The sequence below is a fragment of the Lonchura striata genome, chromosome 15 (genome assembly GCF_046129695.1).
Source record: "Lonchura striata isolate bLonStr1 chromosome 15, bLonStr1.mat, whole genome shotgun sequence".
Classification (NCBI taxonomy): domain Eukaryota; kingdom Metazoa; phylum Chordata; class Aves; order Passeriformes; family Estrildidae; genus Lonchura; species Lonchura striata.
Genome location: NC_134617.1, coordinates 5,253,948 through 5,370,108, shown reverse-complemented (window position 1 = coordinate 5,370,108; position 116,161 = coordinate 5,253,948). Strand labels below are relative to the sequence as shown.

The following is a 116,161-nucleotide window of genomic DNA, read 5'->3' as shown; positions in this document are numbered from 1 at the left end:
GAGAGGATGAAGACTTTGCTAAAAAGTAACGTGCAGCACCCAGCAAGAGAAGAAACTTGGGCGCAGAAGTTTTGTCTGCTGCTGCCTCCCTCCATGGCCAGGATAAAACACAGGGAGTGCCACAGCAGAGACACAGACAGCACTTGCTGCCATGGCTCTGCCTTCAGAGCTGCACTCTCCATCTGCTCAGTCCCAGCAGCACAGGGGCAAATTGTCACCAGCACATTGGTAAATTGTCACCATCCTGCCCCTGATGCTTCCCTGCTGCCTCCCACCCCTCTCTGAGCCCAGGGGCTGTCCCACCTACCCACAGGGCTCAGGATGAGCGTTGTCCCATGGACTGGGAGCAGCAGCATCTTCGTGCTACAGCCCAGGATACACTGGAGTTGAGGATGTGTCCTCTTGATTACCCTGGAGCTATGCTAATGGCTTTCTGTTTTAATTACATGGAAGTCTAAACAAGCTGCAGGGTCTGGCTAATGCTGCATGGTACAGAGGAAGGCCTCTGCATCACTGACAGCCTGGGTTTTTTTTTTGCATAATAAAGGTAAAGTGACACTGGGGACATGTGTCTTTTATGGGCCGAGGTCAGCTGCCTGTGGGTCCTGAGAGCCATGAGAGGGAGGGGAGAGGGAGGGAAGGAAGGCAAAGTAAACAGATAAATCCCTGGAACATATGGCCTGTGCTTGGTATCTTTACGCATGAGGCACCCCACTTAATAAAAGTTTAGGATGGAAAAGCCAAATAAAATTGATAATCTGCCCAGGGAGGGTGATTCAGATGAAGCAAGCACATTACAAGGGGGTGACTGATTTACAATTTTCTTCTATTTGCGGTTTTATGACTATTACAGTTATTCTTGTGAATATAATTCATTACTGTGCTATTATTCCCAGAAGTGAAAATCAAAGGTTTATCAGCCGACACCAGCAAGCATGAAATACTGCCCCAACGCAGAGCTGTGTGCTGGAATCACAGCTCAAACCCAGATGAGAAGCAGAAGCCAGGCACTCACTTCTCCCCATCCCCAGTCCTCTCCTGGGACAGGGCCAGGGGCAGGCAGCCCAGAGGCAGCAGCACCTCCCAGCTGGGCAGGGGAGAGGCAGTGAACCAGACCTGTGTGACCCACATTTCACCCTCCAAAGGGGGATGGACACAGGAGGGGTTCAGTTATTTGGAAAAAACTAACACTGGGGAGTGCAGTGCTGGGCAGCCCTGGGCAGGCACGGGCAGGGGGATCCACAGGAGCTGGGCACCAAAGGGATTTGCACACTGCCTCTCCTGGGGGCATGGCAGGCTGCCAGGGGTGGCTTTGGGCACAGCATCCCACTGTGCTGCCAGGTTCTGGCAGGGCAGGGTGATGGGCTTGAAACCAAGACAGCAGGACCTGGAGCCAGGAAGAGGGCAGGGTTTTATTTAGGCTAACAGCTCTAGCTGGGGGAAACGGACTGAACCAAGGGTTTATCCAATATAAAATGAAGTGAAGATGGTACTGAAGTGTACCTGAGGTGGCTGCTCAGTGGATACCTGATTCTGTAGCCCACATCTAACATAAAAGCCATCACTCCTGTGGTGTGGTTTCTCCAGCAGCAGCTGAAGCCCAGCCCCAGCCAGCTGCTGGTGCAGCTTGATGGCACAGCCCTCCCCAGCTGCATCCTGTGGGCTTTTAGGCTTTGTCACTCCTGCATGCCAGCCTCAGCTGTGAAAACCAAGAAAAGTCTCTTCCAGCCTCCTTTTTCTCCTCTTTTCAACAAGTTTTTGTCTGAAGAGCCACACTTTGCTTTCCCTATGACAGATCCTCATCCCAAAGGCTTCTACGCAGCACTCCAGATGTGCCTGACATTCTGCTCCAGCACCAAGAGATACCAGCTCTTGATTAAAAACCCTCCAGAAGCTGATGGCAAAGAGCTCTGCACAGCACACAGACCCTGAAATAATCCCTAGTGAGGGAGGGGAGGGGAGGGGAGGAGAGGAGAGGCTCAAAATTAGTATGTCTGGGCCAGATTAAAGGTCTTTTTAGCCCAGCATCCCAGTACTGGTTCTGGAAGAGTGGATGGATGTAGTGGAGAGAACAGACAGTCTAGAGGGACATTTTCCTGGCCTTCTCCCATCTGAGTCCCTTGTCTTGATGCTTAATAGCTCTTGATAGATTTTTTTTTCTTCCTAGAATTTGTCTAATCACTTTCTGAAGCCTTGTAAAGTTTTGGCATGTCCAGTATAATTTTTAATTAGTAATTAGTGTCCAGCTGAAGGACACGTTGTGGGTGGAGGTTTGTGGGCTTTCAAAGGCTCAGTCTGTGACACTGGGATTTGAGTCACATCTGAAGGTGGGAAACACAAACACAGAGGCCAGGAATTTACTCCTCATCACCACCAAGTGCCCCAGTGGGAACAGAGTCTCTGAAGTCTGAGACTCTCTTCAGACTTAAGAGGAAATAAAACCAACACCAGCTGTGTTGTCAGAGTATGCTCAGCTCTCTGCTCTCTCCCTAAAAGAAGATCCATCCCAGACGAAAACACGCCACCAGGATGAGCCACAGTTGGTGTTTAACTGCTTTAGATCAGGGAAAAACCCCAAGCCCAGACTGTAACAAAGGCTCCCGTGTCACTGGGGTGAGCTGTGCGGGGAAGGGCAGCGTGGTGAGGGCAAGAGTTGTGACAGAGAAATGTCACCAGCCCAGCAAAGCCTAAGGACAGCCCCTCCCAGCCCCTCAGGCTGGCAGTGCCAGCTCAGGCTGTTCTTCCCCACGCCATGGCCACAGCCAAGCACCAGGCTGGGGCTGCCCCTGGCTTCCCCAGCTCTGCTGGCACGGTGCCTTCCCTCCGTGCAGAAGCAGCCCCCGCCAGACATGCACAAAATAAATCCCATTTAGCTGCAAACTGCATGAAGTAAAGAAAATCAGCTGCAGCAATAAGTGGGAACTTTCCCTGCTGGAGGCTGGGGACAGGGTGCCCCCAAAGTGCCCAACGAGGATGCAGCTCCAGACTGAGCTAATGGCACATGTGTGGCTGAGGGACTTCAGCATTGTGGTTAATTGTGATGAGCAATACAATTCCAGCTGGGGATGAAGGTCCCAGCGCCTGCCAATTAGTCCTGGCATCCTGAAGACAGGCTGTAATGGGATTATTGAACCAGTCCTATTATGTACTAAAGGGTTCGGGGAAGCTCGCCACAGTGCCTGGAGAGCTGCTGGGAGCAACATGCACAGAGCTCCTGCTGGGAAGGGCTGGAACCAGGCACCCACCCCCTCCCCACAAAAGATAAACACCCTTCTTACTCCCTGGCTAAAGCATTCATCGTGCCAAAGGGGTTTGAGTCAGTGAATCTGGGCAGTGACTAAGATTTTGCTGTTTCAAATAGAAATGGATTTGTTTTGTCTCTTGAACCACAAACCTAAAGAAGCTGCATCAGGCCCCAGCTGAGAGCACTTAAGAGGCAGGGCTGGTGCACGAAGCTGTTTGCTTGGCCACGAGGCTGTAATGGCAGGTATTTGTGATTTGGAGCTTTTTCCTTGGCAGCCCTGATGAGATTTCGTGTTTATAACATTAGAGTTCAGGGTGTGAGGATGGGCTCCTCCTGCCAAAGGAGCCACTCGCTGTCCCAGCTCACAGAAGACATTTGGAGCTGGTGGGCTCACCACGGCAGATGAGGCAGGAAGCTTCCTGCAGACTCCTCATCTCGGGACCCTGTGGCTGTGCTTGCTGCAAATGGAGAGATCTCTCTTTGATGCAGAAGAGACCAGTTTAGATGACAGCAACACAGGCAAACCCAGGACATGGAGAGGTGCAGATGTGAGTGCTGCCTCCCCCAGTGCCTCCCAGGGGGAGGCAAAGGCAGGGACCACCTCTGGGTGTGTGCCAGTACCACACCGTGCCTTCCTGGGGCTCCAGGGCCACTCATCCTGGCCTGATCTGGAGCTGAAGTCTCTGAATTGTCACATAGTTCCCATGGCCCCTGTCCCCTCGGTGCCATCAGTCACTGCTTTGGGGTGACAGGCCAAAATGTGGATCCGTTTTGCATGCTTGGCCAAAGAGATGAACCAGTTCTGCACTGAGAGAAGTCGTCTCCTGATCACTCAGGAACAGCTCTTTCTCTGGAGCAAGGGCATGGCAGTCAAAGGGCTCTTCCCTTCTTCTGGAGGGATCCAGGAGCTTTCTGCTCCAGCTCCAGCCCCACCACTTGGCACCATCCCTTCAGCAGTGCTGTTCCTGCAGGACCTGAAGGCAGGGGCCCAGGCAAGCCAGGGGTGGTGCCATAGCAGCAGATTCCAAAATTGAATCAGACAACATTTATTAGGCAATAAAGGGTCATAGAAAGTGGAAAATGAGTGAGGTCGGAAAGGATGGGTTCTGGGTTGTATCTGCAGGAAGAATTAGCAGAACATGGTTTACAGAGATGAAAAGCCTTTTGATTATTAGAGCAATATTTGGTGGCTGCAGGAGAGGAAATGCTGCAGCTTTGCCCCTGCTAAACACAGAGCCAGGACTCCTGCAGCCGGCCCAGTGCAGGGCAGCCACCAGAGCTGAGACTGTGCCTCACCCAAGGAAAAGTGAGGAAAGGTCCTGCTGCCACATCAAGGCTGCAGCCAGCCACTCTTAAAGAGCTTCAACAGGGTCTCAGTTTTATCTCCAGCCCATGAGGAGCTTTGCTTTTCTGCCTGGAAGCCTAGGCACGAGGTGCCTTGAAGCTGGGATTTATTTCACCTTTTTCATCCTGGACAGATCCCCCAGGCTCCTGGGAAGGTCTGTGTGAGCTGTTTGGCTGCAGCCAGCTCAGGCAGGATGGGGTGCACATCCCTGAGCCCAGACAGAGGCAGGGAGTGCCCTGGGAGCTGCCTGTGACCCACGACTTGCTCTGCTGTCCCCACGAGGCCAAGCAACAGTGACAGCCCACAGCCACACTCCAAACTGACTCTGAACCCATCATTTCCAGTGCATTAATTCCTACTCATTATTGATCACCTTGTAACACTCTGGGACTGTGCTGTGCTCCACCAGCCCTGAGTTATGGAGCCATCAACGTCTGGCGAGAGGAGAGGAGAGGAGAGGAGAGGAGAGGAGAGGAGAGGAGAGGAGAGGAGAGGAGAGGAGAGGAGAGGAGAGGAGAGGAGAGGAGAGGAGAGGAGAGGAGAGGAGAGGAGAGGAGAGGAGAGGAGAGGAGAGGAGAGGAGAGGAGAGGAGAGGAGAGGAGAGGAGAGGAGAGGAGAGGAGAGGAGAGGAGAGGAGAGGAGAGGAGAGGAGAGGAGAGGAGAGGAGAGGAGAGGAGAGGAGAGGAGAGGAGAGGAGAGGAGAGGAGAGGAGAGGAGAGGAGAGGAGAGGAGAGGAGAGAGAGGAGAGGGTTCATCAGGTTGCAATCCTAACACATCCATTGACAGTATTTACCTGCTCCTAACAGAGGATAACATGCTCAACACAGCTGATCACAGTAGTGGATTCATAGCCCTTTGTTCATGCCCTCCCAAGGTATCTGAGAGCCAGAGAGGAGAAGAAGTCCAGGGCACATCAGTTGTTTATGTTTTTAAAGATTTTAGGGCTAACAACCAGGATTTCTCCTGAGTCACAGGTGCCCTGCAGGGTCCCCTTGATACTCTCAGCAGCCTTTGCTGCCTCACTGAACATGCAGGCAGCAAGGAGACAGGGGGAAACTCAGTGCTGGAGAAATAGTGCTTCGATTTCTTAAAAATTAGATGCTCAAGGGCTCGGCTCACACTTGGGACTCCAGTACAAGAGCTGCACAGCAGGGGTGGCAAGCACTTCTGCATGTACCAGGGAGCAAAGGGATGCCAAACACAGACAAGGACAACAAGGACACCCAGGGAGGTGAGGGGCTTGAGGGGAGCTGCCCAGAAGATATTGTGAGTTGCAATGTTGAGTGCACAGACCCACTGTTGGAAAAGGGTTTCCTTCTGTCAGAGGAGCTGCTGTGCCTCCAGGTGATCTGCCTGAGACATGACAGAGAGCGAGAGGCTGGCTCTGCTCCCTTTGGGACAATCATCCCTGCAATGCTGCTCCTGGCAGAGCTCACACCCAGCTCTGTGGCTGTTCCATCACCAGGCAAAACTGCTCTTGCCTCGAGCAGCTGCTCAGCTCTGGACACTGAACAAATACTCCAAGAAAGCAGAAATCTCTGTGGTGGGACCCCGTGCTGATCAAGGGCTGCATACACAGCTTCGTGTAGGTAATATTAATCATTTTTGCTGTGAGTAATTTTCATGAGCTGCAGATTCAGAAGTGCCAGTCTCTTGCCTTTGTCAGAAACCAGAGCAGCTCTGCATATGCATTAAAACCCAGCACGTGCCATTTATCTTAAACCACCTGAACTTCTTGTTCTAGTGCAGTGTCTGCCAGCATCCATCTGCCCTGGGAGGTGTTACACAGCATTTCTCTGCTCAGAGCCCTGGTCCCTCAGGCCTCAGTGGTTCAGATAATAATTCCTCAATAAGACACAAGCTGTTGGGAAAAAAAAAAGAGTAAACACACCACAAAAATGACAGGGAGCCTGTGAGCACATATGGAGAAAAGGCAAAGCAGGTTCTGGGATTCCCACCCCTGCTCTTGAGTGTCATGTTAAATTCCCAAACCAACTGCAGGCAAAGCCATCCAAAGCCCAGATGTTTTGCAGACGTTCAGTGGGAATTGTTCTTGTCCCCGTGCTCCCATCACAACATTTTCATCTTCAGAGGCTCCTAATTAGCCACTTCATCTTTTGCCAAAACCTCTTTGGTTTCACAGCTTGCATGTTGGGATGGGGCCACCCTGGGTGCAGAATGCCAGCAGCCCTGCTCCCACACTCCAGTTCCCTCTCTAACCTCTATGGAAACACACAGCAGCACATCCCCCCAGCACCCCAATATGTTTTCCAAGTCATTTATTTGTAAGTGACTTAGCAGCAAGCTTAAAACTTTTCTTTTTGACTCCATAACTCTAAAGCATCAATGCTATAAACAAATGGCAAAACTTCAAACCTCGGGGCCAGGCTGCTCCACAGGGCTGAGGTGCTGCTCCCCCAGGAGAGCATGGAGCACCTGCAGAGCTCTGGAGGGCTCAGAAGGGCTTGCACAGCTTCTCTCAGCCCCTGCAAGAGAGGGGATGGTGATGTCCCCTTCCCACCAGCGTCCAGACAAGGAGGAAAGCACAGGGATGAAGCAGGACCCAAAGCATCACAGGGCTCCTAAGTGACTCAGAGGAGGAGCAGCCAAACAGAGCTTCCTTTATTGATTTATTTATAGAGAATGAGATATTAATGCAAGACCTGTTGTTTGAACAGGTTTCTCCTGGCTGTGCTGGGAGAGAAGCCCTGCAGTGAGGGGAGTGTGTGGGGAGGCGTGTGTGGAGTGCTAATCCCTGCCCGGTCCTCGTCCCCTCCTCACTCCATCTGTTCCTTCAGATCATTCACTGTGACTTCTCAACTTCTTATTCCCCTTTCCCCACCCTGAGCAGGGAGTAGCTGGCAATTAAAATATGAGCAGGGGGGAAACGCTTCATAATGCATGTAATTATTTCTTAGTCCCAGGAATTTTAATCAGCTGAACACATGGAAGACCAGGTTTGGCCAGCCAGACCCCACAGCCTGATGCTGAAACCTCACTGCCTGCCTTCTCCTGCCCACAGCGTGCCTGGATGCTCTGTTAGTGCTGGGTCAGAGCTTGTGCCTCCAGATTTTCCTGCAGCTTCATTATTAGTTTTATGTCTTGAGTTTTACAATACACAGGTTTTACAGCAGGGTACTTTTTGTGATGCTTTTTTTACCTTGGCTTTGTTTGCTGTGCAGGAGCATAAGAAGGTGATGGGATTTATGGGCAGCTGTGGGTTTTCTGCTACAGCATTTCTTAGCAAGATCATCACTTCTGCCACTATCCTTGCTGCCCTTTTTCTCTGGCTTTGGTCATCCCCCAAGAGTCACAGCCCACATTAGTTTCCAGCTGTTGTTCAAGTGACCCAAGCAGGGATCACACAGGAGCTATTGTAGCTAAATAAAAGTTTCAAGAGCAGCAGGGGTTTAAAAGTCTTGTGAGCCATTTCTGCTGTCTCTGTTAACACCAGTTTGAGCAAAGCCCTGCTTACTGGGGACAATGACAAAAAGCATCCTTGGCTGGAGGGCTAAGGACTAATGCAGCAGGCCTGGATGACCAGCTAGGGACTGAGAAAGCAGCCAAGAGCTGCACAAAGCCAGAAGCTATAAATTAGGAGGGAAAAAAGAAAACCAAAAACCAACAGAAAAAGAACCAGGGTATTATTTCTTAATGATGTCAAACCCAGGATTCAGGTGGGGAAGATGTGAGGCAGCTCCAGGAGGAGCTGCCTCATGGCAGAGGATGCAAAGGCTCCACCCAGGTGTGAATTCGGGTCTGTGATTTTGGGCACAGCAGCCATGAAGGCTGAGGGATCCCCAGAGGCCACTGGGGATGAACCTTCCTGCAGTTTTCTGATGAAGGGAAGCAAAGAGCATCCTTCAGCTGAGAGCACGGTGAGAATTTGGGGGTCCCTGCCTGCCTGCATCCAGCCCCATCCCAAAAGCAGGACCCAAAATCAGCCTCATCTGCACTGGACTGGAACTGGGCTAATGAGATTCACCCGCCAGCCCACAGCGGGAGGAAGAAGACTGATCAAAAATCTTTCAAAAATCTTCACCCCCTCAGTTTTGTGGCCTTCTCACTTGAGCTCTGTGGTTTTATTGAGCTGGAGACCCGGACTGGGTGCCAAGGACAAAGGGATTTTGGAACTGCAGCCTTGCTCCCTCAGCATCTCTGCAGGAAGGACAAGCTCCCTTTCCACACCCTCATTTCTGACAGCTTGCAGAGATGAGCACATTTCAGTGCTTTTCCTTGCACTTTGCAAATATTGCTCCACGTCTTTGACCAAACACTGGATTTTTCCTCCTCAAGGGAAAAATCCTGGCTGCGGTGTGGTCTGAGGCAGGTGCAGGGTCTGGGGGTGTCCCTCACAAGGGTGCATTTCCTAGAGTTATTTTCTATTTTAGCAAGTACGAGATCATTATCTTGCAAGTCCCTCTCTGGAAAAGACCAGGAGGAGTGTCTGGGGGTTCTGCAGGCAGGGCTGACCCTGCATGGGATGGGGCAGCTTTGCTCAAGCTCCTCGTGGGTTTCCCCAAGCTCTGCTCCCTCCAGTGCCACTTCTCTCATCAACTACCCCCTTCTTACCACTAAAAAATAAAATAAAATAAAATAAAATAAAATAAAATAAAATAAAATAAAATTTTGAAAACCTAAAGAAAGGAGGAATATTTTAGATGATCCAATTGCAAAGGCATGGAAAGCCTTCCCCATGGCAGGAGCTCTCCTGCTCACAGCAGCCAGGGCATGGCAGGGCTGAGCCTGCCCTCTGGCAAGATGAGGAATTGTTCAGTGGGCAGTGTGAATATCTCAGCAGTGTTATCTCCTGTGTCTAATGCCCTGTCCTTTCCCTGCTAATTCCCAAGGCTCCTGTGCAGAAGCAGCCTGCTGGAAGGCACTGCAGGGACACAGCCCCGGGTGGGCTGGACACACATTTCCAGAGCCCCTCAGCCAGCCCAAAGGGCTCAGTTTGGAGCAGAGGAGATTTGGGGGAGACGCTGGGATGTTAATCCCAGCTCCAAGAGCAGGGAAAATGGAAGGGATTAAAAACAGGGGAGGCAATATTGCTCAGCACTGGCATGGAGAGAGCTGGCCCTGCCCCAGAGCTGAGGGGTGAGCTCTGGCAGTCCCTTCCTACGAAATCTGCCTGTGGAAAATAAGAATAGTGACACCCACCTGAGATTCATGGGCAACACATAACCTACACCTGCAAGGTGTGACCACCACTCTGTAAAGTCTCCCTCCCCAGAACTGCAACCAGCCAGGCCAGCAAGACATTATTCCATTATATTTGGGAGCAAGATGAGAAATCTTGTATGGTTTCCCTGCAAGGGACAAAGCAAGTAGGGCTGGTTATTTTTTTTCTGACAGAGCCACAATAAGTGCCAGAGGAGGAGGGGGCAGCCTTTGCAGGCTCTGGGCAATGGGAGGTGGGGTAAGGATGCTGATGGAGCACGGCTGAGGCCATCTCTCCCCACACCAGGTGTCTGCAGGACAACAGCTGCTGCAGGACCAAAGCCAAGCTGGGCTGGTGCAGTGCAACCCAAAAATTATATCAGGAAAATGACACCTCCAGCTTTAGCAGAGACTTGAAGGGAAATCTCAAAGGGGTGCTTGCTATCAGCAATCCAAAAAAAAGAGGGCAAGGATGTGGGATAGAAGCAGAGCTGTGTATGCTCTTAACTTCCCCTTGGTATTCTTCTTGCCCAAACTGTTGGAGGACTCAGTCTGGGCTGGGCATCTCTGTCCTTCATCCCACAGGAGAGTCACAGCAGCCACAGGAGGAACAGTGCCTGTCCTCAGCAGCTTGTGGTCAAAATAATAATTAAAAAAAAAGAGCCAGAAAGCAATCGGAGCTCAGGTGAGTGAGGTGAATTTCATATCAGGTAGGAATTTCCCATGGTTACAGCTTGCTGGCTCTAATGCCACTCTCATAAAAATGAACATTTTTTCCTTGGGAATATTTCAAGATTGATGAAAAAAATATGAATTTCCTCTGGGAGAAAGGGTGGGAGAGCCAGAGACATTCTCCTAGTCCCATTTCTGCCTTCAGGGAGAAAACAAAATTAATGGGCACTGGTTGAGCAGTCACATGTTGAGCTGAGAAACCCCACTGAGCTCTCCTAAAGCTGTGCTGAATATCTCCTGCCATGGAAAAAAAAAAAAAATAATCTGATATTCCATTTCACCAAAAAATGGCTTCAAAAACACCTTCTTGAGTATTGGGTGGGGTTTCATTTCCCACCTGGCAGCAGATGCCTTCTGTCAGCAAGATCTGCCCAGCCTGCCCCAGTGTCACCAGTTTAATTAGCTGCTGTTCCCAGTGCCTGTGGCTCAGCTTAACTTCGTGTGAACAAACCCTGCTGTGCTCCACGAGCTGGACTCCTGCTTGCACCAGGGAGGAATCAGTGCCTTTGTCTCTGGTTTTTTTCCTTAGCCTGGCAGAAATTAAAACTCAGAAACTGGGCCCAGGTGGATTCATATGCTTGGTCACTCAATCCTGTCTTTTATCTAAGGAGGAAAATAGATTAAAAAGGGACCTCAGGGAAATGAATCCTCCACTGAACCTTGATGTGCAGCTTTCCAGGTTGCTGGTGTGTGCCTGGGAGTGGGATTAAACCCATCAGAGGGAAGAACACCCTCAGCAGATGCAGGAGGGGACAGAGAGGGACCAGGAGGGCCACATGGAAGGCTGGCTGGCAAAACTGGGCTGCAGGCTCAAAACCAGCAGGTTGTAATAAGGAGATAATGGGAAAAGTGATGTCAAGAATGGGAGGTGCCTGTTCTTCATGCTGTGCTGGCCAAGGCAGGATGGACTGAAGCAGCAGCAAGAACACTGGAGGCTGGACATCAGGAAACCTCCCAGGACAGCAGTGAAACCTGAGCAGGCTGGCTGGGAGAGGCAGAGCTGGACATCAGGAAAACCTCCCAGGACAGCAGTGAAACCTGAGCAGGCTGGCTGGGAGAGGCAGAACTGGACATCAGGAAAACCTCCCAGGACAGCAGTGAAACCTGAGCAGGCTGGCTGGGAGAGGCAGAACTGCCACTGTGGGCAGCAGCCCAGCTGCACTCTGGGCAGAGCAGAGGGAGCTGATCCTGTCTGGACACTCAGCTCTGGACCAGACAAATTGCCAAGGTTTCAATGGCTTCATTTTCCACTGGGCCAGTGGAATATATCTTGGGGATATAGTTACAGCCACTTTTTGTCGCTTTGCCACTTGATTTCCCAAATAGCAGCAGCACCCACCCACAGCCTGGGTGCCCAGCTGGATTGGGCACCCAGCCATCCCTCCCGTGAAGGGAGCTGGATTTCCTGAGCTGCAAGACAAACCTGGGCATCCCTGGGAGAGCCAAGGGCCTGGCAGTGTGCATGGCAGGGGAACAAGGACAACTGCCTGCAAATTTTTCATGGGCTCAGGCAGCTGAGTGGAACAGAAAAATACCTGAGAAAGGTTTGCTGAAGTGGGATTTTTCTTGCTTGGCTCCATGAACTGGATCAGGAATCTCAGCTGGTATCTCAGAGCACTCAAGTGCTCTCTTTCCCTTTGGATACATGACCAGAGACTTCTCCAAAAAAGGTAGAAGACGGGTGATATTCTTTTTTCCACAGAAGAAGTGCAGCACAAATGGGCTAGACTGCCTCTACAAGACTGCCCTGCCTCTCCCTGCCTGCCCCAGCCGTGTCCTGCTCCTTTCCCAGAGCTCAGCCAGCAGCCAAAGCTGCCCCCTCCCCACAGCAGTGAGAGCAGTGACCTCAGGGACAGGTTTCATCTCGCTCTCAGGGTAGGGGAGGGGAGGGGAGGGATGTGCAGGAGGGGGTAACCCTGCTGCTATGGAGTTTACCAGCTTTTTATGGTGTCTGATTTTTGTCATCTGCAAAGCTATCTGCTGAAAACGTCAAATTAGTGCTGTTAGTCCACTGCACAGCTCTTATCTGCGTCTCTCAGGATGGAAGACACTTCAAGATGATTATTGTTCCCCACTGCTCCTGAAATGAAATTGGCCCTCCCAGAGTGCTAAAAGGGAACCGAGAAATTGTTTGCCTGAATTTGCATGAAAAGCCCTGGAGACGTAATGAAAGCGGGTGACAATCCCAGTGTCACCTTCTGCCAGCCGAATGACAGAGGGAAAATTTCCTTTGTGTTTCTGCTTCACTTCAGGGCCTCGATTCCCTCTCCTGTCCTTTCCCCTGGCCTGTCCCTGAGCCCCTGAGCCCTTTGCATTCACCTGGCTCACATGGGGCTGCTCTTTTGGAGCCTGGGGGATATTTTGCCACCTGAGGAAGGATGGTCTGTCCTACAGGGAGATCTGGACCCTATTCCCAGCACAACAACAGCATCTGTGTGCCCAGAGCACGGCTCCCCCACCTTCACCCCACGCACAGAGTGGGTCCCCCCCTGTTCTGGAACATCCCACCCTGCTGTAGCTTTCCCCCACTTTAGGAAGTCCTGCACACTGCAAAGAGGAGCAGTGACACAACTTTGAGTCCCAGCCATTACAGCTGGATATTTTCCTTTTGCCCCACCTATTTGGCTGTGAGTAAGCAAAGTAACATGGTCCCCCAGGACAGACTGTGTGTTTCCAGAGCTCCTCCTGACTGCCACGGGACCATCAGCCCAAACCTGCTGCACCCTGGATGAGGCAGGAGCATAACGATGGGGCTTTGCTGGTAAAAAACCCACAGCATCAGGCAAGGCAGGGCTGGGCTCAGGGCAGCATTTCAGCAGCCAGCTCAGCTCCTGCAGTGCCCAGATGGGGCTCCAGATCCAAGCTTGGCCCAAGCAAGCTCATACTTTTGTGTGTGTGCCTGCCCAGGCTGGGCAGACAGCTGGCTCAGGGGGAGCTGCAGCCAATTTCCAGCAGGGAATTTGCTCACAAGTCACAGTTTGTGAAATTGCTAATTCCCACCAGCCTTGTGATGTCTGCTGCCTTTTCCCTCCAGGGCTGGCTGTTCCTTGCTTTGTGGCTTTCCTTTGTACCAGGAACACCTTTTGAGATTTTGTACACCAGGAGGGGACCTGCAAATAATGATGCAAACAGGCACGAAAGCTCAGAAACCCAAAGGAGAACACTGAGATGACAGAAAACGTGAATAAATGTAGAAAGTCTTGGTGTGTCCAGTTTGGGTTTGCTTTGTCAGGGCAGTGCTGAGCCATCTCCACCCTGAGGACTATGGAAGTTTTCTGAGGAGCTTCATCTGCTCCTCTGCTCCCAAAACCTCATCCCACATGGCTTTTCCCTCTTGTGCCTCCAGCCAAAGGGCTGCTCAGGCACCAGCACAAGCATCTGCATGGGTGGAAATGCCTGGGGGTTCAGGGAGGAGCTCAACTGCAGAGACCTTAATCCACTTTGTTTCTCTTTTAATCCTTACACAAGGAAATGTCCTGGAGGCAGCACCAGCTTAGCTGGGACCTCCTCCTGAGTTTTCTTCCCCTCCCGAGTTTTCTTCCCCTCCCATCAGCAGGGGAAGGCAGACATAAGCCCCTGCTCAGCAGATGGGTGGAGATAACTATTTCAGAGATGGAAAGTACAGCACTGAACCCCAAAACTGGTGCCAGGGCAATGGTGGGACAGTCCCAGAGGATCTGATACAGGGCTGCCACCACGGGGACCGAGTGGGACGTCACCATACCCATTAGTGTCACACATCTGCCCCAGCAGAGCAGCCCCATCCCCTTTCCCAGGTGACATCTCCCAGGTGGAACTGCAGCAGCCACGAGTCCCACGGGCTGTTTCCCCCAGGGCTCTGTCTGCAGCAGGTCCTGCACATCCCTCCCTGCCCTGCGCTTGGGGCTCCTCACAGGGGAGGGAGCACAGCCAGAGCCTCCTCTGTCCTCCTGCTGAGCCTGGAGAAGCCGTGCTGACACATTTTCCCTCTTCCCCATCCTCCCACCTCCAGCAGTGGGAGTTTTCTCGCTGCTTCACCTCCCACAGCCGAGCGAAGGTGGATGTTGCGTAACAGGAGTCCTCGGGAAGGGAAACTGAGTCACAGCAGGGCGGGCTGGGGGGTAAGGGAGGGCAGTGAGTGAGTCCAGCTCACCTGGGATCCATGTCCAGAGGAGCCCTCTTGGGATGGGGGCTCAGGCACAGCAGGAGCATCCCTGCAGCAGAACTCGTTGCCATGGAGGGGAATAAACGTGCCCGGGGCGAGGCAGGAGGATCTGTAAACAGCCAGCACCGCCCTGGGAAGGCTCCTGTGCCTGGCTGGCTGCGAGGGGAAAAAAAATCAGATGGAAAAATACACAGCTGGGAATTAGGAGGGATTTTTCAGAGTCAACAAGGACTGGTTACAAGGTCAGAGAAGGAAGCTTGTGGGTCAGTGGTGAAATGAAAGCAGCAATTGCAATGGGAAAATGTACATATGTATATATGGCCAAGGAAAAGCAAAGAGTGGTTCTTATGTTATAGAAGATATAAGATGCTAAGAATTCAGAAAACAATGAAAATACCAGGGGAAAAGCATACCCAGAAGGGCTAAGGGCAATAAGAACAGTTTTTTAAATTGCATTTGTATTGTTACAGACAAATGCTTAATAGAGATGGCAAAATTGCTAATGATACATAACAGGCAGAAACAGGCAGCAAATATTTCTGTTTGGTACTTGGAAATGAGCAGGCAGCTATATTTGTCTCACATCAAGCTGCTGAAGCACTTTCTAGTTCATTAATTATGTGGCCTTATTAAATATCATCTGCCAGGAATAAACACTGCAGAAGTGGTAGGCCAGGGTGCCTCAGCTCCATGCCCTGCCTGAGCCAGATCCTGGAGCGAAGCCCAGAGCCAGGGATGCTGCAGGAGGTAAAGGTGAGCTGGAGAGAAAACAGGGGATGACCCAGATCAGTGCTGCCTGCTCAGCCTGGCTTTAATCCTATGCAAGTAAAAGACAAGCTGATGTAAGATTCAATTAATAGAGAATTAAAGGATAGAAATCTAATTAATGCCAGTCCACATGGTTTATGGAAAACAATGTCTTGTCAAACAAAGCTGGCTCGTTCCCTGGTGGGGTGATGGTGAGTGAACAGAGGTGACTGCAATGCTGCACCAACCCACAATTCGTGGGGTCTGGTTCTGGACTGGAGGGTGCCTGGTCTCCCAAAACTGAGGTTGGCAGACTGTCAGCAAAGGGTGTGCATTTGGGGTGAAATGTGGGGCTCACAGCTCGCAGCATTGCAGGGCTCTCCCCCTGCACAGGCTCCCCTGGCAGACTGGGGCTGTGGTGACACCCTCAGGGACCCTGCTGCCACCCCCTCAGCTCCCAGTGGCTGGAGTTTCCCCCGTTAACTGAGGCAGGAGAAGGCTTTTGGTGGCTGCCCCTCCTGCAGGAGGTACTCTGCCTGTCCCCCTTGACAATGTGTGAGCTGAAACAACCTCACCTCCACTCCTGCTCTTTGCACAGTCAGCCCACCAGCTGTTTTCCCCCTTTTGGAGGCAAACTAGACCCACAAACAAGGCACAAGGAAGGGGACACGCACCTGTGTCACGTCCAATAGTGCCCTGCACATCTGGTAATTTGCCTTCACCCCCAGAGCAGTGCCAAGGGCTGTGACAGGTACTGGGCAGGCATCCCCCACATGCCAGGGACAGGGGTTTATCATTCATATTTCTCCCATGCTGCACATCACTCTGCTTTCACTCCTGAGGAGGAATGATCCATAGAAGAAACGCAAAGATGTCCTACAAAGGCAGGTCCCCAAGTACCTGTCACGTCACCTTGAGGTGCAGCACCAGAGGGGGACTGCGAGAGCTGCTTGCAGGGAAGGCTTGGAAAGTCTCTTTTACCAACGAGAAGGAGATGGAGAGAACAGCTTCTGTTCCAGAGAGAAGAGGGAAAGCTCGTGGACATCCCAGCAGCCTGGTGCCGCGTCCCTGTGCAGCTGTCCCCTCCCCGGGCACTGTCCCCAGGTGAGGGGCTCAGAGGTGGCTCTGTGCCGGTTTTATCGGCGCTCCGAGGCTCAGCCCTCGCAGCCTCATTGCGATGCCGCGTCCCCGCGGCGTCTCCTGACACTGGATCATTTACAATGCCCAGGAGGCAAATACAATGACTCATTATTATTAGTTAATGAAGCATCCAAGCACTAAACCCACAGTCTGCCGAACGGATAAAGAGCTCAGGCTGAATCCGATTTAGCTCGCATCTCGCCGGCTCCTCCGGCAGCGATGGAGCTGCAGCCCCTGGCCCCTTCCCAGCCCTGCGGGCAGCGGCCAGGAGCTGGCAGGGAGCGGGGAACTTCCATCTCCTGTCAGAGCCTGGAGCGTCCATCCCCCTGCCAGAGCCGGGAGCGTCCATCCCCTGGCAGAGCCGGGAGCATCCATGGCCCTGCCAGAGCCGGGAGCGTCCATCCCCTGGCAGAGCCTGGAGCATCCATCCCCCTGTCAGAGCCTGGAGCATCCATGGCCCTGCCAGAGCCGGGAGCGTCCATCCCCTGGCAGAGCCTGGAGCATCCATCGCCCTGTCAGAGCCTGGAGCATCCATGGCCCTGCCAGAGCCGGGAGCGTCCATCCCCCTGTCAGAGCCGGGAGCATCCATGGCCCTGCCAGAGCCGGGAGCGTCCATCCCCTGGCAGAGCCGGGAGCATCCATGGCCCTGCCAGAGCCGGGAGCGTCCATCTCCTGGCAGAGCCTGGAGCATCCATGGCCCTGCCAGAGCCAGGAGCTTCCATCCCCTGCCAGAGCTGGGAGCATCCATCCCCCTGTCAGAGCCTGGAGCATCCATCCCCCTGCCAGAGGAGCATCCATCCCCTGCTAGATCCGGGAGCATCCATCCCCTGGCAGAGCCGGGAGCGTCCATCCCCCTGCCAGATCCGGGTGCATCCATCCCCTGCCAGAGCCTGGAGCATCCATGGCCCTGCCAGAGCCGGGAGCATCCATCCCCTGGCAGAGCCTGGAGCATCCATGGCCCTGCCAGAGCCGGGAGCATCCATCCCCTGGCAGAGCCGGGAGTGTCCTTCCCCCTGGCAGAGCCTGGGGTGCTGCCGGCTGCTCCCGCTGAGCAGAGACCCCAGTGAGGCACTGGGATCCCGCATCCTGCAGGAGCAAATCCCCAGCACTGAGCTGGCTTCAAAGCCACCAGCCACCTTGTCCCCAGGGGACAAGGGATCGTGCTCTGCATTTCAAGCCTGCACCGAGGGGTCAAGGTGGGGTAAGGGCATGAAGGATGTGCCACGTCCTTGGCTGGCAGCATGGATAATGCAGAATTTCTCAGGCTGCATCTCCCTTCCCAGAAGAATAAATATTTGATAACAAATTACTTTGAAGATAATCCACTTAATCCTTTGCCATGTCTCCAGGTTTCAATATAATTAAAGTGTGATTAATGTTCTAAAGAAAAGCTAAAACCCCATGCCTCTTCTTGCCCCCTCTCCCCAGGCTGCAGGGGATGGGCTCAGCCCATGACAGGGATGATGGGGTCCTACCAAAATCACTGCTGGTGGCCAAGTAAAGTCCAAAACTGGGACATCCTGCATGGCTCAAAACACCAGCCTTGGAGCGAGGACAGGCAAGCCAGATGTGCTTCTGGCACTGGGAAGGGCTGACACAGGATGCACTTCCCAGGAGCAGCTCACACAGATGTATCCCTGGACTGGGAAGGGGTTTTCAACCCCATATCAGCTTCCTTCCAATTCTCCAGCAGCCTCTCACTTTCATTAGCCTTCGTCCCCCACTCAGGGCTGCTGATGTCCCTCTGGTACCCCAGTTTCAGGCTGTGGTCTGCAGTGCTGGTAAGATGCTCTTCTGCATCTCCCAAGAGCTGATACAGCTCCAAATCAGGACTTTCAGATCCTCAGCCCCTTAACCCCACCTCCATAGAGGCAAAAATACATTATAGTGGTATCCTGGCAGGGATACACACGTGACAGTGCAGAACTGTGTGGGCTGGAGAGCAGCACAGAGGGGAGATGTGTGGGCTGTGCCCTGCTGATGGAGTGGGATCACCTTTCCACTCCTCAAGCACTGAAACCAGGGTTGAGTCAGTTGATTAAAAATAGAGAGTGAGGGGAGGTGTGAAAGCTATGGGGGAAAAAAAGGAGGAAAATAAAGAAAAGCCAACCAACCTAAGACAATCTGCATTTGCCTCCGAAGGTCCTGGAGCTGGGAGGTGGGGGCTGGCACTTGGGGCATTTCAGAGCTGAGATACCTCCAGGGAGCCATGGTGACATCTCCCTGGTGCTCCAAGATGTGGCAGCACTGTCCCCATGGGGATGGTGGCAGCTCTGTGGTCACACCTCACAGCACACAGCGAGGGATCTGAGGGATGGGTGGGGCAGCAGGTGACACTGCTGGAGCTGGAGGACAGGACCCTCCCCCTGCTCCTCATGCCCCAGCACAGCTACCAGGGACTCAGATGTGCAGAAACACCACGAGGTGCATCCTTCATTCCCAGCAGTGTGCCTTACCCTGGAGCTGTTTGCAGCAAACCTCAGCTGGATTTTCTGGATTTTGCTGGTCAGTGTTGGATGAAGTTCCCTACAGACCATCACCACAATGTATCTGGGGCAGCACAGGCAGAGCTTGTCCCAGCCACAGGGACAAGGTGTGGCTGTGTCCCCTACCATCAGGGAGGAGCAGAGGAGAGGAAAGAGGCAGCCCTGGCTGCTGACACTCAGATATTCCACTTCCCTTGTGGCAAAGCAGCTTTCCCAGCCAGCACTGGGAGGATGGATGCAGCTCTGCTCTTGGTCCTGCACGACTGGTGCCACCACCTTGCCACCCCCAGGGGGTTCCTCAGTTCCATGCCAGCTCCTTTCAGGGCTGGGTGCCCTGAGGAGTTCCCAGCTCCAGCACAGGCTGAGGGCAGACAGAGGAGCAGCCACAGTGGTAGAGCTGGACTGGGGTTCTGGCAGGAGATGATGCTGCCTGGGCACACTGCAGCACACCATGGGCAGGAAGCCTTGGTGCCAGGCGAGCCGAGCTGCCCGTGCCAGCCAGGGAATGTCACGCTTTGCCTGCACCTAACGAGGAGATGGATCCTGGCTAAAATTAACACTGTGCTTTCACTGCTCCTGTCCTGGCAGGGCTTTCCTCGTTGTGTGCCCTAGGATAGTTGTGTCTTCAGGTCAATCCTGTTAAGAGAAGATTTGGAGCTCAGGACCATTCATCATGAAGTTCAAAACTCCCTTAGCTGAGGGTGCGTGGGAGAGCAGCACGGAGCTGTGCTTATCAGACAGTTCAGCCCAATCAATGTTGGCTCTAAGGACACTGATAAAGCTGCAGTATTCAGAATATGAGGTCTAGCTATTGAATGTCAATAGCTGGCCAGTGCTTTTCAGCATCAAACACTGCAGGCATCTCTCTACAAGCCAGGATGCTGCCTGGAGCTGCTTCTGCAGCAGCACACGGGCAGGGACATGAAAATCTGCTGAAGAGAAGGAGCCAGGTGTCAAATCCTGCCAAACTGTCAATGGAAAAAGAGTTACACTGCTGAAGGATCAGAGATTCAACAGAGATGGCAGTTTCATTGCTGGGATGAATCACAGAGCCGTGGCAGCCGTGGTGGGGGAACTCTGCCCGGCAGAGGCTGTGCAGCCATCAGGGTCCGTGCTGCTGGAAGCTTTTAGTGTCATGCTGGGCACCTAGAGCAGGGTGGGTTTCTGACAAAATACCAGCATTTTTTACATCACATGCTGCAGGGTTTACATTAAATGATAATGATAATGATAAGGAATAAAACTCAGCACATTCCAAATTTTTCTCTCGCAGGTGCTCAGCAGAGTGCAGCCTGCAAGGCAATAGAGCTCTGCTCCTTGTACTTTGCTTTTGCTGTACCCCAGGGTAGCCCCGAGGAAGAGAAGAAACAATTGCTTTCACAAGCTTTCCTCCCTACCTCTTTCCTCCTTCTATTTTCCCCATTGAATTCGGACTCCCAAACAAAACTAGGCAAAGAAGAGGTATTTAGGAGCATCCTTCTGGCCTTTCTCTCTCCTGTTACAGGACCTGGACAGCCATAGTGCTAAAGACCAGTGGTAAAGGGGTTGAAATCAGCCTCAATCAGCACCTCCAAAATCCACTTGGCAGTGCAGGAACCCCGAAGTGCCTTCCCTGGCTGTCCCTCCCCACAGCCTCTGAGCCCTGGGATGCCCCTGAGGGCTGTGCCCACACTGTGGCACGTAAGGGTTCAGCTGGGGCAATGCCAGCAGGCAAGTTTTGTATTTATTTCCCTTGAAAATATGTCCTTAACAGGCAGTTAACATTATGCTTAAGTGACAACGAATTACACATTTCATTTAAGAGCAGGCACAAGGAACAGTGTAATTCCCTATAGACTAATGGTGCATTTCTCCTCACAGACAGTCAATTAAATATTTAATCAGCACAATAGCCAGTTAAGTATTGTATATGGCCATAAATACAACCCAATACATTTCCATGCCACATTAAGCTGAAGCTTGTAGACACTTGTCTCCCCAGCATCAGGCACGACAGCTCGGTCAATGCATCCTTCGAAAGCAGATTCTATTTATTTTCTGTCATATTAAGGAGGCATCATTTCTGCCCTGTCCCAGCCAAGTGTATTCACTCCTCAGCAGCACCATGTGAATAATTTGCATCAAATTGTGGACTAGGAGAACATTCCTGCCTTCCTGCTCAGCAGCTGTTTGTGAGGTGACAGCAAATTTATTGGAATAATTTCTCTTCGGGTCACATGCTGGAGCTGCAGCAGTGGCTGGAGGGCCACTGCTCTCTGTGCTCCTCAGATGCTTTAGAAGAGATGAAAGATTCAGCAATTAAAAACACAAACTACAAAAAGAAAGGCAAAGAAAAGAATTCTGCTTCTCCTCATTTAATAGAGAGGGTTGAGGTTGGAAAAGCATTAAAATTTAGGTTTGAAGACAGAGCACTGCCAAAAGGAGGGAGGGAGGGATGGGGTTTATGAAACCCTCCAAGGACACAGCAGAGCATTGGTTGTGGGTTCTTGGGGGGCACTACGTCCCCCATGGACAAGTGGAGCTGGCCCCAAAGGAGAGCAGTGCTGGATCTGGGCATGCAGGGCCATTCCAGTGCAGTGTCCAGAGAGAGAAACATGAATTCCTCTTTCCCACCATCTGGGAGATGTGTTCATTCTACCAGTGTCTCCTTTCAGCCTTGATTTCTGCTCTGCTTGCTCTCAGTCCTCACTCCCCAAGCTCTTATCGACTCAACTATAACCATAAGAATAAATGTATTTATGGTGCCTTGATGCAAAATGAACCAATAAACCCGATGCAAGCACAAGGCCAAATCCTCAACATCCTGAATGGTTCTGTGTCAGCTGCAGCAGGGGCTGCCTCCCACATCCCCCCTGAGTCTCCCAGGTGAGTGGTGTTTGAAAGCACAGGGGGTCACTCCTGGGACAGAAACTTAAGCATACAGATTATTGACAGATTATTTTCTTTTCTGGCTTCTGAGCAACTTCAGATGCAACTCAAAATCCTCTTTTTAGTTTTGGTAGTCACAGTGATCAGTGCTGGTAAAGCAACAGGAGGAATATGAACCCTTGCTTGTGGGGATAAGCTGTGCTTGGAGAAGGGGTCTTTGCTTGATTTCAAGATTTCAAGCACATATCAAGTGCATAGTGCCTGAATATGTCTCCCAAAAATTTGGGACCATGAAACCAGAGGGATGTACCAGAGTAAATCCTAACAAATGCCACTGTAAATGGCTTTTCAAAGGTTGTGAGCTCAAGACTGTGAAAAGGTGGTGTGTAAGGAAGGGTCAAACTATGGGAGGGACACCAGATTTTGGTCCATTTTGCCTGTTTTAGAATAGTTTCTGGAGAAATCTGTTATATTGAACAAGGATTTGGGAAAGTAAAGACTGTGTAACTCTCTGGAGGCCAATGCACAGACAGGGCACCCCAGGCTGAGTGGCTTTGTGTGGTGGAAAAGTCTCTCCTCCAACCCGTGCTTCCAAAGAAAGGCTCAGCAGTCTCTTGTTGTCCAGTCTCAAGGTTGTTTATTGCAAGTTATCTGAAAGATTTTCTTCTGGGGCTGCTGTGGTTTGCTCACAGCTCAGGCAGAGGCACACACACACCCTGACATCCTCTCTGACTCCAACTGCTTCTTCTCTCCCTGCCCAGGGCTGCTGCTCTCTTTTATATGGTACATTACTTGTTACATATTTACAGTTTTTCTCCAATGCCTATTCCTATATTAAATGGTGCTTTTCTATCTTTTATATGGTACATTACGTGTTACATGGTTACAGTCTTTCCCCAATACCTACTGCCTATATTAAATGGTGCTTTTCTACTCTAAACCAATCTGTGAGTGCCAACATCACCAAGAACATGGAGGTGAGGAAGAAGAAAGAGGGAGGACAGGACAGGCCCAAATCCCTCCATCTTAAAACCTCTGACCCCCATGTACAAAACCAAAACCCCCCTGTAAAGCACTCAAAAATTCTTCCCTTTACTTTGTGACTACTTCTACTCTAATATCTAAGCTTTTGTGACTTCTTGTCCTTCCTGCAAGGTTGGTAACTCATTCCATGGTTCAAACCCAAAATCACAGCTGTTTCCAGCTGCCTGCCAGGGTCTCAAATGCTTCTGACCTGGTCCCGGAACATCCAAAAATGTCTGAGGGACATTTTGAGTTCTGACAAGTGGGTTCACACTTTCCCAGGGAGCTGTGGTGGCCAGCCAGGGCTGTGACAAGCAGCTTCATGATCTCCCAGAGCTTCATTCTGACACACCATTCCAGCCTCAGCCCAGGCACCAGCGTGCTATTGCTGACTGCATCATTGGCTGAAGCACAGTAAGGCTTTAAGCCACAGGAGTGCCCTCAGTTCTGTGCCCCTTGCCTTAATTACAGCCTGAATTTCATCAGAAGTCAGTTTGATCCTAGGCACGGGGAGAAATGGAGCTGGGAACTTGCCCACAGCCACCCCCAGCCACCCCCACAGGCTTCCTACCAATAAATCCCCTTCCCATAGGAAACAGCAGGCAAGCACCAAAGGGTGCTTTACACTTTTCTGTCTCTGTTGTTCTTAGTTCAACCTCTGCAACAGCTGCCAGGAGCCATAAATCACCAAGCACAGTCCTGGAGCTGGGGATCACTGTCTTGTAAAACAAACATCTTCCAGATTTTGTAGCACCTGACGGTGGTTACAAACTATTGGTTGTCAAATTCTTCCTCTCCCATTTATTTCCCAGCCCCTCATCTCTGCTACTCCTTCTCTGCTATATATCTTCTGTTTATTGTTATTTCTTTCCCCCCTTTGTTTTAATAACTCTTTTACTGTGGATTCTTGTAAAAACAGCTGCTCCAGCCGGTAAAAGAAAAAGAAAAAAAAAGAATATCTAGAAACAGATGCCCTGGCATTGCTTCAGCTGTAATCTGTTAGATTTATAATTCCTCTTCAGTTCAATATTGATTCAGAATAAAGCAACTCAAAACACACTGGCAGCTCACATCTTTTTGTAGCCTTCTCCAGTCTTTCTTCTTCTCTGCCACAACATTTCTTTTCTTTTCATCCACGCAACTAAAATATGCAGAGGAGCAATGCAATCCAAGCTGATGAGATATACCCAGGTGACTCTAGAGCAGAGGGTTTATGTCTGTGGAAGCTCAGAGGAATGATGTCAGCTCATTTTTTATTGTTTTTAATTTCTTTCCTCTGGTCCAGCCTCCTGCCAGTACTCCCCTTAAGTCACTGCCCTGTGTTTCAGGGACACCAGAGGACACAGCTGGGGCCATTCCCCTTGGGCTGTGGGTGCAGGAGCCCAGGGATGGGCACTGAGGCTCCTCTCCAGCCTGTCTGCCACTGAACAGCTCCACAGGGATTAGTGAGACCCCTTGGCACCACACTGGGAAGGAAACATTAGAATTTCCCTTCCATAAAGTGCCTTGAGAGCCCCCACAGGACAGGAGAAAGCTGTTAGCACACATCTCAGGTCTGTGGAGGAAAAAGCCCATTTAGGATGCGTGTGTCAGGTAGAAGGCACCAGATGTCCCTGCAGCCTGGCTGTAAGTGGCTCGAGGGCCACACCACCCACCCACCAGCACACAGATTCCTTCTGACTGACCCCACAGCAGTGAGGCTCCACCTAAGTGCTGAGTGGAAGGGTTATCTGAAGCCTAAAAGAGGAATCTGCTCTTTTGAACATTTTCCCACACTTTAGACAATGACACCTTCCTCTTATATCTCAGTTTCTGTCAGGACTGTTTGCTTTGAACATTGGGACTATTTATAACTGGCCAAGTCCAGGGTTCCTTCCTCATTCCTGAGAAAGCTCTGCCAGTCCCACAAGTTGTGTCTTCCCCATGGAGCTCTCATTTGGGTACTGTAAATATATTCATTTCTTCTTTAGGAGAAGTGGCCTGAGCTCTAATTAGATTGCAAAACCTCCACCCAGATATGATACCAGACACATTCTCCAAGCCCAGCAGTTCCCCTTGGGTTTCCCCTCACATTCTCCCTGGTGTTCTCTTCTCCTCTGGCTTTTTTTTCCTTTTCTCTCTGAGGAAATTGGCCCAGCTCAAGGGCAGCACACGAAGCTCAGCAGCCACTCATGTCTGCACTTACCTAAAGCCAGGCTCTAAGAAGCACAAATTTAGGAAGTATCAGTCCTATGATAAGGTAGAAAATGACACTTCTAGCAAAGCCAAGCTGCTGCAGGGAATTTGATTTGGGGAAACAACTCCCAGTCCTCCCAGCCCACAGCCAGGCTGTCTCAGTTGGGAAAGAAGTTCAGTGATTCCCCTGGCTCTGTCACACGTCAGCCCAGAGCTGAGAAACCCTCCAGCAATCATTTGCATCCCTGTGCCTGGAATGGCAGAATGCTTCTAGAAATGCTCCCAGAGGCTCTGCCTCAGCTGAAGAGCTGCTCTCCACGCTGGAGTGTCCTGTTCTCCCCAGCATGGAGCCTCGTGTCAGGGTGGGTGATTTCTCCAGGAAGGGTGGGAAGGCACTTGTTTTTAGCAAGCTCAAAATCCATCTTCACCATGTTGGCCCAACCTGAAACATGTGCTGACCAGGGAAAATGCCAGGCAGGAGCAGCTTTCTGTGCTGAGAGTCCCTGTGGTCCCCAGCTCGATGTCAGGCACAGCCTGCTGCAACCAGACAATGTCCCCTGCACTCTGCTCAGTCTGCATCCCAGCAGAGCACACAGACAATTCTGGAAAGTCACCAGGGAATGGCAACAGTGGAATAACTGCGTGCTTCCAGCACAACAACTTGGAATAATTGTGGGTGGCTGTGGGTCTGGGGGTGCACCAGTGTCAGCACATCCTGAGCAGGTCAGCAGGTGACAGACACCAGGAATGCCTCCCTGCCTCTGTGTTCAGCTCTCCACAGCAGGGGTGGGGTTTGCAGCTTCAGTGGGTCACATTTCCTGTGCTGTTTCCTCCTTCCCATAGGAACAGCACCAGGAATGAGCCCTCATGTGAGATCTCAGGTGTCAGCTGGAGAGCTGGGGCCTGTGACCTGCTGTGAGGTTTGTCACAGCATCCTTGAAGTCTGCTGGTGCAAAACAACTGGGATTTAACAAATTGGCAGTCTCCGAGGGGGGAAAAAAACCCTGTTCTGTTGAAGCATTTCCAAGCAGCTCTGTGGTCACTGTATTTTTCTTTCAGGAACTGATGAGCTGGCAGAGATGCACAACCCACACACAGTCCCCAGGGTGGTCTCTCCCTGCCTTGCACCTCCTGCCTCTCCAGCTCATTTCCAGCACACTCCCCAGTGCTGTCCATCACCACTGTTAGTTACTCTGGCACTCAGCACTTCCAGGAATGTGCAAGTGCACAGCCTTTCCCACTCAGGCACTGGTACCCACGCAGGGACTGGTCCTGTCCAAGCCCAGGAAGGACAGGGTCCCGTGGGCAGCAGGCAGAAACAATAAAAACAATTAAAATTCCTCCCCAGGAGTGGGGAGGGCTTGCTTGCCCTGACAGCCACAGTGCCAGGGGCTGGCAGAGCCATCGCCAGCCAATCTGGGATTGTCCTAATTTGATTATTTGTTGGCTGCCTTCAGGGTGCTAGAGGACAATGCACACAGCCAGGACACGCCCGTGGGTTGGAGATGGAGATTCATTAGGCTTATTGCATACCCCATTACACAGTTATGAGACTCTCTGTGGCTCTGACGCAGCTCTCCAGAAGATTTGCAGTCATACTGCTCTTCCCTGGTCTGTCTGCATTTATGTCAGGGAGGGAAGGGGGAGCTAGGCATGATGGTGGCTGGAGAAACAGCCATGTGAAACTATTCCCATAGGAGAGTCCACACTTTTGCAATCTCTGTGCAAGGAGCAGGGAAATGTGATTTTCCAGATGAGAGCATCTCTTCTCCAGTGCTGGATACATTTACTGTGTTTTCCTTCCCTTCTCCCTCCTCAGACAGCCCAGCAGCAAAGCAAGATGTTGCTCTCTCAACTCTGGTTCACCCAGTTCCTCCCTTGCTTGCTTTCCTGGGCAGATCCATGCGTCAGCTTCAGGCTGAAATCCAAGAGTCCCAGAACTGACTTTGCTGCTTAGTTTCCAACAAATTAAGCAAGCAAACACCAAAAGTGCACAGGAATGTTCTGGGACACAGAAGAACATGAGCCCCTTCCCTTTGTCTCTGCCCTGGTAACAGGGGGACCCCCGATACCACCCCTGTGACCCTCCAACCCCACAGCTCAGCTCAAGGGACTTTCCTGCCTGCTATTTCCCCTCTGTGATGTGGACTGGGTTCAGCCTGAGGTCTTCCTTGGGTGGATGAATTTTCCTGTCTCCTCTGAAACTTTTTGATGTGTTTCCCAGGAGGGAAAGTCTGGGGGAATCCTGTGGGAAGTGCTTTGTCTTACAGAGCTGTGTACTGCAAGATGATGGTTATTAGCACGCTCAAAGCAGCTGTCACTTATCTTTCATCCTGCTGCAGCCCCTGGGAATAAGGCAGAAAGCTCTGCACAGGGCTTTGCTCAGTAGGCTCAAGTCTTTAACACAGGGCTGCTGAATTAACAATCCTCAGCAACAGCAATGGGATGTGACAGCCACAGCCTGGGCTGTCTCTGCTGGCCCTGCAGACTCACCTGCTAAGCAACACGGACGTGGGACATGTGGGATTTTCCTTCCCAGGCTTCCTCCAAAGGCAGCAGCATCCCTCCTCTGCTCCTGCTCCCACCCCAGCCCAACGCTGGTCCTGCCACGTGGTTCTCCCTGCAGAAGGAGCCCAGGGAGCACTGAGAGCCCGTCACAGTGAGTGCTCCTGATGGTCTCAGGTTAATCACTGCCTCTCACACACACAGACACTTAAAGCTGTTGTTTGCTGCCCCAGGAGACTCATTACTGGCTGCCTCACAGGGCAGGAGGAGAGGATGGAGGAGGATGGGAGAGATGAACTGCAGACTACAGAGGGAGGAAAAGAAAGGACATTTGGGATCTTCAGGATGAAGGCAGCACTGAATTTCACCTCTCCAAGTGCAAATATTTGGTCCAAGTAATTCACTGTAGCATCTTCCCAGCCAAAGAAGGGGAAAATTCCTCCAAAGGAGAGGCTGCCTGTTAGAAAGGCCTGTTGGGACAGGGCCTTCCAGGAGAAAACTGCCTCTTCATTGACCTCCAGATAATCTCTGTGTACTTCTGTATATCAGAGTTAAAATATAACAGAATTTTGGTTGAATTACAAGATTCAGCTGATGGGAGCTGTACAATTCAATTCCTTCCACAATGTCTTTGTGTGTCTCAGAGGCCAGAAGCTTTATCAGGCTCTGAAGAAATAGAAAGAACAAGAGCAACCCTGGGGATGTGAATAAGAAAACATGAGGGATCCAAACCTCTGATGTTGAGATACGAATTCATCTCTAAAAGATAAAAAACTGGCAAAATACACTGAGCAGCTGAGCAGCTCCATCCCTGGCTGATGTCTACCTGCAGCCACAGGGCAGCCTGGAGGAGTGAGGCTCCCTGAAGATGCAGAGAGCAGTGACTTTGAGGCACAGCTGAAGGTCTGAGCTGACCCAGTAGGGCCCAAGCAGCGAGCTCCTGGTGCCACAGAGCTGCTGGCTCTCCCTCTTCATCACCAGGATCAACACCACCACTCCAGGGAGCACCTGCCCTCCCAGCCTCATCCTCTCATCCCATCCCACACCATGCCTTCCTTCTCTTCTTCTCAAATGCAGCTTTTTCTGCCTTTCTTTGTAGAGATGGAATATAAAGGACAGAGGTCCTGGTTTCCTTCTAGCTCTTGAACACAAGAGCCCTTGGAGAGGATCTATTTTAAGAGAGGAGAGCCTTCCCACTGCTGGAAAAGCAGCCCAGCAAGGGCAGGCTCAGTGCTGTGCCCTCCAGTCGGGCTCTTGAGACACCTGCTAACAGCCACTCCAGCTGCCAAATGCTCCTCCAGCATGGCAGAAATCAGTGCCTCCACAACAAGCCCTGGCAGGATCCATGGGGAAGAGGGGGGGAAGGTGAAGCCCTCACTGCTCATGGCATGGGTGGCAGCAATGCCACCTTTTCCCTGGAGTGGGCAAAAGCACCTGCTGGGTGGCTCAGGACCCCTCCAAGGCTGAACATGTTCTGCTTTCAATCCAAAGGGCTGGAAAAGCAAGAGGCTCCCATGGGAAGAGCTGCCCAGGCTCCCCTTGCTGAGGGCAATCTTTTTTTCCCCAATATAAAAAATCCTGAAGCTGATTTTGTGTCAGATGCACACAGCAGGGGAAGATCCCACAGAAGCCGGTTGGCACATTTTGTTCTGTGCTTGGAATCATAGAAGCCTTTAGGTTGGAGGAGACCTTTAGGATGATGGGGTCCAACTGTTAACCCAGCACTGCCAAGCCCACCACCAAAGCAGCCCCACGCTTGTGCTCCAGGGTCACATCTCATCTTGGAAAGCCCCAGTGTGCCCATTCCAGCCTTTCCTGGTAGGTAATTCTCTGCTTTTTTGATTCTTCACTTGGGAAGGTGCTTCTTGACATCTGTTCTGAATTTGATTCTCCTCTATTTAGGTTTTATAGCCCTTTTTCCTCTCCTGTTGGTAATTCAGATGATATTATCCATATCACTTGAGTTTTTAATCACTTCACCTAAATTTTCTTATAATCAGCTTTATTTTTCCCTTTCCATATTTTCTTAGTGGTGGGTTAAACACCTTTATCCTGATTTCCCCTTTCTACATGGTTATTTTTTAGTGGTGCAAACAGAATTTATCACACTTAGCAAATAATCTGTTAAAAGATAGTTTTAGCATATAAGCATTCTGATCCAATATAGATCCACCCTAAAGAAGACTTTGGACCCCAGTGATGTTCCTCTCACCCCAGAATGCATCCAGCAAGCTGGAAGAAGAACAGACCTATCCTCCAGGTTCAGCTCAGTGATGTAGAAATTAATCCTGCTCACAGAAAAGCTGCAAACCTCCATTGAAATCAGCTCTTTGTTGCTCTCACATATGCATTGGAGAGTGTCTTTAAATTCCTCCTTGTCAAAACCATGCAAGCCCTTGGCGTGCCCAATTTAAGAGCTGGTACCTGTTCCAAGCTCTAATGGCTGCTTCAGGGAACAGAAAAGCGAGGCTGAAGGCTACGATGTTCAAAACTGCCTTAATTATTAGAGCGTGAGCTTCCAAATCCCTTGAGAAGCACAGGGAGTGTTGGCCTCAAAATTCACGGCGTGCTCAGAGAAGCCAGGGATCCAGGGAGTTTTGGGGACATCTTGACTGCAGTCTGTCTGCCTGGCTCCACCGGCCTTGGAATGAGTCCGATTCATTGCAGCAGCTCTGAATTCAGAGCAGAGGGAGCAGACAAGGCTCATTGCCTATTCCAGCCAGAGAGACTGCAACAACATTTGTGGTTTTCGTTTTTTTCTTTAAAATAAGGTTGCTTGAGTAGACAGCCAGGAATAGACACTCTGTCTCCTCGTTCCTATACTGAGCCCCGCTGATTATTATGCACAAACTGTCAGGGCTGCTTTGGAAAAGCAGTTCTAGGACTAAAGCAGCCTGACATGCAGAGCTCTGCCTGGAGAAGTGGTGTCCTCGATGACCACCAAAGTCCAGCAGGGAGAGCTGGGACTATTCAGACCCTGCACAGTGCAAAAACAACTTTTTCTCTCGGCCACTCATGTTCCTGAAGGTTGGACAGCCTGGCCAAGAGGGGCATGGATTCATATTGCTCATGAGGAAAAATATATTCCTGTGCAAAGGAAATCTCTGGATGTGTAGCTGCATCTGTTTGCAATGTGGAATGTGTGAGGCTCCCTCCTTGCTTCATACTCTGCTCTGGTATTTATCCTCCCAGCAAGCCATCACTGCCTCATCTTCCAGGACTGTGCTTCAGCTTAGACATCAGCAATTTCCCCTGTCACAGGCAATCAGTGAAATTACCTGATTTAAGGCCAGAGGAGTCAAAAATGTTACACTTTGGGAAACTCTTTCCACAGCTTCATTGCTTTTGCACGTCTCCAAGCTGCAGATGGACCCAGTCACTTCTTCCATTTTGCACCAGACTGGAGGAGTGACCACTGGTGATGGCACCACTTTCCCTGGACCCTGATGCAGGACCCTGAGCATCTTCCCCCAGCATCCAGCTTCAGCCACCCTCTCCTGACCTGCACTGCCAGGCTCTGTTTGTCCAAAGTAAATTCAGGCAGATTTCCCTGTTGACCATGGGGATTTTGCTTGCTCAGGTGGATCACCATTTTTATTTTATTTATTTTTCTGCTGAAAGTCTGTTTTATGCCAATAAAACCCCAGGTCAGTCACACCACAGGTAAGTCCCAACCAGGGCACAAGGATTCATGGATGTTGGTGCTGTCTCTTCATTTCTTGGGAGGGATGGGGAGAGGGTTGGATGCTCTCCCGCAGTGACAAGGTTTGCAATTTCTTTCTAAAAGCCTGTAATCATCTCAATTCTGTGAGCTATTCAGGCATTTACATTGTTTTTCAGCATCTTGAGTGCTGGCTGGAAGCAGCTCCAGGGTTTGGGGAGTGCAGCAGGATTGCTGTGGGGGGCTGTGCTGACAGGCACCCCCATACTGAGCAGAAGAGGGCTGTGCTCCTGCCCACAGGTGAGCAGGTTCCTCAGCATTGTCTTTTATCAGGAAAGAAAAAAGGGGGGAAAAAACCCCAACAAATCAATTCTGTTCACATGAAATATGAGCTGAACTTGAACTAATAAACACCGAAGGATAAAGAAATGCCACGAAAACAAAAGTCCTGTTGTGACACAGCCACGGCTGAAGTTCATTCATTTTTTAGAGATTGTTTTTTCTTTTCTCCTCCTGCCTAAAAATGAGATTTTCAGAAGAGAGAAAGCATCACCAGCATACAAACACATCAAAAAAGGAGCTGACTTTCCCTACGGATGCAGCCATCTGACACAGGACACAGTGTGGACACAGAGACCAGGATGGGAGCTCCCTAACTCCATCCCCCATAATGGCAATGTGTATCTGCAGCATCTGGGAACCCCAGGAAAAAAACCTAATAGGCTCTTGGGTGATATTTTTCCCCATTTCCTCCTTGACGATATGCCATCCTCTGGCAGTGTTTTCTCCCCCTAACCCATGCTGGCACAGCAGTGGGAGCATGGAAAGTGTGAGACTGGCACAGCAGTGGGAACATGGAAAGCCAACTCTTGTCTCACTCATGACCACTTAGCAGGAGAGGAGGTATCCCATTGTGGTATTCACATACCCTCTGAACAGAGAGAGACTTGGCTTTCTCAGAATTTCTCCTGAGAGAAGCTGTGAGAGAAGCAGAGAAAAGAGAATCAAAACAATTCTTATCTCACTTGCTGTTCCTGGTTATTGTGCACACTAGAATGTGTTACAGAGATTGTTTACAGAAGGTGATTGCTTGATTGGATTCTGATGATGATGTTTTGGATTGACCAATTAGGTCACAGCTAATTGTGAAAGAGTTGGGCAGAGAGTCATGAGTTTTCCTAGTTAGTGATATTTCTTGTTAGTGTAATATAGTTATAGTATAATATAGTATAATGAAGTAATTAATTTGCCTTCTGATATCATTGGAGTCAGAGCTCATTCTTCCCACCAGTTGGACACAGCATTTTTCTATATCCCATAACCATTCACCTCACTTACAGGCATCAAAGGACTCCCTGCTTCCCATCAGCCAGCCCTACAGAAGTTGCAAGGTTGAGATGCAGCCCTTCACAGGAGTCAGCCCTTGCCCTGAGGAGCTGCAGTCGGAGGAGAGCAGAAGGCAGGAGAACACTGATTCCCTCAGTCCATCAGTGCCATCTCATCTCCATCCTGTCATGCCATCTGTGGGCTTTATCCCAGGAACTCCTGTCACATCCACTCCCATTAGCATTTTTCAATGCTCTCCTGCCCTTTCCCAGCATCTGCTGACCAAGTCCCTCTGGTCAGCCCTGCTCATCACCCTTCATCAAGGCTTTTCATTTTCATGATGCTGTTACCCACTTTTGCTGCACTCTGCCCTGCAGCAGCTCAGCACATGAGCTGCAAACCAGGCAACCCAGCTCGCTAGCAAAGAGAGCTTCCAGAGAGGGATTGAGCTGCTATTAATTTATCCTATATTTGTTTTGAAAAGATGCCTGGGGAAGGTACACCATTTCCCTTTCCAGTTAGAGCTTAACAGCCACAGGCTTTCTCCTTTCTCAGAAATGTAAATCCATGTTTATTTTGCATGTACTCGATCAATCCCCAAGGCATTGCATCCAACAGGCCAAAATCAGAGCTCTGTCTCCACCAAAACACTTCAGGAGAAAGAGGAGAGGGAGACATGCTCTACCTTTACTAGAAGAAACATCTATTTATTTGGGACCAAGGCAGCTGCATGGAGTATAAATTATTTTAATTGGTAAGCCCAACAGGACTCAGTCTCTCTTAAAGCATAGGGAAGACCTGGAACATCCATTTCCAGAGTGATCACTGAGGAGCAGCCAGACTTCAATTCCTACGAGGCTCTTCAGAGGGTTTGATCATTCAGGATGGTCTCACATATACAAAATACTAATCTACCTGCAGCACCAGCCATAATCTGCTCTCAGTTAAAACTTGTGCAACTCAACTGAAGTCAATTTGTGAAGCAAACATTTAATTTAGCGAGCAGGCTCACAATCCTAAATTTAAACATATGTCAAGCCAGCTAGTGGCTTTGTTTTAATTAACTCTCAAACTTTGTGGCTGTCATTTCTTTATATAAATGAGGATGTTCTGCCAAGGGCAGCCTGTGAGCCTGTGTGCATCCCTACGAAACCTCCTGCTATTTCACAGCCACTTATCAAAGAGCTCTTGCAGAGGTAAGGGGATGTGGATGTTATTATAAGGGTCCATATGGCAGTACACTGGCACTGCAGCATTAAATCAGAGGTATTGTAGCTTTCCCGCCTGGATTCTCGCAGTACCAGGTAATGTATATGTAGCTTTATTGTTGTACAATTTTAGTGGCTATGCATTATTCAGGAGCAGCCTAAGTCTCTGCACTGCCGGAGGTGATTCAGCGATGATAAAGGGAATACGCTTTGCTCTAAAGGCAGGAGTGAAGGGATTTCACGGGTCGCTATCTCCTCCACCCACGGAGAAACAATGGAAGCGTTAACACTTCTGGTAAAGAAATCAGCTGGCGACAAATTCTCATCGATAATTAAAATGAAAGTGCAAGCTGCCTTAACATGTAGTTAGACTTAGGAACTCTAACCTGTTCTCTAAATTAAATGCTTTCCTTGATAATTTGCCTCTCGCAGCAGGCACTGAAATCTGCTAGAAGATGCCATCTAGTGGGTTATGGAAGTTTACTTAAGTTTAAATCCACTTGCTGTGTGGGGCGAGGATGGCAAGAGCTGCAGATGCTGGGGTGCGGAATGGTTCCGGTAGACTTTTTGTTGTCGCTCCAGGAAATTTCCCTGCGGGGGTTTGCATTGGAAGAGAACTAATATTTATTTTACCAGCGCCCAGCAGGGCAGCGGGTTGTCGCAGCTTTGCTGTTGACACAGCCGAGCCTCACGGCTGCTGTGCTGGCAGAGCATCTTCCGAGCGCCGGGGCTGCGGGCTCTTCATCGAGGAAACGGATCCGCTCCCCATCCTTGGGAAAGCTCTGCCGCCATTGCTTTTTTCCTAAAAAGACCCTTCCAACTCTATCCTGTGCCTCTAAATTATGTCGTTTTCGTTGTAGGTGAAGCTACTTAAATGCTGCCCGACTACACAGCGTGTTGTTTAACGCGAAGCGGGGATGGGGATGGATTTGGAGCGATGCTCTCTGTCGGTGTCCCGGCGATCCATCTCCATCCCTGCTGGACACCGGCTGGTCCCCGGGCCGATGCGTGCCCGTGGGGCGAACCCCAGCCCTTTGGGGGCCACCCGGACCCTTTGGGGGAGCATTTGCAGCCCTGAACCTTCAGGCAGCTGCCAACCCTTGTCCCCGCTCCCGTCTAAAGGGTCCCTCTCTGATTAAGGCGTTTTAAGCCAATTAACCACCGCGACTCCCCGCCACCGACGGCCGGCGCAAATCCCGCTCCGGCGGCGCCCGCCCGCACCCCCCGCCGTGCCGCGGCCTCCCCGGAGCGCCGTTCTTGGAGAGTCATTAGCGGGGAGTCATTAGCGCGGGGTCATTAGCGCGGGGTAATGAGCGGGGCTGTGGGCGGGCTGTGGGCGGGCTGTGGCGGCCCCGCCCCGCGCGAGCGGAGCGGAAGTGCCGGAGTTGCCGCCCGGCGCCGCCGCCGAGCGCGGGCCAAAGTTGCGCCGAGGGAGCGCGGCGGGGCGGCCGGAGCGCGCTCCCCCTGCTCACCGCCGGCCCCCCGGCCCCATCCGCTGCTCAGCCCGCGCCCGGCAGCCGCTCCCATGCGGCGGAAGCAGAAGCGGCTGCTGCAGGCGGTGGGGCTGGCGCTGGCCGCCCTCGTCTTCTTGCCCAACGTGGGGCTCTGGTCCCTGTACCGCGAGCGGCAGCTGGAGGGCGGCGGCGCGGCCGGCGGGGACGGGGCGGCCGCCGCGGGGGCAGCGGCCGGCGAGGCGCCGGTGAGTGAGGGGGCTGGGAGGGCTGAGCGGCCCCGGGTGTGCCGGGGAGGTCGGGGGGCTCCGGTGGGAGTCGGGGGGCTCCGGTGGCAGCCGCTGTCGCACGGGGCGTGTGCGGGGCTGGCGCGACCCCTCCCATCACGGAGAGGGGCGAGAAGCGGCAGCCGCCCCCATCAGAGGAGGGGGCGAGGGAGGGAAGCCGGGTGGGCTGCGGTGGTCCCCGGGAAGGAGCTGGTTTGCGTATCCTGTGCCTGCGGTGGAGCGGGAGCGCGAGTACTTTTTTGGCAGGGGACGGGAGGGTCTCCGTGCCTTTTTTTGTCAGAGCGTGGTAAGGGAATAAAGCAAGGTGTTTGCATCTTGCGCCAAAGAGTGAGGAAGGGGAGCTCGTCCCAGCCGCGCACAGGAAAGAACGGCAGCTCCGTTTCCCAAGGCTGTGCCTCCGTGCCATCTCCCTTTACCTGCCTTGGAAGGGTGCGGGAAGCAAACATCACCTGTTACTCTGCGTCCCCGCAGAGCTCCGGGCGAGGGCTCGCAGAGAGTACCAGGTGGAGCTTGAGGATTATGTCAGCGGAGTGATGCTCCTTTGGGAAAAGAGAAGCGGATAACTCGTCCCGAGAGGCAAGGGATGCCCGCCGGATATGTGGCCTGAGGATGTTGCAACACATGGCTGCATTCCTTTCTTGTCCCACGGGTGTAGTAGTAAATTTAACAGCCAAACCTGTCTGTCTAGTGTGTGAGTTAGGAAGGCTTGATCGCCCAAATTAGACGTTTGGAAGCACAGTTTAGCTGCACTTACTTTTGGCTGTGTAATAGCTTTGTCCCCTTCTGGGCTTAGCTTTGTGCCATTAAGAATGATTGGGACTTGAAAGCTTGAAATGTCATTGTGTAACTATCAGTTCAGCTGCCACTCTAAAAGGCTCCACTTGTTCAAAACCACTTAAAACTCTTAGTAGTCTAAATCTTTCCTTCCTTGGAGACTTCCTGCTGTAACTGCACCGTAAAGGTGGAGAAACCTGCTGTGACAATTTCTGCTCCGAGGGAGAGAAAGCTCTCAAAGAACTGTATTCAAACTGGGATTGAGCTCTTCTTTCCCCCAAGAAACGCTTTTTCAAACTCAAGCTTTTTTGTGTAAGTCTGGATAAAATCATGCTTGTATCCCATGCTGTTGGGGAAAGGGATCAGCTGTTTCCTGTCATAAAACATAAATTTGCAGCAGATCCTCAAATCTGTGCAGAAGTCCTTTTGACTTGATCACACAGTGATCATTACATGCCTGGAGTTCCTGATGTTACTGCCTTATGCTTGTATTGCTGTGGGATGCAGGGAATCTATTTTGCATGATTGGTAGAAATCAAGCCCTGCTCCATAGCTTCACATGTTAGAGCGAAATAAAGACCTTTGTAAAATCATGTGTCCTCCAGAGGAAACGAGGAGAAAGTTGGTCATTATTCTTAGGAGGTTTCAAAGTGGAAAGTTGGCTTTTGTGGTTTTGGTCTTCCAGAATTGCCCTTGTACTGTAGGCTTTGGGTAGGTGTAAGCCAGGCAGTATCTCTGCTGATTTCTGTGTCCTTGCAGTGTTCTCGGTGTTCAGCTATCCTGAGCTGCCCGTGTTGTACACAATGCCTGCTCCATTTTTCTTTATGTCTCTGTAAAGTATGGCAGCTGTCAGTGATTTGAGATCTGCTTTTGTTTTGATGGTGTGTGGAGCTGGGCAGGAAACGCCTGTGCAGCTTGCAGGAAAATTCACAGTAAAACCTCTCTGCGCTTGTGTAAATCAGAGTTGCTGGGTTTTAGGCTGAAGGCTTCATCTTCCAGTCTAATTACCATGGAGTTATGGGCTGCAGGGGGTCTGTGAGTGAAGATATATTTGTGTTATGTGCTTATTTTTTGAATGATTTGGCCCTGCAATGATAGCTCCAGTTACACTGAGCAGGGGAAAACATAGCCTTAAGGACAACAGGCTGTCTTGGTAAAAATAATTTCAGATGAAGCAGAATAAAAACAACTCAAATGTGATTTTGTTTTTCTGTTTAGTTGTGTGGTTTGTTTTACTGTTGTCATAGAGGTATCTGCCAGCTGACTGCAGAGAGTTGTTTGGGCATCCTCACAATCAATGGTTCCAGCCTCCCTTCCTTGGTCCCGACAAACATTCATGGGTTTTGTACTTAATAATCAACTTCAGCTTGAAAATGAATATGCTATTTGTCTGCTTGTTCCTGAAGCTGTTCGAAAGAGCTGACTTCTTAATACAAAAACTCCAGATGATAGGAGAGAATATAATGAAAAAATATATTCAGAGCAGTCAGAAAAGATTTTATTCTGTTTCTGGCTTTAATTTGCCTTTTTGTGCAGGCTAGTCTTTGAATTGAGGACATTTCCTATGTGCTTCAGAATTGAGCTTTTCAATGAAATCTCTGTCCAGGCTCATTCTTTCTCTTTAAATGGTGTCTGCTGTTTCAGTCAGTAGTTTTATCCCTCAGAGTAAAAGCAGAAGAAGGGGGAAGGTTTTAAGAAACAGCTGAATTAAAGCTGTAAAACAATTCCTAGAACCTTGTCTTATTGCTAAAATTATGAAGTTTGAAACCACCCAGGAGTTTTTGTTGTCTGTCTGTGCTGCGTGTTGCCTTCAGTAACATGGCAATATACATCACTATAGGTGATTTGGCTTTATTTAATCTTTCTAGAGCCCGAAACAAATGTGTCAGAAAATTAAGCAATCAGAAATGATGTAAATATATTCTAGGGAAGATTATTCTAAACGGTTTCTGCGGAAGTGCCTAGGCAGCTAATTGCTTCTGTATTTACATGTTCAGGGGAAACATTATGGTGGCTGAAAATAGTGTCTTGCTTTAATAAGGTGGGTGACTTATCTGCTCTTTCCTTCTGCTTTTGGGTTTGTTCTTTTGCAGCTCTGTGGGTGCTTCTCCCTCCACAGAGGAGAGATGGAGAGAAGTCATCAAGGTCTTGGCCTCAAGGTCATGCTGCAGATCTCCTTAGAAAAGCTGAAGCTCTGAGTTAGTCCTCACTTCACTGCTGTGTGCTCAGGAGTGGCCTCTGTCACTCTGTGCAGTGGCTCAGCAGAGGAGATGATCTGGGAAGTCCCTTTTTCCTGGGGTGTGTAACAGGTCTGGCATTAAATGGGGACGGTTGCATCGTGGTACTGAAGTGTTTCTGCTGACAGCTTAGAATCTGCTTTGACTTCGTGACTGTGCTGTTTGCTCATCACTACGCGTGTCTCAGTGTGCTCACGGAATGCAGATTGACTTTTCTGTAGATTCATCTTTTTCTTTTTTTAACAACTATTCAATAAGTAAAAACATACGATCTGTGGGTGTGGGGGTAGGCAGAAGCAAAAGGAATGCAGCTATTCTTTTGTCTCTTGGATCTCTGCTGTCTGCTTCAGAGGCTGCTGAGCATCCTCAGCCCAAATGTTTAATTGATGTGGAGGTAGCTTTGCAGTGTGTAAACCCTGGATGAGTTAGGCTGTGGGCTGGTGGCTTATGTTTGGGCTAATGCAAGTGTTTATGTGGCTTTCAATGCTCTGCAGAGCTGCTGCTCTGCTCTTCTGTGGTCAGGCTGGAGATCTGCACTGTGTGAAACCTGCTGTTCTGGGAATGTGGCTTTGAGCTCGGAGAGATACTGAGCTTAAAGGTTTTTCTTTGAATTGCTGGCTGAAAGCACTGTAGCAAATTAGCTGCCTTTCGTGGCAGTGCGTTTTTATCTGATATGATGAATGCTTTATGGAGTCGCCCTGTAGCTTGTTGTAGCAGTAATTTGTGCTCAATAAATTAACTCGGGAGCATGATGGAAGTGTATAAATCACATCGGTGATTGTGTGGTGCCCTCTGCTGCCGGCCGGCCAGAGTGATGTGGGGTACACCCTCCTGCTGCTTCCTTGGCAATGAGAAACCAACTGAGAATTTGGGATTGAAAAATGCCTTGGGATGGTGCTGCTGTTGGAAAGTTTGAGGTGATAAACTTTGGCTTTAGTGCCATTGAGCCTAAAGTTTCCAGCCAGCATGGCTGAAAATGCAGCCCTGGTGATGACTGAGTGGGGAGTGATGCTGCTCTGCCTTCCAGGGCTGGTGTCCTCCTCAGCTGAGCAAGGGGATGGGCTTTGCTCTTCTGACCTGGGGCAGCTGTGAGCTTGTCAAGGTTTGCCAGCATTGTGTGTGGTTGGCAAAAGCTAATAAGGAAGAGGGAGCCTGTTAAACCTGGGGAGGGAGGACAAGGGTTTGGGAAAAATTAGAGCAATGCCTGTTCTGCTCTCTGCCAGCCAGAAGGGAATTGGACAACCAGCTTGCTGTGCTTCACAGCTTCCTCTGGCAGGTAGACTGGTTGTGTCCTAAACCTTGCTGCTGCTCCTGTCTGAGGCTCTGCTGTGTTGGCAGCTGTGTTTGCCAGGCACTCACCGGCTGATGTAAAGGGAAACTTTGAAAAGCTTGTTTTTGTAAGTGTAGTGTAAAACAATTGGCGTCTAAGGACTGGAGTGTAAGTGCTACAGCTGAACAAGCCTGTTTTAATTTAAGAGTGACTGATTGAATGTGGGCTACTCTGAAGTTTATCGCTTCAATGAGTGCACTTGTGAAACAAGCAGGGTTTTCTGAGCTAGGTAAGCGTGTCCTGCAGTTGTGTTTGGCAAAGGGAGCTGAAGTGAAGTGTCTAAACCATCTCACAACTGTAAAGTGAGAAATAAAACTTGAAAATAAATTTGTAAAGAAACTGAAGCTTTCAGTGGCCTTCACTCAAGGTCTCGTTGTGGTGATCTTTGTTGTAATGGCAACACAGAGCTGAATGAACAAAATGGGCTGTATTGTAGGTCTTCATCATCAAGCAGGTCCTTCTGTTATTGGAAAAGTGGTTCTATTTCACTCTTCAAACATGCTCCATATGCACTTAATTGCTGCAATGGTGACCTTTCTTCATGCTAGGAAGATTTCTACTGCAAAACTTTTTGGCTGCTGGCATCTGGACTGTGCTTTAGGTGACTGGTGAAAACCAAAATCATGTGGTGATCTCCATAGCTGTGTGTTTTTCCTGAAAGAATATGAATCAAATTGCAAGAGACAACTGATGTAAGAGCAACCACAGTTACAGATTTCCTGGCAGATAACTACCAGGTATTTGACTTGCAAGGACTGAAAAACTAACAGCAAGTTACTTATTACCAGTGAGGAGGGTTGGTGAAATTAGGCAGAAAAATGTTATCAACCAGACTTTGTTATATAGTTCCACCTTTCACTCCCTGTTTGAATACAGGTGCAGACGTCACTAGAAGAAGATGAGCTGCAGTTTCCCTTCCTGTCACTCTGTATTTGCTTCCTTGTGGAGGCAGCTGTAACCTTGCTTACACTGTGCAGGAGCAGACCCTGTCTAACTCTGAGGAAATTGTATCCAGGTGTTAAAACAAATCTGCATGCTGCTCCTGTTTGTTGCAGCCTTTTCCAGTGCCAGGTGAAGGCAGGCAGCCTTCAGCTTCCTTCTGGGAAGTGCAGAGCTGGTGAGGCGCTTCGGAGATGGTAGGAGGGATTCTGCTGTCTGCTGGAAATATAAGTAGAAGAAAAATTGTGCTGCAGGAATTTGTTTTGATTGCCCATGAAAGCAGCTGTTTCAACCTGTGAGCTTGTTATCGGGTGGGTTTTAGTGGAGCTGTCAGTGGTAGGTTTTTCTGGAGTGCACCTCAACCAGAGTGCAGTGTGCTGAGTTCCCTGGTGCTTCAGCACGGTGTAAATGCTCCTGTAAACAAAGCTGCCATCGTATTTGCCATCTTTCTCTAGTGTCCATCCTGCTTCATGCTTCCATCCTGTTAACTCTGTGGAGTAACCCGAGTTAACAGTACTTCTGTTCAGTAGTAGCATGAATAATGCACAATTCTGTGTACACTCAGGGAGAGAGGTGGCTGCAGTGACTTTGTGCATCTGAAATTTTTTATTAGTAATAGGTCCCCTCAGGTCAAGTGACCTGAATGTGTGTGTAGATTTTTTTTTTTTTTTTTTCTGGATCACCGTGTATAGAAGACTGGAAAGGCTGAATAGATTAAAAACTGTCTGCTGTGATGGCAAACAGACATTAATAATTATTTTAGTACTCATTCATTAAAATATTTTTTAAATGTTGCTTAGTCAGACTGAGCTAGATTGGGAATAGTTACTTTCTGTTAATTTAATTTGCCCTCTGTTCTTATTCTGAAATCAAATCAGGAATAGCCTTTCTGCCTGACATTTGTACTTTGTCTTAACCTGATCTCCTCTCCCTGGACAGAAGGATTTTGGTCAGTCCTAATGCAGTTTGGCCACTTGGATATTCCTTCCAGAAGGATTCCTCTGCTTCTAGGGAGTTGTATAAATGACATTCTATCTTGCCTTCATGCCCCAGGTTGTTTGCAGAACCAAAAGCTGTCGGTGGGGATTTTTAGCAGTTCAGGGATAGTGTGAATCTGTTTATTGTGTTTCACAGACTCCTGAACAAATTCTGGTGCCTGAGTCACTTTCAAGAGTGCAACAGTGTGATGCTTAATTTCTAAATCCAGGGATAATAGTCCCCATTTTCTAATTTTAAAAATTCATGTTCTGCTTTCAGACTGCTTTTTGTCTTGGTGAAAAAACTTTCATATTCTCTGTTATCTCTTGAAGAGTGTGCTTGTGGTTTTCCCTTCAGGTCATGACTTCTTACAGCTCAGGGAGCCAGTAAGTGCTGCTGGTCCTGCTTTATTCCTCATGAAACCTGGCCTCTCAGTGGCAATGGTATCTTTTTTATCAGTGTAACCAACACCCGTGGTGGTATTTCCTGCATTTGTGTTATCCTGCATGGGTGATGGATAGGCAACAAGAAATGGAGTGTTTATCTACACAGCTTTGTTAAGAGTATAAGTAGTAGTGGATATCAAATTATGGCTGACTTGTCAGACTCTGCCTCTTTTGTTAGATTTACAAGGTCTGGCAAACGATTGGAGAAAGCTACAGATCAGTAAATCAATATGAGCACAAAGAGTTGCCAGGCAGCCCTCCTTTTCAAATGCCTGGGTAGAAGAGTAACTTCTACCGTGTCTGAGATCTGCTGGCAGCTCTGCACCCCCTAAAATACAAGAAATTAGTTGTTTGACATGTCTCCTTATTGTTCTTTGTATAAACTTGATAAAGCTTTAACTTGCAGCTTCAAAGAAGGGACGTCTACCATTTTTTGGTCCTTAAGTTTGCTTTTCTTTCTAAATAATTACCTCTCTTCCCTTTTGCAGTTCCTCCATTTTCTCTAATCTTAGCTCTAGGTTATAAGAGAGCTCCCTAGAGCATGTATCTATAATTAAGGCTTTTAAACCACAATTACAGTGGAGCATCAGCGGTGCTCTGGTGTGACCAATATCCAAGGGAGAAACTTGCTTCTGTAGAAAAGTTGTTGATTTCATTAGAAACAAAATCTCTCCCACTCACAGAGTTTCCTCTGATACTGCTTCATGCCTTTCCCACTTTGCCAAGTTACCTTCCTAAAGCTGCTGACCATTCATGGCATGTCTTCTGCAGCTCACAAGAATGAAAAGGTTTTATTTAGTCCCCCTGTCATTTGCTGGAAACACAGGCTGCCAGCTTTACTGCAAATCATGTCCCGCATGAGTACATTCAGAGGGTTTAAAATGGAAACCCTGTTTTAAGCAAACTCATGTAACTCATGTGGATATTTTGATTTTTTCTTTGGCCAGAAATAGAAAGCAAAGGAAGGGAAGGAAGATGGAGTCTGTGAAGGCTTGACTTGTGTTGTGCTGCCCAGCTTGGTGGAGAAGCTCACTCTTAATGCCACTAAATAAGATGACTGTGTCTTCCAGTCTCAACTTCTTATTAATTTTTCAGCTTTAATACCTTTTTCTTTCACAGTTAGCACAAGTAGCAGAAAGCAATTTCTAAAAACTGTCTTTCAAAACAGTGAATGCTGACATCCTTCCCTGTTAGGCTGCAAATTGCTTCTGCCCAGAGGTAACTAATTTCTGATCACAGCATCTCCCCTCACCACTAATGAGTATTTCTCATGTGTGTGCCATGTGTAGTTGATCCAGTGGTGACACCTTTCCCTGATGTAGCTTTCAAAGAAGAACTTGTCCTGGTCTTTGTGGTTGCAGATCACAAAGCATCTGCTGAAGTGGAACTTCCAAAAGGCACATCAAAATATATATTTTTTTAAATACACAGAAAATGCAGCTGTTTACTGAAATAATGGCCAGCAAAGGGGTTAAATTTCAAACAAAAAGAACTCGTGTCTTAAACTTGGATGCCTGTAAATGAATCCTGTTTTCCTGCTGCAGAACTATTTGGTCATAAAAATAAAACATTCACAGAATAACAGTAAATCAGTTTGTCTTCTGCAAGAATTTTAATTTTCTGGATGCGTGAAATTTCTTATTTGAATACTCTCCCTTCCAAAAACTCTGGTTAGATTTTGTCTTTGTTAGTCAAGGCCTTGTGATGTTTTGGGACTTCACCAGATCTTATCTGCAAACACTGTCAGCTGTCCCTCCTCCACACAGAGCTGCCTTGCTGCAGCCCTCCTGAACAACTGGGGTTTTTTACAAGCTTAAGTTCTATGAAAAGTTCTGCTCTGCTTGATCCCTAAAGCCTGAAATCCTTTGCTTGCAGCTATGTGTGCAAGCTAAGGTGACTTTTCAAAGGAAAGTAATTTTGTTCTCTCTCTGCTTATGACTATTCAGAAGATCTAATATTTTAAATCCCCTAGTAGCCAGTCTTGTTTTTTTCTCAGTGCAAGATCACATAGGCTTGTTTTTCTATAAGTTGCCTTTACTTGTGTTCAGATTCATTTGGGAGGTTACTTTTACCTATTGATCACACTAGCAAGGAAACCATTTTTCTCCATGATAGCAAAGAACTAGGGTTTTTTTCCCTTTCTTGAGCTTCTCTAATGTTTCCCAGGCTTCAGATGAAGTCCAAAGGAGAAATGTTCACAGGGATTAGTAAGCATGAGCTGTTTCTTAATAAATAAAACAGGTGAGACAGAGTTTGAGTGTTCTTAACACTTAGACCAAAGTTTTCAAAGATGTCTTAGAGTATGATGTGCCTTTGAAAAATAAGAGTCTTAGTGACTTTGATCTAGAGTATAGTATAAAAATAACCACAACCAGGACTGGCATCCCATAAGATTTCTTTTTGTTTGTTTTCTGGGGGTTTTAATAATATCTTTAAAAGAGTAAGCAGCTTCTTCACTTCTGGTCAGACTGACTTTAATCTTAACTCTGCTTCCTTGGAAGTGGCTCTCTTTAGAGACTGTAATTTCAGCTCAGATAAATACAAGCAAAATACATTCTATCACTGAAGAAAATCAGAACACCAAAAATGAGATAAATACAAACATAATGATGTTGTAAAAGGCTTTCATTGGGCAAGTAATTTTCTGTAACATTACAGAAGGTCACTTAAATTTAGCCTGTCCATCCATATTAGCCGCTGTGTAACAGGCTTATTCAGGATCTCAAAAAGAAGGGGACCTTGTGATTATCTTCTGTTTTCTCATTTATCTCCCTGGTGGCCTGTTGCCAGTGTTTTATGTGTGATAGCCAAGTAAGAAGGAATAACTCCTTTTTTCCACTCCTGCGCATGTTGGTTTTGCTGATCCACCAAATACACTCTGGGCTGTCACTTCCCTTTGATTCTCAGGCTGTGGCTTACTGTGTCAGAAATATTTAAAACTCCTATGGATATCTTGCTGTTGCATGCTTCCTGGTTTTTTTTTTTATGTGTGTGTTTTGGAAACTGATTCAAAGTACTAATTTAGAAAAAAAAGTCTCCCTTCAGAAAAGCAGCATCTGCTCACAGGTCTTATTTGCAGCAGTGAAGAAGTTATATTGGTACAGTTAAAGTGTTTGGAGTGAGATTTCTCAAGATTATTTTGCTTGCTTGGTACTGAGGGCATGGAAGTAAACTGCAAAAATATCTGCCAAGTATTGGAAGACCTGGGATTTTTATGTAGAAACTGGCAGAATTGTATCTGGTTATGTGTATGGAAACCAGAGAACTATTCAGGTTACCATTGTTGCTGTTGCAGTTGATTTTTGGAAATGTGATTCTTGACCCATTGTGCCCCAGATTGTTACTGATCATCAGATGTGAATTGTGTGCTCTGCTGATGGGGATGTGGAAGATGGGATAAGTCTCATCTGCAATGTATGAAGGTCCTACTTGTGTTGTCTTTGATTTTGACTGCTGCAGAGAATCTGTGTAAAATCTGTATAAAACATAACAAGTTTTCATTCATTGTACTGTCATATTTTCTGCAAATAGGAACTTGGGTCTGCTGATTACAGAAAGAGAGTCTTTGGCAAAGCAATTGCAAACTAACAAGAAAGTGTCTTGAACCTCAATCTGTGCCAACATCCTTTTTTGTGCATCTTGGCCAAAGCTGTTATCAGCATAAACTGATACTGGTCACCCTGGGTGAAAGGCCTAAGCTGTGGAAACAACTGATGGTTTATGGCTTTTCAAGTGCTGATATTTTTATAAGTGGCTGCTCCTGGTAGAAATGTATCTGAGAAGCTATGAATTGTCATGAATGCGTGAGCAGAGAGCACTGGCATTGCTGATAAATTAGCTGGGAATTGTCAGCTGTGTAGTGGAACTCAAATATTGGCTTAACCTGAAAATGTGAAATTAAATAGAAAAGAACAGATTTTCTCTCTGGATACTTGAAAACAATAACAAGTCATGTGAAAACTTGTTTTAGAAATTATTTCTAGAGGGTATGAGTTTTCAAGCCTAATGCAGTGAAGTCTATTTTTATAGTCCTTGAAAACAAAACCTGACAGACCATATTTGCCAGCACTTATATTGCTCTGGTGACAGTGCTTCTTTTTAGAGAATGCCAGAGGAAATACTCTGTACTGGAGCATATGTCAGTGATTAGTGGGACCAGTGCTGCAGGATGAAGTGGAAGAAATATGGTTGTGTGAAGAAAAAGCTGAATGGACAGAACGTGAGAAATGTAGCGGTTTATGGGTCAGGTTTAGGATTGGAATGGAAAATAGTTATTTTTAGGGATGTCTGTATGTAGCTGACATGCTGCCTTCCAAATCACTGAGGTTTAACTGAGAGGATGACTGCTGTCTTTCCCTGTGTGTTTCCCTTAATTTCTTCTTCATGTAGAAAACTGTTTTCCCTTTGAATTGATCACTGTTTGTGTTTTGCAGGTGTTACATAATGCAGGTATTTGTATGCTCAGGGTGAATTGAAAACCTCAGGAAGTGAGAGACTTTGGTACCCAACTGTTTTTGTGAATTTGTGGATTTAAGGGTGAGGCAGAGATTGATCCTCAGAAACCAGCGGAGTGTCTCCAGACCTGACATCCTGGGTCGAGAATTCTTGCCAGTCAAGCCCATGAGGTGTGTGCTCGTATTTGGGTTTGGGGTGGGATTTGTCAGCTCCTTCTCCCCCCAGAGCCATCCTTGGCATCGACCACCTTGTGAAGGATGCTGAGGTCAGAGCACAGCCCTCAGCCCCAAGCTGTGCCAGCCATGTGGGACTCTGGGCACTTGTGTTCCAGGCCCTGGGCTGGAGGGAAGAAGAGGAGGATGGATGGAACCCTGCTGCTCTTCTCCAGGATTTCTGACAGCTTTCACTCAAGTGCTGCAGTGCTGTAGCCACAGCCCTCAGTTGATTTTGCCTCCCTTCTTTGACCATCTAAAATAACAAATATCTTTGTTCTTTGCAGGCACCAAAGCATGCAAACAGGTACAAGTGATTTGTGTGCAATATAGAGGCACCACTGTACATAAGCCATGTACCAAAACCTGTAGAAACCAGGTGAAAAGCCTGTCACACCCATTTGTTTTAATTAGATCCTGAAAGTGCCCACAGACCCCACTGTGGGAGCACAAAGCTGGAAGCTGAGCTGCAAGATGCACAACCTTGTGACTTGCGAGTTTCTTGTATATTTAGCCCTTGACATCATGGGTTAGTCATCAGTCAAGCGCTGTAAAAATGTTCTGCTGCCTCACCCTGTTTTTCATATCTTGTCACTTACACTGGAGTGCTCCAAAATTTTTCTTATTCAACATAAATGGGAACAAAATGAAAATGGTCTTTTCCCTTTATCACAATTGATGCCTGTACTTGAACTTTGCCAGTATTTGTTTATGAAAACTGCTTGTTTTCCCCTCTGAAATGTATTTGTCAGAGCAGCTCAGTACAACTTGTATTAGGGGAAGTCAGAAGATGTTAGAGAAGCCCTGAAAACTAGAAAAAGGATAGATTAGATTGCTACATAGAATTACCTAACTGGTTTAAAAATTAGACTACTGCTGCAAATTAGACATTTGGCTATTAATATTTAAAGAAATAACGCAAGAAGCCAAGCAATATTCAGTTAAATGCAAGTTATAAAGTAACTGTCTTCAGCTTGCTATGCTTGTGATTTACCTGATTTAGACTTTTTTTGGCAGAGTTTTCCCTCATATTTAAGTGTTTTTAAAGCTATTTTAGGTTTGGTTTTTGCTATCCTATAAAGTTCTTGCTTTTGAATAATGATTGAGATAACTGGAAAAACAGAATTAAATTATTTGGGCCCTTTAGGGAAAAGTGAAGGCTTCATGAGATTTGATTTGTATTTCTATAGCACACAGGAGTCCTAGTCAGAAGTCTACAAGGAGAAAGTAAAACACCCAAAGGCAGACTGTTTCCCATAAGTAACCCAAACTGAATGTATATATTTATTTTCCTTTCCTAAATTTGCTCTGTAGAAAATATCTTAAAAATTGGATTGTTTGCTGGTACTTTTACCAAAAAAAAGGAGCTTCTCAGCAGTGCAATAATGAGATTTTGTACTGTGTCACCAGTACTGCATGGATTTCTGAAAGGGACATCTGGATTTACACTGGTGACTGAATCCAGTGTTTAAAGATCTTGGTGCTTTCAGTCTTATATGTGGGGTCTCTATGTTCTGTAATTGTTTCATTCTTGAATCTGCTGGCTCAGGCATGAGATTTATGGATCCTTTCCTCTTCCTTAGTTTGTCAGAGCTGCGAAAGGAACTGACTTTGAAGCCTTGATTATAGTTAATCTTTTTGCTTCCTAACAATTGTTAAAGGTCTAAACATTTAAGAAGAGCACCAGCTTACCTCATTTGGGAGTCACAGCTTCACAATGACGTGGTGTCTTCAGCAAAATGTTTTCAAGCTCGTGGAAGCAGGATCCATTTGAAATGGATTCTCATTGTGTCTGCAGAGACCGTCTGGGCTTTTTCTCTTCTGCTGGAGAGTGGTGAAAGCTGTAGGTCTTGGTGAAGTGTTGTGATATTATTGTGGACTTGTTCATCATCTGCAGTGATCTCTGCTCAGGAGGTAGAAGAGAATACCAAAGGAAATTTCCTTCCATCCTGCTTAGGAACTTTGTCAGCTTAACGTGATTGAGTTTGGGCTTGTGCTCAGTGCTGCTGGATTATGCAGTCAGGATTCTCTTCTGGCTTCCTAAACAAGAGCAGCATGTAACACATCACCATTCAGTGTGTGTGCAACCTGCTTTGGCTCTGTGCTGTGTGCAGTCAGCAAGAAGGGTCAGGATTTAAATAATGAGATCAGATCGTGCACCTGGATCTTGTTTGAAATCACAGGGTGAAAAGCTTCTAAAGCCTCTAAAACCTCTCAGCAGCTCCTCAGAAGAGGAGACTGGTGGGCAGACAAGACCTGAAAACTGATTGGTTATAGTGTACTCTTAAAATTTAATGACATTTAATCCAAGGTTTTAATTGTATGTCTGGGTTTATGCATTTAATGTTGACTTTAGCAATTCTGCTTAGTACCTAATGAGGCTGAACTCTTTGTGTAACAATGAACCTCTTCCAAAAGGTCTTAAGATTAAGAAATACTTGAAAAAGCAGGGAGGGAGAGACAGCAGTTGCAAAGATATCACCTAGTTTCTTGAAGCTCCTTGAGTTTTAAGTGTCCTTTGTGGTTCAAAGTAATCTTGGCTTCAGTTTGTTATGAAAATTTCCTCCTTGCTGGTCTGCAGAATGGCTTGGGTGATCCATGGCAAGTGTGTAAGATATTTCTGTGATCTGCAGCCAGAAGAGTGGAATCATCAAACAGGCTCTTTAGCAAACATACTGCAGAACAGCTTTCCAGAGGGATTTAGAAACATCCATTTCTTCATCTGCTCCTCAGGCAGCATCCTAATCCCAAACCCAGCAGACAGAGTGGGCTGCAATGGGCGAACACTTGGCTCTAACTCTAGGAAAGCTGATGGGCTGAGTGCTGGAATCTGGCATGCCATGGACCTGACACAGTGCATGACATAACTCCTAATCTGTGCTGATGGAATTGCCTGGGTGGCCTTATTTTTTTCCCTGTGGAGTCAGCAGGGGGGATGTTTCATGTCTGTGGGGTTGAATATTTGCTCCCAAGGCTCCCACGCAGCTTCAAGGTGGGAACTGCATTCTGGCTCAGCAGATCCGTGTGCAGCTGGTGCAGAAGGTGGCTGCACTAAAGCAGCACTCCGAGGTGATGATTGTGTGTCCTCTCTCTTACTTTCATGTGTCAGAATAGCTCTGCTTTCCCTCCTGGTCTGCAGCTTGAAAGGAAATGTCTGTCATGTAAACATTTTTGTGTATGTATAACAAACTGTAAACACTGAGGTGTTTTGGTATCTTTCAGTGTAAGGCATCATCTAGAAACAGTGGCATGGGTTGGATGGGCAGCTTTCAGAAAGAGGAAGGTGTCTCTGCTGTAGCTTTTGCTGCTCCATCTTTTTCTGTCATCATTTCTAGAAGAGGACTGGCTGTACTTTGGAAAGGTTATAGTTGGAAGAAGCTGCAAAACAGCACCCAGCAGTGTATAATCTCCTCTAAATAAGTACTTGATAAGGCATTTCGAGACATAAACCTTCTTTAAAGAGTAAATGAAAGTTCATTGGTATCCAAAGACCCTCTGGCCATCTGGACTTGACTTACTGTTGTCTGCTCTTGCTCATGGGTGAGGAAGTGCTGTCTGAGCTGTGGATATAAGGTGCTATGCAACACTTAAGCTCCCTTGACCTAATTCACTTGCTTTTTTACTGGAGCATGGATTAGCAGTGGCTTGCTGGTGTAAAAGTAAGCAGCAGTTAATTCTTGTAAGTCAAGTCCTGTGTGACTGTGATTTGGGTAATGCCATCTTTGTGGAAAAAGCAGGGCAAATTCCTCAAATGAAGTGATAAGAGTGGCAGGGGCGATTCTGGAGGCAAATACCAACACAACAGGTGAGCTGTGTGTTCAGGTTTGGATGATGCTGCCTGCTTCTGACTGCTGCTTTCCCTAAGTCATGACTGACTTCAGCTCAGGCAGAACAGGTTTCCGTGGAGGCCTTAACACATTCCACAGGATTCCAGATTGTTCTGAAAATGCTTTCTAAATGCTCTGTTAATTAAAGATTTCTCTAAGTCAGAATTAAGTTATTAAAATGTTCCAGGCATTTTGTAGAAGTCTTTTGAAAGCTGGCTGTACATTCCTTTCAAAGTTGATCTACTGCCTGTTACGAGTTACAAAGTAATATTGTTCTGCTTGTAGGTTACAGATAAGTTCAAATAAACAAATGGTTAGGGTTTTTTTGCAGTAGTTTGCCTTTTTGCAAACTGACGCTGCTACTGAGTGACTCTTCAGGATTTTGCAGTTGTGTAGTTGTGGTTCTTCAGCAGTAATGGGAGCAGATACTTCTAGGGCATTTCTAAAATCCCTGGGTATGTCAGAGCAGTAGTGCTGCATAGGACAATAGACTAACAGCCATCTAAAACGCTTTTGTTTTGTTTTGCAGAACCTGGGTCTGCTTCTCAAAGACTGGGCGATCAGAAATGATAGATTTTGTATCACACAGAAAAATTGCACTGTGTGACAAGCTTGCTCACTGAGCTGTGCTGCTGCAAGTATTCAGTGTGCCAACAAAGACAGAGAAGCTGTGCTGTCCTGGGTCTGTCCCTGCCAAGCTCTGTGAGAAGAGATGGTTCTCTGCCACCAAAATAGTGCTTAGAGCCCCAAAGCCAAACCCTGTCCTGACTTTGGATGTATGTACTGACAGGGATTGAGTGCTGTTCCTCTGGGTTTTAATCGGGCTTTTAGTGCTTTAAAGGCACACTGCAACCAGAAATACTTAGTATATCAAATTGAAAAGGCTGTGTATTGGAGGGAACTGAATTTCTGTAGCAGTAAAGTGAAGTTCTTAGCTTAAAATGCATGTTTGTACGGGAGTTTGTGAGCTCTGGTTCTGCTTCCTTTGCAAATCCAAGCAGAGATTATGTTCTTGCATTTTGCAGGTATTTTGGAGGAGCTTCAGTGGAGTTGTCACCTTTTCCTGGCTGGTGTAGTTGGCTTCTGCAGGAAAGTGATAATCGGTGTCCCCTTGACTCAGCCAGTGTTAGGAAACCTTGACTGCTGGTTCCAAGATAAAGTCAGTGCACTGGTGCCTTCCTGAGCTTGCCATTGGCTTTGGCATTTTGCTGCTCAGCTCTGTGAAGTTGCAAAAGGTTAAAAAAAAATGAATGAGAACCTTGTCAGTTTATGTTGCTTTTGCCGAGACCTGTGAGCAGCTGTGAGAGCTGATAAAGTTGATGTTCCAATTCTGACTGGAATTTGGAAGAGCATTTCAGGTTAGAACTTGGCCTGAAAACAAATTGTTATAGAGAGCACTGTTGTCATGTACATCATCTCAAAATCTTTTACAGTAAGTGAAATATTAACTGTTTTCTGTTTGCTCTGCAATCTTCTGGTGTATCAAAAGCTGTGTAATTATCTTTCCTTATTAAAAGTTCAGCAGTGGGAATAGATGACTGTGTCCATGTTTGCTGTGCAATTACAGTTAAGTAATGGGAAAGCCTGCTGAGGGGTCAGTCAGCAAAACCATTACTGGGAAACTGCATCTATGGAGCACGTGGGAGCAGAAGACATATCTTTAAATGTCTTTTGTGTTCTGAAAGAAGGATGGGAGGCAGCTCTTACAAACTTTGCACCGAGATCAGAGTCTAAGCAGTGAAGGCAGTGAGTCCATTAATCCATGGTGCTGAGAAAAAATGTTTCTTTTCCTAAGATAACAAAGTTTGACAGGGCTGTTTATCTCCCTTAAGTTTCACAGGAGGTAAGAAGTCAAAATACTTTGTGCTCAGTCTCTTCCATCACTGTGCTAGATAATTCCTTCGTAAAACATCTTGCCCAGAGAGGTCAGGTTTTTAGCATAAGCCTTGCTCCTCTGTTCCTGCTCTGGTTTTCAGAGTGTTTTGCAGATGTGCCTGGTTTGTGAGAGGTGCTTTTTTCAGGGCAGTAGAGGTAAAATGAAGTTTAGAGCTGCTTGCATTTAAAAGAAAAGGCAGCATCATGGCTGTGGGAATAGTTGCTGCTCTCTGACCCACAAAACAGCAATTATTGGGAAGATGGAATTTTTGGGGAAGGTTTACATAGTTTTCAGAACAGTTCTCTGCAATCTGGAGCACAAGTTGTATGTTTGTTTAGAGGATTTCCATTTGCAGTACGTCACTCTCCCAGTGCTCTTGGTCTGGATCTGGCTGGTGGGGTGTCCTTAGTGATGCTGAGCTGTGCACAGAGGCCACAAAATTGTGCTGAACATTTGCTATTTAAATTGAACATTTTTACCTATGTGTAGCACAAGTTTTTAAAGCTGACTTTAGCCTTTACATTCAGGAGTGCCTGTTTGGGCCATAGGAACAGCAGCTCAAGAAACTTTGCAGTAGGAAAATCCCATCACCTTGTTTGAATGGCTTTCATTCAGAGGGAATGGAAGACCTGGGTCAGCACTGAGTTCCTGATTGATTTAAAATCCCTGCTCTCATGTACTTCTTTTGAAGCAGTAAGCCACTATTTATTTGAGATGAAGTTTAAATTTAAAACCCACAATGTAAATTACTTGGGAAGGGATGTCATTTTGTGCACCCGTAATGGTGATAAGCTGAATAAAACAATTGCAGGAAACTTATTTCTGGGGGAGAAGCCAAGGGAGGTATTTTAGCCGTGGCACTTTTATGATAACTTCTGGAGCTTGCTCCTCTTACCAGAAAGATTATGGATGTTTGACTGGTACAATCAAAACCAGATGGATTTGGGGTATTTTAAGGAGTTGTTTTTTAAAGCATTTTTAGAAAAACCCAAGAAGTCCAATTAGTAGAATTCAATTCATAGGAGTTTAAAAATTAATGGTAACTTACCTTATGAAATATGGATCACTTGAGACTAAACTAAGAGCAGACATATGGTTTTGATTTTTTTTTTTCCTTTAAACATGGGCACGGTGCTAAGGCCAGACAACTTTATTTTCCTGATGCATTATAACCAGCTGCAGATGTTTTAGATGTTATCGCTTCTAAATGGGCTCTGACAAATGTCTCCTGGAAGCCAGCAGCTCTAAATATTACATATGCTGTATTCCGAGGAAATGTTGAAAATAAAGTTTTAGGAATTAAATGTTCAGTGTCTGAATCAAGAAAATTTACTTTCTGCCTTTCTCAGGGGGATTTGCTAGCTGAAAACATTCTTTTGTGAGACAGGCACAGATGTTAGTCAAGACGCACATGGAGACTGGAACAAATATTGCCACAGATGGTCTTGCATGGTGTTATTTACTGGCCCTCTACTGCTAATGCTATAAGGTGGACTCTTGAAAAGGCACCTTAACATATAACTAAATGCTGACCTGGAATTTGTAACAGGTGTACAGCTATTCAGCATCAAGGCAAAAAAAAAAAAATGGAAGTATTTATTAAAACATATGGAAGCGTGTTTTGTGCATCAGTGAGCAGGGCATAGCCCTCTGTTACAGAAACTTTTGTGATATTTCACTTACTCTGTTCAAGATTAAAGTAAATAGTTTTAACTAAAGGGGGTTTTTGGTGCTTTTTCTCTTTTCTGCTTAGCTTTGAATCCTTTGAATCACCCAGAAAGACATTTCCACATATACATGAGATGCAAAATGTTGCTTGTGTATCAGATGTGTGGCTTTGTGGGGGGAGAGGGACCACATGAATATTGACATGGGAATTGCATCTGATGTCCTTGACTTGCAAAATTCAGACAGCTTGATCCATCACTGCATAAAGCATTCACATTCATTTTTCCATATCCTGAGAGAGAGTGGGAAAATATCTGTGTTTTGCTGTAGACACCTCATTAACATGTGATTCCATATGCAGCTCTCAGAGTTCTCAGGTCAACAGGGGAGGAAGGAGGTGTCCTGAGGGGACAGGCTGAATGACTAAAGGCTGCAGGCTGAAAACTGGGTAGTGGAAATACCTCTTCAGTCAGGGATGTGCCAAACAGGCACTGCATCTGAGAGGTCTTGTTCATATCTTAGCAGTTCACTGAGTAATGGTGGTCCTGGAAATTTTGTTGGGAGTCTTGCCAAAAGTCTTTGTGGATTTTTAAAGGAAAATGGGGATTGCTGAAGTGTTATCAATAACTTTTTCTGTGTGTGTGTGTGTGAGAGCTGTTTTGGTAAAAAGGTATATCAGAACATGGTATGTACTTATTTTATGTATAAAAGGCTAATGTGGCATCTAGTTTGTACCACACAGGGTGACCAAAAGGCATCCCCTTGCTGTGTTACCCCTAAAGAGCCTTGCTCCAGCTTTGGTCTGGTTTAAATATAAGCCAGCTTGTGCTCACTGGAATCCCTGGAGTCTGCCTGGCACTGGGGAGCAATTCCCAGAGCAGATTAGGGCTGGAAGCATCAATGGGTAAGTGCTTGAGCAGGGACCTGCATGCTTTGCTGGGAGGGACGTGGCACAGTGCCCTGGGCAGGAGCAGAGCCCAGCAAATGCAGGTCTAATGATTTGGATTTTGCTATTTCACATTAGTGTTTAAAACTGCTTAGATATAATCCCCCCAGCAAATCTCTCCATGCTCTGGGATGGTGGACATTGGCTGCTGCACGCTGATTTTTAAGTATGAACTGGTTACACTGAATTCTTGTGCAGCTGAACAAAGGCTCTCTCTGGTGCCTGGCAAAGAGGAGAAGTTTTCATGTCTGATTCTGTTTGTACAGGAGCATAAAATGGGTCTTTGTGTAGACACGCTATAACAAATGAAACATTCAGGCAGAGGTTTGGTTTGATGCTTGCCAGTTGTGGGGTGGCTCTGGAAAAATCACAGAATGTATGTATAAAGTCTTGGCAAGGAGGAGAACTTCTACTGAGTTCCAGAGCTACTGGTTGCATGTGTTGAGTTGGATATTTTTTCTTGGCTTACAAATCATTACTAAGAAAGCTTAAAACTGAAGGTTGATGTTTGTAATATTAATATTTTCTTAGTGTTTGCTCACCTGAGCCTCCAGTCACCCAGGATATTTCCACTATCACTTGAGCTTGCTCTGGTGTCATGCCATAACTCCATCAGAAAAAAAATCTCAAGAGATAGTATGTGCTCCTCAGCTGCAGCTGTCTCAACATAATTATGCTCAGAGGTCCTTTTTCTCTACTGTGTATGGAACCTGAATCCCTCACATTCCAGATTAAAAGACAAGCCACAATTCATTTTCTGAAATATCAGTTAAAAGCACATGGTATTTTTATGCAGCTCTCAGAAGATTGATCTGAATACTCTGAAATCCATAGAAGCTATGAACTTTGCCTTGCATCTTCTTAAGGAAAAGAAAATGATCCTACCTTTGATGGAATCTAGCAGAAAGTTGGCTTCCATTTAACTTGAAGGAATTTGGGGTGGTTTCTCATCTCTGTGGTCTAAGTGGAATATCTTGGCTTGTTCGAAGAAACTGCTGCTTTTTAAAAATGCATTTAAAGGAATTTTGGAGGTTAAAGTATTTGATTTTCCCATGTCACTCATCATGTACTGTAGTTTCTTCAGACTTTCCCCCTCTTGGAGGACATGTTCAGCTTACTGCAGTGAGAACTCTGCTGCAGAATGAGTTCCAGTCAGTCAGGAGAGTTCTTACAGAAGAGAGGATTAAGTGATGAAAGCTTTTATAACTACATGAGCATTGGGTTGGTTTTGGTGTTTTGGGTTTGTTTTTTTGTTTTTGTTTTGTTCTTTTTTTTTATGCAAAGGTCTTTCTGAAGCTTGAAAAGAAGATTAAATAGAACTGTGGAGTTGTTGTTTAATCAGTCTCTTCTTTGGCTGTCACTGAGATTAAAATGCTAACAGGCTTGATGCAGTTCTAGAAACTAAAGCAAGTGCCTGTTTAAGGTTTCATATAGGGAAGGTGGCTTAAATTGCAGACTAATTAGATTCAGCTGTTTGGAGATATAAAAATAGGTGTACTAAGCAGACAAAAATGTGTTGAATTTCTCACCTACTAATAATTATTTATTGATTACTTTATGGCTGGCACTGAGGTTTCCCTTCTCTTTTGAGAAAAGCAACTTTCTGCTTGAAGAGGTTTTTAACCTCTTTGGTTTGATAAGCCTAAACTATAGGGGGAGGTGGACATTGATACATGTTCCTGTGTGAGGAAGCCTGAAAGAGTTTGACTTTTTTGGAGTGGTAGAGATGGCAGAAGAATAGTAAATTAATTGCCTGCTGCTCTGCTGCCTGAAAAATGAGGATCCAGTAACCAGGGCCTGTTAAGGAGGACTTTGACAGGGGTTGTCTCAGTAATAGAAGCAATTTGATGATCTTGCCCCCATCTTCCAGTTTACTTTCCCCTCCGCTGTGCTGGCATGGCTCTGGATGGGGACTGCAATCAGATCGATGAGAGAACCTGGATTTGAGACCAGAAAAAAACCTTTAAACTGAGCTCTGCTTCCAAAGATGATGAGTGTAGAACAGCAGTGTAATTCAGCAAACTGTTTCTGCTCAGCTGTGTAGAGTAAAAAGACTGTTGGTCTCACCCCTTCAAAGAATTTGCAAGGATTTACTTCAGACCATGGACAAAAGTGTCAGGATTTATCAATCTAAGATTAGCTTTACTTGAAAGTACAGAACAGCCTTGATTTTTGTTTTGTTATGCAAATTGGACACTAATTCCACTGAATTGCATGTACTAAGAATCTTCCTTTTTACTTTTTGGCAAAATTGACATCTCATCATTACAGTAAGTGTTATGGTCCTCCCTCCTCTTAATGTAATTTGTGAAAATCCAGCCCTACAACGGCTCTTCTGAGCAGCTGTCCTAAATGGGATTACTGAAACATAGACATTTATCTGAGCTTTATACTTTTATAATTCATAATAGTCAACTACTCTGGCTTAGGCTTTTTGGAATGGTGAACTTGTCTTGCCTCTTGCAGAGTGGTAAATTTATGGAAATACATAAATATTTCCTAATCTGGGAGTATCATGTGGGCACTTAAATCTTGAAGTCTCTTTGCTTACTTCAAGTTTCAGAAGCTGTTCTTAGAAATAAAAAAGACTAATTCACTTTATATGTGGCCTCTGGAGTGTTTTGTAACATGAGGCATGGGAAAATAGATCTGGTTGAAGTCATCTGTGAAGAAGTGGCACTTCTCTCTGAAGTAGATACCGAGGAGGGGTGAAAGTGTTTCCTTGCTCTGTCTGCATGGTGAAGTGAATTTAGATGCATCTGAAAGACCACTCTGGTTGGCATCTTGCTGTGAAATGCCAAGGCTGACTTTTAGTATGTGTTAGATATGAATTATGAAGTAATCTGGGTCCATATTCAGTGTGCATATTCAGTGTGCATCTCTTAATAGCATAAAATTATTCAAAGTTGACTTGTTTCCATGCATTAAATGTCTGGCATATTTATGATTCTCTTGCCTTTCTAGAAAAGGTAGCAACTTCCACGTTGAACATTTATCTTATGTTTTGGGAAGACAGTTGCTTTTCTTTCTTTCTTTCTTTCTTTCTTTTTTATATTACCTTAGAATATGCGGCTTTTCTCCCAATGGTCTTGCATGTGCTGACACCCAAAACTGGCACTGTATGATGGATTTGGGATTCAAACTAATGTTCTTGGGCAAAACACACTTGCAATGTAGCATCATTTTTCATGATCTCATGGGTAGAGACTGCTCACAGGATTAGGTGTGGCTGTTTGTGGTTTGGGCTAAATAATCTGCCTGCTTATTACTGCTAGTTTTGGTAACCAGTGTGGTGCATTTTTCCCCTGAAACTTGACAACCACCCATCCAGTTGCAGTTCCACCTTTACTTAAAAAGCCATCTTTCCTACCACAGCCTGTCTCATCCATGAATCCTTACCCTGAGAGCAGCACTGCAGAGGGGATGTTTTCCACAAGCGGTTAGTTGATTAAATGCTATGACAAATTATTACAGCTACTTGAAAGCAGTTGCTTCTGTCTTTAATTTTACAGTGTCAAGTTACTCTGTCTTAAGTGCCAACCCTTTCCAGCTGGCTTTTGTCAAGGTCATTGTACATGGCTCACCTGTAAGCATGTTCTCTTCTCTGGGAGGGGAGAACAGATGTTTCTGCCTCCAAAAGATGCTCCAGGCACTTGCTGCAGGAGATGGTCAGCAGGCTGTCAGAAGCAATCTTTATGGGCAGGCTGGTCTTTCACAAGGAGATGTGTTTACAGAGCATGAAATGAACATTTTTGCACAGGAGCAAATAATTGCTTACAACGGAGACTTTAGTAGCAGATTTGAAGCTTGAATGATCATTAGTAAGGTCAGCTGGAGCACATACGATGTCCATCTCCTGAGCAAAGTCATTCAGGACTTTTTAGCTGTTCTTTTGTGCTGAAAGGTTTTAAGACATTGTAATGTTCATGCCATGAACTTGTCACTTTTGATAAAAACTTGTGATAGGCTGTGTTGCTACATGTGTATATGTAATATAGTTTCTTCAAAATCATTCTTGGATGGAAAACTAATTTTTGACTTGCAGGAAGAGAGGAAGGAACCCCCATGCCCATTATCCTAGTCTTGAATTAATATTTAATAGTATTCCGGCATTGGCAGGGTTTTTAAGATTCTCTGCATGAAGTGTGTGTGAAACAGGCTGTTGTTGCAAGCAAAAGGGATCTCTGTGAAAGCTTTCTGTGGTCAGGAGATGGGCTGAAGGGCAACAGCTCTCAGGCAGTGTTGGCTGCCCCCAAATGCTTTGGTTAATGCTCTCACTCCTCAGGTCAGAGCTCTTTCTTGGGTAGTAATGAAAAATGGTTTCCGTAGAATGGCTATTGGCAAAATTAACCAGATTGATTCTTCACTTATGACACAGATCAAGTCTTGAACTTCAGTCTTCTATGGTAATAAGACCAGTTCATCATCAGTAATTGCATCTCTTTGTTCCCTGCAGTTTCTTCAGCCTCCTTACTCTCCTCCAAGGTCACTTCCTCACTCAACAGATGTGCAAGTCTGGCAGAGCATTTAACAGCCACAGAGCTTGAAGGAGATGAAGTTTTTGTTAAAGCAGTTCTGTTTGATTGCAGTTCACCACATCAGAGGATTGAGGAAGTCTGACTGATGTTAACTGTGAGTGCAGACAAACGTCAGAGCAGAGGGAGCCTCTCCTCTCTGCACACCACAGGCTTGGAGTGCTCCATTTTCAAAACATCTGCGCTGCTTCAGGGGGGAAAAAATTGCCAGTGTCACAAGGGCTGTTCTGAAAACCTTTTTAAAATGCTGTGTGCTGCACCCATGATCTTCCCATTGCTTTTCTGTAGGACATCATTCTCCAGAGGGCAGTGGCCCGTCTTCCTTCATTCACATTGCAGAACAGCATTAACCATAACCCCTTCCAGCAGAGTTATCCTTGTCTGTGCTGAAAGCCAATGAATGTGGCTCTTAAAAGGAACATCAGAGCATTGCCTGAATACTCCCAGAACAACTGTCCTTGAGTCCAGAGAACACACAAAATCTAGGATACAAGTTGTGTCTCACACCCTGTTCCCATTAAAAGGAGGCTTTAAAATCGTTTATGCTGCTCTGTACAAGGCTGAACAGAGATTCACCTTCAGAATTCCTCCAAAGAGCTGAAGTGGAGCTCCCTGTGTGAGCTGAGCAGCCAGCACTGTTTTGCCAGTGCTGTTTTTGCCATGAGGTGTTACACCATAAATTTTCAGAGGACTCCAGAGAGATGAACACACAATGAATTAGTCAGATGCTCTCTAACACGACCTGCTAATAGCCTGCCCTCTCTGAAACAGTCCCAGCAGGGGGAACTTAATTCTTTTTTCCTGTTTAATGAGACTTGGTAGAACAAACACCTAAGCAAATCTGAGGGGTTTGTTGCTGTCATTCTCTGCTGCATCTCATGTATAACCATGCGTTTTATCTCTTTATTGATTTTTTTTTTCCATTTTTATCGATACTTAAGCAGTATTCTTTCAATATGGAGCAAGACTCATAAAAATACCATCTATAACACATTTGAGTCAAATTGGGTGCTTCTTTATTCTGGTATGAGAAGCTACAAAAACTGTATTTCAGAGAATGTCCTGCTGTACAGCAATTTTTCTCAGTCCCATGGAGCTTCATTATAGCGAGGTCAGACTATGCCGTAGAGAAGAAAATTTATATTTTATCATAGGGCTAACTTCTGTGCTCTTGTAATGACCCTGAAGGACAGTAGATGCTCTAAATAATTCAGCTTTTTTGGAATTTAGTTCTACTGTGCTAAAGGAGCTAGAATAGTCTAGGAAAATAGAAAATATTGTGGTATGTTTTAATGTGATGCCTAAAGGATGCTTATGAGGATGTTTGGCTGCTATAACTCTATTCAGGAAGTGGGCATATAAAATTTTAGGAATTCAGTGTATTCTCAAGGGAAAGACCTCCCTTAAGGTCCTTGTGGTGAAATTAAACTCCTCAAGTCAAATTGCCTCTTGGCCCAGGATGGAATATATTAATTTCTCACATGGTTGAAAAGCCTCTTCCATAATTCCATGTGTGGTACTTCTAATTTCATGTCTTAGCCTTTTCTTTTTTGCAGCAGTGTGGAAAAGTATGAAGGCTGTTTGTAATGCATGCCTTTCCTTTTCTGCCCAGTCATCTCTGCCCTCATCAGCATCCATTATTTTGTATTTTTCTGCGTGTGATGTTTTTGTAAATATCTCAGGATGAAATTAGCTTTTTTCAAACAGCAGGACAGAGTTCCATACAGTCATGATGACAGAACAGCTGCTGAACAGCTGCATAAAAAATCATTGAAGTCTCACATTTGTGCAGCTAATGTCTTTTTTACCCTTTGAATTGTATCCTAAATTTTTGATGCTTTTTTTCTGTGGCCAGGACTGCTTTTGAATTTTAATCCCATTCTCCAGTTAGCGACATCAGCAGATTTAACAAGCCTGTTTTCCATTCCAGTATTGAAATCGATAGATAATTTTACAGGGTCTGGAAAGATTCTGGCAAAGATTGTTTTGACACATGACCTGAATGTTTGCATCAGAATGTGTAAGTTTTGATTAGATTTCAGTGAATTCCAATTTGGATATTAACAATAACAAGACTCAGTGTGCTCAGTTTTGCATCAGTGATGCCTCTCTTTTCTCTCCTGTCTGCCTGGTTGTTATGTGTCCCACAAAGAAGCTGCTTGTTTCTTCCTTTTTAATCCTGACACTGCTGTAGTTAGCAGCAGTTTGTCACTTTTAAGATGACATCCAAAAGTGATTTGTCACCTTTAAGACATATACAACGTTTTGGTGTCTGCATCCCCAGCCCTGCTCTTCCTCAATTCCCCAGAAGTGTTCAGCATCTTTCAGTTATTGAAAATGCTCTGCCTTCCACAGGCAGCCTAACACTGTCAACCAGCTTCTTCCCAGACCAAATTAATTTGTTGTTCCAGCCTCTATTTTCCCCTTGTGCACCCAAACCAGGCTCAGTGGTCACTACTGGAGGGCATCTCTAGAAGGGACTTGATCCTTTCCTGTCCTTGGGTCAGCCTCACCTCACCCCAGGGTGCAGGCGTGGACAGTAAAGTCTTGGGGTGGCATAAAGATGTTGTGATATTCACAATTCCATGTGCTGTTGGAAAGGGGGTGCAGGGAAGCCTCGTGAGCAGATTCAGGAGTGAGAGGAGTATGAAACTTGGGAAGTGTGAGGAGATGATGCACATACAGGAATGCTGCAGGGAGCTCAGCCAGTGCTTTCCCTGTGGAGGGAGGAGTGGGGAAAGGGTGCCAGACGCTCTCCCTGTGCTTGGCACCTCAGCTTTTAACTCCTGAGAGGCCTCTAAACATTACTGAAATGCAAGTTATTTTTAAGGTACACAGAACTCATCCATGGGATAACCTTCACTGAGTGGTTCCTGGTGGGTTTTTTAGTCCATAATGTGTGTTCTCTGAGTCACTTTTGCCACCCATCAGTGGTGACCTGGTCTCCTAGAAGAGGTTGATGACTGAATTTGGGATTTTTGTGCATTTGCTGGGTGCAACATGCTAGTTGTGTGAGCAACAGTTATTTAAGTTCTTGGGAAGAAGAGCCCTGTTAAATGTTTCTTTTCAGTGCTGGTGTTTCCAGTTTAAAACTGTCAAGAAGCATCAAGTTTGCCAGGAAGGTGGTATGGAATTCACTTTAAAATCTTTAAATAGCTAAAAGGGAAATAGGAATATTCTGTTGATGAGAGCCAGAAAATTGTGGTTTTTCTGCTTTGCTGCTAAGAAAAAGCTGTGCTGAGAGTGATGCTGTTGGTGAGAATCAGGCAGCAAAGCTGTTTTGGAGCACCACCTGAAGTAATAGTAAAAGTTTATTGGAAAAAATGATTTTTTTTTTTCCCTAAACTAAAGCTGTCAGAGTGGTTGTTGATTTCCCAATGTCTGCAAGGCAAGTGAGCAGTGTCAGCACTAAAGGTACTGCCAGAAGAGTGTGGAAAATAAAACTGAAAAATGCTTTTTGCTTCTTTTTGCTTTCCTGGAATTAGCAGGAACGATGTGGTTCAAGATTTGTGTGTTATGTAGGCAGGCTAATTCTTCCTGGCAGCAGGAGATAAATGGGGGAAGAGTGCACTCTGAAAATATCTGTAGGCCTCTTGATGCCTTAAGTTCTCCCTAAAATCCTTTTGGCCAAGTACTTATTGAGCCACCTGTCTGCATTTCCAGGGTGCTTTAGGGTTGAGCTGCAGTTGTGGTCTGCTGAGCAAGGTGAGCTGGCAGAGCAGGTCTGGGGGTCATTCCCTGTGTTGGTGGATGCTGTCCATAGAGGTTCTGCCATCCTCTGGTTTTGGGTCTGACTTTTCCACAGATGACAGTCAGATTGTGTCTCCTCTCAAATATCTGACTAGAGACACTTCATTAATTTTATATGTAACTCCTAATGATGGGTAAAGGCTCAAGGAAAAAAACCTAGAATACAGATATTTTTTTTTTTCTAGTAGCTTTCAAAATTCAGGAAAGAAACAGTTTCTAATCATGGTATGCAACTTGCTGTGGGAAGCACTGTGCTGACATAAAACACATTCTCAGTACCTGGCACACAGCAAAGTGGCAGCTACAGTTCTTATTCCAGTTTTTGAGTCATATCTGTCACGTAGGTTTTATATGGATTGAATATATTTTTCCTTAGTGCTGAACGTTGGGTCTTTTTTTTACCTTTTTGGAGATTTCAGAAGAGCAGTATTAACCTTTCTGAAGCCAGTGCACTGTGTGCTTGCTGCCAAATCTCTGCCCCTCACCAGGCATCAAACCTTCTATAACATGCCCTTGAATTTTGTTTGTGTAAGTTTGGCAGCAGCCCAATTTCCATGAGGAAAGGTAAATATCTGATCTACACTGTCAGCTCTTGCAGTCTGCAAGCAGCTCTTTCAGACTTATGGATGCCTTATGGTGCTCTTCCTGCTTTTTTGGGCAAAATCCTGAACATTTCTGTTTACTATTATGAACTATAACTGTTGGCAAGCTTTCAAACTGCCTCGCTCATCTTACCTCAGAAAACATGTTCTAGTGCAGTCTTGCTTGTGCCTTTATCACAAAGTGCAGAGTGTCCTGGTAGTATACTTTGCACATTGGTAAATCCCCAAAATTTAAATATTTTTCTCTTGAAATGTCTGTCTCTGTGGAAAGTACTTAGAATTTTTCTTTTGTCTGTCTAGCAGCTAGATTTTGTCTTGTCCTTGCTTCAGACATGAGTGGAACATTAACAGCTTATCTTTTTTTATCATTTGATTTCTGTTTTTGTAGCAGTTATGCCAGTTTATACCCAGACTTATACCAGGGTTTCCCAAGGACTCAATTCCACTGAATGAAAGGCACAAATTGCCATGTTTTATCATTCAAATATTTATAAATGCTGTATATTTTTTCCTGTAAACTGAACAAGTCAAATTTGCAGTCACACATTTGCCAGGTCCACCTACCTGCAGCTTCACCTGAGTTGTCATCTTGTATTGGTTGAATGCTGGGAAATTCACCTTTGTGTAGTATTTCTGTGTTGAGGGTATTCAGGATGCTCATTGTGATGTATTTTTAATGAGATTTCTGCTAATTTTATACAATGTTTGCTTCTATGCTTGTGTATAACATATTTGGAAGTTGTGTTCATCTGAGCAGTCCTCGATTGGCTTAACATTCCTATAATCTGATCTGCAGTTTATAGCTCGAATACAGGGATTTCACCAAAATGGTGGAATTAATAGGTTTTGTGTCCTGCATTTTTATTAAATCATAATACAGATCATTCAACTATTTTTGCATATACAGCATAATCTGTAAGTTTTACTGGAAAGTCAGATTTCAGAAACAGTGTTCCAGAGTTTACCCTTGTTGGAAGCCACTACACCTTGTGGGCTGTTCAGTTGAGTTAAATGGAGTGTGGGTATCTCCAGACACATGCCAGGTTCTGCTTTAAATGGTCACTTCTCAAGCTGATCTCCAAACCAGCTTGCTCCCTTCTGTGAACATAAGGCTGTATTTAAGACAGTTTCAGCTAGCACTAGATTCTGTGGAAAACAAAGTGCATCTCTCTGGATTACAGCTTCTGCCAGGAGTTGCAGTCCAAAACCAGCTCTTGGACGTGTGATAAAACACTAAATGTGCCCTGGTTCCTTGGGAAAGCTCATCTAGTTTTATGTTACTAGCAAGCTGTAAAGCAGAAAGGGAAGGTGGGAGGGGTGGGAAGTCTAATCTTATTTGGAATGGCAGTTCAGAGATTACTTTTGTCTGCATCTTCATTTTGTTTGTTGTCCGAGCCCCTCGTGGCCGTTGTAGCTCAGGCAGGGTGAGGAGGGGGTTGTCTCCATCTCAACCACAGGCTAGCCAGGGCATGAGATGTTCTTTGGGAATTTTATAGGGTGTTGCTGTATCTTAGAGCAAGGTCAAAGAAATGTTCCTATTGCTTGAGGGAAAAACAAGGTGGTTTACCCCAGCTAAATGCCTGCAGGAGCTTATTCCACGGTGTTCAGCCGATTCCTGAGACAGGCTCAGTGTGGGAGGTGGAGCAGTTCTGTAGATGGAAAGGGCTGTAAACATTTTAGTGAACAGAAAAGATGAGAAAGCTGTTGTGGGCAAATGAATTCTAAAACTAGGCCAGCTGGGGTTTTAGCAGCTGAAAGGAAAGTCTGAGAGTGAAACTGCTGTGCTATCAGAAGATGTGCTTAAATTCAGGGAGGAAAATGCTGCTGGGTGCTCTGTGCTGACCTTGGAAGGTGCTGTGTTTCTGCAGGCCTGGGCTGAATTAGTCAAACAGTAAGTTCAGAACATCACAAAACCATAATATTATATCTACAGGTAAGCAAAGAACAAATTGTGAGGTGTTTGGCAGCGATAGATGACTAAGCTGGATGTCTTGTCACTGTCCTCAGCTGATGTCTGCAGACTTTAATCCACTGGTGATCCAGGACTTTTTGCTAAATGAATATTTTTTTGTGCTAAGGGGTTTTCAGCAATTGATGTTGAATAAAACTTGTTAACTGAAGGAATTTAAGGGGTGGGGGTGGAAGTTTCATTTCAAACAAGTACTGTTCTAGCACTTGATCCAAAAAACTTACTGCATTAAAAAGCAGAGTCAGCTGAAAGCAGCAGGCTGTCCCATCCACCGAGGAGTTGGTGTTCTGCAAGGAACATATTCTTTAATAATTCTACAGCTCCCAAATGTTCTGCACAAAAGGCTCTGCTTTTTGCCTTTCTGCACTGATCCCTTCAGCTGGTTCTGGTCCAGCTGTGGTTTTATTCTCTGACACAGGGTAAGGACTGATCCAGGAGTGCCCACAGTTATCTGGGGCTCTACTGCTGAAGGAATCAGATAGGATATTTCCATGCTTCAAAGCCTGGCCTCCTCAAAAACAAAGGAGAAATCTGAATTTCAGTATTACTGGTGTTGCAGGTGGGAAAGAAAATTATGGCCAAGGTATAGCATTCTGCAGGAAAAATTAAAGTCTGGTTCAAACCTGTTGCTTGGATGTGAGTCCCAGCAAGCTGTAAAGATGAACTTGGCTTTTTTGTCTTTGAGAGCACTTAAAAATTCTGCATGATGGGGTACCATTTAGTCCTGCATTGCTTATAATAGTTCCTGAAATGTTGAAGGTATGAATTATGTTAATGTACCTTTTAAATTTTTTATGGACTGAAATAGCTTCAAAAATTAACCTTTTGAAAACACTTGGGTAGATCACACAACAGGCTTTTAGCAGCCTTTTTTTCCAGTAGTGTGCTGCCTCCTGTTCCAGTAATCGAGGAGCTTTGATTGACTGAGGTTGTGCTCAGCTTCCTGACCCAGGAGCAGCCTCCAGCTGATGTTGGTGATATTTTTATTTTTCATTAGCTCATCTGAAAGTCTCAGCTGTTTTTCTGCCAGTAAAAAGGATGGAGTCTGTTTGTGCTGCATGAGTGCTGCACCAGTTTGTTGTTCCACACTTGCTAATAGAGCTCTGACAAACCAAATAAGGAATTGCATTTCTTCATGGTGCAATAACACTTGCTATCTGTTTATTAATGAAAGGGTTACTTACATTTGGCATGGATGCTGCCACAATCATTAAAACCTGAGTTTGCTGCAGTGAGAGGGATTCTTCCTCCTGTTTTCTGCTAGACCTGGCTTCCCTCACATTTTGCTTCCTGAAACACCTCAGGTACTGCAGGTTTTGGAAGACTGGAAAGAATCTGCCTGTAAATGTTTTCTCTTTCTGCTTTGCCATGTCACACAATGTGACAACTGGGTTGTTCCCAAGTGTGTGCTCTTGAGTATTCCACCAAGTTCACCTCAGGTTGAAAATTCCTTTAATAAATAGAGGAAACGTTCTAATTTGCTGCTTTCCTTTTCCCTGTTGTTTTTCTTGAATTATTTTGGCATCTTCAACATCTTGTTGTAGGATATAAGTGCAAGACAGACTTGCTGAGGTGCTGGGATAAATGAAGAGGTCTGGAGTGAAGCAGATGCCCTGTTTGACACTATCTTCAAAAATCATGTGTCTGATTATGGCTCCTTGATTTGAAAGAAAATACTAAATCAGCAAAACAAATGTTTGAAGAGGGTTTGAGATCTGTACAGCATTATGGTTAACATATATGCTTCAGCAAATCCCCATGTGTAGAAAACTCTTGGCTTATGTCTCCATCTGCACTTTTTTTTTTATTTTGGCTGCAGCCAGGCACACTAAATAGTGATTAAACAAAAAATTAAAATTCTGTTTTTGTGCATTTGGCGTTTGAACGCTGATCAATTGCTTTGGCGGCGTGTTAAGTAACAGTGTGGTAGACAACAGAAGGGGCTTATTTACAGCAATCTGTCTAAATCCATTTTCAATGTATTGCTTAATATGCCTTTCTACTTTAGTTCATTTTCAGTTTTTTAAAAATGAAGGCTGGAAACAGGCAGGAGAACAGTTTAAGATATTGCTGGAGAAGTAATCACTCCTTAGTGGTAAACAACTTTCAGTTCTTAAGGGAAAGAAAATGTGCTTGAGCTGAAATAGGACTTATGGGCTTGTTGGAGGAGATACTGGATGGAATTCAATGGCTGGTGCACTTACATAGCCTGACTAGATAATCATAATGAAACCTTCACGCTTTGAAATCTGCTTTTTACGTGTTATTTACAAGTGACCATTTAAAAAAGCAGCTGTATTTTTGCAAAATGGGAAGCTAACACAGAGCAAAAGTGTGATTTCTATCCCTCTTTTGTAGGGATAGAAATCCACATCCATAATGTGAATTTACCCTAACCATGCAGAATTGACAGCTCCAGTGTTCAAACAATGGTCACTGCATTCCACAGTTAAAATGCACATAAGGGGGGAATAATGGTTCTACCTCCTGCTCTGCAGTTAGAGTTAATGAGAAATTAGGATGAGAGTGGAAATTGAGATGAAATACAGCATTACATGTATGACATAACTCTCCATAAATGAGATGCTTGTTTAAGAGTTAAAGAAAAAGTCAGTCCTAGGAAACTTGCTGTTTTGCAGATTGCTCTGATACCACAGTCTAGAGCATTTGTTGAAGGAGTAGCATCAACTTACATAATTTGCATAATTGAGTCAAATCCCATGCAGCATCCCTGAAGTAAACCACTAAAAAAAGCAACATTCTGGTCCTTGTATGCTGTGTCTGGATTTCTAGAGCCTCAGACATCTTTTACAAAGAAGGAGGGGAAAGCAAGAAAGAAGGAAAAGAGCTTCCAAAATTACATCAATGTCAGCAACCTGCCCATTTTCCCAGTGCAAGGGACTATGGGGACATATGTGCACATCCTTCCTCTGCCCCTGGTGGCATCGTGCCCGTAACCTTACACACAGCTCTTCTGGTAGTGATGGCATGAGATAAGAACTGCAGTCGAGGAGGGGGAAGGCAAATGTTTTATGGTTCACACTGATGTTTTTTGGTGGTCTGCTGAAATTAGCTTGGTGTTGAAAGTGTGGTTTTTAACCCAAAATATGACACTGATCAGGCTGCTGCAGCTGCACCTTCCCTCCAGGGCTGTGTGGATGGTGAGGGCTGGCAAGGTCACCGAGGCAAAGACACTGATATTCCTTTTCTAGCACTGAAAGTCACTTCAAAATTAATGTTTAGACACTGTTGACAGAACTTGTCAGTGACTCACAGCAGACTTTTCAGTTATGGTGTTTTAACAGCGACCTGCAAAACCAGTGTAAGCATTGTATGTTTGCTTGCAAGGGATACAGTAAGAAATATTCTAACCTCTTAACATTTACCCAAGTTGAATTAAATGTAATGGAGGACTCCAGTGTTGGATGAACTCTGCCAAAGACCAAAAAAAGCTCCAGAATGCAGCATGTCTGCCATGACCTGGAACTGTGTGAATCCTTCAGGATTCTAAAAGCCACTTGGTGGCTTATGTTGATCCAACAGAGGTTCATGTTGTGCTTGTCCTGTGTGAATAGAACAGTTTGGTGTTAGCTGTACAGGGCAGAAACACCATAAGCAGTGCAGAGGAGCTGCTAATGACTCACCCTGCCCAGTCCTCGTTTCATTTTGTCAGTGCCAACATGAAGAAGTGTTGATTCTTGTAAGTCTCCAGACTGAGAGCTGTGCAGAGCCTGTTCCCAGGACTTCAGGATCAATAACTCTCACTCTGTGCACCTCTCAAGTCCCACACTGCAGAGAGGTCTGAATAACTGATGCGTTTGCTTTATAGTTTTCCCTCTTGTTTAATTTAAAGTTTACAAATTACTGACATGTGTGGCCCTGACAGGGTTAGCTTAACCAGCTACAGATGCTTTTATGTGTAAATTTATCTGCGACTGAGAGAAATAAATCAGTGTGCTTGACTTTCTACTGTCCATGTGTCTGGTTGGTGCAGTGGGTAATGCAGTGGCATTCTCTGACTTGTTTTTTCTGTTTTTGTTTTCCTTTATTTTAACAGCATTGGAGGATGGTGTGCTGCTGCCTGCTTTCCCTCTATCTCAGGGTTTAAATTGCTTGCATTAGGTTGTTGCTTGCTCTGAGGATGTTTACATGCACATTGCTGACCCCTCTGAAGAATGGCTTGAAGCTGTGCAGAAAATTTACTTCCCTGTACACATTATCCTACACTGAGTTCACAAAGACAAGGATCAGCCCAGCCCAGAGCCTGGGGCTGCACACGCTGAGCAGGGATGGCACAAGTGCTTTTTAATGGCTTTTAGGCTGCTGTGTGGTGGGACAGCTGTGTAATGGTGAGAGATGCCCCTCCTGAACCAGCCCAGAGCTGTGGCTTCCCTCAGAGGGGTCTGGAGATGTTGGTGTGAATCTTTTGGGGTGTAGTTCAAATTTCTCTCCCGTCTCCCTGTTGTGGATGGAGGACAGCTCCAGATCCATCCCGTTTGTGCATTTCAGTGTGTTTGAGGAGGAATTTGTCCTGGTTGTGTCCCAGCTGGCAGCTCACCCCTGCCGTGGGGTGGGGGTGAGAATTGGCAGAGTTAGAAGTGAGAAAACTCATGGGTTGAGAGAAAGAGTTTAAAAAGTAAAGCAAAAACCCCACAAAGCAAAACAAGCCAGGGAATCCATTCCCTGCTTACCAAGGGCAGGCAGGTGTTCAGCCTTCTCCAGGAAAGCAGGGAAGAGAAATGTCATCACTCAAAATCCTGCTTCCTTCTCCTTCCCCAGCTCTATGTACTGAGCATGACACCACATGGTCTGGGATGTCCCTGGGCTCAGCTGTCCTGGCTGTGTCCCCTCCCAGCTTCCCATGCACCTTCCTCTCTGCGGGCAAAGCCAAAAAGCATTGACTGCCCAGCAGCAACAAAAACATCCCTGTTTTATCAACACTTTCCAGCTCAAAGCCAAGTCACAGCCCCATACCAGCTCCTGTGAAGAAAATTAACTCTACCCCAGCCAAAACCAGCACAGGGAGCAGTCCCCATGGGTACCTGCAGCAATGGACCACTGTTTGCCAAGGGTTGTTTTCAGAGGGAAGGGAGGTGCTTTTGCAGTTCTAGTTTTAAGTTGCCCAAGTCCCAGAAAGAGAGGAGATTTAAGCCCCCTTAGTAATGCTGTGTTAGACAGATTGGATGTCTGTTTGCTGGTTGGTCTGAGTTTTCCTGGTTTTCTCCATGTTGCCTGAATTCCCTGCTCACTGTGTATGGGTTTGGCTTGGGGTGCTGGGCTCCCACAAGCCCAGGGGGTGATGTGGGGTTCAGGGCTGCACTGTGTATTCTTCTTTCTGGATCAAGTCCCTGGACATTCTGGCCATGCTTTCCTCTGCAGTGGTGGGTGGGGTTTCCAGAGCAACTTCTTTTAAGGGATTTTCTTAGGTTTAATCCCAGCAAATGGCAGGAGGAACAGTGGCATTGTCAGATTCTCCTGGTGTGTGCATTCAGTCCTGAACACTATAAACAAGAGACAAAAGAGATCTGAAATACAGATATTTCAGACCTGCCAGTAGTTCCTGTGCCCATTATGATACTTATGCAGAAGGCTAGTGCTCAGAAAGTTGGCAAAATTCTCCTGGCAAGGAGGTGCTCTGCTCTGTGAGAGCTTTCCAGGACTTTTCCTGGCAGAGGAGGAGACTGGTCAGTGAGCTGGCCTGGCAAAGAATTGTTCTTGTAAAACGGAAGAAAAAGTTTCACAGGATGGTAGTGTGCTCTAATGTGGTTTATTTAGTGGGAATGATTAGAAGGGGTGGCATTATCACCAGGTAGGAATTTGCAGGTGCTGTTTAAGGACAGCTGGAAAACCACGAGGCAGGTTAAACAAATTAGTTTGATATTTATGTTTGGTGAGTTCAGGTGAGCCTTTTCATGACAGGAGTGTGTGGTTTTTCACCAGCTCAGCTCCTCTGGGGCTGCACTTGCCTTCTCCTGCATGACGTGAATCAATCAGGCTTTTGCAGCCTCTCATGACTCCTCTTTCCTTCAGAAATGTGAGTCTCCATCCAGTGGAGTCAGGGGTGAGCAGGAGACATTGGATTACTGGGGATTTTCATTTGCTGACTTGTTTTCAAAGCACCCGTGGCTTGAATTTCAGGAACAACATAATGAAATAGAATCTCTAATTGGGTTCAGCAGCAAGAGTCTTAATAAATGACCTTTTAAATCTTATTTTGATTTTATTCAGGTGTGGTAGTGTCTCATTAATAATGATCCTGCAGTAGGTCTTCCAGTACATCCTATTTAATTAACAAAAAGGCTGTAAGATGTATTGGATGTTTTCAAAATGAAAATGGGAGTTTTTAATAGATTCTCTGATTAAGAAATAATGTTCTGCATACGTGATGGTGCCCTGGAAAAATATCACTTAACAGACTCAGATAAAGTTCTGAAACAAGCAGAACTCACTTCCTCCCTCAGCCCTTTCGGGCTAAAAGCCATTTACTTGTGATGTCTTACCTTAAGGGAGATGTTTAATTTCCTCTTACAGGAAGGGGAGGCTGCTGAGGAAGGGTTTCATTTGTTGTGTATTTATTATATATCCAATTTTTTGTTTAAAAGGCACCATATGTGAGGCAAAAGAAAGACCCTTACTTTGCTGATGGACAAAGGAAAAAGGACTGGCATAACAAAGAAGCCATAAGGAGGGACTCTGAACGTGTAGGTATGTAAGATTGCTATAAAAATGGTTTAATACAGATTGTAACTTTGATTTTATTTGGTAGGCTGAATGTAGAACAACATGTTCAACATTAGGGTCAAGGTGATGTTCTTGACATGATGCAGCATTAAAGCCAGTTCATCTCTTAATCTTTCAACTGTGTTAATCCCACACAAATAAATCCCACAAAGTCAAATTCCTTTTTCGTCAACTCCACAATAACTATTTTGAGGTGCAAATGTATCACTTAGATCTTGGTGGTTTTATGACAGGTGTAAGATTGATTTTTAAAAAACTTACCCCCTCCCTCAAAAAAGTGTGCATGTACCTCTCCCAAAAATGGAAAATCCAGAAAAGAAGAATAAGAAAAATGTTCTGGACGGACTATAACATTCATGCAAGTCCATTCCATAATTCTGGGGTTTCTCTTGCATTGCAAATAAGGCCTATTTTGAATGTCACAGCTTTACACTGATGTGTTTGCAAGGGCTCTGCCCCTCAGTGCGAGAGCACAAATCCATCTGTGCTGAGAATTCCAACAGTGCTGAGATACTCAAACCACATTGATTCTTCCCACTGTGAAACAAAAGGCATTCTGTAGATCTTCCACAGCATTGCCAAAACCCTTTCATCTGTTTCTGGTGTTAAGAGGAAGATTTTTACCTTTGATTTGCACAGCTGAGTGGTTTGTAGCAAAACTGCTTATCAGATAAAATTGTTAAATTGACGTGGTTGACCTGGTGCTAAATGACACAGAGCACAAAACTCATAAAGGAATGTTCAAAGGACTATAAGGTGCTCTTTTCTCTGCTATATGGATTCGTTTCTGGCCCGTTAAGCAGTAATTAGCAGCAATGATCTGTATTTACTTTCTGTCTATCCACAGGAAATGGAGAACAGGGAAAACCTTACCCAATGACTGATGCAGAACGAGTGGACCAGGCATACAGGGAAAATGGCTTTAATATCTTTGTGAGTGATAAAATTTCTCTGAATCGTTCCCTTCCAGACATCAGGCATCCAAAGTGAGTATACAGTTTGCATTTCTAGGAGTGAAGGTTTGCAAGCCCTAAATTACCACCTCTACAGAAATATGTTCTTTTTTATTATGGACTCCTGTACCTTTGTTTATAAAATACAATCCTTGCACAGCTGGGTCCTGGTATTTCCTTAATAAAGGATGGTGTACAGTAATTTCAGTGGGAAATAGAAGAGGTAAAATCTGGGGGAAAAAATCATTTTTTGATTTCAAAAGACTTAAACTTGCAACCCTGCTCAGAAGAAATCTTTAATGTAACCCAGAGGTTCCACTTCTTATATTGGTCACTAGCTGAAATGACTGTGGTATGCTCAGGAGCAGAAAAAGATGTGAGTAGCTTCACTCAGCTATGTGTGAAGAGTTTTACCAGGTTTATGGATTATTTTTGTGGACATCTTCCTCATAAAAGCAGCCTCATCAGAGTTTACAGGTGGAAATGAGTTCCAGTGGAATGCTGATTTTAGGGTTCATCTGGTTTTGGACATTATGCTGTAAGATGCTGTTGAACTGGATTTTGATCAAGCCAGAAGTTTTTCTCATGCAAAGGTGCATCACTTAGGACTTAGCCCTTGTTTATAGAAAGCTGAGAGGTTTTTAAATACTATTTGTGAGGTTCTTAATCTGAAAGCATTGTTAGACATTTAAATCTGAGATTCTTTTGTGTAAAGCTGTATTTATCACAATTTAGTAAATTTGAATTCAACATCTACTTTATTCACAAGTTACAAGTTCCAGAAGTCAGGTTTTATAATTTGCTAACTGCACAAAAGATATTACCTCTTCAGCTGTCACAGCAAACTAATCAAACACACTGGCTTGACACCCTTTCTCAGTATAAACACATAAAAAAATAGTAGTGAGTGTAACACCAGAAATATTTTAGGCATGCAGCTGAAATGTTTAAACATAGAGATAAATCCGGTAACTGAAGATGTCTGTGCATCAGCCCATCCTCAAATTCTAGGAAATTACAGTTTGAGTTTACTAATCTAAATTCTACCTGACCTCCATTTACAGAGTCTGCCTTGGGTTCTGGGAACTTAAACATCAGATAATCAGATAACAAAACACCAGTATTTTGTTATCTGAGGGTTTAATGTGTTGCCTCACATGCTCCAGTGTTTCCCGAAATTGCGACTCGGTGTTCCTAATTCTGCTATTTTAACTTCTGTAAAATGTGAAACTTTTAACTCCAGCCCCAGATAAAGTTAATAAGTGAAGTGTCTGAGACACCAACGACTTAATCTGTGATTAATGGTGCTGCTGCAGTGGTTTTCTTGTTGCTTGACAAATCCTTTCCCCCAGCACAGCAAACTGTAATTGTGGGGGCCTCGAGCAGTGGATACAGAGCATGTGCCTAGTGGGTGCTGGGATTAGCAGGACAGGGAGCAGGGTTGCCCATAGTGGGGATGTGCAGAGAAGGAATTCACAACTGGAAAGATCTGCTTGCATTCTCTGTGCCCATTACAAAAGATATCCATGAAATGGTATGGTTTGTCTAACTGGAGAGGTTGATGAGGGCAGTTTATAACAAAGGTAGGCTGAGACCTAGTCATAAAGTTACAAGTCCATAAAGAGTATTCCAGAAAGAAGGGAGCTGTGTTTTAGAGCCCCTTAGATGCAGTGAGGCAATAGAGAGTTTGGAATCATGCCCACAGACAGCAGGGAGTGTGAGGAGAAGGTGTCCTGGGGAAAAATGCATTGTCTGCCTTGCCCTAAGCTGTGAGGCCACAGCTGGGCTTCTCCCCAGCAGCTGGGGAAGGGCAATGAGGCAGCTGATGTGTGAGATGGTTTGTGTGGACTTTAATGTACCAAACCATGTGTCACCTCTCCTTTCTGTTAATTGTGGGACTCGGGGAGCTGGGGCACAGCATGTACTGGCTCTGCCTGGTGCACACATACAATTGTTTGTTTCAACAGTCATGTCTTCCCCTGATAACATTTCCTTTAAGCGCCTCTAGGGTTTTTAATATTAAATACTAATTTTGCAGGACTTGTAAAGCAATTGTAGATACAGTAGCTGGAGGGAAGCAATTTCTCTCCACGCTTAATGGTTAAACTTAATAGCTAAAGTTTTCCACTTGTTAAAATTAGTCAGAAAATTAGACGATTCCAGTTTAAGAAGAGTTAGAAACAATTCAAGGGCTCTTAGTTCATACTGGAACAGAGCTGTAGCTAGTAGCTGTTGGAAAGGGTGGCAATGCCAAGGGCTGGATGAAAGCAGTCCCTGCAGCTTCAGTTTGCATCTTGCATCTGTGCATTGCAGCCACAGCCTGCAGGCTCTTGGCAGCACCCCAGGACAATTCATTACACCCAGAATAAGTTACTGTCCTCTCACACAGGCACCAGAGTAACTTCCTGTAGGCACAGATGTATTGAGCTTGTATAACATAGGTACATCCTTCTCCATGCCCTGGGAAAGGTACCAGGAAAAAGCTGCCACTGCCAGAGCTGCTTTCATTCCTGTCTGCCCTTCCGGGGGCCAGGGCATGGAATGAGTGCCTGTGTGCATGGAATTGTGCACAGAGTGACAGCCTCCCAGGTCCTGGCAGGGCACAGCAGCATGGGGGCTGTGCAAGGGACAGGGAGCAGCGTGGGACCTCCCTGCCCTGCTCCAGGGCACAGGGCAGCTTGTCCTGCTGGCATTGTCATTGTACTCTCCACACACCTCCATTCACACAGGTTTGTTCTGGACACAGGGGACTCCAGAGATGGAATAGATTTTTGACCCCTACTGAAGAGCTGCTGGGTGTTTTTTAACTACATTGGGTCGCTGTGTGGCCTCAGAGGTTACCTGTTTAACCAGGTGTAAAGTCCACTTATGGCCACACCTGCAGGAAAGTAAACACTGCACTTCATACTGCAGAATTTTATTAATGAAACTGCCCTACAAGGCAAGAGTTCATTACCCCTATTTCAAAAGTAAGAAAATCAATGCACTCTGCATCATTTTGAGGAGTAAAGAACGAACTAAGTTGCTTGCTTGTAATTAATACAGAAGTGCTGGTGTGTTTTTTGGTGTGACTGGTGTGTTCTGGCAGCACCTTCTGACTTGCTCTGTCTGTGCCAGCTGCAAGAACAAGCTGTACCTGGAGAAGCTCCCAAACACCAGCGTGATCATCCCGTTCCACAACGAAGGCTGGTCCTCCCTGCTGCGGACGGTGCACAGCGTCCTGAACCGCTCTCCGCCCGAGCTGGTGGCAGAGATTGTGCTGGTGGATGACTTCAGTGACAGAGGTAGGGGGCTTTCCCCACCAGCCTTCCCTGCCTAAGGGATCACTGCACTTGCAAATATGTGTATGATCACCTGAGGTTTTTTACTCGCCAGCAGCAGAGCTCAGAGCAATCTTGCTCCGGTACATTTGAAAGCAGAAAATTCATGTTTCATGTTCAGGGTGTGATGGTTTAGCTGCTGCTGACATGGACTGTCCTGTGTTCTGGGCAATAGCTGGTTTTAATATTCAGCTAAGGACCAGTGTAGCCCTTAATGTAAAATGCTAAATGTTGACTGTTGAAATAACAAAAAAAAAAAGCCAAGAGCTGGGAATAGATCACTCCTTGCATTCTACTTTTTACTTTTTTTCTTTCTTGCTGCAGAACATGTAAAAAAATCCTTGACAAAAGATTTCCATCCCTCAGATGGGGCTTCTGTCCCAGATGGGACTGTCCATGATTTGACTTGCCTTGCTCATGAATTTTGTGCTCCTGAAAAGTAAATGTGTAGCATCCAAACCTTTTCTCTCCCTTGCTGGGAACTTCCCTCAATATTCTGCACTGCACTACCCAGAGTAGTCACTTTGGATTGGGTTGAAGAGCTGTCTGCAGAGGTGTGGAGTCACTGGCACCGCGAATGGAAGAACCACTTCTCATTGCAGCAGCAATGTGTGCATGTAGCTGCTGAGATATTTTCCTCTGAGCCACTTAAATGGTACCTGATGCAAATTAAGCTGCCCTTTGCCTTGTGCTTTGCACCCTTGCTGTGGTGGAAAAGTCAAGTGAAGGAGGAATCAATGCCCCTGTGATGTAGACACTGCATAGATGGAGAAATCCCCTGGGAAGTCTTCTGACTCATTTTGAAGAGGGCACAGTGACTTTGGGGGTTATGATCAGATCTAGAAACTCTGTTTTCTCATTTAAAATTACTAAGAGTGTTTAGGTTTATGAGCTGCAGATTTCAAGACACTGGTATTACTCAAGTGAGGCAAAAGAGCTTTCTCTACAGCTCCTGAAGGATATATCTCCAGAAACCTGGCATCTATGAAGCTCCTAAATGATCTTGGAAACAAGCTTGTGAATATTTAGTGTTCTGACCTATACTGGCTTCCATATAGGCACTGCCCAGCAGCTGTAGTACTTGGTCTGAAGTTCGTCTCTCATTAGTTTGCAAGCAAGGCATGCTGCATTGAACAAATCAATGTTACATGAAATAAGCATTTCTTTAGAGAATTTTCAGGCTAAGGTGAGGAGAAGGAAAACCCACCTTCCTGACAAGGTCTTTTTATTGCTACTCAGTCTAGAAGCAAATTAGACAAGCTCATGCTGTAACCACAAGTGAATTGTACAAATGGGTTTGTTTTCAGAGAAGTGAAAGAAATGAAATCTAGTTTCCTGTGTATCTGTTTTCCTTGTTCTTTAGATGTGCTTCGACCAGGTGAAAGAGAACCCTCCTGGCTCCACCCCTGCTCCTCAGTCTGCACCTGTGCTGTTTGTCCAGCTTGCTCTTTGTTCCACCTGCCAAAAACAAAAGACAAACTCTTTTCTCCCTTGGTCATCCATCTTTCATACAAAGGTTGCAAGAAGTAGCTGGGATTCATTTGTGTGCAGCATCTATTTATAAATGGATATAAAAGATTCCAGGTGCTGGACAGTAGGCTAAATTGTCGAGGGAAGAGAATAACACTCAGTAAAGAGTGTGTTAATAAAAACTGGTGTGGGGGTTCTCTTTGGGGGGGACTTTTCTTGTTTGGATTTTTTTAAAAGCCAGTATTTTCCTGCTAGCACAGTTGATTTCTGCACACTGGGACAATTACTGGTTAGGATGAAACATCTTTCCTTCAGTGCTGTCAGTTCTGTATCCACACTTTTCTTCCTTAACCACACTGTGGTTGGCTTGCACATCCCTCAATGGGTTTAAATAGATCCTTAGTCTTAGGGGGCTCTTAAATCCTAATCACATGATCTTGACTTGAAAGGCTGATGGTTACAAATTTCTGGTAGTAATTTATCCATTGTTTAAAACAAACAAACAAATGAAAAAAAGCCACCAAAAACCTAAATGGCAAACAATTCAACCTAGTAACAGAACTGATAGTTTAATGCATCAAACTGAAATGTATGAAGGAGCAGAAGTTCCAGGAAAACTTTTACTTGTATGTTATATGTTTGAAAAGAGCATATTCTTGGATTTGGACTGTTAGGCATCTGCTCTGGTTATCTGTTTCTTATTATTAAATTGGGCAGATAATAAGAACTCCACATCCAAGCTGATCATCACAGCTGTGCCACAGAACTGGAGAGCAACAGAAAGAATGAGAAATTTCTTGATTTTTCTTTGCAAATCATAAATGATTGGTCCTCTGCATTGTCTGAAAAGTATTCTGTATTGTCCTCAAGAATTCTGTGCTTCTGTTTAAAATAATAGTCCCCTAAATTTGTAGCAGCATCTTTTAAAGTTACAGAATCACTGTTGGATGTAGTGACAGTAGAGGCCAGGGCTGAGGTCACAGGGGCATAGTAGGAACAGCAAATGTCATCTCCTTTCCCTGAAGAGATCAGTAAATAGTCACCATAAACTCCAGTGAAAAGCCAAGGATGGAAAGGATAATCACTCAATAAAAATCTATTATTAATTATTTTTATGGAGATGTTAGTCTGACAGGATAAAACATTGGATATCTCTGCTGTATCTCATTCTGGCCTTTCACTCGAGAGTTGTCTAAACAGACCTCCAGAACTTTAATAACTCTTTAAAGAATATTCTTCAATAGCTTGACCTTCCCTGGCAAGGAGATTCTCTCTCCTGCCAGCATTTCTTGTGTGCTGACCTGTGCTGGGGTTAAATGTGCTGGGGTTTGCCAGCTGCCTTGAGGTGCTGGAATGTTTCTCTCTTGTTCTGCTGTTTCACTGGTTTTTGGGAATGGTGCTATTGGTGCTGGTCCATCAGCCTCTTCCATCCCTGTATCTCATACACAGAGAGCCTTTGCTGCACATGAAGAAAAGAGGATTTTAGTAATAATAGAAACAGTAAATGTTGAAACCTGGCTACTGCAAACAGTGTTTTTCCTGACAGATGTTATTTTCATAGTTTTTCATCTGGTTTTAAGCTTGAGTATAAGGAATTTTTGGTGTGTCTATGAAGAGGGCTGAGAAGTTGGCTAACAGAGTGACAGGAGAGTGAAGACAGATTTCTGGGTTAGTTGGTGGCTGCTGTGATCTGCAGCAAACCTGAGGGGCAGCTGTGGCTGTGCATTATTGGAGCTCCTGGACAGATGAATCATCATCTGGAAGTGTCAGCAGCCATTTATTTCTCAATTTGTTTGAAAGAGACAACTCTGTGACCTTTAGCAATAAACATTTTTCATCCAAAAAATGCTGTCCCGATGACAGGAAATCTTAACAGGGAGCAGCAAAAGCTTTACAAGTCATGTTTTTTAAATGTTTCCTTTGCTTTGTATTTGGAAAGTCAAAATGTGCTGGAACAACTTCTGTCTGGAATGGTTTGGGTTTTTGGTTTTTTTTTGTATGTCTGCAGTATAATGCAAATGATCCATATTGGCCTTTCCTCACCCAAATTTTGTGCAGAATTCCATGTCACCCAGAGTGCTGTGGGAAAGGCTGCCTGTCAGTGGGGTCAGTGACTGTGGTGGTTCCATCCCCTTTGCCTTGAGCTGCAGACCGCATTGTCACCTCCAGCAGCTCCTTCCTGACACTTAAATCCTCCTCTGCGGGGATTCCCTTGGTAGGTTGGGTTCATTTAGAAGGAGCTGCTTTCCATCACGTGCCATTGGTCACAGCAGAGTGAATATTGCAGGGCTGGTTTTTACGTTCTCTATTTACCAATAGAGAAAGTCTGTGCTGTCAGGGTAGCATTGCATTAAGACTGCTACAATGCTTTATTTCCCTACAGACTTGATTGAGAGTGAGGTAAAAACTTTATCCCCAGTTCAGAACACTTGTAGGGATTTCTGTGCACAAGTAAATAGGTTATATTGAAAAGGGAGACACCAATTCAGCAAACTGTTGTTGGAGAATAAGAATTAACCTGCCCAGCACTGGCTGCTTCTTCCTGCATGGTAGAGAACTGCTAGAGAGCCACAGACTGACCTCCATGGGTTTGATGAACCTCAGCTCTTGCAGGGTGGTCCAAAATAATGCCTCCCCTTCTGGATAAGCAGAATTTGGAATGCAACACATGTGAACTACCACTCTAGAATTCCTGATTATAAAAACTCCTAGCTCTGGCAGTCCTGTGTAGATTTGTGGCTTCACTTTTAATTTCTATAGTTATTCTTTAGGTCTGATAGGGTAAATTAAACCTTTTCATATGCTGGCTTGCAGGGTACTAATTGCATCCCTCCAAGCCTGTTGTTACCAGAATGGCCCTAAGTAAACTAAAATGTTTTTTCCATGTATATCAGTTTTCTCCTGGGGACTGTCACGTGAAATTTATTTGCTTTTTGAATATCTAATTACCATGCTGCTGAGTGGGAATTTGGTTCTATTCTGTCATAGAAATGGGAGGAGGAGAACTGAAGTGGAATTGCAGGTCAGTTTGTAACACTGCAGCTTTTTCTGTCAGCTCTGATGGCATTTTGTTATTGATAGCTGGCCACAAGTAACAGGCACTTCATGGTTCTTCGGGGTCTGCTTAAGTCCCTGGGCCTGCAGCAGAATTGCTGTGGTGAGAAATGGAGCTGTTCAGCTCCAGGGTCTGTCTTGTATTAAATGAATTGTTGGTCTCCACCTAATTCTTGTAGCTCGTGGACACCTCTGCTGTAAAAGCTGTCTCTGTCTGCATGAACAGATGTAAAGCTGTCCTCTGTCTCTCAGTAATAAATGATCAGCCCTGAGCTGGAGGAGCAGGGGGTGGCACATCCCTTTGCAGGATGCTTGTCAGAATGTTCTGTGCTTTTCACCTGGTAGGTATTTGGTAGCCCAGCACAGCAGTGGAGCATCAAACACTCCTGGTGAACTGGAACAGGTGCAGAATTACAATTAGTTGAGTTTGGAAAGGAAATCTGGAGATCATCTAAGCCAACCCCTCTGCTCAGCTGCAGCAGGTTTCTCCAGATCTTATTATTCACCCAAATTTTGAAAATCTCCAAGGATGGAGACTCCATAATGTCTCTGGGGAACCTGTTCTGCTGTTCAGTCAATCTGTCAGTGACCTAGTTTAAAAAAAGTAATTTAAAAAATGCCTTATGCTTAACCAGCATTTCCTGTGCTTCAGTTTGTGCCCAAGGACTCCCAGGTCCTTTTCTGCAGAGCTCTCATAACATATTTAGGAAACACCTGTAAAAGAATACCTTTAAAACAAACTAATTGCTTGCATTTATGTGCTTCTGCAACAAACTGATATAATGGATTTTTCAGCCTTTCCCTTAATGCCAGCCATGGTAGGATTTTTCCTTTTCACCCTTTGCAGCAGTGAAACTTTTAAAATTATTCAAGACATTTGAAGCTTACTGTGTGCAGGAGGCTGTGACTTAATTGCTGAATGTCATTAAAAGAAACATCTTGTGGTGTACTTGGGGCTGGCTGTGTGCACAGAGGAAAGGGTACATACCACACAGGGTTTATCTTATTTTATGGCTGAGCTTGACAAAAATCAGTGATTGTGGCTAAGTGCTTGCATTTCACATAATACTCACGTTTCAGCATTCCATTATTTGCATATTGAGTGACAGCCTGTTCTTACTTGTTTTTAAGATTACTTTGGTATAAATGACAGTGTTTTAGAACAAATGTTGTCCCTTGTTGACGACGAGAACTGCAGCATCAGTCATCTCCAAAGCATGAGGTACATGCAAAGCACTGTGCTGGTACAACAATAAAGCTGGATGTGGCAGCACTGACAATGCTGCAGTCTCCAAACATCAGGATTGTTCTGGAAGTGTTGGCCCAGCTGGGCCCTCTGCCCGTGGTGCTGATGTCTGTACAGTGGCAAGGTGTGAAAACTGAGCATCCTTCTCAGAGCAGCCAGGCAAAACCTGCACCCGTCACTGGGAGGCAACAACAGCTTTCAGCCCAAGTATTTGCATGTATTTGACCCAATATGACAATGAGATTTGCAAAGTGAACCCTCTGGCCCTTGCATGAAGCACAGTCTGGTTTAGGGAGTGGCTATCCAGGAGCTCTGTAAATATATCCTTGGCTGCAGTGGATTTCAAGGAGACAATTTTGTTCTGAGGAATGTATATGGGAACTCATTTTCCCTTGGGTGGTTATTATGGAGATTTTTGATTTCAGCTTCATCTTCCAAGACTACTCTGTTACCTTGAACCTCATCTTAATTTGTGGAAACTTTTTTTTTTTAGGAGTCTATTCTATTTATATCTTCAACCATTATTTTTTTTTTTTTTTATTCCTTCCACATCAGAGAGGAGAGACAACCAAATCCTTTTTCCCTTGACAGATAAATCCCTGTGACATTTTAAACCCCTCTTCATATTGCAGTGCAGGTAACTCTGAAGGTATGGGATAACCTGAATGGAAAACCAAATGTGAGTGAGGTAATTTGGCTGAACCATGAGCAGTATAATTTGGTATTTGGTCTGGAGGGCAGAAGTCACTGAATAGTGCAGTGAGGGAGAAGGCAAGGGGTGATTAATGTGTCATTTGGTGCAGCAGCAAGTACATAACAAATACAGCTCTGTTCCATTAACCACATCTGCCAGGCCTTAATTGAAAGAAATCATGTTCTTAGTATCTGAAATAGAAAAAGGTTTAATACTTGAATTCTTTTTGATCTTTAAATGGAACAGTAACAGATTTATGCAGCTGAAGAGATTATCTTTTCATCTTTAGGCACATGCACTGTAAAAGTAATTTTTTTTCTCTCTTAAATGCACTGAAGTGCATCTGGTTAGTACATCTCAGACTATGGAGTGACTGTGCTTAGGACAAAGTGATGACAGCCTTTCTTGCTGAATTATCAATATTTTCATCTTAAAGCTTCTTACCAGAAAGTATGGAGAAAATAAGAAAAAGCCAGGCTCTTTTGGGCCAACTGTGCTTTTCCACAAACTTTATAAGTGTTGCTTTCAAGGTCTCTCATAAAAGTTGTGGTAAATATTGTCCCAAACAACTGATAGATTATTTTTTAAATTAGGTCACAGAATGAAGATGGTTTTTTTTCCTTGTTAGAATTCATTGCAAACCATCTCAGGCCTGTTTAGACTCATGAAAAATGTCTTTGAAGTAACAGACAGCGAGACAGATCTCCCTTTGGGTGAGTGGGAGAAGGTTGGTTCTTCTTGGGTGGAGAGATGTGAAATTTCTGTCCCAAACTGCACCATGACTCCCAGGGAGCACAGCAGAGCAGGGACATGAGTGTAGGAGTGAATTTGTGAACTCACCAGCACTCTTTTCCATAGTGAGCGCCAAAGGGAGCAATAAAATAAAAGCTGGTGCAGATGTCCCATTTTTGTACATTTCTGGCAGTGTCTTGTGGGTATGAGATACTTTAGATAACAGTGACAAAGTCTGCTTCGGATAAGAGTGAGATGTGGATTAAATTCAATTTTATGTTTTCCCTTTTTTGAGTATTCATTTTTAATGTGTCTTTAATGTCTGTACTCATGTATTCCCTTCATAAAGGGATGTCTAAAACCTGCACTGTTCATTAGGCAATGGCTGGGGAGCATTAAAAGTTTATTCTCTGGTGTTTTAAGAAGCATGAGGGCCTATTGTAGTTGTTTACTACAGCTTTGTTTGTGACAGCTTAAATTAACTAACCAGTTTACTTTTCATTATCTTGTATTTATTTCTCTAAGATCAGTTGCTATGACTGAAAGATTCTTCCAGAAGGGAAATGAGGTGACTTTAAAAGGTCAAGTGTACTGTGACCTCTTTCTCAGCTAATTATTGTGTAGTGAAGGATGTCTGGCAGTCTAAAGTTTACAAAAAAAAATAAATAATTGAGGAGCAGAGTTTCCATTACAGCTCATTAAGTAAATCTCAGTGCATTGCTTGCTATTAAGAAACCCTACACATGTAGCTTCTGTTAGAGGAACTTTGCAGGAAAACAGCTTTAATATCATTCTCCTCACCTTGAAGTACATGTCCTCATCTGCTAGGAGTCAAAAAAATCTAGATATCTGCCAGCTGCAGTGCAAATCAGCATTTTAATGCTTTACAGCTGCTTCTCTATAGAAGTTAATTAGAAATGTGATTCAAACATCCTCTGCCCATATATGATATCTATTACTGTAATCATAGTTTCTGCTATTTAAACCTGCATTTGGAGTGGTATTAACAAAGCAGCTGTTCCACAGAGGGACTTTGATAAAGGTGGAAACTTTTTCACTTGGAGAAAATCAGAAACTAAATGCTGCTTCAACTGAAAAATAAAAGTGGATAAACCAAGCCACATTCCTTTTTTAGTTTTAATTGCAGTTATATTTACTTAGTGAAGAAATGCCACACAATTCTGAGTGTAGCATCAGTTCCTGAGGAGCACTGTTGCACCCACAACAGGGATGCACTGATGGAGCACAGTAGTTTAACTTTGGGCAGGGGGAGGCCAAAGCTCCAGATTTAAAAGCAGGGAATTTCAGCTATCAGTCCTGCCCTGTGCTCTGACATACAGGTGAAATGAATGTGTCACTTGAGAATGGCATTGCCCACGAGATGGCTTCGTTTTGGTATCAGTGCAGCTCTGAACAAGCCTGGATTTGTGCATTGGGATTTAATAGATTTATTGACCTTTCTAGCACATGTCACCGACTTACTGTGATAGCTGCATTTCTTGCGAGTAAAGTAAACCAGAGTGTTGGGAACTGATGGTGACGAGGCCTAGAAGAAGAGTAAAGTGTGAATTTGTAAATTATACTTCTGGCATGCAGAGTTTTTTACTGCAAGTTGATTGTGTGTGTTCTGCCAGCAGCTATATTGCTAATTTTTTCATTGGCCAGATGCATTGTTTTCTGTCCTCTGACACACAGACTACAGGACAGACCTCCTTCTGCTTTGTCATTCATGATTATTAATGTTTAAGCATCATTGTAGGACTGAAGGATTATCAGTTAGTCTTCCAATACTCGAATTTGGCTGCAACCCCAGAGCAAAAACTTTGTAGCTCTCTGCTATTAATTTTAGGCTTCATAGTTGTTCCTCCTCACTTAGACACTTGAGATCAGAGCCTGTGGGATCCAAAGGGGTGCATTCCTACCAGATCAAAGCCACTTTCAAGTGAGTTACATCTCGGGCCTAATGGACTGTTCTCTAACGAGACAAAAGTCTGGAGCAGATTTCTGTCAATCCTTGTGCTCTTTCTGGAATATTTCCTTTTCTGATGATTTGTACAGAGCAAATACTTTCAGGCCAAGAAACTCTTTGCCTCTATCAGCATTATTCATGTACAAAGCCAACTCTCTGAGGACTGGTTTGTTTTGGTATCTTCTTTTCTTTTTTTCCCCAGCACAACTCAGTGACTTTTAAGGCTTTAATCTCACAGCTTTGATATGTTCCAAAATGTTTCAATAAGGGCTGTCTTAACACTTCATCTGCCTGCATCTCTTCAGATGGTTGCAGTTTTTGCCTTGCTGTTGGTCATAGGCTTTAGGTTCCTGTCATGATACGCTGTGCAGAAATGTTGCTGGCAGCAGTGGCTGTGTCCTGACACGCTCCCTGGGCACAGAGGAGGCTTTGGAACAAACTTCTTGAGATGTTTTTGCACCCCTGCTTGTCTCTCCAGTGCCCAGAAAGTAGTTGATGGTGTAGGTTCAAAGCAATTAAAGATTTTGAGAGTGCAGGCATTCCTTTGGTTAAACAACTGGGTAGACAAAGCTGCTGGTGTGGCCTGAAGATGAGCACAGAGATTGCTCGGGTTGAAGGCAGTAATTTGGGACAATAATGTCCTTCCTTGCCAGTCACCATGACTACATCAAACTTGACCTGAATATTAAGTGTACTGCAAGGAATTCACCCGTTTTGCATCTACAAAGGCTGTGTAGGCCAAAACCTGCATCTCTCCAGTGTGTGTGTGCCAGTACAGCAACTCTGAGGTTGAAAGCAATCAACAGGAAATCACTGACAGCCACAAAATACCCTCTTTAGATGAGATGTAGTCAACAGAAGAGGGAAAAACCTAAGTGGGTGCTTTAATCTTGATACATATTTAATGAAATGGGAGAAGAGTAAACTAATGAGAATGACTTGACTGTTTCCCCTGGGAGAGATGAGTGCTGGCAGAGGGGAAAAACTGATCTTGTGGGTTGGCCAGGAGGTCAGTGTGCAGGAATTAAGAGGTGATGCATTCACCACAGGTTGGCTGCACTGCTCCTAAGGAACAGAAGGTGTTTAAACTTTACAGCTTGATGGAAATATAGGTAAATGGATTTTTCTGGATCCCCTCAGAAAGCAGCAGTTGCAATAGACTCCTTTACAAATTAAACTTTCCTGAGAGATTGAGAAATTGTGCAGTCACTAAAATGATGACTCCCTGTATATTTCCCTGCTTGGAAATGCAGCCTACTAAACTTTCATTGGGTTCTGCGTGTATTTATATACTAATTCCAGTAAGTGTAAATTTTCCCATTTTAAAATTACACCTTTATCTCTGCATTCAGTGCTAGCATCTCCTGAATGATACCTGAGCAGGGTTGGGATGTCTGCTCTAGGCTGGAGGAAGCACTGAGAAAGTTCCCTTTGCAAACAGAAGGGTGAATTGATGGCATGGGCAGGACAGCAGAAGTTTATGCACCTGAGTTTATCACCGCCCAGGCTCTCACCTGGTGGTCTTTTCCTCACTAACTCACAATCTGGCTTATTTCTTGGGCATCATTTTTCCACTTCTGTGCATTTTATTGTGCCTGAAACAGAAGCTTGTTTTGAAACCATTTAGAAAGAGAACAAAACCTGTCAGGTTTTCAGCAAACCCTTTAAATCTTTGTTGAAGTCCAAACCATGCTGTATTATCATGTGGGGTGGTACACATTCAGATATTGTCCCATGCACAGAAACCCTTCCCCCCCTCAGTTTTTGTTTTTAAAATTGTGCTGAGACCCAACACTGGTGCAGAATGGGCAGTGGAAACTGGGCCCCCTTCCCTTTTGGAGTCCACCCCAGAACTGTAATCAGTGAAGCAACAAATATTAATTCTCTCCTTCCTCAAGCCTTTTCCTCTTTGTAAGAAGATTCAGCTTGGAAAGCTGTGATCAGCCTAATCAGTTTTCTATTACTGAGACTGGTGCTCATAGCGCAATTTGTTAAATCAATTTATTATCCTCCCAACCAACTTCAGTGATCAGAGCGTGAAAACACTGAAAGAAAATTAAAACTAGTGGAAGTGTTGCTTGTTTGGATAACAGCACATTTTGCTGTTTCAAAGGATTACTCATCTGCACCAAAACAGGGAGAGAAGTTAATTTCGATGATTTAGAATCTTCTGTTTCAGGGAGGCCTGGCTTGCACATTATGATGGATTCAGGAAGGAGTATAATTCGTTCTTAAATTGTTAAACAGCACGTTAGGGCCAAGTAGCCAAGTAAAAATGAATGGATTCATTTGTAATCTTCAACAAGCGTGTCTGTGTGTGGGAGGGTGGGATGGCAGGCTGGGGTAACCTGTAAACAAATGCCAGATGCATGCTGGCACTTCAGGCTTTGGGTGTTGAAAAGCAGCCAAAATAACCTGCAGAGAAGGGAAACAGTGTTTTTCTGCCTAAAATGGAATTCTGCAGATCCTCCAGTCCTGTCCTCCTGTGCCCTTCAGTGGGAAGGGGAGGTTCCCTGGATTTCCAGAGGGCAGTGGCTCTCCCGTCTTTGCATCTTCAAGCTTCTGAGTGTGAACTAAAGCAAAGCACCTCAGCAGGTGCCAGGATCCTGTAGGGCACAGGGACCTTTGGTGCTACCAGTGGCATCAGAGTAACATGGGAAGGTGTCTGGGAATGTTTCCTGTTTCTGCAGTGCTGTTCTTCTGGATTGGGTTGATGGTGCACATCTGGAAAGGGCACTGGAGCTGCAGATGTGCTGTACAGTGTAAAATTCAGAAACCAAAGCTGATGGTATCATATGAACCATGAAATGTTGCACTGGTAGGACAGGAGAAGTGTTTCACTCATAGTTCTTTCACAGGACATAAATCACTTTAATAGTTTCAAGTCATGGCTGGTGGGTTTTTTTTTCTATTGCAAATACTGGTACTCTCTTCCCTGCCAAAAACTGCAGAGCTGTTACAGGGGCTATAAGCTATTAAAAAAAACCTCCTTGGACTCTTCTGTCTTCCTCCAGTTTCTGCATATGCTTGTGTTTGAATTTCTTAGGTGCCTCTTCAGGTGGCAGAGTACAGTGTTGGAATGAAAAGTCAACTGGATATGAGGAATTCCAGTCTTGGAAGGTCCTTGGCATGGTACAAGTGGTCACCAGACTTGAGGGATCTGAGGGCAGCTCTGCTTGGATGAGGCCAGTAGGAAGAAGTACAGTAAGGCCACCACAGAAATTTGACCTAGGGGGAATAAATGCCTTATTTTGCAAAGTTTAGGGCTGCTTCTGTAAAGCAGGCTGCTTCTAAAACTTCTCTCCTGTTTTCACGCAGCTTTATTTACAGCTCAAAGTACAGAAAGCAGTGGTTCTGGACTGGTACTGTTAATGTATACACTGTACATCAACTTTATTGCAAAGTGTGTTAGCAAACTACCAGAATAGCTTTCAATCTGCAGATAATCTTACTCTCATTTATATTTTTGGGCTGTGTTACTTTGCCCAGCATAGGCATAGCCATTGGAATCCATCCAGTTCACCTAACAACTTTCATTAAAGAAAATTGCCCTTGTAATAAAAATTATTCAGTGTGACAAGATTCCATAATATATTTTTTTAAAGCTTCGTTAAATTTTGTAGTAGTTAACGACTTGTTTGTTTTTTTAAAATTTTCTTTTAAAAGCAAAATTTTGCTTAATTGGGACAATATTTGAAATAGAAGGAAATAACTATTTTCTATCTGGATGCGTAGAAGCCAGGCCGTGTGGCAGGAATAGCATGAGGATAAGGAAACACAGAAATCTCTTTGAAAACCACATTTTACTGAGTTTTGTGTATTGTGAGGTTGCTCAGAGGTCTGTGACTCTTCAATTAGGCAAAGCAGCTGCAATAAGCTCTGCCCACTTGCAGTTCATGATAGAGAACAAAATGCAGTGACCAAAGATGGATTTTTCTGCACGTTTGGGAGGAGCAGCTTACCTGAGCATCATCGTGCAGGACAGCCCTCAGCAGGTGTGTTCCCTGCAGCAGTGTGAGTGCACAGGTGCTGCTGGAACTCCTGCAGCTTTTCCTTGTTCTCCAAACCATCAGGGACATGATTCCTGTCGTGTGAAGCACTTTACCAGTGTGACAAACAGCAGAGTCCTCACTGCAAGCATGCAATGCTTTGGTGTTTTCTTATTATGGAAATGTAGTAAAGAAATGCTGAAGAACCAAGCCCAGCTTTTGGGAATGCAGTGAGAAGTCAATGGATTAGACTTTCTGCTGTCTCTTTGCACAGTACTTGCCTAAGAACACTCCATGGCTCCTGTGCCTTCCTTTCCCCATGACACCATAAAAATGGAGAAATCTCCTTTTTTAGCTGCTTGTTCATCAATAGGTACAAATCACCCTGTCCTCAGTCAGTGTAGCAGAGCAGCCATCATCATCATCACAAGTGATATGGCCAAGTCCAGTGGCTCTGTGCTCCCCTTTTGGGGGGTGTGTGAGACCAGATCCCAGGACATTCTCGTGTTTGGTAGGAGGCTGAGCATGCCATTGTGTCCCTGGAGTGTCCCTGGAGGAGTCACTTCAGCTGCCCCAGGTCACCACAGATGAAATTGTACCACAAATCAAACAGTTCAGAAAGGCTGGTGCTGTTAAAATGGAAATGATGGACACACATGTGGTAGGCAAAACTCTGGGATCTTTCATAGTCTAATTTTTTCATTTTAATCAAAATAAAGAGCTGAAGAAAGGCTCTTTATATTTTCCATTGGTTTGGAGCTGTGGATTTTTTAAAACTTTCCAGTGCTTTATAGGTTTGGCTTGGATAATGTATGTATTATGTAGTCAGATCTTCCAAGTGTCTCCTGCTATTATCAATCTCTGGCTGTTGTTAGGGAAATCAGACTGAGAGTATCTTGTGTGATGGTTCCTTCTTTTATTATAACGAGCACCAGCAGCCACTCTTGTGTTTATCTTGTCTTGGGTACATTAAGTAAAGTCTGCATCCTGGTTTGGGCTTAGCTGATTTATGCTTGAAGTGAGGATTATTTGTTCTCTGCAATGAAACAATCTTTTGTGACAAACTAACAATGGCAAGGGATGAGCTCTGATGTTAAACAGTGGTAGCTTTTCTTTTTTATTTTTTCTCCTCTCGTTTTAAGTCTACCCACTGCCTCAGGAGGAAGGCAGCTGCACTAATAATATGTCTAGTCTCTGTGGAAGGCCCTTATTTGAAAAATCTGTAATTGAGTGGACAAAATTTCTGGTTGCTTGAGAGGATCTATTCAGAAGAGACCTGAAAAGGATGAGGGAAAAGCACACTAGACGTCAAGAAGTCCTAAGGGCTCTATTGAGAGGGAAACCTATGTAGATACTGTGAGACAATTACACTTGTCAGACAAAACACTAAAATGAATCTGTGAGATAAAGTCCTGGGGAATGTTAAACAAAGCTTTGAACAGGGCAGAGAGCTTGCTGGGAATACCTCAAAAGCAAGGAGTTGTATTTGGGTGATGTTTGAAGGGAGGCACATGATGACTGCTTCAAAGAGCAGGCACAGAATGTGTGTTACCACAGGGCTTCTGACCATTCTCACACTTTCCAGGTCAGCTGAGGTGGGGAGAGCTCATAACTAGGTTAAATTTATTTGCTCCTTTGCTCTTTCCAGTGAGCTGTTCCAATACCCAGCCTTCCTGATGCCCTGTTCAGGGCCACTTTCCTGCTGTTGGCCTTTCCAGCCCCTGCCTTTCATGCTTCCTTTGGAAACTGAGGAAGATGTGCGGTACAGAGTGGAGAGGATGTGTTCCCTACAGAAGGCAAATACCCTCAGAGGGTTATTTGTTTTTCAGTGATTGCCTCTAGTCAAGTTTTGTTGTGTGAGATTTTGAGTTGCTTGCTTAGATGTAAGATACGAAGTTTTGTTTAGTGAGGCTTCTTTCCTGCATCAGTTGCTGACTGCAGTGGGTGCTGTGGGGCATTAATGAACAATCTCTGGCACCCTCTGAATGGGCTTTCCTGTCAAAACTTCAGATGCCTGAAAGATCTACCCATTAGTGATGAGGCCAGCATCAGCTCAGCCTATTTTTAGGTTTTTCTTTGCTGCTTCATTCTTTGATGTAAAGACAGCTGTGTTCCCCTCTCTCGTTATGCAGACCAAACTTTTTATCTGCACTTTGGAACAAGCTGTCTATTGTTTTGATCACTCACTGATCTTTCTCTGCAGCTCTCTTGTTTGAATTCTTGTCAATCATGGTGACTGCCACTGTGTTAATTCAGATGTGGCTCCAGTCCATGTTCAGTTGTGTAAATATTTCCATATTTAAATGCAAATCTCCTCTGATAAGCAGTTGAGGAAGCCATCCCCATACACACTGTGGCTGTGCCTGCCTTGCAGCTTGGAGGGGTGTCTGACTAGGCTTTTTCCTGGTTTTTGTTTATGCATGAGTAGATTGCTATGTTGTGTGTTTTGAAGAAACCACACAAAACTTAAATGCCCTGAGTGTGGTTTACTTCTGAATATGAATTCCCCTGTGTCTTTCCTAAGTTAATGTGGTTTTCCACAAGTGTCCAAGAATCCTGGCTCAGGGTCTGCCAGCTGTCTTTATTCCTTTTCCTCCTCCTCTGCTGCTTTCTTTCTCATTCTATACACTTTGTTCCTTTTTTTTTTTCCTCAGCTGTTTAATTGCTTCTAAAGTTTTGGAACATCCTCAAAAGTCTTGCTTAGGCAGTTATTTTTAAACCCTTAAAAGCAGTAAGTTTTACTCCCTTTTTCCTATTGCTGCATTTGTTACCTGTTGAGGCCCTACTTCCAAAGACATCTCCTCCTGGTAAAGACAGAACAGCATTTTTAAGGGATTGCTCGTTCCCAATGTCTCCTTTTCACACAGAGCACCTGAAGAAGCGCCTGGAGGATTACATGGCGCAGTTCCCCAGCGTGCGGATCCTGCGCACCAAGAAGAGGGAGGGGCTGATCAGGACCCGCATGCTGGGGGCCTCGGTGGCCATCGGGGACGTCATCACCTTCCTGGACTCCCACTGCGAGGCCAACGTCAACTGGCTGCCACCTCTGCTCGGTGAGTGGGGGCTGCTGAAATCATTCCCACCTGCTGCTTTCCCCTCGTGCTGTAAGTGGGTAAAAGAGGAAATATCATAGGAGAACAAACCATAAGGCTCAAGTGAATTGTTGGCGATTTGTAGTGTTGAGTACAAGATTTTTTCTGTTCTGGAGTCCTGCACTGTGCAGTAACCCTGCTGTATGCTTTTGTTAATTAAAGAGCAGAAATCATATTCTTCTGTTTCCTCATTAAATGAAATCTTAAATAATTTACAGCTTGCTAGAAGACTAAACATGCGGTCATTCAACAGCTTGCCAAGAGGAATGGCTTGATGATACAGAAAAGATTTTTACATAGAGTTTTTGAGTAGTTTTAAGGGTTTTATCTCCAATATAACTATATTTAACTTCATAGTCTGCAAGGCTGTGAAAAATACTTTTTGTGAATGAGAGCTGGTGGTGTGTATTTGTAGAACATGGGCGCTCCTTTCCAAGGCAGCACTCCATCTTTGAGGAGGTGTCAGTTCCTTTCAAGGATGACTAATTGAAGGAGCAGTGCTCTCTGTTTCTGGTACCTGTCTGCCTCTGGCCGGTACCAAACTCCTTCACATCCTGCTGCCAGTGACCTGTCAGAGCTCTCTGAGGTGTGACTTTCTCAAACAGGCTATGGCAACAATTGTCAAGCAGAGGTTTAAGAAAGAGTGCAGGTTTGATGGATGGTTATCCTGTTGCTTTCACTACAGTTTATATTTGGCAATAGTTTGAAACATTTGCAGCTTTATGAACCCCAGGGAGGGAGGACAGAATTAGCTCCAATGCCATTTAAATGAGAACACTAAGAGGATGCTTTGATTTTTAAAGCACAGAAAGGATTTCTGTGAGATGTGTTCTGGAAACTGAAATGTCATTTTATTGCCTCTGCTCTGAGAGCTAACTTCCAACAAGAGACTGTCTCAGTAACAAAGTATTTAAGAAATTCCAGATGTTTATGCAGGAATTGATCCTGTGTTTGGTGGGAAGAAAAGGTTGACGGAGAGGAGGTAACACTTGCATTTCTTGAGCCTGCTGAGAGTACTTATGCCATTAGTCTGAAATGCTTCCTGCCAGATTCTAGTGTGGCAGGGCTGGGTGGTGCAGTGGGTTATTCCCTGGATCTGGATCTGCACAGATGGGGTTCACATCCTGGTCACTTGTGGAAATGAGGATGGCTCACCGAGTACAAGAAATCTGATTTTAGCCTGGCAGTCATTTCTCTGTGGTAGTGTGGCTGTGTCTTCCCATTCTGCTTTTGGGTGATGGGTGCCTGGTGTTTTTCTCTGTGACTGCAGAACTAGCAGATAAATTGATATAAATTGGAGCATCTGCTCGCTAGAGAAGGAACAGGAAGAAAACTGTGTCATTCTTGGACAACTTCATATTTTGATGCTCTTTTTTAGTAATTTCATGGTGAAAGGAACCAGCTGGTGCAGGTTTTCTAACATGTTTCTCCAATCTTCAGATCGCATTGCCCGAAACCGCAAGACAATCGTCTGCCCAATGATTGATGTTATTGATCACGACCACTTCGGATATGAGACTCAGGCTGGAGATGCAATGCGAGGGGCATTTGACTGGGAGATGTATTACAAGAGGATCCCTATTCCTCCTGAGTTACAGAAACCTGATCCCAGTGATCCCTTTGAGTAAGTTACTGAAATGCAGAGTGCTAAGAGCCAGCTAATGAAATAATACCCTGCTGTAGGGTTGGTTTACACCTCAGCATTGCAAAAGCCAGAAGCTCGTGTTAAGCTGCTTGCTTTTTTGGCAGCTGTTTGCTTTGCTGGTTTAAAAGAAATGCATTGTATAGTAGCTGTGAACACTCTCCTTTTCATTGCTGTTTTTTGCCACGTTAATTCCTGCAGAAGTTAACATTTCATTGAAATCTCTAATGTGTAACAATTAATGCAGTCATTTATTACTGAGATCTTTCAAACATAACTTAGTATCCCTAATGTTCTGCCAAAAACAACGAATCAGTGGTGGGTTATGTGTCATTCCCAGGTGGGGGAAGAAGAAAACTAAGCAGAATAATTACAGCAATTTTGATTATTACAATGCACTGCAGAAGTATATCTGTGATCAAGTTGTGCTCTGCTGTTGCTGTGTTTGCCAACACTGAGGCAGTTTTGCTGTCCATTATACTCTGCAGTGTTAAAAAAAAAAAACAAACCAACAAAACACTTTTTGAGGTCAAACTCAAAGACTCAATCCTGCAACAGAAACAGAGCACCATGTGTGGAGCATACAGGTCCCAGGTCACTTAATGGTCAACTCCCTGCTTGGAGGAGAGGCATTACCAGGTTCTGAAGGGAGCCTGGTCTGGTTCTCCTCGTTTGCAAATGGGAAATCAGTAGATAACCCCAAAACAACTGTTTGATGGGTTGACGGGGCTGTAAAGGCACTAGAAACACTGGGTGGTGAAAAGAATATTTGTCAAATCTTGCTTTGTTTTTTAAATGTTTAGCTAGAGATCTGTGTCTTTGAATGTGTTTGTAATATGGAGTCTGGTTTTTCCTTAAGGTCTCCTGTAATGGCTGGAGGACTGTTTGCAGTCGATAGAAAGTGGTTCTGGGAGCTGGGAGGGTATGATGCAGGTCTGGAGATATGGGGAGGAGAGCAGTATGAAATATCCTTTAAGGTGAGCCATGTTCTCTGGAAATTACTTTTGTTTTGTAAAGTGAGAATTTGTTCTGAGGCGCAGAATGTGAATGATCTGTCTTGTCGTTTTGCGTGTGACTAAAGGTGAAAGAGCTGGGAGTAGTAAGATAGTGCACAGGAGAATCAGCACTGATGTGAGCAGTGACCTGTGAGGGTGAGTTTTGGAGCAGGATTAGCTGGGCTGTCCCCATTCTGTGGTCACAGCTCCAATGCAAGAGCTTTTCCCAGCAAGGGTAAGTCAGCTGGTGTGGAGCTCTCTGCCTCTGGGGCTGCTTTGTGCTCACCCTGGCAACATGATGAAATACTTTCTCCTTGAGGGAAGGAGGATTCCAGTTCCAGGAGGACCTCAGTGCTCAGCTGGAGTTCTCAGAGAGGAGAACAGCTTTGTCTGTAGTCAGTCCAGCTCATCCCTAGCTGTGAGGAACTAAGCCAGGAGGAAATCTTCAACAACTGGAGTCATTACTGTTGCTGGCAATGATTTTGGGTCATTATCTGCCTGGCCTGGGGACAGTTGTGCCACTGATTGACTGAGCTGGTCGATGGAGGGCTTTAAGATTTAGCCAGCTGCCCAAAAATGCATACAAAGAGTAACAAGTCACTGTAACCCACCAAGACTGCTGGTTCCTGTGTTTGGCTGGACTATGGAACTCTGAAATCCAGTTTGGGAAACCCACTAGAATGTCCCAAGCCCCTGAAGGCAGGTAGCAAGTCCATAACCTGGACTAAACTGAGTAAAGATATCTACAGTAAACTCTGTTTGAAGTTTCTTTCAGAGGTTGAATATTTGATTCTACAGCTGTCTGGATGCCACTAATCTAAGCTAGCTGACCTTACATGAGGCTAGAGGATAGCAGGGATGTAATGCACAGTTTGGCTTCAGCAGCTAAAATTCTGTCTCCCCTGGCAAGTCAAGGCTCATACTTTACAAAACAGATTCCAGGATCTCCATGCCTCTGAACAGTTCAGAGGAATGCAGAGTGTGGCACATTGCTGTACACACACCCCATGTGCTACTGGGCAGCACACAGTGGGAGAAAAGACACTGATTTTGAGACAGCCTTTTCTTCCATCATTTCCTCATCAAAACCCATAAGTCACCTTGGATGTCCCTTGTCCTCTGTGACATTGGCAGGAGGGGAGGGGTGAGGGCTTCCTCTCTTGGGGTGTCATTGTGCTTAGAGCCATTTCACCTTTGTGTTGTGTGTAATGAAATTGTGTGAGGTGCTCATTCTCTGCAGGAGGGGCAACATTCAGCCTCTTCCTCTCTGACAATGCTGGTTTCCAAGAGTGATGACAGTGGCTGGGCAAACCCTTTGTCTTCAGTGCCACAGCAGACAGTCACACTACTTGATCTGCAGGAAATAAGACTGCCTCATTCATCTGTTTGCTTATCCCCTCTGAAACATGCTGTGTTTTATTTCAGTCCAGAGATGGTAATTTATGGAGGGATAAATTTGCTTTAATTAATCTCTGCAAAGACCCCCTTTTTCTTTCATTGTGCAACAGAAAAAAATGAAGTTTTCACTGAAAGAGGCTCAGTGTATTTTCAGAAATTAAGATAAATTGATACATTCATCTGTGGCTGATAGATTTAATAATTCTGCTGGAATTGCAAGAATAGAAGGTTTGTTCATAGAATTTATGAAGCTATGACATTTCCTGGTGAGCTTAGAGCTATGTTTTTACCTTTAGAAGCAGACTGAAATTTTGTAGTTAAAGGTGCACTGTCAAATAATTTAAAGTTCTGGCTTCAGGTGTGGGGTGCCCACTTTCACATTATTTATTATCTCATGGGAATGCAGATTCTAAGCATGCCAGATTTACAGCCCAGCTTTAACAAAGAAATCTGTTCCTGTCCCTGGGTGCCATGGGTGCAGATTCTCTTCTGTACTGCTGGCCTGTGCTCCATTGCAATGGATCTGGCCTTCTCAAGGCTCACCAGGAGTAAAGGACTTCTGGGGGAGGTTTTTTGTGTTTTGGATTTTTTTTTTTCCTTAAGCATATTCTTCTTTTGGCCATTCATGTACTGTGCTTTGCTGGTTTTGCCTTTATTTTAAAATACAGGGCTCTGTTGCTGAGAGACTGGAAATAAACAAGTTTATTTAGGAACCTCTTGCCTTTCTTTTTGGAAATCATACGTATTTCTGTTATCAGCTGGCTCTGCTTCCTTCTGAACAGAAATTTTCAAGCAAGCCAACAGAGAAAGCATCAATGTTTAACACCTCGGAAAACATTTAGCTAGAGGGTAGATCTAACTCTAGAAACCTTGCACTTTGTATGAAACATGTGCATCAAACATGGTTAGAAAATGTTGCGTGTAGGAGGAACAAAAAAATTGAGGTGAACTTTCAAACCTTAACTGCTGGTTTGTTGTTTTCTGGGTCTTAGCAATCCCTTAAAACAGAAATGTGAGTTTAGAAGTGAAGGAGTTGATCTATCTATTCCATATTCGAGCAGAAAACAGGCAGTGCTTCCTTCTCTTGACCTGTGTGCATGCAGAGCAGCTCGGTGTCTGTGAGCCAGCACTGCTGCAGGTCAGGGTGACCCCAGGCACAACAGGCAGATCACAGTCTGCAGTGGTAGTTACAGGTGAATTCCCAGGTGCTGACCTTGAAGTGTTTCTTGTATTTTGGAGAAAGTGTAAACAAGCATTCACAGCTGCCTGTGGGGCATTTGTCACCTTTCCTTTCTGCTGCCTCCTGGTTCCTCTCTTGCAGTTTTTTCTGGTCTTTTTCTTTATCTTCCTGATTGTGGAAACAAAACTCAATTCTTTACCCAAAGTTATAATGGACCTTTCCTCTCCTGAACACAATTTAACAGCTGCCTACGTAAGCGCTACGTTTTTGTTTTTTTTACATAAATAAGTGCATTTAATTTGGAGCAGTGTGAAGCATTTAAACTGTTCCCTTCTGCAAGTGCTACTTTGTACAGCACTTAGCTATGCTCAGTTTTATTTGAGATGGTGTTGCCTCTTTTCCAGTATTTTTGTGGCTTCTATTCTGTTTGGCTTACATAAATCTTCACTAAACTGCTTCACGCCTCTCTTCCATAAATACATAGTCTGTGATGTTTTTTGGTTATGGGGAAACAGAAGAGTAAAAAGGGATATGTCTGACTTGTGTAGGCATAAATATAGATGTACTTTGTATCTCAGATCTGAGTGGTGTGGTTGTCAGTCCTTTAATTGCACACTGTACTTGAAGAGCAAAGAATGAGAATCCAGAATGTCCCACTCCAGGGGATAAATCATTTCAGTTTTAGAAATGTTTGCCTTGTAATTTGGAGATTGTAAAGCCTTCATGAAAGGCAAAGGGCTCAGTGCAAACAAGCCAAATTGACAGTTGCCCTGAAAAGAACAATTAAAAGGTAGACAAAAGAGCTGGTTAGTACTTGTGGTCTACAATTCTTGCTTCAGCAATAGGAAAAGAGCCATTACACTTATTCTGGTCATTGTAGGTCATTGCATTTTTCCAGATCCTTTTCCCAAACCATCAACAAGGATTGCTTCTGATTTCCACAGCTTAAAACGTGTTACATGTTTTCCAACAAATCCAAGTGCTCTATGCCTTCTGTTCACATGTCTAATGCCTGCCTCTCCCTTGCCCCATGCCAGCAGCACGTTTCTGATTCCCATTTTGCCACTGGGCTCTGGCAGGTGTGTAGTTAGGGTGCAGCTGCCAAGGGATCCCTTCTGACAGCATTTCTACTTGTGTTGCTGAAGTTAGTGCTGATTGTGAGCCTGCACTGCTTATTCCAGGCACACCCTCACTCCACTTTCCAGCAGCTCACGTTTGCCCACACTGGAACAGGCCAGGCATTCTGCTGCTTTTTTTTTGTTTGTTTTGGGGTTTTGTTTGTTTGTTTGTTTTTTAGCCAGCACATGCTGCTTAATTCTGAGGCCCTCAGCTGCACTACAGGGTGGCTTCTTTCCTATCTGGTGATGCACAGAGCAGTTTCAGACCATTGACTTGAATTTTTTGCCTCTGTGCACCTTTTTCTTGGTTCAGGTTCCTGAGCAGCCTCCCAGCAAGCAGCAGCAGGGAAGTGCTCCCCTCCACTCCCTGAAATGTGGTTATTACAAAGTGCTGTTATTACTCTCAAATGCTGCAGATGGTGAGGATGGCTCTGCAGGTGTGTGGTGTGTGAGAAGGTGCTGTGCAAACACATAGATCCCAGTGCCTCACGGGCTGCCTTAATCTCTCAGAGAGCACCAAGTCCCAGCAGCAGGAACAGCTGATGCTTCCAGTATAGAGGATTACAGTTTTCCTGAGTTATTGCCCTTGCTTTCATCCTCTCAGCTACTCTGTTATAAAGAAAACCCCCTTGACTTATCCTCTGTGCCCTTTTCCTCCTACCTTTCAGTGTGTGCTCACACAACCAGCCAGCTGCTCTCTGTAGGTCCATCCCATGGTCTTCATTTCTGTCTCTTGCAGAAGCAGTTTTATTTTCAAGGCTTAACTATCCTTTGTATTTTTTTCCTCTCTTGGGAAGCATTGGCTCATCGTGGTGCAGTCTTTGGAAACCATAAACCTTGTATACCCAGATAATTTGTGTTCACACACCAACTGCAGCATTGTATTGTGTGTTTGAGAGGAGAGGTTCAGCTGTCTTACCTGACATTGTTTTCTGAAATTGCAGAAAGGGAATTGGATCAGCATAACATTCCCATGTAGAGAATAGGTGGCATATTATCTGCTGCTCTCACAGCGTACTGACTGAATCAAAGGCTCTGGAGTCGCTTTATGAATATGGAGTTACAGCTCTCCAGGCTGCTGGGAAGATGGAAGCAATATCACCAGTGTTAGTTTATTTCCCTTGTGTGGTTTTTATTATTAGGGTGAGATTGTGACCTTAGCTAAATCTGCTCAGTGTGCCCGTTGACCTCAGTGTAGCCAGGTTTTCTCTTAATTCTAGCAGATCTGTCAGCTGCTGGATTCCAAGCCCAAAATGAAGATTGGCAAAATTGTGCCTGAGGAGGAAGAGAAATTTCCTGTTCTCTCTTGATGAGATCTGATTAGATTATTGTAAGAAGCACTGTCTGCCTGACCGGCTTTAATTCTTGTTCTTACAGCGTAAATGGCTGTTTGAAATCAGGTGCAAGTTCAGGCTCTGACGTTTTCTGTCATGTCAGCTGAGGAGTGAGGCAAGATGTGTAAAACACCTAGAGGAAACAGGCCTAGAGAAGGCAGTAAGTGCCAGTCAGTGTTGTGGGGAAGGCACAAGGTGCTGCCCCACAGCCCAGAACCATTTCAGCTGTCTGACAGCGCAGTATTTTTAGCAGTGTACATTCTGGTGTGTCATTCCTGGGAACTGTACTCTTGTTTAAAAACAACCAAATATCAGTAACTGAGTGGAAGCATTCCCTCAGCTAGCACACAGCTATTTTGGGTTTGCTTCTCTTGCATTTACTCTTTGACAGACCCCTGGATGCGATTCTCTGACCTTTAGCTCTGGCTTTCTAATGCTTTTGTTAGCTGTGCTTTACCAATGCATATCACGCTCTTTCTCTCTCCCCTTTCTTCCAGTTGTATAGATAAGGACTGGTAATTGTCTTTATGGAGGTTGTAATGAGTTCTGTCACCACACAAAGCAGCTCACTAATAAAATAAATCAAAGCAGCAAGGAATGAATGGAAAGCATGCCTTTAAAATTAGATTTGTACTGCGGGTGCCGTACTGTCACTTGCAGTGTGAGGCAACGTTAAAAAGGCACAGAGGTGGCAAAGTACCTTGAGAGGGTCACTGAGCTCTGCTGGTAGGGATTAGGAAGCCTTCCATTGCCTCCATTGCAGCATCATTTGCAAGTAAATATTTTAAAGCATGAGCAAGAAAAGAGCAAGTCAAATTGATGTTAGGTTTTACTTATTAAGCAACTCAGTTAAGTAGCTTTTCTGATCACATTGCATGTGTTCGTGTGATGTTGTCTTCTATGCCTGGAGTCTTGTACCAGCTTGGAGCTCTTGGCCCATCAGTTCTGTGCAGCTTCCCACTCCTGCTGCCTCTCCAGCTCTGCAGCTCAAGGACAGCTCTATCCTCTCCAGCTGTACCAACTGCAGGGCTCTGCTGCTCAGCTTGCACAAGGACATCGTGTTCCAGAGAATTGCATTTGTAGTGGCCTGGCTGAAAGCTTTTCCTTAGAGACAGGCCAGGTGAGGCATCCTGTGGGCAGGCAGCAAGGAAAGCAGGCTGGTGTTTGCCAGACTTGTGTTACCCCAAAATGCAGCTGCTGTGAGCCCCTTGCTGCAGGGTGCAGTGCAGGGTAGTGCAGGTTGTTGAGGAGTGTGTCTGTGTAACTGAGCTCTGGGCTTCTGCTGCTGCTCCTGAAGGTTTTTATGGTTCCCAGGTCTGTTGCAGCTCTTACAGCCTTGCACAAACCATTTCTGTCCTAGAAACACAAACCATGTCCAAATTCCTGTTTTCTCAGCCTGTTAATTTCCCAGCAGCAAAATCACAGTCTGGCCCTTTGTAGCCAAAAGCACAGTCACTGCAGAATAAAAAGCATTTCTAATTCTATAAGAAACTTCACAGAAGCTGTGTGCTAGTTTCTTTTTCATCTCTTCTGCACCAGCCTCTCAGGACACAGCAGGGACAAAAGGAATGAAATTCTGTAGGAGTGTTTGTCAACTTTCTTCGTGTCTCTCTCACCATAACGACATGTAATTAAGTACCTTGAACTTTAGAAATTGCCCATGAAAAATATTTCTCTAACTGAGAGCAACCAACCTCCATTAGGTTATACACAGTCAGCAAATGACTGTAATTATTAGGGCCAGCAGACAGAGCTGAAACTCCAGAGGACTTTAGTGTCAGAGCTAATAATTATGCAGCAGCCTTGGCCAAATATTTCTCTTCCAAGCTAAGTATTTAATATTGTCACTGTAGAATATTAATGGAATTGCCTGCTATGTGTGAAGCTGTTGACTAAGCTCATTGTACAGTGAACTGTGGTGGCTCAAATTAGCCCCAGTGAGCAGGAAGACCAAGAGCACTGCATCAGCCTGCCTAAAATCCACAGCCTTTGGGGCACTCCCATGGGATCTAGGGACAAACAGAAGAGCAAAGGCAGTGCCTCCCTCCAGGAATTCAGAAAGTAATTTCTTTGGCATTCTAAAGGGTACTTTTTCTTTAAGTATTGATTGGATATTTCTGAGAAACACAGAAATATTTCTTAAACCTAATGAGGTAGATTGGCTGGTTTAGAAAACGTCTCCATTTGTTTCACTTGGACAAAATTACTACATCCATACTATAAATAAAGAATAAAAGAAAGTTGTTGCAGAGTGCTGGCACAAAGTGAAATCTTCCCAGATGGGGGAGGAAGCTTTTGGGCCCGCTCTAGACATTAACCCAGCATCAAGGTAGTCATCTCCAACTAGCAGTGTGTTCTAGTGACTTCCTGAGGGCTTTTTTAAAGCTATTTATGTGTTCAGCAGGCAGAGATTTCCACTTAATTGTAAGGCTGCAAAAGCAATGAATGAATGTCAGCAATGAAACCATAAAAGAGCAGTGATAACCACGGGAAAAAGTAGCAGTTTCTTCTGATTTCTGGCACTTGAACAGGCTCATGAATTCCCTGGAGCCTTTTGCATAACACATGACCACCTGTACTAGGGAGATGGCCTCCCTTTTACAGCCTCGTTACACAACCTACACCCAGGGTTTTTTATGGCAGCCCAGTTTAACTATTGTGGTTACTATTGCTGTAATAACATATATCAGTTTATAGCGAGGTGTGTGCTGTTTTCTCATTGCATGGATTTTTTTTCCCTGCTCTTTTCTGTATAGAAGGCTTGAGAGCCCTTGTGCTAAATCCAGGCTTGCTGAATGGCTCTAAGCAGGTTGTTATAGGATTTGGGACTAAGGCAAGGAGGGGAGGGGATTTGGGAAGAGTGTACTTTAATGTAAAAATCTGGGTTACGTTTTTTTATTACTTGGAAGTATTTTCTTTTTCGTTTTCCTCCATAAAGCCAAGACTAAATGTTTCCCTGCTGTTCCACAGGTATGGATGTGTGGAGGGCGCATGGAGGACATCCCTTGCTCTAGAGTTGGTCATATCTACAGAAAGTATGTTCCATACAAGGTTCCCACAGGAGTCAGCCTGGCAAGAGTAAGTGGCAGTGGCATTCCCCACAGCAGGAGTCTGACTGCAGTGAGACCATGCTGTTGTCTACTCTCACCCCATAATGGGAAGCAAATGTAGGGGTTTTTGTCTGTAATTTGCACTTGTACAGTGCAAGCTGAGCAGTTGTGCAGTGGTGGATGTGTAGCATAAAGGGAAGAGAGCCCAGGGAGCTGCAGATGTGTGTGTGAACAGCTGCCATGCTCCAGACATCAGCCACTGCTGGGTGCTGGGCAGGGACTTTGTGATCAGGAGCTGCCTATAAAAACAAGATATGGCTTTATTTGTATAATAACTTCAGTCATTTTATAGCTGTGCTCTCTAAGAGCAGCAAGCTTCAGCAGGGTGATTGGTTTTGGTGATTGAAAGACCTCTCAGCTTCAAGCATCACAGACCACTGAATGGGCAAGCTGTAATTTTCCACAATGGAATGTTCTGTGCCATCTTACTTCTTAATCTAGTGTATCCCAAAGAAGAAAGAGCTTTCGTCTGTCCTGCACTGGGTTTCTCTAGCTGATTTTCAAATTGAGGAGGGATTGCATTGCCCTCTGGTGGGAGAAAAACATCCTAGGAGCAGGAAGACTGCAAAACGAAAAACATCAGAGAGGTGCCCTGCTGTTCTGAAATCTTAAGGTTTGCACAGTGTTACAGTGCTTTAATGGCATCACCCCAGTTATAGATTTGGATTAATTCCTCAGCCCAGCAATGACCTGTCAGAATGACAGAGCACTCTCCTGTCTGTGCCATCTCTTCAGGAGGGAACTGTACTTATTTTGATTCATAGTACTTTGATTTCAAATATTTGGCTCTTTTGTACTCCCACGGTGCTGGAAGGAGACAGAGAGGTAGGAACAGCTGTTTCTTGGCATCTTAACAGACACCTTGAGGTAAACACCTGCTCCTGTTATGTGCAGGTTGCATTTGGGGCAGGATCAGCACGCTGCTCACTCTTAGCTTGCTCACTTTTTTGGTAGTAAATGATCACTGCCGGACTGAGCTTCAGGTGAAGAGTCACAACTGCACATGCACATTACAAGGAGCACCAAGAATGTGCCTGATGTTGCCAGAGAACAGCCCAAGGTCCAGCACTCTCAAGGGCACTGTGACAAGCAGGTTTTCTTGAGTGGGTGATGTTTGTTGCTGTCTTGGAGGTGCACAGGGGATTAAGCTTTACAGTAATATATGAAATGTGCTGCTGTGACAAGGTAAAGCCCTTTGCTCCGTTCTGAAGGGTCATCACCTGAAAGCTCCATATTCCTGAGGTATCTCAGAGTTTTACCCAAGAAAATGGAAAAATAGTGCTAAGAAAGAGTATTGTGACTAGAGCTTTTCAGAAGGGAGTGCTTCAAATCCCATTCCTAGATGGATATAAAAGATGCAATAAGAAGGATTTAAGAAAGCAGCTTTTTGTCAGAGACCTTTGAATGTCCTGTGGTATTTACCAGCATCATGCTCTGACTAGTTTCCTTACAGAAAAAAAGGATAAAAAAGCAACTTTTGATTAATGTTGTTTTTCTTAGCCACAAGGAACTAGATATAATGGCCAAGTGCCAGCATTCTGTTCTGACCTCAACTGAAAATATCTTTCTAAAAGTCCCTTGGAACTACAGAGTAATAAAAATAATCTTTGTCCTGAAGCTGGAGAGAGAAAGAGTGGATGTGAATGAAAATCCTTTCTGAGCAAAAACACGCGAGCTGCTCTGAATGCTGATGTGGTTTGTGCAGCACTCTCAGGTGGTTTCCCCTCTCGTTCTCTCCCACAGAACCTGAAGAGGGTGGCTGAGGTGTGGATGGATGAATATGCAGAGTTCATTTACCAGCGCAGACCCGAGTACCGGCACCTCTCTGCGGGCGACGTCGCCGCTCAGAAGGAGCTGCGCAACAACCTCAACTGCAAAAGCTTCAAGTGGTTCATGAACGAGGTTGCCTGGGACTTGCCAAAGTTCTACCCACCAGTGGAGCCTCCAGCAGCTGCCTGGGGAGAGGCAAGTTTGTGCTCTGACATCTGCAGTTTGGTTTTGTAAGGCTGCCCATGTGCCTCAGTTGCTGTGAGTAAGGTGCGAGCGAGTGTTTAAAGATCTGCTTGATGTTTCAAAACCCAAAACTCCTCTACCATTGCACTGGCCTGATCAAAGCAGGCAGTTGGGCAGGCAGCTGCTTCTATTAGTGCACAGCTCCAACGAGAATAGAGACTTGGCTTGTTCTGCATGTTGTGTATTTAGCAGAAAGCAGAATACGCCAGAGGGAGGATTAGGGAGAGGTGGCAGCTGAGCAATAATGAAATCTTGTATTTCCAAAGGGCTTCACAACTGTGTTGAGCTACTCTTGTTCTTAGCTTTCCCATGTGAAAGGCAGGAAAACCATCCTTATTTTTGCAAGTCAGCTGTGTTCTAGATATAGAATCACGCCAGGAGCAAGGCTGTGAATTGTTACATGGAACTGTTGTGGCTGAGTGTTTTGGGTCATTTAAAGAATCACTGGCAAAGGTGTTGGCAAAAGTAGGTGTAATATAAAAGTGAAAGCATGACAAAGTTTATTGGTAAGGTTCAGTCTTACTACTTTCTAGAGGGTTAAAGCACACAGAGAAAAAGCAAACTAAAATCTAAAATCAATCTAAAATTGAAAAAAATCAAAAATTACCTGTGTTAAGACTGGGGATGGAAAAGGATAAGGCTAAAAAAGAATAAGAGAGATCCTCCCATGGAGTCACAAGGTTCAGAGTGGACCCCTTACTAGCTCTGAACTTAACTAACAGTTTAAACCTAGCGGTTTAACAGCACTTAAACTTAACAGCACTTAATCTATAGCTTAAGTTAAACAATTCAACAAATAGAATTTACTCTAGCACAAGAGTAACTCACAAATCTAAGGTACTTAAGAATCCAGAAGAGCAATATTCATTGTACATTTGCTATAGCATATTCACACTGGCATAGACTTAAGGGAGGATGTACAAGGTAAAGACCTGTGAAAAATGGCACCACCAGACAGCCCAGCCCACAGTGGGCTCTGCAATCCCGTCACTGCTGGGTTTTGCTGTGTGCTGGGGGTACCACTGGGTCCCATTTTGAGTTCTGTGCTTTCTTCCAGCTGTTACTAGCCAGCTCACACTCAGAGTTAAGAGAGGAATCTTCAAAACTGTCTTCATACAAATACTGCTGCAATTTGAGCTTCTTTCCTGGTAGGAATAGGAGATTCAGTGATTAATTCACTATTTCAGATACGCAATGTGGGAACTGGACTGTGTGTGGACACTAAGCATGGAGCCCTGGGATCCCCACTGAGGCTGGAAAACTGCGTGAAGGACAGAGGAGAGGCAGCATGGAACAACGTGCAGGTAACAACCTGATAAATCATCAGCCCCCAAATCTGGGCAGGGACAGGTTCCAAGGACAATGCCGAAGAAAGGCCATTCAGAGCTGTCAGGTGCACCCCAAGGCTCACATGCTAATCGTACTTTGGTACAGGATGTGGCTTGTGCTTGTGGCACAGGGGGTTTGGAGCCTGGCAGATTGTGCAGAGCTTTTACCTCTGGTTTGAAGTTATCAGAGGGAACAAAAGAAATGACAAGAAAACAGTGTGCCAAAACAATAAACCAGTAACAAGGCAGCTGTAATATGTAACAAAGTGAATATTAACTTCAAAGCTTGTGCTGAAAGAAGTGATAGAAGAGCATCATGCATATTAATGAACCTGCAGGAGCATTCAATAACTGTTCACTATCATCCTCCTGACAGGAGGCAAATGCATTATAAACACCCAACCATTGCTGGAGAGATGAAACCAGCCAGGTTATAGATTCACCCTCTCAACATATGAGGTGCCAGAAACGACAGCTTTATTGTAACAGAAGGGAGGAAAATATTAGTTTGTCTAAACTGTAGCAGCTGAGCTGAGAAGGAATCAAGAAAACAATGCCTCTATTACAGAGCCATGCATAACTCTTCAGGGAATGGTTTCAGTAGTAGGAGACAGAGGGTTGTTGCATATCAATTTGATGCGTGAAAAATAGAAACAAAACCAATTTACTCAGGCACAGTCCAAAACTAAGCCTCTGTTGTGTCAGGAGGATCTTGAAAATTAGTTTTGGCTTATGTTTAGGAAGAGAATGCGGTTTGAACTTCTGAGTAGCATTGAGCCTAAATGATTGTGGTAATTTCTCTCTCAAGAGGGATTTAAAAGACAGCCAAGAAAAAGTAGTTTCTTTGTGCAAAAGTTTTTGGCCACACTGCTTCAAATAGCAGCACCCTGATCATTACTTGTCTTTCTGAGTGCACCATGAGAGATCTCTGAGGAGAACTGTTCCTCCAGCTGACTCCAGAGGAGCCTTCAGAACAGCTTTTCCCGTAGGGACTGGAAGGGAGGCATGCTGGCTGGCAGTCCTGCAGAAGCACATGGGCTGGTGCTGCCCTTCCATCAGGGCACTGCATTGCCAGGCATAGGTTGTGCTCAGTTACTGGAGTAAAACTCTTCCTCTCTGCTCTGTCGAGTCCCTCCTTCATTTCACCTGGGAGTGCTGAGAGTTCATTGCAGGGTCAACAGAAGGGAGTTCCAGGAAGCAACGCCCAAGTGTTTGCCCTTCCTGCACTCCTGTGGGTGGGGTGGGAAGCTGTGGCTCCTGGTCTCTTGTCCCAGGAGTGTGGGACAATTTCTCAAGGTGACTGCAGGCTGCCTTTGCAGACTCTGGTGTTCACTGCCAGCGTTAACTCGGAGCTGCTGGAGCTCTCTGGCTTTTTTGCTGGCTGGGAAGGGCTGTAATTGGTCAGCTGCTCACTTAATCCTTGATGTATGTCTGCATTGCAGAGACATCCAGGGCTGCTCTAGTACCCAGGCTGACCAGCAAGGCTGGCTGCAGTAGCACAGTCTCGTTTCACATGCTGTGTGACTGCTGGTACAGAGTCCCCCTGGTCAGGAGTCCCAGGCCCCAGAGACAGAAGGAGTTTTTCCTCTAGAAGATACTGTCCTTCCCTTGAAGCCATCCCCAACCTGTGGGCACAGGGAGCACAAGTATTATGACCAGCCATTGTGAGGGTCCTGTTTGTCCTGGCAGGTATTCACCTTCAGCTGGAGAGAGGACATCCGTCCAGGGGATCCTCAGCACACCAAGAAGTTTTGTTTTGATGCCATTTCCCACAGCAGCCCTGTGACCCTCTATGACTGTCATGGAATGAAGGGGAACCAGCTCTGGAGATACCGAAAAGTGAGTCTGTGTGTGTGGGTGTACTCTCATCTAAGGTGTCAAACTGCCTGAGGCGCTTACGTTTCCTGAAAATGTCACCACAATGTTTTATTCCTTCTCTTAATGTAGCTGTAATAAGAGAATCTGCAGAGAGTCTGTTGTCATTGTATCATTGTTTGAAAAGAGGTGACTCCCCTGTTTCACTGGTTAGAAGGGTGAGGACCCCAGGGCTCCTGAGCAGAGGACACTGTGCAGTGTCCCCACAGCTGACAGTGAGGTGAAGCAACGCCCTTCTGTTTGCAGAAAGGTGTTCTGAGAGTGGTTTGTTCTGAGCTGCAATGTCCTGCCAAAAGTAGATAAGGATTTATTCAACCTCCGACTAAGCAATGCTATTGTGGGCCACAGGTAAGTAAATTCTTGTCCAAGTGCCCTGTCCTAGTCCTTGCAATCTGCTGGCACAGTGCCTGAGAGGGATGCTGCAGGATTCCAGCAAGAGCCCCTGGGAAGCTTTAGAGAGTCCCAGTGCAGGTGTGAGGATTGGGCTGCATTTTCTTGGAAGGGGTGGGAATGAACCCAGACACTTGTCAACCAGTTAAGTGTGGAACAATTCAGATACACCCAAGTGACATAATGGCTTGCCTAGGTTTTTAAGACTTCTCTCTGTTGGTTTTAAAACAACTTTTCTTCTCCACTTATGCAACCTCACGTCAAATTTCTCTCCTCCAGGACAAGACCCTCTACCACCCAGTCAGCAGCAGCTGTATGGACTGCAGTGAGAGTGATCGAAAGATCTTTATGAATAGCTGCAATCCTTCATCTCCAACACAGCAGTGGATATTTGAACACACAAACTCAACCATCTTGGAGAAATTTAACAGAAACCTTGATCTTTAAAAGACTGAGATAAAATATATATATATTTTACAATTATAGTTTTTACTGGGGAGGGTTACAAAAAATTTTTTTAATACTTTTTTTTAAACACTTAATGAAGGCAAAAGGGAGAATCTCAGGAGAAGGTTAACTAGCAGGCCAGTCTTTATTGCGAAGATGCTGCATCCTTCTCTTCTGGGGATGGTGGAATTTAAAAGGCTTTGCCAGAGCCACTTCTGTGCTGAGACTGAACAGAAACTCTGTTTTTAGAGGAGTCTGAATGTGTTTCAAATGGCGCTTTTCATTTTTTACCTTTTTTGTTTTATTTCCCACTGGGGTCTAGTGTTAAATGATTTTGTTATCCAGGACCCTGCAGGACTTTTTGTAGCTGCTATACCACCCACTGAAGCATTCCCAGATAGGTGCTTTATCTTCCAAACTCCATATAAGTAAAACATTGAAGACAAGATTTAAGCCTCCAATGAAAAAAAAAAAAAAAAAAAAAAAAAAAAGCCCATTATTGTAAAATGAAATGTGTATTTTTTTGCCCTGAACCAAATATATTTCAAACAGGTTGAGTATTATTACTTTCCAAATCATAGCTCTGATGAAGGAATGAGCTCTAGTGGAAGTGCAGCCAAGTGTTGGGAATATGGCTGTTGTTATTAGCCATGAGGAATCTAGGTTCTGGTCCATTCACTTTGCAGTCAGTTTGTCACTCACTGTTGAATCTTCAAGGTGAAAGATTAGCAGAGGGTTTTTTAATAATCACAGTTCTTACAGATAAAGACTTTATGCTAAAAGCCTTTGGATATCAGATTCCAAATTTGCCTCTTATAACCTTTTTAGCAAACACATCTCTAGGATTTCTGAGTTAAATCTACTGCATGAAGACAATTTCCATTCTTCCTAGTTTGAAGGCTAAGTTAATTTACAGTCGGTGTGAGCAGATTAATTCAGGATAATAAAGTCAGGGCTGAGATTAGCCATGGGTCTTTATCCATTTGTTTATCAGTCTGTTGTTTCTTGAGTCCTGTGGTCAGTGGTGTTCTAGCCTTGTGGAAACGTGCTATTAATCTCTCCTCATTTCCCAGCACCCACAGCACTGTGCAGTTTACTGTGACTGGAAATCTATTTGCTTTAGCAGACATGTGGGACTGATTGACCCATTTTCCTGGTACCCTCTCTTTTGTGCAGTGAGTGAGCAGTGCAAGGTGTTACCCCTTCTGGTTTGGCTGTGGGATCTGCCAGACAGTGAACCAGGATTGTCTCATCCTAGGACCTGGAATGTACTGACACTAAAGAATGAATGGAGGATCATTGGTTCAAGTCTATCTGAAGCAAGTATTTTTAAAAAATCTGGTTTCAAATGAAGTTGTTGCAAAAACACATTTACTGGTTCCCCTGGCTTAGTCTTGTACTGAAGGGAGCAGTGACATTTTCTGGTAAAAGCTGTGAATGATGACGCAGTGAACAGATGCTGTGTAAATTAATAAACAGGATTCCTTTGCCAGGAATTGCCCAGCTCCTTGGTTTGTCTAGCTGCCCATGCAGGGGTGTTGCAAGAGTCGCTAGCAGGCACCCAGCTCTGGGGTGATGGGGATAGGACCCCTGTGGGATGCTTGATGAGCATTGCCCCTCCTCAGAGGGGCAGGAAAGCTCTGCTCTGGGGTGTTTTTCATGTGAAGGCAAGGAGTTGCTACCCTGGTGTCCCAAAACAAACAGGGTAGCTCCCTCTGCAGAGCTCCAGAAGCAAAAAGCCCTTTTGTTGCCTGTTGTAGGGTTGTGTCCCATGTTTCAGATGTGTTGGAGGCCATGTAGTGCTGTGCCTGGCAGCTGGGAGCAAACAAGGACACAGCTGCCTGCCCCCAAACTCTCCAGGATTGTGTAGGAGTCCCAGAATCATTTCCACCTCTCTGATCCACACCACTGAGGCCACGTCTGACCCTTCCTGCCAACTTAGCTGGTCCATGCAGTCATGGAGAACAGGAAACATGGCCACTGCATTTGCAGCTGGGACCAGGCTTTCCAAATTTTGATGTCTAAGATTTTGGCAATAAAAAAATAAAAAGCAGCCCTAGACTTCCCTTATGACAGTTCTGCAGCAGTATTAGGAGAAAGTGAGACCAGCTTCAAGCAGAGTTGACATCTTATGTTCTCAGTTACTACAGTATGTCTGTCATTAGGATCCCTTTGCATTTCTGTGGGAGCCAGAGTCACCTTCCAGCACTTTGTGTCTGACTGCTGCTTTCCCTAAGTTATTAATGCTCTCATTAGCAGAGCAGTGCTGACTGTGGAGCCACTAGATGGCCTGACTAGATGTCTTTATGAATGTTTTAATACCTGTGGAACAAGAAGCTGTTTGTCCATGAACAGTGCTAGTTTTTTATAACTGGGACACAATCAGCATATTCTATAAATGGACTGTAGGTTGTTCTGCTTGCAGGTTGCAGCTTTGTGTGTCTTAGTTTTCTAATGAGAGGATTAGCTTCTGTTTCTAAACTGCATGGCTTGCTTTGTACTTGGGCTCACCTTGTGAAGGGAGCCCTCGCTTGGCTCACTGGATTCTTCCTTCAGAGCAAGCTGCAGCATTGAACAGGTCTTTTACCACTTGGTGATCTTAATTTGGAGAGAAAGGTCAGCTCTTAGCAGCTTCCACCAACAGATTAGGCAATAATTGAGGCAATTCCATTTGACAACCCACCACCAGTACACAGAAACTGGAGATTTAGTGTCAGTGGTTGTACCAGGTCCATCTCAGTGTGGTTGATTTCTTTTCTGAAGGTTTGGGATCTGAGTGTGGCAAGAGCCTCACAAATTCTGTACACTTCTGACTAGCTCACTGGGTTTTGAGCTATTAATTATTTGCATCAGTTACACTTTTCAGTACCCTAGAGGCTTTGTTGACTAATGCAAAGACTTAATATTAGCCAACCATCCGCTGATTGAGAAATATAAGCTGTATTTTATCATCTGAATCTTTAACTGAGCCTTTGCAGGGCAATCTGGTTAATTACTCCAATTACTTTTGGTTATTTGTAAGCAAAATCACTAAAGCATGAGTACATAATCAAATCCTCACATCTGCATGCAAGTCAAGACTGGAGATTAAATACTGGTGATTATCTAATGCCAAATACATGTTTTCATATTTTCCCCCCAAAGGTATTGAAACACCCCTCTTTTTGTGGCTGCATAAGTTTTGCTGCTTTTAAGTATCAGAATCCCAGACAACAGGGTGTGTGTTATGTTGCATAAAAACACTTTGATTTGCTCTTGAAGCTGTTGTTGATCTATACTGGTGCTAATCTCGAAGGCCTACAGACAGTAAATAGGTTTGGGGCTCTCATGTGTGCAAGGTGTCTTTTCTCATACCTAGGAAATTAATTCTTTTTTTCAAACCACAGTAGAAGAAAGCGTGAGCCTTCCTGAAAGGGGAATACAGCATCATTAAAATAAAGATGTGCCTTTTTAAATGTAAATGTACAGCAAATGCTTAAACTTGAACCATTTCCTAGTGCCTTGCTGGACAAGAGAGGAGAGGGAAAAGGGTTGGGGGATAAGGATGTAAAAGAAAGCTTGACTCCTGCAGGGTTTGTGTGTGGGATTTTTTTTTAAATGTCTGATTTTCAGTGCAAAATTTGTGTGAACGACAGTATAATTCAGAAGCTACTGGGTTCCCTCTGTTAAATCGATCTGGTTAATGACTCTGGGGAGGTTTGTCACTCCTAATAGGAAGACTTAGAAAGGCTGGCAGCTTCCTCTGGGTGTGTTGTAACAGCTGAAGCTGTACTGGAAGATATCTTGGTTAGCTTCTGGATGTTTCACCTCATGGTGAAGGCTCATGATTTCACTGGCATGCAGGATCCTGCATTTTATTTTCTAAGTATGCAAAATACATATAGTCCCAAAAGCATATAAAATCTGTAGCAGAAGTGTCTTTCAGAAGAAGTTGATGCCTTCCATCAATAGAAAACTTTTTCAAGAGTGTATTCAAATCTCAAATACAGAAGTAGCAAGAAAGCAATTTCTCAGCCTAACTTTCCTCGTGGTTGGTTTTACAGCAGTCCATTCACAGGGCTTTGCTTTCCTTTAATACTGGAGTGTTCCAGTCAGCAAACTTTCCTTCTCCCAGCTGCACTGAGATTAGTGACCTGAGAGTCAAACAGGCACCAGCAGCATTGCAGCACAGTGCTCTGGGGCTGCTGCAGGGCTGTGACAGCAGCTCTGCTGGCTCACATCACCCAGGGGAGACATCTCCTAATAGTCAGATTGGACAATCATGGAACTGCCAGGTGAAAAGGGAGAAGATTTTATTCTAAATTGTCTTTCAGGATACAGACAGGGACTTAGAATTGATTGGAGAGAACAGCCAGCCTCTGGCAGTCAGCCTGTCACGCTTGCAGTCACAGGAGCCCTGGTAAAGCCATGTGTGAGACAGCCCAAGTGATGCACGTGTACCTTGTGTCACACATCACTCCCAGCTTGTGTCCCACATCCACTCCCAGCTGCTGGGGTTCATGGATTCACTGGTGGTTTCACAGCAAAGTTGCCTTGTGAGTCAGGACCACTGGGTGCTTCTCCCTGGCTGCCACGACCTGGTACTTCATCTTAAGCAAGGAAAGTCTGTATGCTGCAATTTCTCAGCTTGTGTAGGATTCACCTTTAAGTGCTTTATCTTCTGACCTAATGAGTCTTGAGTCCAGATTTTAAAACAAGTTGGAAATCCTCACCTGGTTCAAGTGGAGAGAGATGCAGTGGGTGGAGAATGGGAAATGAGATCTGAAATTGCCATCAGCATTCAACACAGACTCATCAATTAATTTCATATTCCTCATTAACCAGTCAGATTGATTTATTCACATTATAAATTTGAAGTGTAACCAAAATAAGCTCACCTCCTGCTCTGATTTCTACTTTGTAGTGCCATGCTTTAGCTTGGAGGATCTGTATAAAACTAGGAATGATAGATCATGGAAACCCTAATGAAAAGCCTGTGTCTGGTTTTGACTCTGTCTCTGCTAGCTGAGTACACTTCTTAATTAACTGCATTTGAGCTTTCTTGATGCTTCTGTATGACCCAAAAGGCTTCAATGATTCCAGCAGTTGTGAGTGATTTGGGAGTTTTATATAAAGCCATTGGATCAATGTGGTTTTAAATATACTGGTTCAACGCATGAAGGAAAGTCTTAATCCCTGGTATTGAGCAAACAAATGTGAACTTCAACCACAAAACAAGATAAAAACTGATCAAGCTAACAGCCTGAAACATTAGCCCTCACAATAACAGCAACAAATAGCTTTAGCCTCTAGGGTGGAGAAGGGAATTGGTTTCAAAATGCATTCTCTAGGATCTCAGTGATTAGGTCTAAGTTTGTCTGTACCTTGTACTGCATGCATTTCTCTGTAAAACTGGATGGTGCCTCTTGAATCAGTGTGTATTTATTTTGTGCGTATTAGGAGCAACAGCCTAATATCTGGGGGTGGTAAAGGACTTGTAGCACTTTAATGTAGTAGCTTTCATAAATTGGGAATCATTGATAGAATGCCTAGTGTTTTTAAAGTTGAATGGACTTCCTTTTATAATATATTTAAAATAAATTTTTAATGTGTTTTCTGAAAACTGTGTACGCAGACGTGACTGTCCCCGCCTGTTTTGCTCCAGTGATTGGTTTCTCTTCTACTTGTGAGAATAAACTCAGCTGCCCTGGTGTGGTGTTTCCACAGCACAGGTGTCCTGTCACTCCATGCCCAGTGGTGCAATCCTTAAGGAACCACAACTGTAGTGGACGACTTGTGCCCAGGTAGGACACCCCTGGGGTGGACTGGCCTTGGCAGGGCACACTGGGGAGCCCAGAGGAATGGAGAAAACCCAGCTGTGACTCTTCTTTCTCTGCCTGCTGGCCTTGGGAGTGACTGCTGGGAGATCATCCCCACCCCTTGGTTTGCAGGGGTGGGCTGTAACAGCTCATGGGTTGTTTGTGTTCTGATCTCCAGGTGGGGAGAGCAGGCTCAGCCCAAGATGAGAGAAGTGTATCAGCATTGC

At 45.2% G+C, this 116,161-nt stretch overlaps 1 protein-coding gene across 1 annotated transcript; it reads left to right on the top strand.

Annotated features, from left to right (window-relative positions):
* Positions 1-35,263: 35,263 nt before the first annotated feature.
* On the top strand, positions 35,264-110,597 carry GALNT10 (polypeptide N-acetylgalactosaminyltransferase 10). Its single transcript, XM_021552285.3, has 12 exons — positions 35,264-35,463; positions 72,649-72,751; positions 73,635-73,773; positions 76,858-77,024; positions 93,082-93,267; positions 94,747-94,930; positions 95,808-95,925; positions 103,944-104,051; positions 105,827-106,048; positions 107,284-107,400; positions 109,114-109,263; positions 109,969-110,597. The coding sequence occupies exons 1-12, from the start codon at positions 35,290-35,292 to the stop codon at positions 110,134-110,136; spliced, it is 1,836 nt and encodes a 611-aa protein (XP_021407960.1). The 5' UTR covers positions 35,264-35,289; the 3' UTR covers positions 110,137-110,597.
* Positions 110,598-116,161: the final 5,564 nt, after the last annotated feature.

What these genes read in the sequence shown, in the direction of transcription:
- GALNT10 (XM_021552285.3), top strand. Translation starts at nt 35,290, where the DNA reads ATGCGGCGGAAGCAGAAGCGGCTGCTGCAGGCGGTGGGGCTGGCGCTG. An exon ending in GATCCCAGTGATCCCTTTGA is followed by an intron (nt 94,931 to 95,807) that starts GTAAGTTACTGA and finishes TTTTTCCTTAAG; the next exon opens with GTCTCCTGTAATGGCTGGAG. An exon ending in AGCTCTGGAGATACCGAAAA is followed by an intron (nt 109,264 to 109,968) that starts GTGAGTCTGTGT and finishes TCTCTCCTCCAG; the next exon opens with GACAAGACCCTCTACCACCC.